The sequence below is a fragment of the Phragmites australis genome, chromosome 13, assembly GCF_958298935.1.
Source record: "Phragmites australis chromosome 13, lpPhrAust1.1, whole genome shotgun sequence".
Lineage (NCBI taxonomy): Eukaryota > Viridiplantae > Streptophyta > Magnoliopsida > Poales > Poaceae > Phragmites > Phragmites australis.
In genome coordinates, this window is record NC_084933.1 from 22653649 (window position 1) to 22789224 (window position 135576).

General features: G+C 45.3%; 11 protein-coding genes across 15 annotated transcripts; 6 read left to right on the forward strand and 5 right to left on the reverse strand.

Moving 5' to 3' along the window:
- Positions 1–9420: 9420 nt before the first annotated feature.
- On the reverse strand, positions 9421–17755 carry LOC133887742 (UDP-glycosyltransferase 73D1-like). 5 transcript variants are annotated; one of them, XM_062327710.1, is made up of 7 exons: positions 14856–17755; positions 14076–14153; positions 13915–13988; positions 13257–13427; positions 12126–12296; positions 11518–11701; positions 9421–10887 (listed from the first exon to the last, which is right to left on the reverse strand). In XM_062327710.1, exon 1 carries the CDS (start codon positions 17655–17657, stop codon positions 16176–16178), a length of 1482 nt encoding a protein of 493 aa, XP_062183694.1. In that variant the 5' UTR covers positions 17658–17755; the 3' UTR covers positions 9421–10887; positions 11518–11701; positions 12126–12296; positions 13257–13427; positions 13915–13988; positions 14076–14153; positions 14856–16175. The 5 variants fall into 5 exon arrangements, with proteins under 5 accessions (XP_062183694.1, XP_062183697.1, XP_062183696.1 ...); XM_062327713.1 differs by having other exon boundaries at positions 9421–9717; positions 9921–10887; positions 11518–12296; XM_062327712.1 differs by adding an exon at positions 13626–13720 and having other exon boundaries at positions 11518–12296.
- A 6867-nt stretch (positions 17756–24622) lies between these two features.
- On the reverse strand, positions 24623–26417 carry LOC133889696 (UDP-glycosyltransferase 73C4-like). The gene has a single exon (XM_062330153.1). It carries the CDS (start codon positions 26342–26344, stop codon positions 24866–24868), a length of 1479 nt encoding a protein of 492 aa, XP_062186137.1. The 5' UTR covers positions 26345–26417; the 3' UTR covers positions 24623–24865.
- Positions 26418–31121: 4704 nt separating this feature from the next.
- Positions 31122–35156, reverse strand: LOC133888967 (E3 ubiquitin-protein ligase WAV3-like). Its single transcript, XM_062329388.1, has 2 exons — positions 35130–35156; positions 31122–33274 (listed from the first exon to the last, which is right to left on the reverse strand). Exons 1-2 carry the CDS (start codon positions 35145–35147, stop codon positions 31367–31369), a joined length of 1926 nt encoding a protein of 641 aa, XP_062185372.1. The 5' UTR covers positions 35148–35156; the 3' UTR covers positions 31122–31366.
- Positions 35157–52603: 17447 nt separating this feature from the next.
- Positions 52604–53883, forward strand: LOC133887747 (two-component response regulator ORR5-like). The gene is made up of 5 exons (XM_062327716.1): positions 52604–53088; positions 53215–53261; positions 53349–53426; positions 53594–53664; positions 53796–53883. The coding sequence occupies exons 1-5, from the start codon at positions 52965–52967 to the stop codon at positions 53881–53883; spliced, it is 408 nt and encodes a 135-aa protein (XP_062183700.1). The 5' UTR covers positions 52604–52964.
- Positions 53884–55213: 1330 nt separating this feature from the next.
- LOC133889676 (protein RETICULATA-RELATED 1, chloroplastic-like) lies at positions 55214–57817 on the forward strand. The gene is made up of 7 exons (XM_062330128.1): positions 55214–55716; positions 55792–55890; positions 56036–56256; positions 56475–56544; positions 56671–56750; positions 56887–56951; positions 57284–57817. Exons 1-7 carry the CDS (start codon positions 55279–55281, stop codon positions 57475–57477), a joined length of 1167 nt encoding a protein of 388 aa, XP_062186112.1. The 5' UTR covers positions 55214–55278; the 3' UTR covers positions 57478–57817.
- Positions 57818–60272: 2455 nt separating this feature from the next.
- Positions 60273–62557, reverse strand: LOC133887746 (probable metal-nicotianamine transporter YSL13). The gene is given in 6 exon segments (XM_062327715.1): positions 60273–61300; positions 61302–61619; positions 61699–61888; positions 62015–62149; positions 62236–62333; positions 62399–62557. Coding segments are annotated over 6 exon segments (1689 nt in total). The 5' UTR covers positions 62537–62557; the 3' UTR covers positions 60273–60490.
- A 27854-nt stretch (positions 62558–90411) lies between these two features.
- LOC133888295 (probable metal-nicotianamine transporter YSL12) lies at positions 90412–94228 on the forward strand. Its single transcript, XM_062328481.1, has 6 exons — positions 90412–90933; positions 91888–92051; positions 92138–92235; positions 92325–92459; positions 92605–92794; positions 92891–94228. Exons 1-6 carry the CDS (start codon positions 90468–90470, stop codon positions 93986–93988), a joined length of 2151 nt encoding a protein of 716 aa, XP_062184465.1. The 5' UTR covers positions 90412–90467; the 3' UTR covers positions 93989–94228.
- A 145-nt stretch (positions 94229–94373) lies between these two features.
- On the forward strand, positions 94374–98023 carry LOC133888294 (probable metal-nicotianamine transporter YSL11). The gene is made up of 6 exons (XM_062328480.1): positions 94374–95175; positions 95634–95797; positions 95880–95977; positions 96061–96195; positions 96448–96637; positions 96721–98023. The coding sequence occupies exons 1-6, from the start codon at positions 94440–94442 to the stop codon at positions 97825–97827; spliced, it is 2430 nt and encodes an 809-aa protein (XP_062184464.1). The 5' UTR covers positions 94374–94439; the 3' UTR covers positions 97828–98023.
- Positions 98024–100507: 2484 nt separating this feature from the next.
- LOC133889537 (probable metal-nicotianamine transporter YSL12) lies at positions 100508–114389 on the forward strand. Its single transcript, XM_062330022.1, has 2 exons — positions 100508–100528; positions 113862–114389. The coding sequence occupies exons 1-2, from the start codon at positions 100508–100510 to the stop codon at positions 114387–114389; spliced, it is 549 nt and encodes a 182-aa protein (XP_062186006.1).
- LOC133889384 (large ribosomal RNA subunit accumulation protein YCED homolog 2, chloroplastic) lies at positions 114359–116070 on the reverse strand. The gene is made up of 7 exons (XM_062329919.1): positions 115800–116070; positions 115510–115698; positions 115282–115371; positions 115115–115201; positions 114912–114992; positions 114772–114817; positions 114359–114684 (listed from the first exon to the last, which is right to left on the reverse strand). The coding sequence occupies exons 1-7, from the start codon at positions 115968–115970 to the stop codon at positions 114596–114598; spliced, it is 753 nt and encodes a 250-aa protein (XP_062185903.1). The 5' UTR covers positions 115971–116070; the 3' UTR covers positions 114359–114595.
- A 1932-nt stretch (positions 116071–118002) lies between these two features.
- LOC133889538 (uncharacterized) lies at positions 118003–118940 on the forward strand. Its single transcript, XM_062330023.1, has 2 exons — positions 118003–118392; positions 118440–118940. Exons 1-2 carry the CDS (start codon positions 118003–118005, stop codon positions 118938–118940), a joined length of 891 nt encoding a protein of 296 aa, XP_062186007.1.
- Positions 118941–135576: the final 16636 nt, after the last annotated feature.

A 135576-nucleotide genomic window follows, 5' to 3' on the forward strand; every position in this document is an offset into this window, starting at 1 on the left:
CTTCGTCACTTCATCCTCTGTCTAGGTCTTCAGTTGGCAACTTGCATAATGGAGGGCGGCAAAAAGGTCCACCCTCCTTTCGCACCCCGCTCGCATAGGGAATCGGATCGTCTCGCTCTCAATGATTGAAAGGTACGATCTGTTCGGTATGTATACTCGCTTCTACTATTTATTTTGCGTCTAAATAGATCCGAATTGCATCTACAATAGCAAGATCGCATGAATGTAGCGAGTATTGTATGAACAGTAGCATGAAAATGGCATCATGGCATATGACCGATCTACACGGCGAGATGGTGGGGCCTTCAGCAGCCGCCGCCACCCCGTCGGCTGGCACACCGGTGGCCTTTCCCCTTCAAGAAAGCGTGGTGGCTCGAAGGCCACCGTGACACATTAGAAAAAAAGTAGTCACATCGCCGGCAAGGAAGGCGGCGGCTTCCCATCGCACGGATGCAGTCGGGCAACCGCCACTGCGCGTCGTTCCCACGCCGCCCATAGGCGGCTCGGCCGCCACCATCGCACGCTATTCCCGCGCCGCATCCACGTGACCGGACCGCCGCCGCCACGCTGCCTCCTCACCGACCGATGCTGCTCCCGCACGAGCACCCCCGTCGGCCGCCGCCACCTCACCGACCTCCACTGCCCCCGCACGGCCGCCGGTCCATATGGCGGCTAGGGTTTGAAAACCCTAGCCGCACCAATTTTAGAAGAGGAGGGCGGGCCACAGTGGGCCAGGCCGCCCAATGCTAATGGGCTGGCCCAAATAAAGAAGTAGGCGGGTGGGAATAAAGAAAAAAAAAAGGGGAAAAATCATTTTTTGTTTAGCCCCCTGATTTTTCCTTTAATTAAGCGCACTCATTAAAATTTATCGTTTAGACCTTGGATGTTCTGAAAATTATTCAAATGCTCTATTTTTACATAGAAGTACCCTGGAATTCGAATTTTGTACCTATTTTAGCAATTATGCAATACTTAATTTTGTTATTTTTGTTTCTATGCTATTAATTATTATTTTTACTGTTTAAATTGCCTATTATGCATTTAAATTCAGTAACATTCGTATAATAGCATATAAAATGTCAAAAAAATTGCAATAACCAATTTAGTAATAAGATGCAACTTTACTAGTAGTAATGCTTGTATTATTAAATATGTAGATGGCTGGCATCACGAACAAGGAGTTCGCTGAGCTAAGTGCCGGATGCAGCAACTATCTCACTTGGGCATCGGATGTTCGAATTGTAATTGGAGCAAAAAAGCTCCGCGCTGCAATTGGCCTTGGAACAAATAGTGCAATGATTTCCATATAGAATGAGAATGATCAGTCACTTTATTTTCTCTGCCACCATTTCTCCCCCACTTTGAAGGATGAGTACATGGCAATGACCAGCGCTAAGACACTATGGGACGCATTGCACGAGCGTTTTGAGCGCCTTAAGTACACCAACAAGCTTTGTGCAGAGTAAGAATGGGTCCGGCTCCATTCTTGTGACTTCAAGTATGTCAGAGAGTACAACTCCGCACTGCATCGTATTTGCACACTCCTGTGTCTCTATGGGAAAGAGATTACAGAAGAGGAAAAATTTGAGAAGACTCTCTCTACTTTGCATCCAAATGCGGCAGAATCCACACATAATCACCGTCAATCAAATTACAAGAAGTATTCTAAATTGATTAATGTGTTGCAATAAAAAGCGGGGGGAAGAAGGGAGGAAAGTGGTGACAGACAAAGTCAAGATTGGTGATGATAATGGCAAGACAAGGAAACAAGTCAAGCCATATGGTGAGCAAAACTAGACATATGCTATAAGTGTGGTGTTTGGGGCTATTGGTCCCGAATCTGTAAAGCACCAAAGTATGTTGTGGAGGCATACCAAAAAAAGAAAAATGAGCAGCCAGAAGCACACCTCACCATTGCAGTGGGGATGGATGTGGATAAAGCAGCAACAGTTGAGGGGAAAACATCTTACATGAAAGTTGATGATGCTCCCACACTGACAGTAAATGACCTCCCAATGAAGGATGCAGAGGTCTCTACTTTGCCCTCCTCCACTGCCGTAGAAGATGCCATGAAGGATGAATCGAAAAAGAAAGCCATTGAAGATGAAGTGGTTGAATATTTCGCAGACTCTATCTAGAATTAGAGTTATTAGCCATTTAATTAGTTGCTGAATTTAAGAGGATTGAATGAATAAATATAAGCTCTAGAAGAGCAAGCTTAGCTGCAAATAATATTTTTCGATAGTTAATTAAGCATTTACTCCTATTGCTACTTCCTTGCATGTGAATGATTGAATGCTTTATTTATAGAATATGTGTGGTAGCCGCATGAATAAAGTATGTATTGTGGATAGTGGAACCACAAACACCATTAGAAATAGCTCTGAAAAAGTGATGACTGTCACCGGAAGTGATAAATGCATTATAGTACATGAAGAGCCACAATAATACTCCTTATGGGAACTACTTTGCATATTGAAGAAGCATTGTTGTATCCTAAATCTACAAAAAAAATTTGAAGTTTTAAAGATATTCGTGCTAACAGTTTCTATGAAGAAATTGGTGAAAAAGATAGTAAGGAGCACCTACTCATCACTAAGCATGATAGTGAAGTGAGAATACTAGAAAAACTTCCATCCATGAGCAGTGACTTGTACTACATCCACATTAGGACATCTGAAGTATTCACTACCTTAAAGATTGTGTTTCGTAGTGCAGATATATTCTCCTTATGACATAATAGATTAGGTCACCCGGGTCTTAAAATGATGAGAAACATAATTACTAACTCACAAGGTCATGGCATAAATGTGAAAAAATTTCTGAATCATGAAGATTTTGTATGTCCTGCATGTGCTACCGAAAAATTAATAATAAGTCTATCTACCTTGCAGATACAAGATGAAATCCCTACATTCCTGAACCAAATCCAGGGGGGTATTTGTGGTCCTATTCAGCCATTTTTTTTTTGCCCATTTCGATACTTTACGATATTAATAGACGCATCCTCGAAGTGGTCACATGTATATCTATTATCTACCTGCAACTTTGCAAAATTGATCTCGCAGATCATACAAATCAAGAATAATTTTTCAGATCATTACGTAAAATCCATCAGAATGTACAATGCTGGAGAATTTACTTCTAAAGCATTCGATGATTATTACACTGGTATGGGGATTAAAGTTGAACATTATGTACCGCACGTCCACACTCAGAATGGACTAGCCAAAGCACTGATTAAAAAATTAAGTTTATTGCTAGACCTTTATTGTAACATTGTAATTTACCTGCTATATGTTGGGAAAATGCAGTCTTACATGCGGTAGCTCTCATTAATTATAGATCATCTTCCTATAACATCTATTCACCTATGCAACTAGTGCAAGGGGTAATTCTGAAGATTTCCCATTTAACCAAATTTGGATGCATGATTTATATGCCAATACCACCACCAAAGCGAACCGTTGTGGGACCTTTGCAGAAAGTATATGTTGGTTATGAGACTGCATCCATAATCCGATATTTAGAACCAACAACTGAAAATCTGCATACGACCCACTTCACTGACTGCATTTTTTATGAACATAATTTTTCGTCATTAGGGAGAGAAAATATACCCTTGGATGAAAAATATTGAGAAATTATATGGCAAGCTGAAGGAATTGCGGCATATGATCCTCGCACTAGTAAAGCAAATGATGAAGTACAGAAAATTATTGATTTGGAAAAATTAGCAAATGATCTACTTGATCATTTTTGTGATTTAAAGAGTGTGACTAAATCGCATGTGCCTGCACGTAATACACCGGAGAGGGTGGAAGTACCAAAAGAAGTTACCCATCATCTTGTCCTAGAAGCTCCAAAAAATAATAAAAGGACAAGAAATTTGGTTTCTCAAGCCCCAAATAGCCGAAGACGTCTAATGAAAATGGGGAAATGAGAGCTTATCACAGCCGATCACAAAAATGCCCCCAAAGAAAAAAGAAGGGGAGCCAGTTGAGACCTGGCGATTGTATGGAACCTCAGAAAATAGGCATACCGGATTTGAATCTTCCCATACAGGAAGCAACCAGCGAAAATACGCACGCTGAAATTGACGCTGGTAAACTAAAGGACCTTGCTCCATATGTAAGAAATTATGAAGAGCAAGATGTAAAAGCACATAAAAGTGCAACCCAAAATGAAATAGCAATAAACTATGTGAATCCAGGAGAAGCCTAGAATAAAGCAACCACAATAGTTGACGTATACTTCGCAAATAAAATTGCCACAATTATAGATCGTTCCCTTGAGCCTGTATCGCTCATTGAATGTAGAATGAGATCAGATTGGGAAGACTGGCAGAAGGCAATAACAGCTAAACTGTTGTCCCTGAACAGAAGAGAGGTTTTTGGCCAGTATGTCACACACCTCACCATATGAAACCAGTAGGATACAAGTGAGTTTTTGTTCGTAAGAGGAATGATAGGAATAAAATTGTGAGGTACAAAGTATGACTAGTGGCATAAGGTTTTACTAAACGACTAGGCGTTGATTATGAAGAAACTTATTCCCCGGTGATGGGTGGCATTACCTTTAGATATTTAATCTCAATGATAGTCAACTTGGAGTTGAAAATAAAATTGATAGATGTTGTGACCACATATCTTTATGAGGGCCTTGATTCAGATATTTATATGAAGGTACCTAAAGGAATAACATTGCCGAATCAGGATAGAGGAAATAGACACCTTTATAGTGTACAATTGAAGAAGTCACTATATGAGTTGAAACAGTCAGGTAGAATGTGGTACGATTGTTTGAGCGAATTTCTCAGAAAACGAGTCTACACAAATAGTACAGATTGTCCCTGCGTATTCATATGAAGGTCCCAGAATAGATTTTGCATAATATATGTATATATAAATGATCTAAATATCATCGATACAGAAGAAGAAATTGAGGAAGCAAACTCATACTTGAAACCTAAGTTTGAAATGGAAGATTTGGGTAAAACCAAGTTTTACTTGGGTCTGCAGCTAGAGCATGTGGCAGATGGAATCTTTGTACATCAGTCAAACTAAGCTCAGAAGGTGTTAGAGTGGTTTGGTTTTGAAAAATCATTTCCCGCTAAAACCTTTATGGTCGGAAGGTCTTTGCAAGCAGAACAAGATCCTTATATACCTAGAGAAGATGGGGAGGAAGTACTAGGACCGGAATTCCCATAGTGTAATAGGTGCACTGATGTATTTAGCTAATTGCACTAGGCCAAACATAGCGTTTACAGTAAAACTACTTGCACGATACAATGCATAGCCCATTAAAAAGATATTGGAAGGTCTTGAATGACATTCTGTGCTACTTAGAAGGTAGCAAAGATATGTGATTGTTCTATAGAAAGAATCAGGACCTAAGTCTTGTTGGATTCACAGATACTGGGTATCTGTCAGACCCGCATACAGCGAAATCACAGACTGGCTATGTTTTTTTATATGGTGGAACTGCATTCCTGAAAATCATCAAAGCAAAGTCTTATATCTACTTTGACGAACCACTCGAAAATAACAGTTTTATATGAAGCCGCACAGGAATGCACATGGCTTAAAAGAGTGATCAATCATATCCACCAGTAATGTGATTTGAACAGTACTAACACCCCTACCATTATCTATGAAGATAATGTTGCATGTGTCACACAAATACAATCGAGATATGTGAAAAGCAACTTAACAAAGCATATCAACCACAAGTTCTTTTATACTCATGAATTGCATAAGATAAATGAAATAAAGGTAATGCATACCAAGTCATGTGAAATTTTTGCAGATTTATTCAATAAATCCCTCCCTGCATCTAGTTTTGCAAGATATGTTCGTGGTATTGGGTTGATGAAACTTAGGGAGTTACACATTTTAGGGAAAGAATTTTCACATAATACCGATATGAAGAATTAAATCTAGAAGATTAAGTGTCCAAAGTTAATCTTGAAGATTATATGAAACATTTGAATGGATTGTACTCTTTTTCCCTTAGATAAGTTTTTCCGAAGTTTCTTATGAAAAGGTTTTTTAATGAGGCAATTCGTATAACCATGACGTGAGTTATGTACTCTTTCTTCTAATTTTTTCTAATAGTTTTTTTAGAAGTTTTAATAAGACATATGCATTTAGCGAGAAATGCCCGAGAAAAATATTAAAAAACCTGAAAGTTTCTAATTGAATATGGGTCTATCTCTCTCTATATATATATATGGGAAATATTTTTTATTGTAAATAGAGATAAATAAATAATAGATAATTTTTTTCTATTTTTATTTTTTTTACAATTATTCTTTTAAAAGATTGCTGATCTATAACCGTTTCTCAACCAAGAAAACCCAACGGCCAACGCGCAATCGCGTCGCGCGCGTGCCTGGGTTGGCTGCTCTCCGCGGCTGTTGGTGCCCGCACGCCGTCCACGTCCTCGCGGCCGCGCGCGGGCGCCAACGTCTCCGCACCGAAAACGAGTCGCCCGGTCTGTGATCCACCTCGTTCTGGGCGGTGGATGGAATCAGTGAATCACCGGCCAGTGCACCAACCCTCGTCCGGCGGCGGACACGAGCGCAAGCGACAGCGCGAACGTTCACACGGCGCGTGCTGCGCACGCTGCAAGTGGTCGCAAAGCGCGAGTTGCCGCGAGCATGCATGAAAACGGCCGAGCGTTCGGGTCCGTGCCATGACCTCGGAAGGTTCGGCGCATCGCGCGGCATGCATTATCGAGAGAGGAGACCGTTCGTTCCCAAGTAGTGTGCGGTGACCGGTAAATAAAGAACTGTTAATGTTTGTTAACAATCGTTTGTGGCAGGTTGTGCCGGCGACAGTTCCATACGTCTATGGATGCATGGACGGATAGACTATGAGCGAGAGGTGCGCCAGATCGACAGAAGGATGCTACTGCACATTGGCTTTTCCTAGCAACTGGGGCGCCGGTGGAGCCGGCGGCGACTGCAGGCCGCTCTGATCGAAGCAACGTGCTAAACTTTGGTGCATGGCTCATGACACATGGCATGCAGTGTAGTGCCACGTGTCGCCAAACTGCGCTTCTTTTGTGTGGTCTGAGCTGAAACACGTCGTGTTTGTCATTTTTCCTGCAAAAATTTAATTCCGTCGTGTTGTCTTGGACTCTCTTCTGCTCTAACTTCGTTTCGCTGCATGTAGCGAAGTACTATTCCACGTTTCCTCGCAAAGGCCGATCTCTAGTCACCAAGGATTTCAGATGCTGAATTCCTGATACCGAGTAATGAGTCTGAATTGATCCCGCAGGTGCTACGACTTTATTTCAGAATCTTAGTCTAAGACGAAAAGGTTCGGAGTAATTATACTCTAGCTGGCTTTATTTCTCTTCTCTTTTCCCATTTCTTTTACGTCCATTGCTCTATTGAAAACTTAAGTAACTACTTCATCGATTCTTAAATACAGATCATTTTAAAATACATATAGTCAAACTTTTAAATTTTTAATGATTAATACACCTAAAATGGTTAAAATTTGACACATACAATGATATGACTAGATTTATCATAAAAAATACTTTCATACAAACCATATGTTTAACAAATTTGACTAAAAATATTATAAAGAGTAATGTTAAAATACATATTAGAAGCCGTGTCGATATCTAGACAGGTAAAAATGAACGGACTTAGCATATATTTAATCTGCTAACTGATCTCTCATTTGGCGATCGTGTGAAATGTACGGGCGCATATTAAACTGCAACGGTCCCACGCAACCAGCCGGAATTGCGATTCAGCGCTGGTGGTCACTAAACACTGGTCAGTGAGAGGTGCAGCAGACTAGCACTGTTTTGGGGGTGGTCCCTCCCTCCCTCCAAGGTGGGAGCCTGGCCCCACCAGACGGCACCAGACCCCTCCTCTCCCGAAAAATGGCGTAACGGCCCATCAGGCCATCACACCACCGGGCAGAATATGGATGCAGTGTGGTGCTCTTCCTTTCTGCGCAGCTGCACCCATTTCGCAGGCACGGTGACGCTTGGTGCAGCACGCTCCAGGTCGCATCGACCAAGCACCGAGTGCGGTCCGGCAACGAAACGGCCGCTCTCCCCTTGACCTCTCTTCTCCTGATTCGTGCTTCCTTTCGCAGCGAACCAGACGATTGGTATGTGCACTGGAGGTGTCGCTATTCAGTGTCGCCCTGAACCGAGCACGTACGCAGGACGGCCAGCCGATGGATCTTTCACCTCTGCTGGGGCGAAGCGAGCGACGAGTCAAGTCGCCGGCTAAAGGCGATGTGAACACACTATAGCTTACGCGCAGAGCAAAGCACTGGCCGACACGTTGAGGCCACCTGAGAGGCCGAGGAGGGGAGCTGCGCCACTGGCTTTATCCAACTAGGATCAAGAGGAGAGGAGCAGGTGAAAAGAGAGCACCAGCCACGATCCTACGCCCAAAGCAGGCAGAATCCGGCCGCTTTATTCGGTCCGGCCCATGGCAAAAGAATATAAGTGCATAACCAACTTGGTGCGGAATCTTCTACTAATAAAAACGCGCGTTCGCTCGTTCGTTCCCTCGCTCTCAGAACCAAGAGTCAAAACCACCTAAAAGCCAGTGCTCTCCCCTTGCTGTGCTGCACAATGCACACCAGATTCCTTCGAGAAAGGCTAGCCAAGGTACGTGCAAGTAACACCGTGACAGAATCCACTTCGCCGCCCGGAGATTCCAGAGGCCACCCAGCCACCCAGATACTATTCTCTCCCCTCAGTGGCCAGCGCAGTAGTGCTCCTGCAACTATGGATGGCCGGCCTTCGCCCCTGCCCTGCAATTTGCTCGCCGCTGTCGGTCAGGAGGAAATGCTACTGATTCTGCGTGGAGCCGTGGATCCGATCCGCGAAGACGGGAGCCGCGCGAGGACGACGCAGATGCGCTCATACGGCCATACCCGTGTAAAGGAGGCGTGAAGATGGATTCCCTGGTGCATTGGCCGTTGTGGCTTGTGCGTGCTCGTGCAGACCGAAGGAGCGGAGGCCAGAGGGAAGATGAGTTCCCGGAGGTAATCATGGATGCGCTGCGAGATGCGCTTCTCTGTACGTCTACAGGCGTTTGACGTAATATGTGGCACGCAGCTTCGTGCGTGCCGTAGTGGTGCGGTGGGCGTGCATGAGCAATCGGGCACTGCCGCTCGATCCCATTGGGCGGACCTGACATCGGACTCGTTACGGTCACTCGGGCGCCTCGCTTTCTCCCTCGGAATTGTTGGGGTGCACAGGAGCTACATAGCCCATGGCAGACATGAGCAGATGCAATATACAGAGAAATCCTAATCATGGAGCGGAGAAAGCATAGGAGAATGATATGAGCATGTGCACTTGTGCAGCTTAAATGGGTAAAAAGGGCATTGAGAAGCGACTGAAATTAAAAAGAAAATTTTGCACATCTGCCACTGAAATTAAAATGTACTAGGATTCTCAAGTTCAGGTCTTGCGTTCATAACCAACTCTGGGATCGACCAATTTCAGAGGATTCTGTACACGAGGAGGAATCAGGAAAACACAGAGAGAAAGAACTTCTAAGCTAACCAGGTCCTGGTGGGTGTCAATGAAGGTCCCCATTGCCAGGTTTCAGTTGAGCTCCTGGATGTACACTACCTTTGTCTGAAGCAGTGGAAACATCTGATGTACAAGCATAACCTCCTAATCCCGTTCTGAAGATAAAGACCGACTTAACATATCTCTGCGGCCCTGAAGAGTACAACTCCTAGATCACTAGTCATTTCCAAGTTTCTACGCCACGTTATCGAGTAAATACTAAATACCAAAGACTAAAGACCATATTAGGTTAGTCGGGAGAGATTCTATCAAGCAGTTTCACATCTATAGTTAGGCAGATCTTTCCTGGGGTAACAAGGTGGATGTAAAATATGAATTTAGTGCCATCAGCTCACCTTCTTCCATAACCACGGTAGCACCCACCGGCAACGTAGTAACACCTCCACCTCTGTTTGGGCCTTCCCAGATATCACGCCCAGCAAGAGTTATACTACTGCTTAAGATGCTTCCTCCTTGACCCCAGTTCCCAGTTTGCAACAACTCTCCATTCAATCATTCCTCCCTCTCATTGTATTCAAGAATTTTCTGCTTGATGTTCCGCTTCTCGAGCTCAGCAGCCTCCTGCTGCTTTGTGCTCTGCACAAGTGAGCAATCCCTAGGAATGAGCATTTGCTTCATCTGCAGCTTATGCCCTTTCTTCACAGGCACCTTGACACACATCCTGCTAACACCCCCAGATTTGCCAATCTCATCATACACATTTTCTTCATCCACCGCTTGAGTGGACATCAAGTCCTTTTACCCCTCAAAGGTATTCATTGGTATCTTCATGTTCATAGTGGGCCTGGCCTGCAGCTTTAACTTGTGCGGCTCCAAGCTTTCCTGAAGGAGGGCTTTCAGCTCTCGATCAAAGTCTTCTTGCTCCTTAGGATCAACTTGCACCACCTTATGTCGAACCTCAACACTTTCTTCTTCATCGGAACCAACAGGCACGTCAATGTCCTCACTGTGATCTTCATTATCCGATCTGTCATCTGATCTCTCTTCATACAGAAAATCTTCCACGTCTTCATGTCCATCCCGATATCTGCTTCTGCTATCTGAAGAGCTCTCGGTGACTACTATTTCGTCATGGCCCCTACCATTTTTCTCGGGTCTATTTGGTGACCTCTTGCCATTGGCATCAAAAGCAGCATTTTCAGATTGTCTCAACTTTGATTTGCTGTCTGAGTGCCTTTCATTTCCATCTTTATCAGCCAAGGCCACACACTCATTTTCTTCAAGCTAGTCAACTAGTGCATCATTTAATTCTTCTATAGATGAATGCCTAGTCATGTTGGGCCGTAGCTCAGCAAACATATCCTGCAGTAGATATAGATGAATTAGAAGCCACTGACTAGAATAAAACTCATGCAAGAGAGGATTCTAAATTTGTGGAGCCTACATTCTACAAGAGAGGATTCTAAAACTTGTACATTTATTATGGAGTTCTTCACAAGTTTACAATGAGGTCCAATATAGATTAAGATGTGGCGCACTCTTGTGCTTCCTTTTTGACTCAGCTTTAATAAGTATAGAGCAAGAGGTGTGCGCCAACTAAATAGTGCATGTGCTCTCGTAAAATGATAATCACATATCCTCTATTCGCTAATGTGCCACTGGAATAACACAGAATCACACACCACAAAATAAGTCTAAGCACACCAAAGCAGACAGCAAGGAAGTACTAAATGATTCTATTTCATTAACAATGGACATAACGTACAGAACTGCAGGATAACAGTTATGTTGGCTTGTCTTCTTAGAAACAAAACAGTAATGATGCGTTATTTTACTTTAGCATATATGGTGTAAAAACCATCTAAAACAATCAAACATCAAATCAACATGACAAAGTAGGAGTCATGCTGATACAGTGAGGGCCAACAGGAATAATCATGCCTGTAATCTGCAATCTCTAACAAGCTCCTGATGTTTAGAATAAGGACTAACCTGGACATCAAACTCTACGTCAAGTGGTAACGGCCCTTTGCTGAGAGCATATCTTTGAAAAAACAGCAAAAATCTGTCAAGCTTCCTTTTAGAGGAGTTTACCAAAATAGTGGCCGCAAGTCTGGAGAAGTGTAATGATCAGCCTGATGCGGAAAAAATCTCCTGGGGGATCCAGCAGATCTTGCTGCACAGGATACAAACATAGGATATTTTTTGGAAATAAATAATAAGTGGCAACATATATATTAGTTTAAAATATAGAAAATTAAGCACCCATATAGCATTAGAGATGATGGGTGAGAATAAAGTTCAGCAGCGTTATGCAAAATACTTATCCAGAATTCCAGGTCCGAAATATGCAAAAAGATTTGTGATTTACAGTTCTGAACGTTTATCATGCAAGTTTCAGAACGGCAAAGCCAAAGGTTGGTTTTAATTTAAAAAAACTATATCTTATTAACAAATGCATGCAGTTTTTTAAAATATTAAATCAGGAAAAGCGAAGCAAAAAAGCTGACACTTCCACATTTCATAAACCAAAATCCAAATTATTGCAAGAGCAGTATCTATGATAAGTTGTCTCCAATTTTGCTCGAGTATTAACTTACTTTAGGTGTTCCATGACCAAATATAATAATAAGGTATAGTGTCTCATATATAACTGATGAATCAATATGCTCATAGTTACATAGCTCCCCGAGGAATCGCATATGGGCAAGCCGTTGTTGTTGCATTGCATAGTCGTTTAGCTCAAGTCCAACTCTAATCTCCTCTAGAACCTGAATCAAGATAAGAGAAATATCTAGTGTCAGTTTACAACTGAAACTAAATAAAGTCCATATTCTGTTTTTAGTTGTTGCATGCGCAGATGCCAGATCGTCTAAGAGATACTAGACCATCAATATGCTTGGAACCTCAACTATAAATGACAACCCTGAATGTCAAATCACCAAACAAAGAAAGGAAGATGGTGTACATTTGCTAAGATTTGTTTTGAGGCAGGCTGCACAAATTAAGCACCAAATAAGTCGAGCGCCAAACTCAGAGAATGATACTCAACAAAATTGCAGTATGAAGTTCGATTCCATGATACATTAGTGATCAGTCATGTTGCAACTTTGCATGCCATAAAATTTTTCACTTAAAGTGAAAAACCAAAAAAAAATTGCTACTTTCTACTGAACGGTTTACCACTTCAACTAAAGTAACTCACCTCATCTACCACAGACACAGCAAAGTCCACATGATCGTGACTAAGACCAGCAGCGAGTAGAGCAATCAGGTGCACTTGGCTATACTTTCCCTTGTGAACCTTTAGAAAACAATTCACAAGGTACTGTTCACACTCTGCCCAATGTAAATCGCATAACCGGCAAAGAACATGTTGAACAGTTGATTTGTCAAGACCTGAGAAAAGCAGTCTCCTACTAGGGTTGAAAATGGAACGGAAAAATCCCGAACTGTTCGACGCCATTTTCCAAATTTTTCTGATCGTTTCCGATTTCTCTAGAACTTATATAAAACCGGACTGATTCCGAACCGACGAATACGAAAACAAAATCAAAAACAAACTAGCCTGATTTCTGATCGTATTTTCAAAATACCATATAGTACAGCAGGCACAAATGCTCTGCTCAAATAAAGGGTTACACAGGTGAAAAGAAAATTCACATGATAGAGTTACTACAATTCTGCAGGCTGTAGAGGGAATTAAAATATGATGGTATCCAAGGAAAGACCTGAGATCAGGTAAAGATTCATAGAAAGCCTTAGTGTTTTCATCATCCCATATAGGTTGTACCGCAGAGGAATCTTTCTCGGAAGGGGTTAAGTCAGTCCCTGTAGTAACCCTTGTTGTATGCCCATCTTCTGGCATAACAGGAGGCAGCATATCAAGAGCTTCGGCTAAGCTACAAAAGAATATATTCAAATTATTTGTCAACATTTATGCAAAGAGATGTATATAATCCTACTATGGTACCAGTGACTTAAAGAGGAAAGTGAAGATTATTTGTAAAGCTATGGTTTGTTTCTTTTTACTTCATACAATAACTAAACATAAATAAACCTAAAAGAAAGGAATTAAGATGAAGACCAGAAACTGCTACCACTTTTAGACCACCATGGTAGCAACTATGCTGATCTCCCAAATGCAGTTCAGAATAACAGGTTTTTGTTTACTTAATCTCTGCTAACTCCTATCCTGGAGTGAAAGAAACATAAAAAAGAATCAATCTTTTAGAATAAAAAAGGAATCTAAAGTGAAAACTGAGAAAGGTGAGGATAATTATCATTCAATCAAGGGGACTGAATAAAGGGCTAGTTGTGCAGATACATAACCATTTAACCACTAAAGGAAAAAAAAATAAGATGCTAGTGCTGAGAAGGAAAACTCACGAGGAAACACAGTGCAGTAACTGATCAAACTATCTTCGAAGCTTCTCATGTGAGGCAGTATTCTCATCACAAATCTGTAAAGTAAGTGAAAGTGTTGTTAGTTAGATATAATTATGTGTACATGCACCAAATCAATTTTTAAATCTGCTCGCTGAACTTACCTTGATGCAACGGGCTCTTTGTTGTTTTGCTTTTTGGCCGTGGAGCCTACGATGGTACTTTTTTCTATGTTATAAAATCTGCAGTATAAGAAACAGATAATAAGCAGCTCTCGAATTTATGTTGAGGATGAAGTAGCACATGTACCTATTATGGATATATATAGCACTTTTATACCAGAAAAAGAAAAAAAAACAGCGTCACAAAAAGTAAAAAGTTTGCTTATAGGCCTGTTGCAATAAAATCAACTTCTGTCTTCAATCAGAACGTAATCAATAGTCTATATCCCAAATTTATAATCTAACACTGTGATATAATATATTTAATGTGCTCTTATTTTTTTTATTCATTATCCACGAAAGAATATTGTTAGTTTTAGTATTTTAGAACAAATTAGTTAATCATTGATTATCTCTTTTAAGTGTTAGTCTTCAAAATCATCACATTGGGTAACTACTATCAGATGATTTTGGTTGTATTCTCGCTGTACATTGTGTAAGAGGAGTAAATTTGGTCTTACACAATGTTTCCAGGATTTATGTCCTCAAATTTGTATTGTAGAAGTCTTTTTTTTAATTTATTTTTACATGTTTATATACACTGTTGATACAACTTTTTATACCAATAATAACAGCTGATTTACCACCATAAATTAGTTCGGGAAGGTAGCATGACCTCCAAAATTAATACGAATCATGAATCTGAGTCAATTCTAAAGATATCAGGTTATGTACTGAGTGTTCTAAGTGAACAAAAAATATACACGAGTTGTGTTAGCTAACCAGACATTTCTGTGGGGCATTACGTCGAGTACCTCATGTGCGCTGTTCGGGCGGTGAATCCTCACCAAGCTCGCGCCATCCATTGCCACCCTGGCTATCGGATCATGGCATAGCCGCCGTGGATTTCGGCGTGTCGTTGCCACAAGAAGAATAACACCCGCCGGCGCGGAGATACACACGCGCACGACAGCGACCAGCACGCCTCGCCAGTGGACAAGCCATGGCACTACGGCGGCGCATAGCTCGACGGCACGACGGCCGGAGACACGCATAACACAGCTCAACGCCGGCACGGCCAACTGACCATGCACCCACGGCGCAGGAAGAAATAGATCGACATGGCAGTACGAACCGGCGCAGGCTCAGGGGACTGCGGCACGGCAACATACCTCGATTAGCGCAGCGGAACAGTGGCTCACTGGCGCAGGCTTGAACAGCCGCGACACAACGAGCACAGCAGCGGCAGGGGAACTTGGCCGGAGCGCAAGCTCACCGGCTTGGTCGGCAGCAAGGGGCAGCGGTCTTCCTCATCATCGGAAGGAGGCGAGCGACAGTACAGCGTCCAGCAACAGGGCGGCGGCCGGCAGCAATCGAGCTCCGCCCTTTTCCTCTGCGCACGGCGGCCAGCAGCAGGGTTCCGCCCCTCTCCCATCTGCGCGCGCCATCAACGGCGGCGGCAGGGCGTCCAGCCGCCTCTACTCCCATCTGCACCGCCATGGGCGGCGGCGGCGGGCAGCTGGGCTCCGCTGTGTTTTGGGAGGCAGAGGCTCGGGTGGTGCTGCGACGGTGCGGTGGCGGAGGTGACGACCGGACTTGGTGAAGAAAGGGATGGCACGCCCAAATCGCGAAGACGGCTCGCGCATCGGGCCTAGGCCAAGCGCTCGGCATCTGGCTGCAGTGTGGATGATAGGGCGGAGGCCAAGCGTTCGGTAAGTCGAGTTGTTCGGCCTGTGGCGGGTCGCCCTCTGCAGGACGCACCGGTGACAACAGCTCCCGCCGACGCGATGCTTCCGCCGGTGGTGCCATCGCGTAGCTCCGCCGCCAATATGTTTGTTGCCAGAGAAGCACAAAATCACTATTGCAGAAAATAGATGTGATCCTATACTATAAGCAGAAATTGCAATCAACTGAACTTTATAACAGATTGAAATTGCAACATGACTAGTTCTAGTTTCATCTATTTTATTCTCCCCGTCCAGCAGGAATGGCACATACGCAGAGTTCAAGCAAGAAACCAATCTCTAGAACATCGACAAGCAAACACTGTGAACTTATTATGCAGACATCAACTGATTCACAAGCTGAAACTAATCCATATTTTCAAACGGCAAACTGGATCAACTTCTTCAGATTCATGTATGACGATCCACCATGCTCCAAAGCAGCCTTTGCTTTGGCCTTCAGCTCCTGCGTTTTTCTCCTCCTCTCCTCTGCTTCGGCTCCATCCATCAGCTTGTTTAGGGCCTTCTTTACCTGTTCCATTCCCACATCTGGCTTCGGCTCGCCGCCGCCGCCTCTGGCACCGGTCAACACGCCCTCGGTGGGCTTCGTCACGCCGACGGACACACCGATTCCGAGCACGTCCACGATCAGTTTCTCATTAAGGAACTGCTCGGCGGTGAATGGCCAGGCGACCATGGGGACGCCCGCGGCGACGCTCTCCAGCGTCGAGCCCCACCCGCAGTGCGTCACGAAGCCGCCGACGGCCGAGTGCTCTAGGATGGCAACCTGCGGCGCCCACCCGCGAACTACGAGGCACTGGCTCTCCGGGAGGCCGTCCGCGTCGGTGTTCTCCCGCAGCCACCTCGCGGTGTCATTTGGAAGCGAGTCAGCTCCCTTGATGACCCAGAGGACAGGCCAGGAGCATGACACAAGCGCCAGGCCGAGCTGCATCAGTTGCGCTGGAAGCATGCGCCCGGCGCTGCCGAAGCTGACGTAGAGCACGGACATGGCTTTCTTGGCGTCCAGCCACGCCATGCACCGTCTCGCGTCATCCGAGTCGGCCCGCGAGTCGAGCAGGCCAGGTGCGCCGGACAGCGAGATGGGGCCGACGGCGAGCACCGTTTTGCCCGTGGCAGCCGCGAGATGCGCTGCTGAGCCGTGCTCCAGCTCTTCGAAGCTGTTCACGACGATGCCGTCCACGGCCATCTCGAACTCCCGGAGCTCTCGAAGACTGTCCTCCCCAATGGAGCAGGAAGGCAGGAACTGCAGTGGCAGCTGCCTCCTCGCGAACTTGCACTCGAAAGGCGGCAGAACAGGGACGTCGAAGAGCTCGTCCAGCGACGCGACCGCCTCGTGCGGCTTGTGCGTGTTCAAGTACTCGCAGCACAGCAGAGCAAACGCGCCGAAACCGTGGAAGATAAAGCAAGGCGCGCCGAGCTCTCGCGCGATGCCCAGCGCCCACGTGTTGCACATCCCGGCGACGATGCAAGTCGGCCGGCACGGCGCCATGGCGCGGCTGTGCTGCGCCACGGCCACGCCGAACTGCGAGGTGGCATCAAAGAAGTTCGGCACCAGGCCAGGTGAGGGGACGTGGTCCAGCCTCTCGCAGCCATCCGGCAGGCCGGCCTCGGCCGCCGGAAAGGGGATCACGGTGACCGTGACGCCCGTGGAGCCTTGGGCGGTGCGGTCCACGCGGCTCCGGACGAGCTGCGCGCTGGCGGGCGTGGTGATGATGGTGACCGCCGCGCCGTGCGCGGCGAGGAGGCACCCGATGTCGACGATGGGGATCATGTGACTGGTGGCCGGCCATGGGATGACCAGGATGTCAGGCTTCGAGGTCAGGGTGGTCTCCATCGCCATTCTTGTAAGGACGGTGGCGAAGCGGCTTGTTGCCAGATCCTAGTTGTCGTTGCCGTGTTGGCTTGTTGCAGCCGGGCCTGAACCGTCGGTAACTGCTGGCAGTGGCCTTATACTAATACTAATAATGCTAGTAGGTACTTAATGGATATTATTAGAATCTGAGTTTTGTTGTTGCCGTGTTGACTAAAATCTGTGTTTTGTTTCACTCGATGTGTTATTCATCTGAGATTTTTGTCTGTCATACATCAGAAAATTATATATATTTTTATTATAAAAATATATTATTCACTTATGAATCTATTTTTTTTAGCTATTAGATCTTTATCCAACTATTGCTGTTGTCAATTAAAATATACACTTATTTTTCACTCGATTGAAAATTAGTTCTTTTAATCTAATTAGACGGAAGTAAACTTTTAATTTATTTTTTTAGTTTTAGGTTAACATAATGACCCAAAAGCATAAACTTGCATCCCTACAATCAAGACATGATCAATGACGACATGTAAATTGTAGACAAGGCTCGCATCTGTCCAGAGTCCACAACAAGCAGATAAGATTCGCATTGACCAGATTTGCAGGGCACAAATGACAAAAGGCTTCAATCATGTAAGAGTGCTGTCTTTGACTTCGACAATGCCTCCAAAATACAAATTCATCCGCTGCTTTTTGCTACAATATATATTGCATGCATTCTTATTTAGATGTCATTTTAGTATCTAGCACGTATAATAAGATGACAATCAAGTCATTTATCTTTGAAATATCTACCCAACTTCATTATTCTTATATCCAATTAATAGCATCTAGACCACTCAATCCATCATGCTCATTGAATTCAACTCCAATTTCCAATAGCTATTTGAGAAAACACCACTAGAAAACCTAAAATGATATTTATTTAAGAACAAAGCTAAATTCATAAAATGACATCTATTTAAGAACAAAGATAGTAACCTAATAAAATTATAACATTACAGACATCCTTTACGACACAAAACTTTGAAAATTCCTGCATCCCAAATTGTTACCTTTTGTGATTGACAAAAATATCAATGAAATAGAGTATGCAAGTACATATCCAAAAGGTGTTATGTTGGATATCTCGAAGTGAGTAGCCGAGATTAATGCAGAGAATAAATTGATAATAAGTACTGCATCTGATTCTAAATATAAGTTTATTAGGAAATTGGCATAGTCTCTAATATGACACTTTGACTAGTAATATCTATAGAAGTATATTATTTTAAATAAAAAGAGTTTTTTATTATAAAAGTATTTTTCATGATGACTCTACAAACATCAATCTTATGTTGTCAATCTAAATGTTTTTAGAAATAATCTATAGTAAAAAAGTTTTTTTACTAGGACAATTCTAAATTGACTTATATTATTTTTTCCTCCTGACGCTTTGAAGGGCCCTCGCGTCGTCTCTCCTAAGGTGACTCAGGGGCGTCACCTCTATGCGGCGCTCACTTCCTGTTGGCCAGCTCGGCACGGCTGGCGACGATGGTTGTGGCCAGCGACGGAGCCAAGCAACAGTCATCGCGGCTCCCCTCCCCTGCCCTCCCTCTCCCCTATGCCTTTTCCTCTTCTCCTATGTCATTGTGTTCTTCATTGAGTTCCAAGTGGCGTGCGTGGTTCGTCGTCTTGGTGGCGGCTAGATCTGTGAGGCTTAACCAGGATTCGGCCCAGATCTGCTCTACATTGCGTGTGGCAGCCAGATCTATTGGGTTTGATGGGGCATGTTGCTCTACGGTAAGGCGAGTTGTGCCACGACGTAGGCGATGTGTGCTGCTACTACTGCTTTGGTGCCTGCGGTGCGTGGTGGCCGCCCCCGCCGCGTGCTGATGCTACCTCGGTGAGCGATGGCCGCCTCCGCCTCCGTCGCGTGTTGTTGCCACCTCCACCACGTGTTGCTGCTACCAAGGTGCATGGTAGCCGCTCCCGTGCCCAGCCGAGGGAGGGTGGTGGTGGTGCCCAACATGGTGTTGTGGGGACTAGACCCTGGTCGCAGGTGGTTCTGCGACAGCTGCGCATTTCATGCTCTGCTCGGTGCCCCTACCCCTCGAGTCAGACGTTGCACTATTGTTGTTCCCGACTCGCTGGTGGTTATGCCCGTTCGGCGACCTCGGTGGGGTTCGCGGTGGCCGCCCGAGGTCACCACGAGCCGGCGTCATGCCTTTGGTTCCCCCTCAGCCTTTCACCGGTCGGCAAGCAGCTGGGCATGATGTTAGCAACAGTAAGTCAATTGTTTTTTCCAATTGACAGTCTAAATTTATTAGGCTCGCCACAGGTTCACTGGGTGTCCAAATAGAATGTTTAGATAGCATAAAAAGTCATTTCAATGAAATCTATGCATCCACGGCCTTCAATTGTCCATCCAAACCTTGAAATAAAAAATCAAAATTTTACATTAACATCTTTTTTAATAATTAATCAGGTATTACAATTGGTCTAGCCTCTGACGCCCCTCCAGTAGGCCAGCCTTGGGTGTCAGGAAGGGGATCACAACGACATGTATCGCTTGATCATCGCCTTGTGCGGTGCTACCCTCCACGCGGCTGAGGACAAGCGGTGCATCGGTCGGGGTCATGATGACAGTGACTGTTGTGTTGTCACTACTGCAAAAAAAAAAACCATTCACTGCCGACTCCAAAATCACCTTCACTGCCGGTTTTGGAGCCGGCAGTGGGCAACGGGCAGTGATAGTACTATACTATCACTACCAGCCCGGGAACCGGCAGTGAAGGGGTTATCACTATCGGCTGAAGGCTTCAACCAGCAGTGATAATCGGACGTTAAATCGATGTTTTTGGGGCAAAAAAAATTAAAAAAAAATGCATCAGAGGAACACCCACGCCCGTACCGTCCCAAGTTACAAGTCACTTGATTTCGCACGAAATACACACGCGTGCGGTTCGTGGCTCGAACCAGAAAACTCTCAGCTCGCGCAATATGTCCTTATCATTCCACCATAGAAGTACTAGTGATACCATTAGTATATGCAATCATTTTGATATCTTCTGTCTGAAACTTTAAATGATTATTTGGATATCTAAATGACATCAAATGAAAAAGTTTTTAACTACAAAGTTGTAGATCTAGTCGAGGGCTACAGTTTTGATATAAAGTTTGTTCCTATCCAATTTTGTATGAAAATATTATGAATTTTTTAAAATAAACTCTCATCCACTATCACTGTCGACTCTAACCACAAATCAGCAGTGATATTATCATTGTCGACTCGTGGCTAGAGCCGCCAATGAAACCTTGACTATCACTGTCGGCTCTAGCTACCAACACGCAGTGATAATCAAGTTTCACTACCGATTCTTTTTTAATGGTTTTTTTAGTCTCGGTCCTTGATATAAACTGGTAGTGATACTCCATCACTGTCGGCTCGTAAGAAACCGGCAGAGATAGGCTGGCATATAAGCCTATTTCTGTAGTAGTGTGTGTGCGGTGAGAAGGCAACCGACGTTGACTATGGCGATCATGTGGCTAGTCACCGTACATGGGATAAGCACAAAGTGAGGCGGGGGCCTTGTTAGAAACTTGTGTAACCGAGCAAAGTGGTGGGCCTTCGGATCTCGGATGTGATCGAGATTTGAAGGCTCAGTAGAAAACACACACGAGCTGGAGAAAGATGCACTATAATTAATGTCGTGCACCCTCTTTTTGATTATAGTGTCGCCCTATTTGTAGACCATACTCGACCGTTCTCTATTATAATGTATAATTATACCCCTCTAACTGCAACATTCCTAGCATATTCATGGGTATTTTGGTACTATCCTAAGCACACCTATCCTATTTATAATCATACCCTTCCCGGTCTTCAGTTACCAGTGATGATCTTCCCTTCACCCGAGCTCTCGAAGGTCTATGGCCGATGGCGCCTTTGGCGCACCTTCAGTCAACTTCCTCGTGTCACCTTGCGATAGTCCTCAACTGGCTTCTGAAGGTCGCCGAATGCTTCGCCTGAGATGACACCTTTGATGTCCCTTTGGTCGTTTCCCCCCACGAAGCCCAATGAAGGCCTTCGATCACCTTACAAAGGCTCAACACAGGCTACATCGATCCTGGTACCCATACATGTTCCGGCGGCGTTGAGCTTCCGCAAGGTACCTTCGGCGTATCTGAAGGATTCCTGCAACATTACAAATCCACGATAGTCGTAAACTTTGTCAGTAAACAATGCCGTAGATGCCTTCAACCCTACATCCGAAGAGGTCTGTGAGACCATCCCCCAACAGTAGCCCCCCACGAGAAAGGCTCTTCTTCGATGGGCCAAACCCATGAACTAGATGGTACCACCGAACACCATTCCCTTCGGCCTATCGAAGGACTCACACCCTACGGTTTACCTTCGGCCAAGGACCCCCCCCCCCTTGCATGCCCTATGGGTCTAACTTTTTTTTGGTAACAGTTCAAATCTCAAGGCATCAATTACGATTATTGTCTTAACTGCCATAAAGGAGACAATTTGGATCTCGAACCAACGTCTCTTCAACTGGCTTCAAAGGTTTTTTTAGGCGGGTACGACTCTTGTCTTAACTGCCACAAAGGAGATGGTTTGGATCTCGAACTGACATCTCTTCAACCAACTTCACAGTTTTTACCGTTATATATATCACCCTGTGGGTCATTTTCATCATAAACTCTCTTGCTTCAAGCTTGCACACACATATTTTAATGTTATGTATGAAGGCATCCTTAACCCTTCACAGTCTTGACCGGTTGAGATAAAACCCAGACAGCCTAACCCGATGGCTCCAAAGAGCAAGTTTAGCAAGCTGAAGACATACTGGATTGGGAAGTCTATGGTTGATGAAAAAGTTCTGGCCAATTTAAAGAGAGAAGGCCTGATAAGCGACATGTCAAAGGTCAGGCTTCCTACAAATCATAAGACTCTAGAGCCAGCAGATGATGTGATGATTGTCTTCTTAGATTATTTCAGAGTTGGACTTCGCCTACCATGCGATGAGATGGTGGCGAAGGTCCTAAATTTTTTTGAGATTTTTCTCCATCAACTGATGCCGAACGCCAATGTTTGGCTCAATCTCTTTGCCTGGGCAGCAAAATCGGAAGGAACGAAGGCATTGGCAAGGGCCTTCATTGCCGCTCCCCAGGTTCACCATCAACCAAAGCCTATCTTTGTTGACAACGTGCAAACTGAAGCTCACTATAGTTGCGCGAACTTTACCTACTGAGGAGGTCTAGCCACGCCTGTTGTAGCTTATAAGAACAAATGGGCAAAGGATTGGATGAAATGGTGGTTCTACCACAAAGTAGATAACAAGGACTACCTTGTGTCGAAGTGCTAGGAGCTCAAGGTAAACCGCACCCCAGACATGATGATTAAGGGAGCCCAGCGGGAGGCCTTCGAAGCCTCCATAAGGTGTTCGATGCATCTGAGCACCCGCGATCTTGTCGAGGAGTTCCTTGTCGTAGGTATTTGGCTTCTGAGCGAAGGGTGGATCATCCTGTCATTTGGGCCGAAAGGATCAAAAGGACTTTGCCATCCCTAGTTTGATTTCATGAGAAAACCTGGTATGTACCCTAGCCTGTTTTTTCTTTGGCCTTCGCTTTGTTACTCTTCCTTATTCGCTTGTGCTTTGCAACCGTCTTATCAATTGTTGAGGTGGAAGCCGAAGCCCGCCTCCTCTTGGGAAAAGTTACCATGGGCGAGGGCAAAGCCTGCGTCAAACTAGGCCTCGGCCGCCAACTCAATAAGATCTTCGAGTTTCGAGGCCTCAGTTATGGAGATAAACTGAATGTCTCTGGTCAATCGACTGAATATGTCGATGGGACAAATGATGCCCGAGGCAAGGGGAAGAGGAGAGCTGGGAGCCCTCCGGCATGTGAGAACCCTCTGGCCTACGGGATCAAAAAGCTGAAGATCGGTGTGCCAAAGATGTTAGCTTGCGATGGCACAATGGAAAACCTCCTTGGCGACGCAACGAAGGTCAAGAGTCACGGAGGCCCTAACGCTATAGTCACGAATCTCTTCGGCAAGCGCCTCTGAAGGGTGAGATGAAGCTAGCACTGAGCATTCGCAAAGGTACCTTTGATGTATTCAAAAAGTTCCTGCAACATTACAAATCCACAACAAACATATACTTTATTAATAAATAGGGACAATTACAAAGAAACTACTACTCCTGCTATTATTGCAAACTTACCACTAAAAATTACAAAAATACCATTTAAACTGTCATTCGAATGACATCCTTAAAAAAATAAAAAACTAGAGAGATATTTGCAAATGCCTCTAATAAATAATACTGTAGAGACCTCGACCCTACATACAAAGGCCCTGTGAGACCATGCGGCCCCGTGATGCGAGACTCCATTAATTCCCTATGCTATCGACGATGGATGAAACACGGATAGGGACGAAACTGAAAACGTGGGAGGAGTTGAAGAATTACAATTGCACACGTTGTGCTGCAACCGGTAACCATCGTGGAGTTCACTGATCTGAATAGATGCATCCCCATCCGAACGTAATCGGTGACGTCATTGCCCATAAGATTTTGTTGATCGACTAATGGATGAGGTGTTAAATAGGGAGGAACTACACAATTAATATCAACTAGAAAAGGATCTAGTCAACACCATTAAGAGGAAATTGCTTCTTCCTTTTCATTCTGCCGCTGCGTTGGAACTCCTCGGCCGCCACGTCGCCTCGCCTGCCCGTTCTCGTATCTCCGGCGTGGCATGCAGCACGGCTGAAGAGGATGCAAATTTCGAAGGAGCTGGCGTTGGAGCGCTAGCAGTCGATGACATCCGTCGCGCCGCAGCCGAAGAACAGGGGAAGAAAAGTGCGGGATGTTTCGGGGTCAGGTTGGTTAAGAACTCAGGTTAGATTATGTTTACTTTAAATTGGGAGTTTATGATGTGGAAAGGATGCAACGAGTTGTACAAGGGCCGCTTTGCTTGAGATTTCCACAGGCTAGTAACCAAGAATCAAGTTATTGAACCAATAAAGAGAGGATGAAACTTTTTACTTTCCTGAATGAAATTTCACGAAGCCCCACTCTTCAAGTGGTGTTCCATCCAATTCGCTTCTTTAATTGGCATACAACGCAGGCACAATGCGCGCTCATGCTTGGATCTCAAGCTCACCTACTGCAAACAATATAACCAACAACTTTATTCAGCAGAGCCTAATTAAACGGCACGTGTTGATTAATTGATCTTCAAACTAAAGGTTGTATCAGCTTCTCCAAATTGATGTAGGACGATCCGCCCTTCTCCAAAGCACCCTCTGCCTTCGCCTTCAGCTCCCGAGCCTTCCTCCTCCTCGCCTCCCCTCCAACACCCTGATCCATCAGCCTCTCCAAGGCCTTCATCACCTGTTCCATCCCCACCTCCGCCTCCGCTTTACGATCGTCGGTTTTACTAGCGGTCAGGATGTTTTCCGTTGGCTTCGTCACGCCTACAGACACCCCGACACCAAGCACATCCACAATGAGCCTCTCATTGATAAATTGTTCCGCGAACAGTGGCCAGGTGGCCATGGGCATGCCGGCGGCGATGGCCTCCAGAGTCGAGCCCCACCCACAGTGCGTCAGAAAGCCGCCGACGGCCGGGTGGGCCAAGATGGCCACTTGGGGCGCCCACCCGCGCGCTACCAGGCACTTGCTGTCCGCGACGTTGTCCGCGTCGGTGTTCTCGCGTAACCACTCCTTGAAGTCGTTGGGCAACGAGTCGGCGCCCCTGACAACCCAGAGGACAGGCCAGGGGCACGAGACCAGAGCCATGCCGAGCTGCATGAGCTGCGCGGGTGGCAGGCGGCCGGCACTGCCGAAGCTGACGTACACTACGGACTTGGTCTCCTTTCCGTCCAGCCACGCCATGTACTGCCTCGCGTCATCTGACATGGCCTGCAGATCGAGATTAGGTGAGTGGCAGAGCGACACAGGCCCGACAGCGAGCACCTTTTTGCCGATTGCCGCCGCGAGGTGCGCCGTGGAGCCGTGCTCCAGCTCCTCGAGGCTGTTCACCACGACGCCGTCTACGGCCATGTCGAACTCCCGCATCTCTTGCATCGTCCCTCCACCCATGGAAGTGGATGCCGAGAAATGCGGCGGGAGCTGCCTACGCGAGACCCTGCACTCGAACGGCGACAGGACAGGGATGTCGAAGAGCTCGTCGACCGACGCGACCGCCTCGTGTGGCCTATGCTTGTAGAGGTACTCGATGCACAGCAGAGCGAACGCGCCGAAGCCGTGGAAGATATAGCACGGCACGCCAAGGTCGCGCGCCAAGCCTAGCGCCCACGTGTGGCACGTTCCAGCGACGATGCAGCTCGGTCGACGGGGCATAGCAGCGCCGCGCCGGTAGTACCGCGCCACCGCCTTGCCGAACTGCTTGTTGGCGCCGAAGAAGCGAGGCACCTCAGCCGGAGACTGGAGGAGGTCCAGCCTCTCGCAGCCCTCAGGCAGGCCGGCCTCCGAGGTTGGGAACGGGATCGCGGTGACCGCGACCGCCGCGCCGTGTGGCGTGGCACGGTCGACACGGCTCTGTACGAGCGGCGCGTTGGCTGGCGTCGTGATGATGGTAACCGGTGCGCCGTGCGAGGCGATGAGGCAGCCGATGTCGGTCATGGGGATGATGTGGCTAATGCCTCCTAGCCATGGGACGAGCACAAGGTGAGGCTCCGTGGTTCCCTCCATTTACGATCTTACTCTTTGAAAATGGTCTACTTTTCTTCTTGTGGCGAGTCGCTGGGCTCTCTCGCGATTATATACGATCTTACTCTTTGAAATGGTCTAGTTTTCTTCATGTGGCGTATGCCTGCGAACTATCTGGTGTCGACATGTTGGGTGCATGTAGGAGTTAGGGGCCGAGTCCATGGTTGACTACTCTACTTTTCAGCTGTTCTTATCAAGCAATGTAATTAAGATGTCAAGATTGGTTGGCTACTTTGCCCTGCTGCAGTGGGCATTTTGTGGGACGCGGATCTTACGAGATACTACACCTGTTGATATACAGGTTTGGACCTCACGTGTTAATGGTCATGCAGTACGTCAAAAAATCCTATCTTAATTTATGGTATTAGACATCATACACGATATAATCACCATGTTCCAGGAACGACATCATACGGAGAAGTCCAAGCTTCTGGATTTTTTGAGATTGTAATGAGGTACTTGTAAAGGTATAAGTATAACAAATCCCGGTGGTGTAATGAACGGTGTTATCAAAATTGGTTTTACGCTTTTGCGATCTATCTCTGGAGCGACTTTCTCTATACGAGCTGGTGACTTTACATTGATTTGTGAGGACATCATGCACACACATAATCGACACGCATCCGCCCGGTCTATATCTTTGACTTCGAGAAGAAACTGCAGCTCACAATTGATGGTAAACCCAACAGAGGATCTGTACGTGCACAGCTACTCTGTTTTTGTGTACTTTGCACCAGGTTGCAGTACAAAAGACATGACATACTCCCCCGTGTCTTTTACCTGTCCCTTTTTACTGTAGCATTCTGATCAAACATTTTTCTAAAAAATTTATAGATACTTAAAAATACATAATACTAGTAAAGTTTGTTTTATAATAAATCTAATAATATAAAAGTTGTAAGTATCTATAAATTGCTTTTAGAAAAACTTACGATTAAATTTGCTACAGTATAAACAACGATAAATAAACTGAAACAGAGGTAGTAACATGTGAGAACTTTGCATCCCTTGTCAGCTTTCACAGCGCCTCACATAATCAGTGACTCAAATTTACCATTTGGGAAGGAAAAACAGAAGAACAATCTAAGGCCATATTTAGAAGAGGAAGTTCAAATGTACCTACCTATCTTCTACCATATGGGATTTCATGAATCAGCGAATAATCAAGTGAAAATGACCGAGGAACATGCACGGTATTTTTTTATATGAAACAGTAGGATACTAATTATATCTATTAAATAAAAGAAGAGTTATATACATAAACAGGGAAAAAACGATTACAAAACTTATGGAGAGAGTCTAGCCATTCCTGAATAGTAGGGAGGTAACTTGATTTTGACCTATGGATAACCATCGAATTCCATCATACACCCGGTAACTTTCATCTATTGAGCTTGATCATTTTGGCCCGTAGGTTTCTACAGGATTAACCTAGCAGACAAAGCCCATCCGCACAGCCCTAAAAACTTAGATCCGGTCGACTGCTGCCAGTCGGCGGCTCCGAAGTCAGTGCGTCATGTTTCGCCATTGATTTGGCGTAGGTCGCCACGATTCGCGTGGATTACTCGTTGTCCTCGCCGCGGATCAGTGATGTCACGGATTGGGGCTATCGCGCCTAGCTCGCCGTTCTTGACGTGGATCGGAGCCGTCACGGATCGGGGCTATTGGGTTTCCCTTGGCACGTCCTATAGGTCCCCGGATATGCCGGTGTCATTAGCGACTACGACAGATCAGGTCCCGTTTGGTCCTCTATGCTAGTCTCTCAGTGTTGGTCAATGGGATCGGTCCATCATCGGATTTGCTTTGTCTGCTGGTCATCACCGCTTTTGCTGGGTTGTGATGTCCGGTGTGGGTGCATCATTATTGTGGGATGAGTGGACTTTGTGCGAAAGTCTGACTTGTGTTTATGTCCGTGCTGGTAATGACCACGCCCTTGGGGGCATTACTCAGTGCCCCTATTTCCCACCCACTGATGGCTCTCCGGGTGAAAACTCATATTCAGCTTACCGGATCAAGTGATGACAACATCTTTGATGTCATTTCTTTCTCCAAGGTGTTACCTTAGAGCTCCTACCCTATGTTGGATGTCCATTGGTGTTGGTCAAGTTGACGGCATGGATTGGTGCTCCAATTTGTTGGACCATGTTTAGAGTGATGAGGCTTGACTGTTGCTCAAGGGTACACCGATTGTATTCAGCTGATCGTGTCTTTCGTCACCGTTCGAGGTTGGCAATTGCCTTTAAGGACCAACATCTAACTGAACAGCAGAGGCTTGGTGGACTTCAAAGGAGTGTGAGTCGATTTAGGTGCCCTGTTGCTCTCCTCCTATTAGTGGGAGGATGATGGAGTTTGGGGAGTTCGTGATCCTCTCACTTTGTGGTGTACGATAACGATAACAGTAGCTGGTGTGGTAAGCTGTATGTTTTGGAGTGTAGGTTGTAGGGTAGGCTTTGAGTTGTAGGTTGGGTTTGAGATTCGGTATTGCTTTATGCGCATGGAGTTTCAGCATTTTTTTCTTTTATGTTGTATTTGTAATAGTTATATTGGCTAGGTGCACTGTCTTAACCATCGGGCACATTTCAAAATTCAATTTTGTAGTTTGTGACCAACAACTAGTGTAACTCTATACAGATTTTGCAATATGGTACCAGTGGATTCATCTTTCGGAAATACATTCCTATGTACATGAATTTATTGTTATAAGCAACAAATTATAAATAAATTAACATCAAAATTTAGTTCTAGAGACCACCTCGGGTTAAACCATGCATTACATTTTAGAATGGATGGAGTATACTTTCATACTTTCATGGAGATACACATTTCATTAAAGGGACAATTGCACTGTTACCCTTACTTTTTTTATAAAAGAAGTTTTATTGAACCTTAGCGTTCCATCAAATTCACTTTTATTTTTTACATAACTCAGATGCACACAGTGATCCTTGCCCTTACTTGGAAATCTAATTGTCTATTTGTCCTCGTTTTTTTTCACTTTGCACGATTGCCCTCCTTTTTTTTATCTGAGCGTGACATCTGCCTCTGTTTTCTGGAGCCGTTTGGTGCAGCCCGATTTATCGATTAAAAATACATGAAGAAATCAAATGTCAAATAAAGTGAGATGGGACTAAAATGCCCAACGTGGCTTATGTTGCAGCCCGGTTTGGCAAGTACCATTCCCCCTCCTCGCTTTGTCAGTTGGGAGCAGAGCGGCGGAGCGTGGCGCATTCAGGGCGGGAGGCACGACGCTTGGCACATCCAAGCCAAGGCAGGAGGGCGCACACGCGCGCGTGACCTTGCAGCGCGCCGGCCGAGCCGCGCGCGTGCGTGCGTGGCTCAGCCCCGGGAGGGGGGGGGGGGCATGGCACGGCGTGCGGGCCAGAGGAGAAGTGGTGGAGGTGCTGAGGTCGGCCATGGACCCGATTCCTGGACACTCTGGGTTAAAATAGTGATCTATATGTTGTTGTTCTCAAGGTCTTAGAGCACCCCTAGTAAAGAAATGGAAAAGCATGTGATCTACTGCTTCGCTGGGCAGCTCGGGTTTCCAACGCCTGACGTTGTTCTGTGCCCTGAATATTATACTAGCTTCGATTGCTCACGAACCGTCTTTGGAGGTTGATTTGAATCTGACACACATAAGTCGTCTGCTCTGTATAGTTCCGTTTTCTCTCCTCATGGTTCGATTTTTACTCACACGCCAGCTGATCTCTAGGCTATGTTTATTTAGGCTTTTGTTTTTTTTAAAGCGATATTTTTGTTTATCTGAAAAAATATTTCTAAAAATAAGTTGTTGTTTTCTACAACAAATATTTGGTTTTTCAATACATAGTTTTTCAAAAAAGTGTCTCTCAACGATTCTCAAATTTAATTTATTTTTCTCAGAAACAGAGTTCTGTCTTGTACAGAATTCCTTTCTTCAGAACCTTGTTTGTTTTGTCTTCTGCCTTCTGGCAGCAGCAGAAGCAGAAGTAGGAAACAAACAGGATCATAGTCACGGGACATCTTTCGATTTTCAATTTGGTTGTTAGGACAATTTAGCTTACTATAAATGCTTTGCTGTGTGTAAGCCCATTTCCAACGATTTGAAAGGGGCAAAGATATATGTTGTGTCATGGTTGCTTCTTCTAGACTTGTTTAGGGATTGTTTGTTTGATTTTTTACTTCTTGCTTCTCTAAAAAGCTATATTTATGGTTTTTCTAAAAAGCTATTATTTGATTTTAGTTGTTCCATTTTACAATAATGTTTTAGCTTCTCAGCACATTATTACTCAGAAAAGTTACTCTCAGCTAGCTTCTCAGCTTCTAGTTTATTTTTTTAGAAGCAGACTTCTAGCTTCAAAAAAACCACTTTTCAACAAACCCGTTTGTTTAGGTTTCTGATTTCTGAACTTCTGACAGAAGCAACCTAAAACAAACAGACCCTGCTACATGAGTTATGCAATATGTGATGGTCCATTATGTCTCTAGTACTGTTTTTGTTGGAAACATATATCTGGGTTCCTTTGTATACATGTATTTTCCCATGTTGATATGGACATATATTTCTTGATGCTACAATGGACTATTCTCACGCCATTAGAATGCATCCATTTATGCGAATTTGCATCCAATTTCAGGGTCCCAAGTACATGGAACGGCGTAATAGTCTTTTGGGCGCTGACTTAACACCGACATTCATATTTCACAGAGTAGGGGCAATGTGAGCGCTCAGTTTGAAAAAAACAAGGGCAATGGTGCAAAGTTGAGAAAAATGAGGGCGAACAAACAATTGGAGATGGAAGTTGGGGCAAATGCCATTTTGTGTTTGTGCAGTCAAAGTATTTGAACTTTGATCGTCAATACCTCTTTACTAAGATCAAACATTTGAGAAGCTGCCAAAGTTACTTTATTTATAACATAAACAAGCTGAAGTCCAAACTCCCATGGTATAGTACCTCACACTGTCACACATGTCTACAAATAGATTGATGATTTCTACTGGTGTGCTTCCTTAGGTTCAGAGCTTCACGCTCCTTTCCCAGCCTTGGGCTGCTGCTGGTCGGCCGACGCCCCGCGCGCCCTCCGCGACCGCAACAGCATGGCGCGCATGGCCGGTGTCACGTACGAGGTTGCCTCCGCCTCGTCCGACATCCCGTCGGGCGCTGCCGTGTTCGACGCACTTGCGCTGCCTATCGGTCCATCGATAAATGCCACCGAGTCCGCTAAAAACTGCCGCCGGACCTGCAGGTTCCTAGAGTTCGCGCGTTGCCGCGCGTGCGTGCTAATGCCAGCGAGCATGAATGCGCGCCCCGACCGCGCGTAGCTCTCCCGGTTCGCCACGCGGCTGCGCATCTCCTGCAGCTCGGTCTCCAGCGACAAGCTCATGGGGTCGCCGCCTCGTGCCGCTTCTGACTGCGCCACCGCTCGCTGCCTGTTCTCGAGTATCTCCACCGCCTCCTGGTGCCCGCCCCGCTCTGCCGCTGCCCTCGCCGCCGCGATGTCCTCGGTCGCCTCCACCCGGACGCGCTCCCGCTCCACCTCCATAGACCGTCCCGCGTCCACCACGTGTTCCAGTATCATCACCACCGTGTCCTCGGCCGTCACGTTGACGTCCGCGCCACCTGCCGCGTTTCGGTAACTACATGTCACTTTGATTAGATTAGTCTCGCCGTCCGTTGCTTCCGCTTTTGGAACAGACAAGAACAACAAGAAGCGCCTCTCCTCGTCCGTGTAGAGCTCGCCCACGCCGACCGAAGCAAAGCGGCCATCCTCGTCGACGCGGCTCTCGTAACAGCCGGACTTTACGGAGCTGATGCGAACTCCAGGATGCCCGGAAGCGATACGAATGCGTGCCTCCTGAACGACGACGGAGAGCAGCCCGCCGATGCATTGCGCAAAGGCATCCTGGATAACCGCCTCGTTCTCTATAAACGAGAACGTGCCCCCCGTCGCCTCGGCTATGACGTGCATCGCCGCCGCGTCGTGGTCGTTGCCGAAGCCAAACGTGTGGATCGGCGTAGAGAAATCGCCGGTGCCAGCACGCGTGAAGGATGGCGGCACGAGCGCCTCGTAGTTACGTCCGCTGCCCATGGTGATGATGTAGTTGTCCTGGCCGTCAGAGAGAAGTATGACGCTGGAGACGGTGTTCCGGTACCGGCGCTCGTCGAGCACCTTCGCAGCCGTCCGGAGCCCCGCCGCGATGTTGGTGCCGCCGTCCGCGGTGAGAGACCCCACGGCGCTCATGGCGAGACCCTTCGAGGTGTCTGTCATGCGCTGGAGCCTGGTTACGCGTTGCGCCCCGGACGAGAAGGACACGACGCTGAGGCGGTCGTGGGGACCGAGGTTGTCGATGACGAACCCCATGGCCTGCTTCAGCAGCGCAAGCTTTTCACCGCTCATGCTACCGCTGACATCGAGAACTGTCACGAGGTCGAGAGGCGCGCGTCGTGCGTCGCCGCCTGCCGCTTTGCCGTCGGTTATCCCGGGAGCCCTGACGTGCATGAGAACGGCGAAGTTGTCGTGAGACGAGTCTCTGGTAATAGCCGAGTACTCAATGTACGTCTTGACGATCAATGTTCCACTGGATGCAGCAGCTTCTTGTCGCTGGCCATCGTGGCCAGGGGGTGGCTCCACCAGCTCGTCGTCGTCGAACACTTCTGGCTCCGTTGGCTGGACTGGTTGCTGCATGGCATGTCGCACCGGCTGCTGCCTCGGCTGCGGTCGCTGCACGACGTGCATGGGCTGCCGCCGCTGTGTCGGGCGCACGAACGGCAGCTCGCGCCACTGCGCGTTGCAGAGCGGGCAGACGAGGTTGCCGTGCGCGACGCTCGCGGAGATGCAGTGGAAGTGGAACGTGTGGGAGCACTCGGCCGTGAAGATGGCCTGCCCACCGCCAACGCCCATGCGACCGAGGCATATGGCGCAAGGATTGCTCTGCAAGCAAGCAAAATATACGCATTGAAACAATCTTTTCCACGATGAACAGCAACTTAAATCTGTCGAAGTCACCAGAAAAATGGTACTAAAATTATCTCGAAGACTTCTTTTTTCTTTGAAAGGACAAGAGCATTACCGATTTTTTTATAAAAGAAGAGAATTGACCTAGTTAATATGGAAAAGTGGGTCTAAAAATCTCATAATTGCGCGGTTTAAAAGAAAAACAGTAGGCAACCTCAAGATGATAATAAATCATCAACTCGGGCAGAATGACGCTCATACCAAATGACACAATCAGACAACAGACAAGGCCAATCTAACTCTATTCGCGTGCTAAACAACCAAACAACTACCTCCCTCACAACTCGGTTGGTAGAGCTCTGCTCCCACGCCGCACCTCTCTGTCAACTCGATCGGCGGAACCCTGCTCCCACGCCGCACATCACTATCACACAAGTCGGCAGTGCGCCGTTTCAGAGAAGCGCGCATTGAACCAAATCGAAGTCATGAAGCACCAATCCAGAATGAAAGAGTCGTCATGAATCGAGGACGTATGGGTAAACCTACAGAAGAAACCGGTGATTCAAACCGAAGGGAGCAAGGGTTTCTCGAAGTAACGCCTTAAGGAGGGTAACAACATCAATGCTGTCATCGCCCACCTGGACACCCGGATAGAGTTTTCACCCGAAAGAAGCATCTAGGGAGGGAATGACGCCAGAGGGCATGAAGGAGAAGCATCTAGGGTTTTCATCCAGTCATGAAGGAGACACGATAATGTCGCATCCAGAGAGAGGATGGCACTGAAGGGCGTCAACGACATTGGCACCAGCAAGTCGGACAGAGCTTTTGCTCACGGCTCACCACCCCGAAAACCTGCACAAAAGGAGGAGCAGGCCAAGTGACCCTTGCCCAGCACCACCAGCACCAGCAACAGCACCGCACCAGCGCGAACATACATGTGCATGACGCCACCTGGAATGCGCACACAAAGACATAGCGCACACGAACCCCGATCTGATCGTCCCCTGCAAGCACACTTGTAGCACATCAGGGTAGCGCCCAAAGAGGCAGCCAGTCTGCAGCGGGCAGCGACAGCTGAAGGAACTACAGTGCTAGACAACCACGTCCACACAAGCGCTGTAGCAGCATCACCACCAGACGGCCAGCGCACACCGTAGAGCCTACGATGCCAACACCCTCGCGGACATCGACCACCGCCCCCAACAACACACCAACGACACTCACGCTATCAAGTGCCAGCGGCACAGCCACGACTGGGACCGACAGACACTGATCCGAGTGACGACAACGCACTGCCGGCCATCACCACGCCTTAGCACCGGAGAGGCGCGAATCTACGGTGAGCTGGCCACTAGAACGCAGATCTGGCCAGCGGGAAACTTGATTCGGCTAGGGCGGAGTGGATCTGGCGAGGACACCATGGGCCCGGTAGCACCTATCGATGGAGAAAACCAGCCCGCACGGGAGGAGAGAGGAGGAGAGAGGGAAAAGGAGAGGAAGAGAGAGGAAGAGGAGGGCGCTGCCACCGAAGTAGGACGTCGATGGTGGCAGCGGCCGGGCGTGGTGCGGCGAGGGGGCACTAGGCGGTGGGGTGAGTCGCCCCGTGGGGGACGACACGAGGTAGCTCGGTGCATTGATTTTGTATGCCTCGAAGACCCTTTTCAAAAAAGATTCAAAGAAAATTAACTCAGAGTTCAGAAAGGCTATATACAGATTTAGCTGATCCACATATGTGTTCTATTCTCATGTTCAACTTCTAGGAAATCAATCCTTATGTTGAATACACAGTAGAGATGAAATTTCTGGTAAGAGAACTGCAGAATTACTTCACCTGATCAGGACCTTCCATCTCTGCGAGCTGCTCGAAAATCAGTATGAACAACTCAACCAGAAATGAATATATATAGTGGCACAAAACTAGCCAAATGCTTCATCAGGAACGAAAGAATTGCGCGTTTGGATACAGTCGTAGTTGCCACGTTATGCTGATACCGACTTAAATAATACCATAACAAGCACTGGATTTCGTATAACTTGGTCTGCCCTGAATTGGTCCTTAGCCCATAGTTTGCTTAGTTAATCCATTGGTTCAATCGAGTTCAGGAACGGAGCAAACAAGGATGATGATCAGGATATAGGAAAGGGTTATCCTTGCTAACAAAAGGTTTGATTCTTCGCCCTTTTCTCAGCATGATTTCTACCCTGACATAGTCCACTAGAAGCAAATTTAAAAAATATTGTGGTGTATTTATATCGAGTTTCTGAAAATAACATAACTAACAAGCTTTTAAAAGACAAATCTACTCATACAATTTGTTATGTCATCTATGTACTAAAAAACATGCCATGGTTAATGTGTAGAGACTTTGGTTGCTTGTATGACACAGAACGGCATTTTTTTTATCTCTTCATACGAGTCATACATATTTTAACCCTCAATATGGAAGATATAGACCAGTGAATTCTAAGGGGAAAAGATCTTCAAATACTAAGAGCGTCTATAACAATATGGTGAATTACTAGCTATAAAAATTGTTTATGTAATCTAAAAATGACACGATAGATAACTATTTTAATGAACTAGCTATATTGTTTTTTCTAATTTAATGCAGGTTCATATATAATAGAGTATTAAAAGTATTAAAATATGTTATAGATTAATTACATGTTAGTAGCTAATTTTTCTGTCTCCTCGTGTTAATTCTCCTCTACCTAGGCATAACTGTGACATGGCACCCTTAAAGTTTGCCGAGGTGAACTGTTGGAGACGCCATAACATCATCCATTCTTTGTGCAAAGTGCGCATTGGCAATGCCATGGGCTTGGGCTAGAAAAAAGAGAGAGAGAGTTTAGTAAGGTGAAAAGCTCGCTGTAAAAATTGCTCCTATTGCATTCGTTTCTTTTTCAAAAGAGTTAATTTCACAAACCCACCATTTTTAGGGCTAACTATCACAAATCCATCACATTTTTCACCTATTTCATAGACCCACTATAGCGAAAATAGCCCTATTAGATTATGATTATGATTTTGATGATTAATGATAACATAGTCATTGGGATTAATATGTTTATCAAGTATATGCTTTAGTAGGTCTTGTGGATGCTAACAAGGGTTCAATTTTCAATTCATATTAGTTTAGTCATGCAAAAAGATCATGCTATTTTTTTTAACTTCATCTGTGCATGTGTAATGGTTGAAGCACAATAATATTTAACATGTCACATATATGCAAAAATGTCATGCTATTTTTTTTAACTTCATCTGTATAGACTATCCAATTTAATTAAACCAATCTGAAGTGAAAATTCAACCCGAGACAGAGGCAAAACAGTCATTGTACAAGTTAGTTTATGCCCAAAAATAAAAGAAAGATGGAGGGAGAGAAGAAAATGATGTGCTGTTACTGAGTTCCAACTTATAAGTGATATTTTCTGAACGTTAATATTCTTGATGATGTTTACTGGATTCCCTCCTTACCAGTGACGTAGTTTGAATTTTCCTGATATGACAATGTTTGTTGTAGGCAAACAACATGTTTGGAAGACGTGATTCATACTAGAATGTGCTTATGTAAAACCTGTTAATAATATCTGAGATCGCACTCAAAAGAAAGAGAAACAGCAAATCGACCTGGGAGCCCGAGCCCAGAGTCCCACACCCTCGACTCAAAATAGATGTCAAAATTAGCAACCTGGCACATGCCTTGGGCGAGAGCAGTCCGCAGGCAGGCCTTGTGCCTAGAGTGGGCCGTAGTTGGGTGAGGCCGTTCATGGTTTGACTTGACTCGCCTAAGACGGAGGGAGCCTAGTGGGGAAAGGCCGACCGGCCGAACCACCAAACGAACGGATTTGGGCCGGCCAAACCCAATCTTGCTGCACCGAACACTAAATTCGCTGCGTCAGGCGAATCGTCGTGATCGGCGCAATTCTCTGGGCCCCGCCGCCGATCGGCACTGCACGCCGAGCTCGAATGGTCGAGGTGAAGTGACACGACGAACGGTCTGCTCCTGAGTTCTAAGCGTTACGCCCTGCTGCCGTGTTCGGATGAGTGACGGTTGTTTGGAAAGTTTTAGAGCTAGACATAAGGCCTTCCACAGTATAGTTAGTGCTTGAAAATTTCTCTCTCTGCCATATCACTTGGAAGAAAAATTTGCGGCATCGATGCATACTGTAACGTGGAACCCACAAGCAATTAAAAAGGAGCCCATTGTGTCAGACCTGAGAGCATCTCTAATCAAACCCTCTTCTTACCACTATCCTATATTTAAGGAAAAAACGATGAAAATTGATCTCCAACCGACCACCTTTATTTGAGAAGCCCTCAAATCTCCTCACTCACCCCCTACATTTAGGGGCTCCTCATCCAACCCCTCATTTGAGAGAGAAGGGAGAGAGAGGAAGAGAGGGGAGAGAGAGGAGAGAGAGTTACCGAATATTAATAAAATGGAGGTGATTCGAATATAGGGGTCAAATATGAGGAGTCGGTTGGAACACGTTGAGAAATAGGGGATGAAATCTGGATAAGAAACCTCTAAATAAGAGAAATAGAGTGTCAAATATGAGGGTTTGGTTGGAGATGCTCTGACGTTGTTTCGGATGGCACCGTGCCGACCCCTCCATCACTATAGACACATCCTACTGTGCTTGTATACAATAAAATGATTTTTTATTAAGTTGTCACCGGCGCTCCAAATTGCACCGCTGCAACTTTTGAGATTCATGTATCACAGCTTGCAGTGTAAAGAGTGGTACTCGAATCCTCTCTCCTCTTCAAGCATCACTCTTAGATAACACTGTGGAGGGCCTAAGAGACCTTTACTGTGTCCAGTTTTACTAGTAGTACAGTACCATGCTTAGGATTTTTTTTTTTTGAAACTGTAAATGCTAAAACCATATTTAGGATGACTTGCGTACTTGACGCATCTCGTACCGTGAATCCGTGATCTAGCGGAAGTGTGGAACCAGCCGGCTGCTGTGCTGGTGCTTCCCTCGGTCGTTGCACCGCACGACGTCCGAGTCTGAGCGGCGAGCCGCGTCGTCTAGGGTTGTAGTCTGGCCAAACAAGGGGGACAATTTGCGGGTCCAACCCATGACGCCAGGGATACGTTGCGTGTGAGCAGAGCGTCTAGTCAGAGCGACATACGCTACTCCCCTTACACTCGTAGCAGTACCCATCGAGGGCTAGATCCTGCATCCTGTCTGTCTGCGTCAAAAGATCTGCTCCCTGTGCAGGGCGCCTGCCCGTAGCAGGCCCATCATGTCCAAATTCCTATTGGCCATTGCTACAAGTCGTCAAGTCAACGAGTCAAGCCTGAAAAGTAAATGAACGAGCTGCTTCAAGCTACCCAAATTCACTCTGCAAGTGCAGGGCCAGCAAATGCTGCGTAGACCTGTACGTTCCAGGTTCAGACTCAGCTATAGTCCAGCATTCGTAGTAGGACCACTATCTTTTGTTCTAACGATTTATATTCACAGCCATATTTGAGCAGTTCATTTCTACGAACGAGATAAACATACCCAACATTGGTCCTCGAACGTTTAGCAGCAATATTATTCGGCTCCTGTTGTCTAAATAAGTACTGTAGTACTACCCAACATTGGGCTTGGACTGCCCATCGCAGACGATCCTGAAAACGCTCAAGTGGGTCTATCTACACTCTAGTACATATAACTCTCTTTTTTCCGAACCGGCATTAGAAGGTGCTAATTTCATTTAATAAAGAAGAGATTTATGGCTAGTGGCCTGAGAGGCCGAAAGCCAAAGAAAAGAAAAAAACAAATATATAAACATGGGTTTTCTCTCGCTATGATCATCGCAAGGCGGTTGGCACCCACCAACGCCCACTTCCTGGCTTCTTTTATCTTGGCCAGCAATGATATTGGCGATAGTTCTTTGTGCTGGAAAATTCTCGCATTCTGTTCTCTCTAGATTTCCCAAACCACTGGAAGGATTAGGGGTCGTATGGCCTTTTTGGTTACTACTTGGATGAATCCTAGGGCCAACCACTATTGATGTATTGAGCTGCTTGGGACCTATTTCATTGGCTCAATTTGCTGGTAGGAGACCTAGGAGGAAACAACACTCCATATCCCTCTTGTGTAACGACATCCGACAAAGGGGTGATGGGTCATCTCTTGAGTATGTTGATAAGGGGCAATAGATATTATTTGGCCATCCGCATGCTCTCAATTGATCCGAGATCCATATTCTATGTTGCACCACTAAACATGCAAAGAATTTGCATTTTTGTGGCGTTCATGCTTTCCAGATGAAGGTGTTGTAGTTGGTTTTCGTGCAACCAAGGAATTGTGCTCTATATGCCGACATGGCATTATATTCTCCATCTTCTGTTAATTTCCAGGTTATTGTATCCGACATGTCGGAGCGTAGATGTATGTTCTGGACTGCATTCCATATAGATACCAACTCCTGTATGTGAACTATATGTATGGTTGTTTGGAAGTTTATATCTCTAAGGGACATATTATTGTGCAGCACTTCTTTGAGGCTCCCGTTTTTTTTTCCATGAAATGAGATAGGTATTCAAGGATTTACGAGACACTTGTACAAATATTCATCGGACACTTGTACAAATATTTAGTATTTTGGGTTATAAGTATTTTGACGTCTAGTCTTAATCTGATTAGTGTATTCATAGAAGACACTCAGAGTAGTTTAGATCTTCTGGGCAGTACGGAGTTGCTGAAACTTGTTAAACTCATTCAGACTCAGGCTAGTCAATAAAAAAATCATAAAAAAAGAAAAAATTGTAAACTTACAAGGGAACCAATAGAGAGAGACTAGAAGCAGGGCAAAAATATAAATTTCATTACTCAAAGAGATCAGCCATATTTTAAATAGATTACAAGAATTTTTCTCTAAAAAACTCTCACATATTATATAGGCTAAGCACTCATCTTCGTCTCTCTAAAACTCTAGCACTGGACTCTCAAATGAGCGGCACAAGAGGTCCAAGTGGCTAATTTAAACTTTTTTATAGCCATACACATCTATTTATAGGCCTAGAAAATATAGTATCAAGTTTTCTAGTTCATTGTGAAAATATTTCTCTCTTTTAGTACACTCTTGCCTACCACCGAAAGCATTTTGATCAATTTTTGCTCCGTCCATCGAATGATTGTAATGTCTTCACGACTTGTTTTGCCTCGACGCAAACTTTGCAATGGTGCCACATACTCTCCCAATCCTCCCACGATTTTGAGATATAATCGTGAAACCCTCTGCACGTTTCTCAAAGCGTGACTCGTCACTTGCTTACACATTTAGCAAGTGTTTTGATGTTGACACGTGGAATCTGTCTTGCGATCTTGACCGCCGATAAGTTTCCCCGGCTCCTGATCTCTCGGAACACCTTATCACTTGCACCGGTATATCTTTCGCTTGTCTTTATCAACATGTCATCTACATCATCTGTTTTATGGTTTGCTTGACCTCCACGTATACAACTAGTATCACCCTTGACTCCTCTCAGCCTCCTTGATCGTCCGGCATCCACCTGCTTAGCCTCGATCACCAACCGTTAACCTCTAAGTTGCATCTGTTATCTGCACACTATAAGACAAGTAAACATATTTCTTCAACTTTAATTCCAGTTAATCCATAATAAAAATGCTCAAATCATTCTCAAACAACTCAAAAATTGAAAAATCAAAACAACAACCTTATCAATCGTTTATCACATATAAATTAAAACATATTTTAACTACAATTCAAAAATTCAAATGTCAATTTGACACACTTACCGATCATTTATCATATACTCCATCCGATTGCAAATGTGTATCGTTTTAGACTTGTGCACAAGAATTTAGAAAGTAGATCAAATGACTTTGTTGCCTTTTATTTATTTTGCATTAAAAAAGATAACTCATTTATTTATGAGAGTGATAGTATTTATTAAACAAGGGTAAGACGTGAACAAAAGAGAGAAAATGTATAGAAGTTCGAGAATAATTTATATTTAGAGAATAGTTGAGGAGGCTAAAATAATCTACATTTGTAATCAGAAGTAGTATAAATTAAAGTATATTTTAACTTGATTCTCACAGATTCTGTGAGTCACATGGAGTTGGTGATGGTGTCATGTTCCCCGGCTTGGACCCGGCTTCATTCCCGCGCCTTCCCGCGCCCTGCAACCTTTGCGCCACCTGGGAGGAGGGGGTCCTCAGCGATGCGCAGCTTATCCGCCAGGACGTATTCTTCCGCGTTGTTGAGCCAGCGTTGATGTGCCTCTTGCAGATCATCCAGACGGAAGTGAAGAGGAAGAGTTGCATTGTGTACAAGAGGAGGAATTTGGATACCTAAGAAATTCCCCAGCTCCCGCCGTAGGCTGACGGCATGTGCTGCAAACATGCCCTGTAGCCTGAGAGTCTCCTGTGTCTTGAAGTGCTTTGTCGTTGGCATGGGGGGCGGGTTGTTCTCTGATCCCTTCAATGTCTGGTTCGGCATCTCGTTCCCCTGGAGGAGTTGCCGTAGCGCCGGCCACGGTCAGCATTGTCGCGACGGCCGTTGGTGTCGTCGTCGTCGTCATCCTCGCCACGGCCCGCGACGGCTCGAACTGAGGGTGGTCGTCGCGACGCTAGTACATATAACTAGACGGCCAGTCCTGTAATGTTTGCTGCATTCAGCCGATCGTTCTTCGCTTGTTTGTGCTTTTATGGTATGGCCACTCTTTACCCCGAGGGCTCTCGCCTGCTGAATCATCCCTAGCAATCTTTTACAGTACCTACTGCATGCTCTGCTGAAAATCTGCACCGCGAGGCATCAGTGATCAGTGTCATACTGCCATCCTCCTCACTTCAATCCAGTTAAAGAATTTGACTCGAAAGATTCCCATCAAAGACCTTGTACTTCTCCAGCGTTTCCATCAGGTCTCCAGCGACGAGCACAAGGCGAGTGAAATAAGTTCGTCACATGGAGCACGCATTATCATGATGTCATGACAGCGACTCAGCGACAGCAGCACGGCACGGAAGATTTCCCTCGGAACTCGTCCAGCTCCAAGATCGCCATGCCAAACGCTTCAGGGCCCGTGCAGAGGCCACTTACGTACGCCTGCAACGGAGCTGGCCGCAGGCATGCGGCAGGGAAACCATAGATGGGTCGCCCAAATCGGTGCAAGAAGCCTGAAGTCAAGGGGCGTGCAGCCGCGGAGCTATTCTCCGGACGGGAAAGAGAGGCAGTGGGGAACGCCTGGCACCCCGGCGACTGACATGGATGAGCAGAGCATGATGCATGACACCCTGAAAAGCCTAGGCAGGAACTAAGGCCCTGTTTGTTTCAGCTTCGGATTCTGGCTTTCAGCTTTTATAATCTGAAGCTGAAACAAACAGGCAGTTTTTGGTTATAGCTTTTTAAAATCTGCTGGTTGGATTGTGATAATCTGAGAAGCTGGTTTTTCTCAGCTTTTGATAGATTGTGAAAGTCCATTTTACTAAACTGTCCATTAAATTTTTTTAGAATCTACAGTCTAAAAGATTTTCACAATCCAGCTTTTCACAATCTAGCTTTTAACAATCCAGCTTTTATAAGCTGCTTTTCAAAATCTCTAGCTGAAACAAACAGGCCCTAAGCAACGTGGCTTCCATGCCGGGCCTGTGCGTCGTCTCTGGAGTCATCAGAGGGAGATCGCCTAGATCTGAAGCTGTGAACTGCTTTTCTCTGGTCATATTATCCCAGTCATCTTTTCACGGTACGATTTACTTATTGCTGCTGTTCTTATTTATTAGTTGGTCTTATACGAGTATTAAGGCATAGTGATTCACGCAAGATATTACCCTTACTTCCCCGGAAAAAAAAAAGATATTACCCTTACTATTCTGCAGCTGTGGTCAAATTATTTATATCACGTATATTTCAAAGAGTGATTAAGTTTGTTAACTTCTTCAAACTCCAAAGTAACTACGGGTGGATTAACGAGCGGCTCAGCTCATTAAGATTTAGTTTGTTAACACTCTCTTCGATAACAATATGGCTCGGCTCGACTTGTGAAGGCTAACGAGCTGAGGAGTTTGGCTCGGTTTATTAGAAAGCTCAAGCTTCAACGTGAAGCACTCATGAGATTAACCACTTGAATGATGTTTAAGCATGTTTATAATATCTAAAATAATAAACCATGACATCATTACGAAAAATGTCAACGTGGGACAACAAATACAAAGATTATAGATGCTTCAACACTTAATAGTTTTTACAAATAATATATTTGTTTATTGGATGACAAATCGAGCTTGACCAAACATAATAAAATCACTGAATTGTTGAACTCACGAGCCTAATGAGCTAATCGAGCGGCTGAGCAGCTCACAGCCGACTCGTTAGATAACGAACTAGAAAGAAGGTTTCGCTTGATTTGGTTAAAAGGAGTCTAGCCGAGCTGGTTCATGAGCCTTATTTTTTACCAGCATTAAAAGTAACCCTGATCGTGTCCTCCCTGAGGACCCCCCCCCCCTCCTCTATTTATGCTCCGAGATCCGTATGTTACACTTCAATTTGTATTTTGTACACTAGTACGCTATAATACATATGTATTTTGTACACTGGTACGCTATAATACATACTAATATGTACATGTACAGATTTTCCACATTTTTTAAAAGTACAAAAGTGTACCAAGTACAAATTATCGATGTTTCGCATGAATCTCAAATCACAAAATGGTGGAAGAGATAGAGAAGAGGAGGTCCTTCTAGGAGGATGAGAGCTTTTCCCAGCAACCAAGGGCAAAACGTCGTCCTGAACATTTTTGCATTGATAAAAGACACCCAGGGGCAGCAGGGGCCATATCTGTAGCTGTAGTTGCATATGCAAATCTACATTTTTATAAAATGTATGAGTTAATCAAATGACCACCATATAAAGTTTGGTTCACTCCTCTAAAATTATATTAAATCTTTTATTATTTACCTTTTATATCTAAACGTCTAATATTTATCTTTCATATATTTAAAAAATATATTTAATCTTTCATTATTTGTATTCAATTCATAGAAATCAATATTTATCTTCCGTACATTTACAATTTGTTTTCTCCAAAGGTACGTCGCCTCCCGCACTGGTTTTTCAGAGGGTGCGCTGTCTTCTACACTTCGCTTTCAGTGTCGGGTTTGCCTAGGGGGTACGTCGTCTCCCGCACGTCTCCTAAAACGCTAGAATTCTGAAGAGGGTGTGCCGCCTCTCGCACGTCACCTCCACCATCGTTTATTACAGAGGTCACCTTTGTCTTCCTATTTTTACACCAAGTTACTATATGAGAATTATTTTTTCCCCTAACGAACTAGTCACCATCTTGATCCTCCTCACAACATTGCCACGGATGGCCAACTCTAAACGATACAGTACTATTCACTTTCCTGTCTAGTTACTTACCATTCTCCTCTATCTTAAAATTATATGATCATGATATGAATTTCGTAAATACAAATCTCTATTTTATTATGTTATATTTTTCTTACCTTTTCAGATTACTATATTATATAACGATTCTATGTGTACGAAATACATGCAGTTGGTAGTTATAAAGAGAGGGGGAACCGGCACTTAGCATTGCCCTATGTAATCTTATTGTCATGTCTGGCCTACCCTTCATGTTGAATTAATGGGACTTCTATTTGCGACGTATACCGTTGTCGATGGTGATTTCATCAAGATTTTTCCCTATTGCAGGATGGAAGGCGTGTATTCAATTTATTCATCTTACACCAAAACTTTGTTCGTCTAGAAAGATTCCAGAAGCAGCTCTTTCGTAAGAAAGTAAAATTGATGCGTGTTGCATTGTGTTAGTAATGTACGGTTAATGTCCTTTTCCTTGTCCGGCAGAAGCTGAAGAAAGTCCTTAGTGAGGTGTGAACTATTAGAAGTAGAACCTAAATAGTATATTGAACTCAGAATGCACGGGAATAAGTGCAATTTTCATTGATAATGTTGTACAATTTATAAAGAATCATGTTCATGTCTGTTTGGGAAGGGTGTCTTATTACTAATGGGCAGGAGGAACTGCCAGTCGGTTATCTGATATTGGGCAACCGCTGATCCGTTAGTTGCTGGCTTAGATCATTTGGTTTGTAAAATTCCTTCTGATCAATGCCGTCGCTTGTATATATCACATTGAGAACTTTTTTAAAAACTCTGTGGGAAAATATGAGTAGAGATAGTAATAATATTGTGATGTGCTATTAAAATTTCTCAAAAATCTAGTGAAAAAAATAAGAAAAAAATAATACATCATATTTTGATTATTTTCTTATTATAAACTCATATGAAAAAACCTTGAAAGAAAAAAAAAATCTATAAGCGAGTTTAGAGAACAATAGATATGATATATGGATCAAATATGTCTTTGATACATACTTTTTTTTTAAAAAAAACTAGTAGGAAAAATATGAGATATGACATATATACTTGTGTGTATATTGTCTCATTAAAACTTTTTATGAGAAACCTTGTAAGTAAAACTTATATAAGGAAAAAGAATACAATATGATGTATGAATATGTTAAAATTTAGGAGGAGACCTCCTGAACCTTGCAAATCTCAAAGTTGTCGCATACCAATTCTATTAACAAATTTTAGAATGTCAAAATTGGTAAAGACTTTGTGAATAAATCTGTGAGATTATCGTAAGATTTAGTTTGCAAGATGTTTATCTTTCTATTTTGTTGTAACTCATGAGGATGAAATAATTTAGAGGTAATATGCTAAGTGATATTGCTATTTATGTAACCTCTTTGAATTTGAACAACACAAGGAGTATTATGTTTATAGGTAATGGTTGATGATTCAATGGAATCAATACCATGAGACTTTTTATATGGTTAATCATTCTGTGAAGCCATATACATGTATGTGATGTTTCAGAATGATAGGTGAAAGTAGCCACTAAAATATGTTTTGATGACTCCTATGAGAAAACCATATCACCATGAAATCAGTCTGTGATATGGTATTATAGGGATCAGCTATATAGTCAGTATCTATATATCCCACTATGGTCATATCTAGATTTTTCTGGTAGAATAAATCTAGATATATGGTGCCATAAAGATATCTATGGATATCTTCTTTTACTCCCACCAAATGCTGTTGTTAGAGTTGCGCTATTTGAGCTAGCAAGTTATCTACAGATGCAATATTGAGCATGTTACGGTTTGCAAGATATATGAGCGTTTTGATGACACTAAGATATAGAACTTTAAATTTAATATTTTTTCATTGTTAACCCAATGTATGAATGGATCTTTATTTATATTTAGGGATTGAATAATTATAAGTGTTTTGGTGGATATCATTGTCCAATATCATTTAGACATTGGTAGACTAATGCATAAATATTCCTGAAAAAATATGCTCAAGTTGTAGATTTAAGCGAAATTTGATTTTAACCAAATCATTCATCTCATATTTTATCTTAAGATGATTACATAATTTATCGTGTGTGATTTGGAGATGATACAAAATCCAATTGGAATTTCATTATGAACACACATATGCAATCGTCATGGTTAGAGTAACCCTTCTGTGAAAGGAACTCATTTAGGCAGGTGTACCACAATCAATTATCTTTTGTAAGTTTTAATCGTATTTGCATCAATCACTAAAAATGGAGAGATTGAAAGTGCACTAGGCCCCTATGTGGGTTTTGAATAATTGATGATAGGTGATTAAGAGCCTAATGAGGTTTAGTGAGTTTATAAACATGTATTAGTCCCGTGAATAAGTTAAAAGACGCTAGCGACCCTCAAAAAGGAAAAGAGAAGCGGCATGTGGTTACTCAATAGATTTAAATTCATTTTATTTTTGAATTTTAGTATAGGTATGCCATATTGTCAAGAGGGATGTGTATAGTTGTCTTGAAGATATCTCAGTGTTCAAAGTCCCCTTTTAATCTAAAGATGAGAGACACAAAACACGCCAACGAACACCGGGAAAGTCTAAGTTGTTAAGTGTATCCGGAAGTTACGGGTGCAATCCGGAAGTTTCGAGTTGCCGAAACCTCCGGATGAGGCTCTGCGTAGTGGTGCTCTGTCGTGGTTTGAAGTATCAACTTGGATGTTCTGGAATGAGCCTGAAAGTTTTGGGTAGCCATAACTTCCAAATTAGTTCCGACCTGGGGTCCTCTTGTGTTTCTCTTTTATGAACCCGGAAGTCCCGAGTGGGTCCAGAAGTTCCGGATTCTGATGTCTTTATCCAGACCCTCATTGGAGACATAGGAACCTCATTGGAGGGGTTCGAAGTTCGAGAAACAAATTCTTGTCTTCTTTACTTACTTGTGTTTGTTCTTGTGTTCTTACCTTTTGGGTGATTTGCTCTGATCTACATGTTTGTGAGTTTATGGTCGTAGACGAACCGTGGAAAGATCTCTAGACATAATTTTAAACAGGTGGTAGCACTTAGAATCAACTAGACTTGCTTAGGCGTACTTGTATTTTGAATTCGCGCTCTGTTGCCGGAAAGTCTGAGTTGAACTTAGAACTTCTGGTACCCAGAAGTTCTGATTGAGTTTAATCTGCTATGAAGTTTTAATTTTTAGGAACACCTATTTACCTCCCTCTAAGCGACATCTCAACCTTCCACACACAATAATGATGGATAATCTACAAATATATAGTAGATTTCATAATTCTATTACCTTGTGTTTCACAAATATTAAATTGAGGTAATCACTTAATTTGATTTTATATTTTAATTCTACTTGAATTAAGCACGTTTGGATATAAGAGCTCTTTGTGCTTAATTAAGGTGAATTAATATGTAATTCTGCAAGAAAATAATCTCCATTGCAAAATTAACACGGCTATTAACATAACTACATGTTATAAGGAATCCATAATAGCAAACACATTGAACGTTACAGGATTCTAGATATTACATGGTCTGGAAAATAAAGTTACAACAGAGAGTACAATTATTGTTAAAGTCTACAACTAAAACATAAAGGTACAATACATATAACTTAAATTAATTACTAGACTATAATTTTGATGAAACCAGAGGGGTTGATTGAAAAATAGCTAGTATAGTGGATCTCGGCCTGCTGGACTAAGACAACTTGGGTTAAGGCCGCCTTTGGGCCCAAGCGAGGGGGGGGGGGCTGAGACAACTAGGTTGTAGCCCAGGCGGTCTTTCGGCCCATAGCCTAGGTAGACGCACCCCCTCCCCCACGCCGTATAAAAGGGAGGAGGCGGCGGTTAGGGTTCTGCCCACCCCTTCTCACACAACAGTTGTCACCACCGATTTGGATGGTCACCGTGGTTGCCAGCTTGGCTGCCATGCGCCAGAGCTGACGGGCCAGAGGCAGAGGTGTGGAGGCGGAGGCCGTCGAGGAAGCAGACAATGGCATCACCGTCATCGACTCAATGAAGAAGAGAGGCACACCACAACAATCCGCCATCATATCGAGGATGAAGGTCGGGTGCGCTGGAGTGGCCTCGACCCAACTAGATTCGCCTCCAGCCGCAATGAATGGGGTCACCACACCATCGGTGGGGAGGTGTGGGCCGGCATCGAGGTTGAAGCCAACGTCAGTGGCGGGGTGATCGAGGTCAAGGCCGACCGATCGCGTAGGAGGTTTTTGTGTTGAGGAGGCGTGGCCGGTGTCAGAGAAGGGAGGGAGGCCATCGGGGAGTTGAAGGTTCTCGGAGGAGCACCTATTGGCAGTGCCAGGGTTGTTGGAGTCACTTTGGTGGAGGGGCTGTTGTCTTGGTGGTCACGCCTTGGTGCACGACGGTGGCTATAGTAGGGCCGATATCCTTAGCTACTACGGCCATGGTAGAACCTAGGGGCTCAGCGGTGGTGACCCAAGCGAAGGCGGTGGCTGAGTGGATGTCAGTGGGGACAATACGACAGCGGCAAGACGAAGAGCAGGGGCGTATCCAAGGATATGGGTAGAGAAGGTAAGTCCCAACCCGTCAAGGTTCTCACCTTTGATGGAGGAAGGCCTTCGCACATCTGTGCTTGAACTCAATTGAGCGTGCGTGATAACGTATTAGAAGTAAAAATTAAGTAATAGGTTGAACTCAGAATGTAAGGGGACAAGTGCAATTCTCATTGAAGATGTTGTACAATTTATACAAGATGAACAGTCGTGTTCATGTCCGTTCGGGAAATATCCCTTTCCAAATGGGTGTCTATTCCTAATGGGCAGGAGCAACTGTCGATTAGTTGCTTGATATTGGGAAACCGTTGTTCGATTGCTGGCTTTGATCATTTGGTTTGTAATATGAACATTGAGGACTTAGACACTGTCAGTGTAAAGAGTAAGGGGTTACCCTGTTAGGGGGTGCACAACGGAAAATGCCAACTGACAGTTGATATTATCAAGATCATGACCCCACCACGTGACCAGACGAGGCTCGCGCGACTAGTCCCTTGTTCGCAGAAGGAAATCCCACGACCAGTCCTTGCTGGCCACGGGGGCAGGTACTCACATAACCCGTCTAATCTCATTTAATGTCATCCACTTAAGTATTTTCCTTCCCTAGGCCTCTCCTCTCGACGAGCAAAGTCGTGACCGACACAGAGGTGCATTGCCCCGTCGCGTAGCATTAAATTCTACAGTATGACCTTGCAGGTGAGCATGCGACAGGCAGTCATGAGACAACTTCACATATGAGCGTGTGGCGCGCGATGATGGGACAAGGCATACCGGTCAACCAGAGTAGGACGAACCTGCCTACCCTTTGTCATCATAGGTTAGAGTAGTTGGCTCCTCCAATTTTAAGCCGGTCTAGCACTAGTTGCTTGTTTGTATATCTCTCTTCTTACTATATAAAAGGAGAAGAATCGGGCTTGTAAAGGATACGACTCATTTTTTAAGAACAAGTTTTTCTAAGCAATAGGACGATACACATGACGTATGACTGTTATCCTACGGGAGGTCTGAACCTGAATAATTTCTCATATTCTTCAGTTTCCTTCAACACATATCCAAAAATATTAATCATGTGACCATCTTTTGGTACACTCAAAAGTATTATCAAAGCTTAACCTCGATAGACACCAAAGTTATTACTAGTAAAAGAAGTATTTATACAGTAAATGCCGTACCTAGCCATATTTATGGGAAAAATGCAACATCCCCAAAAGTCACTTGGATTTTGAGTTCCCCCCCCCCCACCCCCAAAAAAATTGTTTTGTTGCAACCCCCGAAAGTTTGACTTTGTTGCAACTCAAAAAAATTCAAAAAAATAAAAAAATCACAAAAAAATTCTAAAAAAGCTAGAGACAATTCTAAGAACTTCTGTGAAATTTGTTTTCAAAAATAATATCATTTTCATCATATTTCATGGAGAGAAAGTTTGAAAAAAAAAGAAAAATGTGCAGCTCATTTATTAACTCATGTTATTTTAACTTTGTCATGTCAACATTATTTCTCCTATACAAATAATTGTTTAAGTAAACTAATAAAAGTGGTTTCACTAATTTTGGGGGTGTTATGGATTAGTTACGAATTAATCTATTTGCAACACATTTACTCAATCCTGCACATTAAAATAATTATTTCAAGATTTCATGTATTTTTACAAGATAGAGGATCATGTAAGAAGACTAAAAAAATTTGTTTCATGATTTTTGGATTAGTAAATAATTAACTATGCATTGAACTCGAATTAATAAATGAGTTGCCTGTTTTTCTTTTTTTTTAAACGTAATCTCCATGAAATATGATGCAAATGATATTATTTTTGAAAACAAATTTCACAAAAGGTCTTAGAATTGTCTCTAGTGTTTTTAGAATTTTTTATGATTTTTTTAACTTTTTTTGAATTTTTGGGGGTGTTTTTGCACAAAATCAAACATTTGAGGTGTTTTTTCAACCAAACAACTTTTGGAGAGGAAAATTAAAATTCAGTGACTTTTAGGGGTTTTTACATTTTCCCCATATTTATTGAAGACTTGGTGCTGCATGTGCAAGCATGGGCTCTTTTATGCATGGTCACGCTTGCGCACAGTACTGCTCTTTTTTTTACACTGCACGAGGATTAATGACAGGAAGATGCATCCCTAGCAATAGAGATATTGGAATACTCCGTAGTACTGAGATAGTACTAGGTACTGAGATACTAGTACTGAGATAGTGCTATTGCTACATCAATACGTACATCTCTACGTGGTGTAGATACACCACATAAATTAGTACCTTGGTTACTGAGATTGTGCATTTAACGTGCCATCAATACATCAAGGCATTTACAGATACTGCTACCATTAGTATTCTCACGTGCTGTAGCACGTTTTGATCCCACGTGCTCCATGCAGTCTATAGTGAAAAGAACTCGCAAGTACAACATTGATAAATATTAGGGAATATGTATTTTCCGGTCCGTGTTGATGTGCGCATGGTCGGTTGCAGACTGGGTCGGACAGGCGTCGCTTGGCCACACGTGGGAGTTAAATAGAAGTTATAATATATATTGATATATAGAGAGGGGAAAATTTCAGTGCAAACCAATTTTTCGGTGCAAACCGTGAAAACTTTCTAAAAAATATGTTTAGATGTACTTAAAAAATAGGGAAAAAATCACACGTGTAGATAAGGGGTGATACACATGCATATAAAAATTCAAGAGTAAACTCTTTTTAGTTCATGAGATATAAAAATGATAAATCGGATTTACATGAGGGGGTGATACTGATTTTTGTGATTTTTGTCTTTTTCTTTCCGATTTGTCATTTTTATATCTCATGAACTAAAAAGAGTTTAGCCTTGAATTTTTATATTCATGTGTGTCACCCCCTTATGTACATGTGTGATTTTTTTCCGAGATGGGGAAAATTTCAGTGCAAACCAATTCTTCGGTGCAAACCGTGAAAACTCTCTAAAAAATATGTTTAGATGTACTTAAAAAATGGGGAAAAAAATAGAACTCACTAAAGTCATATTTGTTTTTATTATGATTATAAATTCTAGTTCAGAAATAAAAAAATAAACAATCACAATATAAAATTTATTCTCATAATCTATAAATCAAATTATATTATAAAATCACACAATTCACAATCTTAAAAAATAACTTTTACAAATTCTACAAATCAAACTAAATTCTTATAATATAAAACTAAAACAAACCATGATAAGCACACATACAGTGGCCGGGTGGCTGCGATGCTGAGCCGTGGCAGGAAGGCAGTTAATAATACCTGCACTCCTGTTTGCTGCGACAAAAGAATTCGTTTTGGGGGGCGATATGTAAATATGTAATGCGACAATACATGTCTCGCGCGCGCCAGCTTTCGCACGTCCGGCGGATCCATTGCACGCGCCGTCCGCGCATCACACCCAGGAAAAGCCCCGGGATCCGGCCGTATCCGATCCGCAGCGGACCGTATCCTGTAGATTCACTAGCTAGCCTGCCTAGGCGCCTAGCCCCCTGCCGCCGCGATATCTCTCCGTTGCCGCCGAACCGCCGCCGCCTCGTGATCTCCCCCTCCTCCCCTCTCTCCGTATAGTCTTCGCCTCCCAACCGTCCCGTGTGATGACCTGACCTCACTTTATATAAACCCACCCCTGGGTGAGGCTGTGACATGCTCTCACATCGACCAGTGTCACACTCGCATCGCACCACATCAGTCCATTAGAGGAGTGGTCCTGAGTAGCAGTCTTCCTCTCTGTTCTCTTGGCCTGTGCGTGAGGGAGTGAGGCGATCGATGGCGAGCTGCAAGGTCCGTGGAGTGGAGGGGAGCGCGCCGGCGCCGCACGTCCTCGCGGTGGACGACAGCTCCGTTGACCGCACCGTCATCGCCAGCATCCTCCGGAGCTCTCAGTTCCGCGGTGAGTCATCAGTCGATCGCGAGGAAATGCGCCAAGATCAGAGTAGTGCAGTGGCATTTTTCATCATCCGCTCTTCGATCTTGTGGTTTCGGTTTTGAAACGGGGAGTTTTCGCGTTTGCGTGCAGTGACGGCCGTCGACAGCGGGAAGAGGGCGCTGGAGCTGTTGGGCTCTGTACGTCTATTTCTGAGCCTCTGTTCATTCTGTTTTGGACTTTGTTTTTGGTGTTTCATGAAGTTGCAACGTGTTGTTGGGTTGCAGGAGCCCAATGTGAGCATGATCATCACTGACTACTGCATGCCGGAGATGACCGGATATGAGCTCCTCAAGAAGGTCAAGGTATGTGATACGACCGCCTTTTCTTTCTGCCATCTAGGATAGTACTACACAGTAGCATATCATGCATGTACAAATAGGATAGTAATACTGTACACAGTAGTGTAGCATGGATATACACATCACTGGATCTTACAGGATTGCAATGGAAATGGCATTCATGCATGCAGGAGTCGTCCAGGCTGAAGGAGATTCCTGTGGTGATCATGTCCTCGGAGAACGTGCCAACCAGGATCAACAGGTTAGTATACGCGGTATTGATGCTGATGCCCATGCCCAAGCACTGAAGCCATTCATGTTTGTTTAGTGGTAGACTGGTAGTAGTTTGCTCTCTTCTGGTTCTTGAGATGTTTTTGCATGGTTCCATCTCAGGTGCTTGGAGGAAGGAGCAGAGGATTTCCTGCTGAAGCCCGTTCGGCCTTCCGATGTGTCGCGCCTCTGCAGCCGCGTCCTCCGGTGAGCACGGCAACGGCGGCAAGGGGCATCCTGACATGCTTGCTCCGGCAAGCCTGTGCAAATCCAGTGTTTTGGAGGCATGCAGATGGGGTGCTAGTAGTAGTAGCAGCAGCAGCAGCATTCCAAGTTCCCTGCATGTGTGCATGAAGCATGGGGGTTCGTAAAGTTGGCTATGGAGCTGTGTATTTTGCTTCTCTTTCTCTGATTTCCTTTTAGTCTTGTCGTGTTAATGCGCTGGTAGGGGACCCTGGATGGCATCGTGTGAGTGATGTTCCGTTACGCTCAGTTCAGTAAAAAATGTTCTGTTCTGTTACCCCGTAGTTCAGTAAAAATGTTCTGTTCTGTTACCCTGTATGTTCAGTTCGGTAAAAAATGTTCTGTTTCCCTGCATGTTTCAGTATCCATGAGTTCGTTCGGTCAAACTGAACTTCGCTTTAAGTGTTGGCCTCGGCATGAAAATACCTTTTTCTGTCCTGGTATGGCCCGGCTTGGCCCAATAATCGGTTGCCTTATGGAGCTGGTTGTAGGTGGAGATTTTCAGCCCAAGCAAAATTGGGCCTTTCTCCGACCTGCTGGGGAAATGCTCGATTTTTACATGAATCCTTGATTACTCAACTCTAGACTGTACCAATTTAACCTGTCTATTTTTCTCTCTCAAACCAAGCCAATTTAACCTGTCATCAACTCTAGAATGCATTTGACCTTTTAAAAAAGAAAAAGAGAGTGCATCTAATGAAGTGATGCATTTGCGTTTGTTTGGCAGTTCAATCGCAAGTACTTTCTAAGTAATGCTTTTGTCATATAGTAGCCCTTTTCATACCAACTTAAGCCAGCCATGTTACACAAAATCGCTATCGATCAGGAACAAAATGGTGCTCATGTCATCGTGTGACCAAACTCGTAGCAGAGAACGAACACCCAAACAAATCCGTCAATTTTTTCTGGAGTTTTGTTTTTTAAAAGGGAATTGCTATAATTTGGTCGGGGTTGCTGGAGCTTCGATGTCCGACGGGCTTAGAAAAGAGGTTCAAGGGAGGAAGGTAGGCCAGGCAGTGGTGGCAGTAGAGATAATGAGGCGGCGGGAGATAACCGGTGGATCAGGTCGGGGTGAGGTATCTGTCTGAGCCGACAGGTTAGCTTGGCGAGGACGGTGGAGGTGGACCTGATGTCAGGGACAGTCGGAGGAGGGTGAGAGGCAGGGGAGCGAGCGAGCGCAGACGGCGAGAGGCCGAGGTTATTCGGAGGTTGAAAATAATATCGGATTGTCCGATCATGATCTAACGTAGTTGCATAGATAAGTTATAGACTGTGTCTTTCTAAAAGGAAGAATAGAAGGAGAAAAGGCTAGAACGGTCAAAACTCAAAAAACCTAAGCCCCCTGCGCGGTCTCCCTCACACCATGGCGTTCGCCGCCTCCCCTTCCCTCTCCGCTCTCGCTTCCTCCTCCTCCGCCGCCTCGGCCGCGACCTCCTCTTCATCACTCCCATCCAACGCCTTTCACGAGCCAAGGCCTCTCCACCTCTCGCTCAAGCTCGTCTCCCCGCTCCCCAAACCCCACTCGCTCTCCTGCTCCGCGCCGCACGTCCCCCGCGCCGCCACCGGCAACGGATCGGGTGCCGGGAACGGTGGGAACGGCGGCGGAAAGGATGGAGGTGACGGCGGCGGCGACGGTGCAGATGACAATCACGAGGAGGCCGAGTTCGGCCCGCTGCTCGGCTTCGACGAGGTTCTACGCCTCGCCGCGGCGCGCGGCGTTGCGCTCCCGGGCGACATGATGGAGGCGGCCAGGGACGCCGGCATCCGAGAAGTCCTGTTGCTCCGATACTTCGATCTGCAGGTATTCGAATTGCTGGAAATTTGGATGGAGTGTGTGAACGTGGCTGTTTTCCCTCATTCCTTTTGATATGCGTAGGCTGTGCCGTGGCCGCTGGGCGCGATGATCCGCGCCTTCTCGATGCTCCGCAACCGGATGCTCGCCGACCCGTCCTTCCTCTTCAAAGTTGGCACCGAGGTGCGTGCGATTGGTCTTTTATTTTGAGTAATTTTTTGAGGAGAATCAGCAGGTGCCATTTTGAGTGATCAGAGGATGAGGAGTTTAGATTGTAGTCCTATAATTTTTGAAATGTTGAAGTTTTTAGCCTTTGGGTTCAATGCAGGTTGTAATTGACTCTTGCTGCGCGACGTTTGCGGAGGTGCAGAAGAGGGGGGAAGATTTCTGGGCAGAGTTTGAGCTGTATGCTGCTGATCTTTTGGTCGGGGTAGTAGTTGATATTGCACTAGTGGGGCTGTTGGCTCCATATGTGAGATTTGGAAAGGCTTCTCCTTCTACGGGGTTCTTTGGGAAATTCAGCCGGATGGCTGGATCTTTGCCAAGCAGGTGATTTTCCCCCCTGTTGTCTATAGAGATTGGTAGCACACTGTGAGGATGAATCGAACTCAATAATCTGTTTAATTATGTCACTCCCATGGTCATATCTTGGTATAGAGATGGTGTAGAGTGGAGATGTTGCTACTCAGTACAGTAATTCAGTGACAGAGCTTGACTTTAAAAAAAGTCCTGTATGACACAACGATTTCTTTTAAAACTTCTTTCAGTGTTTTTGAAGCTGAAAGGCCAGGGTGCAGATTTACTGTTCAGCAAAGAATTGGGACATTCTTTTACAAGGTAATGAATTTTACATGGATGCTTAATCTCATTTTGGAAGTAGCTGTATCTGATTTTAGTTCTTATTGTTGGGGGCATCGCCGTGTTGTTTGGACCAGCTTTAAGGCATAACCTTTTAAATTGCAGGGTGTTCTGTATGGCTCAGTTGGATTTGTCTGTGGTATTATCGGTCAAGGAATTGCTAATATGATAATGACTGCTAAGAGGTAATGCTCAAGTGTTAGTGCTTTTGACACACCAAAATCCGACGACTAAAATCATAATCAGTTGCTCCTCAGTTTTGTTTCTGGTCGATTACTGTCATATTGACCTGTGTGCTGTTCCTTGCGTTCCTTGGTTCAGGAGTGTCAAAAAATCAGACGAAGATATTCCTGTCCCTCCACTTATTAAAAGTGCTGTTCTTTGGGGTATGCTTCTTATCTCCCCTTTTATCACCACTGTTACATAGTCCGAGATACATTTTTGGTTATTGCAATTAGCCAAGCATGGGTTTGATGTCTACTTAAATGACATCCAGTTGCTAACATACAGCAGGTTATATTTCAGTTTTAAATGGCTTGATTTTCTCAGAACTTTGACTTGTTCTTCAATCTTCATATAACTATCTTAGATCAGATAATCTCAGACAATGAAAGTTCATGTCAATTTTTTTTGTGTATTTGCTATTGGCGAACTATGATCTGTGTGCGGAGCTAGGATATATTACTCTTCCAGTTCAACTGACTATGTTGGCATGCAGGTGTGTTCCTTGCTGTGTCATCTAACACTCGCTATCAGATTATCAATGGTCTGGAGCGGGTAGTTGAGGCATCACCTATTGCAAAACGTGCTCCACCTGTCGCAATGGCGTTCACTGTTGGCGTTCGATTCGCCAATAATATCTTTGGTGGAATGCAATTTGTGGACTGGGCTCGATGGAGTGGTGTTCAGTAATGGTGGGTGCTCCTAGTTGTTGCAGATACCGAAACAATATTAGACTTTGTCTCAAACATGAGATTTAGGTGGATATTTGTTGTTTTTTTCTTCACATTTCCTGATAAGTAGCGGAGGCTGGAGCTCTGTGAAAATTAGGGAAGTCATTTGCTAGGAGAAACCAGGAAGCACATCACATCATATGGTTGGGCATGCATGAGCTGAAAAAAAAAATCATTCTTATTGCTGTTGAGCAAATGCTCAGGTGTGCGTTCGTGATTGATCATCATCGCTTTTTTCAGACTGAGCGAATAAAGGAGACCTGAATTACCTACCAATCACTGCCTTCTGTTATTGTGTTAAGTTAGCTAGTGTGGCAAATGCGGAGTCGTGGAAAATGTGTCCAGAGCTTGGCTAAATTGTGTGCACAAATGATGCTGAAATAAAGGTTACTGCTGATTCGTATCGTGCCAATGTGCCGATCCATACAGACCGTAACGTTTTGTGAGAAAGTTAGCAAGTTAGTATATATTTGGAAAAAGGTAGCAAGAATTGTAGAAACTACAAAAAGGATCTCAAAAAGAGAAATAAATCATGTCGTGTTTGATATCTCAGCCACTGCACGAGAGCAATTTTGTCAAATCCTATCAAGCATCAACACCCAGCCACAGCTCGCTCCCTTGCAAGGTCTGGAGGGTGGGCCAGTAGTTCGTGCACTGGCCCATCGTGAAGTCTGCATCCTCGTGCCAAACTGCCAGCTCTATGCTGCACTTCGTGAGCCTCCTTGCTTCGGCTTCATCTGGCTCTTTCCATTGAGATCGAACGGCCCGTGTGGGCTCGTTGCTAGTAGTCGGGTCCGTTTTCACGTTGCATGCTGCCTTGGGCACGAGAGGTTTTTCGATTTCTCCTCTCATTATCGAGATCGAAAATTCAAGGGGAACCAGAGGATGCGAGGGCGAGAGTCGGCGAGAAATAATCCTACGACCTGATATTATGTATTTAGGATTGGATCTAATTCATAATATGACATATGACAAAAATTATCATAAAATTTATAATAAAACTAGAGGAAATCATATGTGAGAAAATAAGAACTATGTCAAGTAGAATTATTTTTGAGATATCTTGCTCTATCTTTCCAGTCCCCACCTTGAACCCGCCCTAGAGACTCACTGCTCTGGGGGTGCAGATCTGATGTGCTATGGTCAACAAATTGGGATCGCAACACTAATATAATCTGCTATAGAGGTCAGTATTTGAATGATTGTATTTCATTTCCTGGCTCCGTTACTCTAGCGATTTTTGCCTAAATCTCCCACCGTTCTTCTCCATGTGCGGGTTATCAACGAATACTCCTCCTTTCCAATTGAAAACGATACGGGTTTTGACAGACAAAATGCTCTGTGCTCTTCCCAACAAGGGTCGTGTTGCCCGTCGCTTCCACTCCAATAATTCATTGGATGGATCAACCATGGCGAGCAACTGATGAGCAAATCGCCGCCGACAGTGATGTATATGGTATCACTGCCAGTTGATGTTTTTTACCGGCAGTGATGTCCAGAGCATCACTGCCGGTTAGAGCTTTTAGCCTGCAGTACTTTGCATCTCCTCTCTCTCCTCCCTTCGTCTCTCGCCCTGTCAATATATCTATCTCTCTCCTCTTCTCGATCTTTCCGTTTTCTGTCTCCATACATACATACAATAAGACACATTTAATGTATTAATAATAAAGATACATTATTAGTATATAGTAATTCGTATTTTTTATTAATACATAGTAATTAATGTCATTCATTAATATAGTGTCATTTGACGTTATATAAGCAGCCCAACCACCTTAGTAGACTTCTTGTCTAATGATATGTTCTTTGACAAGATAAAAACTTAAACTTTTATGTAGGTTCTTTTCATAGGCACAGGCACACACTGAATTCACTTATGGTTCTTGCTATAGAAGGTGAAGGAGCGATCTCTTATAATAGAGGCATGTTGACTTTGCGTTTGACAATACTTTTGAGTTGATGAATGTGTTATTCTTTTATGTGTTACTCGGATTGCATAGTTTGCTAAACTTTATAATAATAAAAAACTACGTGCATAACTTTATACAGAGATCGGAATAAAAACTATTTTTTATTAAAAAAATGTGTGGCACGTTGCCGTATTTGTAGAGCTTCTGGACGCAACGCGCGGTCTCATCGGACCCGAATGGCGAACTCTCATCGGACTCGGCACTCCGCGTTCGGTGGCCGCGGTGTGCGTGTTCCTTGCCCTGCCCTGTGACCGTTCTCTTGCCATCCACGCAGCCTGTGACGCGCGGATTATTGTGTTATGGCTTTTGGCACCCCACGGCGGGAGACGAGATTTGGACCAGTTTATGTGGTTGCCAGGGAAGTCGGCACGTTTGGCGGACACGGACCTACGTTTGGTTTGCTTCCTTATGCCGTCTAAACCGCAGCCCATTTGCGCAGCGGTCGTGCACTTCGCCCGGCCTGTGTTCTCGAGCGCGCAGCGGCATGGAAACGGGGCCTCACAGCCAGAGTCATCGTATCATGATGCATTTGTTTGATTTTTTTTAAATAATATCATTTTAATAGAAAATTGTAAAATAGTATCGGATTTGATAAAATTGTGAGATTAGCCTGTCGACATTCCATGGATTCTATTCTCATAATATTTTACCGAAACCGGTACTATTTTTTATAAATTTATATCAAATTAATATTATTGTAAAAAAATAGGATTTGTTCAGTAGTAGTGAAGAACATCACAGAACAGTCACTGACTGTGTTACTGCCTTCTTGCTGACACACAGAGGAAAGCAGATCACATTTAGTATAGTAGCATTAATAGGATAATTGTCCATTCCTCAACTTGCTGTACATATTTTTTATTCATCTGATATATATCTCAGCATGTTGGCTTTGCTGACATCCACTAAAGGAAAAGAAAATTGCCCATTATACACACAGCAGATGAGAAGCAGGTTCAACCATGGCTTCATTACTGTTACATCTCTTTTCCCTCGAGCGTTCTATGATAATGTTAAAAGAAAAGCATCCACTTTGTCATTCGTCCTCCTCGACAGAAACTTCATGCAGATCGGAGGATTCACCTTGGCAAGAGCAAGCACTTACTGAGGCAGAACCCATATCCCATCACCACATATCAAGCCAGAAGCAACTGCAGGCGCAAAAGCGTCTGCCTCGGCTCTGTCCAGTTTTTGCCACACGAACAATATCACCGTCCCGACGAACATGTCAACTGCGAAATATGCTCCGATGTAGAAAGGTATCGCCATCGCCATTGGGATCGGAATAAACCTCGATACCTTCTTGGGCATCAGGTCTCTGATCAAGTTGATGACGATCGCCGCGGCGAAGAATACGTAACAGAGAGTGAGGCAGTTCTTTGGAAGTGAGGAGAAGCCATCCACACCCAGTATCGCCATGCTCCGGAAGACGGTGGCATTTGGTGCAGGGTACTCACTGCCATTGATGCCAATGTTATCGAAGGCCTTGTAGAAAAGCCAGAACACACAAGGAGCAATGACACAGCCCATTGCAGTGCCTACGATTTGGCTGATGAACATTGACCTTGGTGAGGCAAGTGTCAGGTATCCAGTTTTGAAGTCCTGCATCAAGTCGGCAGCAGTGCCCACAATGCTCATCATCACACCACAGGCAGCCAAACCTGCAAGAACACCGCCATGCGAGGCACCTACCCATGCACCGAATGCAAAGATGGCAAGCTTTCCGTAGGTCGTAACGAGGGACCAATCAGTGAGGCCACATCCATAGGCATTGCAGAAGGCAAGTATAGGAGCAAAAATATAGGCTACCAAAAATATAGGCTACCAAGATGTGGTACCACTTCAACTGTGGGAATATCTGTGGGACGGTACCGATAGATATGGCAGCAACAACTACATAGCCTCCATATGCAGCGAACCAAGGAATTTGGTCTTTCAGAAATAGTTCGTTGCGCCGCTCTTCGTCACATGAGATAACTGCAGTGCTGGTAAGCATGGTATCACCAGAGATAGGAAGTGTACTAGCATTACTTTTCTTGAGTTGAGATGTTAAAGAGTAGATTGTGAGAAAGAGCATCTTTAGGAAGTTGTATAGACCATCCCCAAGAATCAAGGCAATGGCTATGAAGACCTGTAATACCGACAAAATTTAGTAGCTGAAAGGAAAACTGAACCGTCAAGGAAAAAACATGTAACATATCCTTCCTTACCCGGTAACCTTGCATTCCGTGAAGACTACCGTCAGTGAGATCAGCAGAGAACCAAACTCCCTTTTTCTTGGCTATGAGAGGCCACATTATTCCCCATGAGAGGATGGCTCCCAGGAGAACAGATATGTTGACAATATGTGAGCAAATCATTCCCACTCCGACATACGTAGGTGAGAAGTCAAAGTAAAACCTTGAGGAAAAAATGTTCGATTAGGGAGAACATAATAAAAAATGGGCTCTACAGAACTGAAAGAAATCGAATTTGGGCTCTACAGAACTGAAAGAAATCGAATTTGGATGGAAGATAATGGCATACCTGTTGTTGAAAGCTTGCAGGCCTAATGATGGGAATTTTTGGAATCCGCATTCATCTGTAGCAGTATAGAACCACTGAAAGAAACCCCAAACAAAGCTAAGGACAAAGAATTTACCCAGTTCCTTCACTTGCTTCCTGTAAAACGACAAAAAAAAAAACCGATAAACTTCTCGGTTTGTACGTACTACTAGAATATAAATGGACATTACTGTAGTATTCACCCTGCAAGCTTGGCACCATGTGGCGTGTGAAAGCCGTTTATGAGGTAGGCTGTTGCAGTGCCACTGGGATACGTCAGCTTGTAGTCAATGATCATAATCTGAACAATTTTGTTAAAATAGTGTGGACGGGATTGACTAAAAAGGATGGGACGTAGAATTCAACCTTTCTCAGTGGCACAAGACCAAAGAGCCCAATGAAGCTGACCAGGAACAGGAAACCAATTGTCCATCCAAGATGTGGATTTTTTATATTTTGAGCATCATTTGCCTCGGTTGCCGTGGCCGCAATTTTTCCACTCATGGCCAATAGGTAGCTACCAAAGCCCCCTGGAAGAATGGATGAGTTAGCATGCAAAAAGTAATAATATCTGCACATAATTTAGTGGATGGCGTCGGCCCCGTTCGAGCCCGGGCCTTCGTGGTGCGTGGCGGTGGTCATGTCGGCCGGAGACCGGTGGCTGGGATGGAGCGGGGCAAGGCAGGGAGCACGGACGCTGATTGTTCTGCTCCCGGTGGCCAGGAGCGCACTTGGGCCGGGAAAATTGATGCGGGGCTCTGCCACTTGGAGGATAACGACCACCGGCCGAGGTGAGCATGGCGGCAGGCTCGATGCTTCGTGGTTGGAAGTTTGACTGGTAGTAGCTGGCATCGAAGGCAGACTAAGGATATGTTTGTTTTTTAAAAAAGCTAAATTATGCATGCTCGATCACCGTTCATTTGTCATCCGACGACGTTCGTTCTTTATGGGGAGACGCATATGCTTTTTCTCACGCAAGATGCGTCCGTGGGCGGTTTGCTCTCATGCAGGACGTGTTCGTGGTGGTTTTTTCTTCTCACAGCGACGGTTCACCGTTCTCTGGACTAGGGCTGACTCATTTCTCACCCTCTTCTCTCCCCAGCGGTTCATCTTTCTCCCTCGCTCTCAGTGACTCTGCACCCTAAAATCGATTGATTTAGGGCTGTGTTTTAGATTTTGATTTAGTTTCAGGAGCGTGGGCGGAGGAAGGTATTTCGGGAGTGTGTGTATTGTGTTTGTGATTTGATTGGGTTTCTCTCCAAATCGATTTGGGTTGTGATTTTTGCTTTTGCCGGTTTGATGCAGTGGATTAGGAAATTGGAGGACCGGTGTTCGTGCACGGAGGTGAGTATAAATTTTCTCTCTAGTTTTTGGGTGGTAGTATTTTAATCGTGTTCTCTCTTAAATCCACATGGTGTTTTTGGGTTTTACTTTTGGGTGTATGATTTGGGGTGTTAATTGGGGACCATTTGATTCCTTTTTTTATTTTCACAATTACATTAATTTGGAGTTGGGATTCGAGAGATTGCTTTATGTGGAGAGGCATTACTGGGCGGGGGTGGTGACAACAAAGGTAAGTTTCAAATATGATTCATTGTTTTTGATCTGCACAAGGGAGAGATATCACATCGTAGTTGTATCTGGAGTAGCTTCGATTCTCCTACAAATTAATTTTGTTAAGCGTGTGAGAATGATAAGTGACAAAGCACTGAGAGGGGATACTTTTGAACTTTTTATTAGCATAACCTTAGTACAGGGATGAACTTTTTTATATTTTTATACATGCTGAATCGGCTATAAGCAGATATGTGTTGCAACACAAGCAACCCTCGAATCATTGGAGAAAGCAACAGTTTTAATTTGGTAAAGCAAATTCATATAAAAATCAGGAGCTAGCTTCCTACACCTTTACTCACATACATTCTACATATTAAATACTGAAACATGCATGTGCCATAAGTAACAACTCTGCACACTATGACACCGATACAGTGATCAACTTATAATTTTTATGCATGCTGGATCGGCTATAAGCATGTTTGTGTTGCAGCACAAGTAATTTGAATCATTGGATAAAGCAACAATTTTAATTTCGCAAAACAAATTCATATAAAATTAAGATTTATGTTGTAGCTCTTTACAGTTTCATAAATCAGGAGCTAGCTTCATGCACCTTTACTAACATACATTCTGCATTAAAAAAGATGAAACATGCATGTTCCATAAGCAATAACTTTGCACACTATGACATCGATACAATGACCAACTTAAATTTTTATACACGATGAATCGGCTATAAGCATGTTTGTGTTGCGGCACAAGTAATTTGAATAATTGGATAAATCAATAATTTTAATTTTGCAAAGAAAGTTCATATAAAAATCAGATTTGTGTTGTAGTTTTTTACAGTTTCATAAATCAAGAGCTAGCTTTATGCACATTTACTCACATACATTCTGTATAAGGAAAATGAAGAAATATGTATGTGCCATAAGCAACAACTCTATACACTATGATATTGATACAATGACCAACTTAAATTTTTATGCATGCTGAATCAGCTATAAGCATGTTTGTGTTCCACAAGTAATTTGAATAATTGGATGAAGCAATAATTTTAATTTTGCAAAGAAAATTCATATAAAAATCAGGTTTTTGTTGTAGATTTTTATAATTTCATAACCTTTTCATTTCAGATCATACAACAATGAGAGCAGATAGGTGTGAATGCAGGCAAGTTACGCTACAATATGATCATCCAATCTAAAATCTTTTTTCTTGGAACTGAGTGAGATATTTTCTTAGTAGACAAACTATGTCTGTGAAAGGATTGAGATATCGCTTAAAGAGGGGGTGAATAGGTGTTTCCTTGCAATTCAAACAAACTCGCATCAAATTAGTTAAAAGCGGAGTCTTTGCACTTTTGCGGACCTTCCACAAGAACAGAGGAAGCTCGAATGTTAACTATGTTTAATGAGTTCTAGCTCAAATCAAACTTGGTGATATGCGTCTGGAGGTGTCCACTGGCAAATCCATAAAACACATGCACTCATAAGTACGCACAACCAAGTAGATCTAGTGGAAAGCACAAATCAAAGCAAGAACTCTAAAGTAAACAAACCGAAGTGGAGACACAAAGATTTGTTTTCCGAAGTTTGGATTCATCACCGTGAATCATACGTCTCTGTTGATAAAGCTCCAAGGAGCCAGATCTCTTTCAACTACTTTCCTCGATCCACTAACTTGATCTCTTCTCTTGCAGAGGCAAGATAGGCCTTCACAGACTTTCCCACGGTTCACCACAAGCACGAGAGCTCGCCAGGCTACGTTTAACCGTATATGAGGCTTCACCTCCAAGAGTAACAAATGCTTCATGAATTATTTGGAGAAGCCCACAAGTGATCAAGGATGGATTATTCTCTCTTGTGCTCTGAAACACCAATCCCTCAACCCAACTCTTAGAATTTCTCATAAATCACGCACATACCTCACAAAGAAGGGTTGGGAAGAGCTCTACAAGCTTTTGCCTTAATTGTAGACATGAGAAACACCAACACTAGTATCAGCACCACCTCCAAATGAAGAGGAGGGGTATAAATACTCTACACATAAGAACTATCCGTTACAGTCAGAAAGGTGCAGAGTCTCCGCAAAAATTTGTGGATACTTCAGACTTTAACACAACTAGCCGTTGTTTCAGAAAACTAACTGTTAGACCTGAAATTTATGGACCCTCCGCAAAAATACGGATTATCCACAAAAAGGTGCGTACACAGTGCAAAAATACAGACACTCCATAGCTTAACAAAATAGCCCAGGTTATTATAGTGAAAATACCATAACTTTTTGCTACGAACTCCAATTTTGATGATCTTGGACTCTATGAAAAGCTTATTCAGAGTGCTATCCATCACAACCAAAAACAAGCTCCAAGACCACCAGGTGCAAGAGTTGTGACATGTGTTTATCTCAGGTTAGTACTTAGGTTTGGTAAGTTTGAGCACCGAGATTTATCAAACCATTCTATGTTGCATCCCTCTTGATAGAACGGTATACATATACTCAAGGTCAAATATGAAATTTATTTCAACCTCTTAAGCTTGGTAAACTTCAACTTGTCACTTCTTTTCAATTTCACTTCATGAGAGTGCAACCTTTTCTTGTCTCTTCTTCTTGAGCACATCCTCCTTGAGGTTGTGACTTATGATTCTTAAACACATATGGTCAAGAATCAACTTGACATCCTCAAGACATCTTAAACCTTATGATTCAACAATGATTTGATGCTTGATAGCATATGACTGCTTATGGCCTTGATCGGTCTCTCAACGTTATGCTAATACTTGCTCCTTCTTTATCGCACGGGTCCCTCAGTGCCAAGTCATTTGCTTGCCCTTCTCCACTCACATGGTCCTTCATAGTTAAACCATTTGCCACCATTTCATAATCTTATCATCTTAAGTCACACATAGTCTCACATCAACAATATGCATTCATTGAATTACATTTCTTTAATAACATGATCCTTGCTTGAATGTTTGCTTTTATATTAATCTTATGATCAAATAAGCTTTCATGTTGACTTTTCCTGAATTGCTAAGCCTTTGATCAATTTTCTTCTTTCTTGATTAAGAATACTATCCATACGAGTAAGCAACCTATTATTGCAATTCCCTTTGATTTACCATTGCTCTTGATCACATATCTCTTCATCATCAATATGCACTCATTTACTCTATTTCTTCAATTTAATCTTAATTTCAATATCTTTCGTCATATTGATGTTGTGACCAAGCAAGCTTCCATATAAACTCTTCTTGATCAACTAAGCATTTGATCATTTATCTTCTTTCTTGGTCAAGATACCAATTTTGTGACCAAGAAAGCTCTCAACTAAATCTTCGATGATTTGTAAAGCTCTTAAAATACTAAATCATTGATCACCTTTCTTCTCAGTGTTGCAATCTTGATCAATCTTTATGTACTTTCAATTTTCTTTTGATTATGCAAGCAAACAACCAATGTAACCAGACAATTGCACTTGCATCATTGTCTCTTTTGCTCTTTTTAATCTTGGCTCATCATTTCTTTACTTTTGTATACTTCATATGACATGAATTTGACTTTGTCATTTGCAAGTAAAAACATATTCAAACTCAACAAATTTATTAGTCCTTTAATTATTTTATCATTCAACCACCAAAACCCACTAGGAGACCTTGATGCACTTTCAGTATAACCTACTTATATGCTAATTCATGCAAATTTGTGTCAGATCTTTGTTAAAAGGCTTGATTTTTCTAGACAAATTCATGCAAATTTGCGTCAGATATTGTTATGATTTTTTGTTTCTAGGAAATTAACCTAATCAGAAATTCATGTAAACCTGGGTCTGTAAACCTGATCAAAAAAATTTGAAGAAAGCATCAAAGAACCATACCTATGCTATAGCTCTTCTGTTATGTAATGGCAATTGATGTGTAATGGCGCTTGTTGTTATATCGAACCCTAGCATTATGTCCCCAGAGGTGGTGTGTTTCCTATGTTCCTGGTTCGACGCGTCTCTGGTTTTTCTCTAGTTCAAGGGTGGGCCCAGTGTGGTTCGGCGCGCAGGCTTCCATGCGGGAAAAGGTATGGTGGACCCAGCGTGGCTAGCCACAAGCTCCACTCGAGCAGGTGCTCTCCCGCACATGGAAAGGCAAGTGGGCTGGAGTGTGCGGATAGAAATACTAGGGCATGCACAGCCAAAGTGCAGTCAGTTCCTTATTTTTCCTCCCACTTTTACTGGACAAACGATAAATCTTTGTTTGGTTTGAATTTAGATAAGGTGGACAAGGTTTTTTATTTATTTTTGAGACAGAACTAAATTGGCTTTTCTTTTCTAACAATGTTTGTCTTGTCTAACATTGCCAAGCTGGCTAGTGGACAAGGGTGGAAAAATAAATCAAATATACCCTAAGCATGAATCTTGTTGCAGTATTTACACAGGACCATGCCACGACGGGTATGGTGGGTCGTGTTTGGTTGGAGAGATATTCTGGATGGGAGATAGTCATCTCCTTTTTAGGTGTTTGGTTGGAGGACGGGTTGAATAGGATGACCTCTAAATATTCTTCTAATATGTTGGATGAGTTCATCTGTCAAAAAGCAGCTTGATGGAGCCATTCATGTTGTATAGTATGATTTTTTTATCATTGCTGGTATATTCTGGTTGATTAGAATAATGTACTTTTTTGTTAACACATTTTAAATAATATTTTATCCTAAACTGTTTATCTGATCTGTGATTCGATTGTACTATTGTATTCATTGCAATTAAATTAACAAAACAAGTTTCATGTGATTATATTTTTATGAAAAATTAAATATATGACAAGCGGATCCAACAAAATTTGGCTAACCCTATCTAAGTTTTATCCGTCCAACCAAACAAAAAATTAAATCACCCTACCCATACTACCAAACAAAAAATTAGATCACAATATCCACACTACCAAACAAAAAAATGGATCACCGCATCCAACAAAATATAGATAATCATTTTTTTTTTGAACTCGGAAAACCCCATTTCCATTAAAGAACCTAACGGAAACAACACATAGTATCAAAGTCTTACATGATATAGACAAGACCGCAAGTTCCTAGATAGACGATAGACAAATACCTGACCTTAAAAACTAAAAGCGACAAGATAGAACTAGCCAAAATTAAAGCTAGACGCAAAGACATCAACAACCAGAAGTCTAGAAACGTCAAAAGGCCATGATAAAGGGAAACCAAATCAACATTCTTCATTTCTCTTCCTCTTCATCGCCTTGGTCATCATCTATCTGAACCTCACATGGCAAGAGCAACAGTTGACCAGAAGCCATAGCTGTTGTAGGTGTCTGATGTTGAGCCAGCACCCGAGTCATAGATTGAAGAAGATTTTTCGCCTCCCTGATCAGCTCATCTTTGCTCATACCTTTGAGGTAATATGCCCATAAAGTCAGTGCAGAACAAGCATGGAAGATAATTTCGCTAGGATGATGGATCATAATTTTTTCAAAAAAAAACTTTGTTTCGAGCTTTCCATATAGCCCAACAAATAGCAGTCAAGCCCATAGTATGGAAACTTTTATCAACTTTCACTACAGAGGCAATCTAGACATAATGATATATAGAGTTAGGTATAGTGTTGGCACCAATCCAAACATCAATTATACCCCAAACCACTTTAGCAATAGGACAAAGGAAAAACAGGTGTTTACTGGTTTCAGGTTGGGTGCACAGGTAACAGGTACCATCACCTACCCAATTTCTTTAAGTAAATTGTCTTTGGTGAGTACATTATTATTTTCCATGAGGCAAAGAAAGATTTTAAATTTGGTAGGAATTTTAGCTTTCCAAATATACTTGTAAGCACAGTTGAGAGAATCTCTCATCAACCAAAGGTAACTGGATTTAATAGAGTATATGCCATTGTTGCTAAAACACCATTTAAATACATCATCAGTTGTACAAAATTGTGTCTGAGATACCCAGTTCTTAATCTCTTCCCACTGAAAGAACATATCCCCTCTTAACCACCTTCTAAAGGACAAGTGCCGTTGTATCATGATAGCATCATATACAAAAATATTTTTATTCTGACAAATATTATACAGAGAAGGAAAAAAAAAAAGAGATTGTTCCTTTATCCAGACATCCTCCTAAAATTTGATGTTCTTCCCATTGCCAACAATACATTTTCTCCCTAAAAGATATAACTGTTTGACCTTTAACAGATCATACCAACAAGGGGAGTCATCAAATTTTTGTTTAACTAAAGCAACAATAGTGTTAGACAAATATTTCTTTCCTACAATATTTTGCCACATGCCTTCTTCATTTTAAAGTTTCCACCACCACTTACAAACAGAGCATAATTCATTTTGGTGAGGTCTTTGATGCCTATGCCCCCTTTTATCTTAGGTCTACAAATTTTCTCTTATACCACCAAATGGTATTTCTTCTTAGTTCCACCCCCTTGCCAAAGGAATCGCCTTCTGGCAATGTCAATATGCTCAATGATTGTTTTGGGTAACATATAAATGGACATATGATATATAGGTATATTTGATAAGCTAGCATTTATCAAAGTAACTCTATCAGCAATGGAAAGTAAACCGTCTTTTCACACATCCAACTTTTTCCATATTTTTTCTTCCACTAGAATCCAGTCAGAAACACGAAGTCTGTTAGGGCTTACAGGAACTCCAAGATATTTAATAGAGAATTGTCCAATCTGACAATGAAAGAGTTTTGCATATTCAACAACTACCAAATTATCACCTCCCAAACAAATCACCTCACTCTTTTGGAAGTTAATCTTCAAACCAGACAACGTCTCATACAAGTATAGTAAAAACTTGAGGTTATTAGCTCTATTAATATCATGCTGAAGGCACATGATAATGTAAGGAACATATTGCAAAATTGCAATGCCCCCCTCGCCATCAAATAAATGAGAGGCTAACCCAATAATATCACCTTTAGCTTGTGCAAGTTGGATCATTTTAGCCAAACAATCTGCAACAAGATTGAAAAAGAGGGGGGATAAAGGATCTCCTTACCTCACACCCTTATGACTAGTAAAATACGTTCCAATTTGATTATTCAAATTTACACTTAAGGTTCCCCCTTTAACAACACTCCTAATCTAGATTTTTCATTTTTCACTAAAAGCCCTCATGTTTATGCATTGAAAAAGAAAATCTCAGTTGACTTTATCATATGCCTTTTCAAAGTCAAGCTTCAACACAATACCAATTTGGTGTTTTCTCGTAGTTTCATGAAGCAATTCATGTAAAGAAAGAATACCATCCATAATATTCTTATTTTAATAAAAGCATTTTGGAATTTGTTAATGAGCTTATCCATATAGGGCTCATCCTCAAAGTTAAAACCTTATTAATCCATTTGTAAGTGCAATTTAACAAATAAATAGGCATGTATTGCTGAATTCTCTCAGCATTATTGACTTTGGGTAAAAGAGTAACAATCCCATAGTTCAATCTACTAATATCAATTTCCTGGTCATAGAATTTTTGAAATGAAACCAATAAATCTTTCTTGATTATCTCCCAACAAACTTAAAAAAATTCAGCAGGGAACCCATTTGGTCCAGCTACTTTATTGAACTCCATTTGAAACAAAGCATATTTAATTTCTTCTTCCTCAAAGGGCCTATCTAAATCATCACAATCATTTTTATTCAACCTTTCATGATCAGACTAGACAACATGATCAAAAGTGATATTATTTTGCTTTTCAAAATGAAACAGGTCTTTGTAGTAGTTAGTGGCATGCTTAAGAAGGTTCTCATATCCTATTATCTTAACTCCATTACGAGTTAAAGAAAAGATATTATTCTTTCTCTTTCCACCATTTGCTACTATGAAAGAATTTAGTATTGTTATCCCCTTTGAGTAACCAAGTAGTATGAGATCTTTTGAAACAATAAAGTTCATCTTCCAGCAGCAAATTTTGGATATCAGCATTAGTTGCATTTTTCTTATGGCATTTTGCTCATTAAGGGGAGCAGATTCTTCCATAAGTTCTAATTGAGATAATTCTTCTCTGATCAGCATCTTTCTTTTCTTATTCAAGCCTTTCAGATGTCAATCCCATCCTTTGATGTGGTTTCTCGGTTTTTTTTAATTTGTTAATAATCACATCCAAAATATTTTTACCAGAAATATTTTGTTCCCAAATCTTTTACAACGGCTCATTCTCTAACCAAGTAAGCTCAAAATGAAAATGAGATTTAAAAACCTTAGAATCATCATTAGAAGAAAGAAGCAACATATTATGATATGAATTTTCTCTTGTAATCTTTTGAATAGTAACTATAGGATAAAAAACCTCCCAATCATTATTTATTAAGACTCTATCCAGCTTTTTCAAAGTTAGATTGTGTCGGAGGATGAACTCCTGTCGCAGGGATCCCGAGAGACCCCTTTTTAAGGATTCGGCCGGGGGGATGATCCTGAACGAGTTCGTCGGGGAAATGAATGGAAACGGAAAATAAATGCAACGGCCGGTGGTGTGGGATGATCGACCTAGTGCAAAAAAGAGATAAATGCACCGAGGTTTAGACAGGTTCGGGCTGCACGGGGGCGCAATACCCTACTCCTGTGTGAGTGCAATATCTTTCCTTGAAGGGAATTCTTCAAGGATGTGTCGGGTTATAAGGGTGTATTGTCTACAGAGAGCTTGAGGCTCCCGTGCTTTTTCTTGGCTTCGCTCTCTTTCCTTTTATACACACGCAGACCTCGGCTTACCCCAAATGGGAAAGAGGGGGTGCGAGTGCCAAGGCGCCACGGAGAAAGGTGTCATCATTCCGTCTCGGCGAAGTGACAGGGGCGGTGGAAAAAGGCGGCGCGCATCCGACCACCCGCCACTGTGGATGTCCTCCGGCGCCATTGAGAGGGCCCACCGGGCGGCCACAGAGGCGCCCGGTGCGCCCACCCTGTCTTGTTCTTCTGTCAGGGCAGGGTGGCAGGCGGAACGCTTTGATCCTGGCAACGTTATCCCGAGGTACCCCGGATGATACCGGACGAGACTCGTGCAATTAATGGATCCACGCCCCCCTGCCAAAGTATGGCAGGGACTGATACCATGGCATGGGCAACTGAGAATGTCAGGATGTCAGGCTGCGCGTGCCCATTAAATGCGGCATTGGACCTTTGGCTGACACCCCGCCGACGGGTTCCTTCGGGTCGTCGGGGCGTCAGGCGATCTTGCGCGAACCTTCGGGGAACCGAGTGCTCGGGGGCTGCCACGTGCAGCCCCGAGCACTCTCTCCCGAGCACTTCTGTAGGACCTCTCGGGGAACCGAGTCCTCGGAGGCTGCCACGTGCAGCCCCGAGCACTCTCTCCCGAGCACTTCTGTAGGACCTCTCGGGGAACTGAGTCCTCGGGGGCTGCCACGTGCAGCCCCGAGCACTCTCTCCCGAGCACTTCTGTAGGACCTCTCGGGGAACCGAGTCCTCGGGGGCTGCCACGTGCAGCCCCGAGCACTCTCTCCCGAGCACTTCTGTAGGACCTCTCGGGGAACCGAGTTCTCGGGGGCTGCCACGTGCAGCCCCGAGTACTCTCTCCCGAGCACTTCTGTAGGACCTCTCGGGGAACCGAGTTCTCGGGGGCTGCCACGTGCAGCCCCGAGCACTCTCTCCCGAGCTCTCCTTTAGACCCTTCGGGGAACCGAGTCCTCGGGGACTGCCACGTGCAGCCCCGAGCACTCTCTCCCGAGCACTTGGTTGTTCGGCCCATCGGGGGACTATGGTACTTGGGGGCGAGGGGGAACCCTTCCGAGCACTTTCTTCCCGGTACTTGGACTCTGTGGGTCATCGGGGAACTGGGGTGCTCGGGAACCAGAGGCTGTGGCCCCGAGCACCTTCTTCCGGAACTTAGATTGTCCTCATCCTGCAGGGGAGACCTCGCGGGATGGTGATACATGGCGGACGGCCGGCCCGGTCTCGGGACTTAGGGACCCCTGGTTTCCGATACACCGACAGTAGCCCCCGGGCCCATTGGTAGGCGATGGCACGGAGACTGCGGATGGGCCCTTCGTCGCGGCCGAGGCCGAGGCTGGCGTGGACGCCACATGGCAGGCTTTCGAGAGGTGGCCTTTCTAGATCCGGGTCTCGGGTACGACCCAGCGGGAAAACGAGTAGACGCGTGTCCACACAACTCCCGAAGGGTATGACGACCGTACGGGCGGCACGGGCGGCCTCCGCGCAGATCGAGGAAAATACGCCTGGCAGCCGCTGACGCCGCACGATCGGCGGGAGATTCGCCTGGCGGTTGCGTCGATCGAGGCGGCGTTTCACCGAGCGAACCGTTGGGCGGCAATATTTGAACTTTGAGATATAAAAGGGGGAGGGGATCGGTCCGTCCCCCCTTTTTACGCCTTCTTGCACTCCTGCTCTTGCCTTTTTCGTGCTCCGAAGCCCTTAGGAAATTTTCAGGCAACCGGAGCACTTTTTCTTCCCTTTCACCACCACCAAAACACCTTCACTTTTGCCGAGATGCCGAGGGTCGGAGGAGGCCACCGGGACAAGGCTCCGGACAGCATTCTGCCGGAGTCTCGTTTGAGGAACGAAGAGGCGGCGGACAAGATCAGGAAGTTGCTGGTACCCGAGGGGCAAGAGGGAGCTGTGGTGGTGACGTCGGCGAGCCTGACGCCGGTGACGACTGTCCCCGGGCGGATCGTTCTCTTCACGTCTTTCGTGGCGGCGGGGTTGGTGCCGCCGTTCTCCACCTTCTTCCTTCAAGTGCTCGAGACCTACGGCATCCAATTGGTGCACCTGAGTCCCAACTCCGTCGTGGTGTTGGCGATCTTCGCGCACTTCTGCGAGATGTTCGTGGGGGTGGCGCCTTCGGCGACGCTACTTCGACACTTCTTCGTCCTTCGGCCGGTGGGGAAGAAGAGGGGGCACTCCACGGCGGATGTCGCGGGGTGCTGCAACCTTCGGCTTCGGGACGGCCTGGGGGATCACTACATCCCCCAGGTACTGCGCAGCAAGTGGGAGGAGTGGCGACGGGACTGGTTCTTCGTCGACGTCGACCCCCACGAACGCCTCGAACTGCTAGAGGCGGCGGCGGAACCTTGGAGGTCGACGTGGGAGGCGCCGCCGCCAGAAGACGCGAGGCTGGAGCCGGTGCTGGAGCGCATCCGGTTTCTGCGCGACTCCGGGCTGACTTCCGTCATGGTGGTGGTGGATTTCCTGCGCCGTCGCCTGGCGCCTCTGCGGGAGCGGGCCCGGCCGAGTTGGTTCTACACTGGGCCGGAGGACATCACCCGAACCCAGGTCGGCGCAAGCTGGGATCTGAGCCCGGCGGAGTTGAGGGGCATGACGCGGGTGATCACCGGAGTAGAAGACATGGGCCGGGCGGAACTACCGTGGCCGGAGATGGCGCTCTGCGCCAACCCCGACCGGGTGGCAATCATGGCGCGGCTGCCAGAGTTCGACGCCCAGGGGCCCGTGGATCGGCCGAGGAGCCAGAGCCCCGAGGCCTCCGAGCTCCCTGGATTGGACGAGCTGCTCGGTGAGGAGGCCACAAACAGCTCGGCGATGGCTGGCGACGGGGCCGATGCAGGCAGCAGCCGCCGCACCGGAGAGGAGGGCGTCTCCGATACCGCCGTGGTGGTGGTGCCGAGGGACCGGGGAAAGCGTCCCCGAGCCCTCATCCTGGTGCCGGATTCTCTGCCGTCGCCGCCGGCAGCGGCAGCATTCCCGGTGCTGGAGCCGTGGCTTGTGCGGATGGGGCCCGCGCCGGTGCCTGAGAGTCGCGCAGCGGCCCCGCCGAGCCCCCAGCGGAAGAGGCGGCGGGAGGACCCCGGGCCGGCGCCGCCGGACCCGGACTTCAGGCTTCCAGCGGCCAAATGGCAGTACCGGTAAGTTTCTTTCTTTGCTTTTTCTTGGGCGTTTCTTGCCCGAACTGAGCTTTGATTTTGATCTTCACCTATCTCCCGCAGGCCGACCGCAGGTGTCACCGCGACTGAAGGGGCGCGGGCGCTGAGGCCAGAGCCGAGCCCGCCGGTCGCGTCGATGCAGGCGGACGCAGGGACGGCGGGGGCGCAAACAGTCGTGGCGGCCACTGGGAGAACGGCGGAGGCAGCGGCTGAAAGGAGGACAAAGCAGCCGTCCGAGTCCTCGGTGCCGGCGGAACCTACCCCGGACGTGTAGAGCCCGGGGCGGACGACGGTGGAGGCAGCGGCCTTGCGGGGGCCGGCGGACCCGGCGGCCGACACGGGGATGCGGCCGCCGTCTGAGTCTTCGGCACCGGCGGAACCTACCCCGGGCAGACAGAGCTCGGGGCGGATGGTGGTGTGGTGTCCCGTGGAGACTTCGGACCCCCCGGAGGTGATCTGCGGGGAGGCTGACGCCCCACCGGCGCCCGGCCAGCCCGCCGACCCCTTCCTGGCCGCGATCGAAGGCGTCCAGGTGGCGGTCGGGCGGCTGGGCGCGGCAGTGGGCGCAAAGGAGGAGCAGCTCAAAGCTGAGCGCGCCCGCCTGGCTTCGGAGAGGATACCCGCGCGGAGGTCACGCGGGAACAAGAAATTTTGAAGGCCGCGCGGGCGGAAGCCGCGTGGGAGCGAGAAGACGCCGCCCGCCTGGCTGAGGCGTCGAGGCAGCAGGCTGCCGAGGCCCTTGCCAGGATGGGGCAGGCGCAGGAGAAGGAGGCGGCGGTCGCAGTCCGCGAGAAGGCGGTGGAGGAGCTCCGGGCCGAGCTGACCCACCGGGAGGGGGAGGCCGATCAGACACGCGCCGACCTCCAGCGTTGGGAAGGCAACCTCCGGAAGATTGAAGAAGACATCCACCACTGGGAGGAGGACATCTCCCTTCGGGAGGTGGACAATGAGATCTCAGCGGCGGATCATGGTGCCCGGGAGGATTCGGTGACCCAACAGGAGGACGCGTTGGCCCGGCGGGAGGGCGAGCTGAGTCGTCGAGAGGGCGAGGCTGCCGCGGCGGCCGCGGCCGCTGCTACCAGGGCGGAGGAGAACGCGAAGCACGAGGCGGAATTAACCGCCCGTGAGCGCGCCTTGTCCGAGCTGGTGGCGAAGACGAAGCAGGCTGCCAGCTCCGCAGCCGTTGGCGGTTCTTCTGGCCCGGCCGGGGACCAGGGGCTTGAGGCGCAGCAGCAGGCTGCCAAGGAGAAGCTCGAGACCGAGTTCGTCTCGCGGGTTAACCAGCAGCAGATGTTGGAGGATATACTCCGGCGGATGCGGCGGGCCGTGGAGAAGTGCGGCCTCGGACGGCTCGTTGAAGACCAGAAGAGCGACAGCCCCGCACGACAAGTGTTAGAGCTTCAGCAGGTCTGCGAGCGCCTCGAGGCCCTGCCCTGGGCTGTCCAAGAACTCGCCGCCCGGGAGGGACGCGGCTTGGCCCACGCGGTGGCCGAGCACATCCTGGCCTGCTACCGAAGCAGAGACCCGAACTTCCCGCTGGAGCCGGCGCAGGAAGGAGTGGTGGAAGCTGAGGGAGAGGCTGCCCGGGAAGCGGTTCGGACTACCGCTGCCGAAGTGGCGGCCAGCTTTAGGCGGGAATTGCCACCGCCGCCAGCCCCTGGGGACGACTCAGAAGACTCAGCTACCGCCTCCGCAGCCGACTAGACCTTTTGTAGTCGTTTTTCTTTCTTTTGTTGTTGTCTTGACGGATGTAAATATGGGAGCGATCCCTCAGAGATGCTTGTATGTGCCTCGTGAATATAATGGCAGCTTTTCTTTGGGCTCGCAACTCCAGTGTTCTTGAATGCTTGATGTTCCTTCTGATGTTTTGCCTTGAAGCCCCGGGGAGTACTCAGTCGGACTGTTCCCGACCTTTCCATCCCCGAGAACGAAGTTGCCCCGATTGCTGTTGTTGGCGCATTCAGCCCTCGAGCTCTCGCGAGTCCGCATCGTCTAAGTTAAAAGACAAAGACACGAACTTCCTTGCTCGGGAGATGGATCGATTCAGCACGGAACACGCCATGACCGATGAACACTTTTTCACCTCACGACCACTCAGTTAGTAGATGGGAGACGCGTGCGGGCGGAAATGTGACCAAGAGTCCCCGTGGTACGGTGGTGCCCGGGCTTAAGACGGGCTGGACCGAGCACTGACAGCCCGCCCTTGAGGCCGGAGCTCCGGACTACTCGAGCAGCTCGAGCGATAGGATTACCCAGGGCACCCAAGGACTCGGTAGTGCTCGGGGTCCTTAAAAGCGGACCGAACACCACGACCACCACGAAGGGCTTCGGTCAGACATTACCGTACGCGCGGTACTCCTTTCTACGAACCGCTCTGTCGTTCCAGGAAAAAGTAGACACACAGTAGGGTTTTGTGCGCGAGGAGATCATCTCGCCGAGCAGATTAAAATGCGAGAGCCCCCGAGGATGACTCGGGAACATAGAATTATTGAACGCAGACTTGTCTGAATGTAACCACTCACCGGACAGTTGTCGGCCTTCTGGTCAACCGATCCAGGAGGGGTGTGCGCTTCTGAGCTCGGGATGCCCGGGGACTTGGTTCCTTCAGCGGAGTGCCCGAGCGCCCAGAGGCACGCGAGGATCCCGGGGTCGGGTGATCTCGACCACTCATGCCTAAGTGGTAGGACCACCCGAGAACCCTTGGGACCGACCAGAGACCGGGGCATTGAAGCCCTCGCGGTCGAGCTGCTCTTGATTGTCGGCCTGTGACTTAAGAGAGAATAGGGAATTTCTTTGCCTGGTGCGCTCTGTTAGTGCGGTACTTGTTATAGACTGCTCTCGTTTTCGACCCGAGACCTCTTGAATACCCAAACCGGCGGACGAGAGCGGACAGAGGCATAACCCAGAGGTCCTATGGTTCGGTGGCGCCCGGGTATGATAGACCAGACCGAGCACCGACAGCCCGTTCCGGGGGCCTGAGCTCCGGACTACTCGAGCAGCTCGAGCGATAGGATTACCCAGAGCGCCCCGGAACTCGGTAGTGCCCGGGAGCCTGCCGCGACACCGAACACCACAGCCTACCATGCCGGACGTAAGTCAGCGGCAACTGCCCGCATGCATACCGATTGGGATTCTTTTATCAGCGGGGAAAATGAGAGAGCGAACTTTTTCTCGCACAACCGAGCACCTCACCAGACAGATTAAACATACGGAATCCAGAAAAATGAATTCGACATAGCGACTGCCTATTGAGATATTGAATTTATAATCTTTACAAGGTTGGGTGACGGTGACTTACCCAATGGGTGGAGCCCCTGGTCAGCTTGGGCGGGGGGAAGCCCCCGGCCTGGATGACTTGAGCCGCGAGCATGGCCATCTACGGGTAGAACCTGCGCAGGTGCTCGATGTTCCACGGGTTCGGGAGTGGCTGCCCATCCTCTGTCGCCAACCTGAAGGAACCCTCTCGCGGGACCCCGATCACGGTGAAGAGACCTTCCCACACGGGGGACAGCTTATTCATTCCTTCGCGCGACTGGACGCGTCGGAGAACTAGGTCCCCCACCTCGAGAGATCGGGCCCGGACATGGCGCAGATGATATCACCGCAGACTCTGCTGGTACCGAGCCGCCCGGACGGTGGCACACCGCCGGCGCTCTTCCAGGTAGTCAACATCGTCGCGCCTTTGCTGCTCTTGCTCACTCTCAGAATATGCATGCACCCGAGGGGAGCCCAGAGTGAGCTCAGAGGGGAGGACCGCCTCGGCGCCGTAGACGAGGAAGAATGGAGTCTCCCCGGTGGCATGGCTTGGCGTAGTCCGATTAGCCCATAGCACAGCGGGCAGCTCGTCCACCCATCCCTTCCCGTGCTTGGCGAGCACGTTATAGGTCCGGGTTTTGAGGCCCTTTAGTATCTCCGCGTTGGCGCGCTCGACTTGCCCGTTACTCCGAGGATGAGCGACGGAGGCGAAGCAGAGCTTGATGCCGAGGTCTTCGCAATAGTTCCCGAACAGGGCACTTGTGAACTGGGTGCCGTTGTCGGTGATGATCCGGTTCGGGACGCCAAAGCGACTGGTGATGCCGCGGATAAACTGGAGCGCCGTGTTTTTGGTCACCTTGATGACTGGGACCGCCTCCGGCCACTTGGTGAATTTGTCGATGGCGACATATAGGTACGCATAACCCCTGATTGCTCGGGGGAATGGACCCAGAATGTCCAACCCCCAGACCGCGAAAGGCCATGACAGGGGGATGGTATGAAGAGCCTGAGCTGGCTGGTGAATCTGCTTTGCGTGGAACTGGCACGCCCTGCAGCTTCGAACCAGCTCGGAAGCATCCTGGAGAGCTGTAGGCCAGTAGAAACCTTACCGGAAGGCCTTCCCGACCAGCGTGCTGAACGATGAATGGCCACCGCACTCGCCCTCGTGGATCTCAGCGAGAAGATCGCCGCCTTCTGCCCGGGAGATGCATTTCAGGAGGACACCTCCTGCGCTACACCGGTAGAGATCCCCATCTACTATAGCATAGCGTCTGGACTGCCGAGCAACTCTTTCGGCAGATGCCTCATCCCCGGGAAGGAACTTTTCCTTCAAGTACCCTCGGATGTCAAACATCCACGAGGCATCTTGAGAACATTCGGCGAGTGCAGCGCACTCGCCGGACGGCGGCGCCCTGACGGGGCTTCCTACTGAGGGCACCGCCGGGGTCCCCTGAATTGAGTTCGAGGTTTCCCCTTCGTCCTGTTCGGCAGGCAGGACGGAAGGCCGTGCGAGTCTTTCTTCAAAGACTCCGGCAGGGATGCGCGCACGGGAGGAGGCCAGGCGGGAGAGCTCGTCGGCCAGAGTGTTGTCGGGGCGAGGGATGTGCCGCAACTCCAGGCCATCGAAACGCCTCTCCAGCTTCCTGACCGCAGCTACGTACGCCGCCACTTGAGGATCCGTGCACTGGTACTCCTTGGATACCTGGTTGACGACCAGTTGGGAGTCCCCTTTGACCAGGAGGCGATGAATCCCGAGCCCCACCGCAGCCCGGAGGCCAGTGATGAGACCTTCATATTCCGCCATGTTGTTGGATGCGCGGAACTACAACTGCACGACGTACCGGAGCTCTTCACCCGTTGGGGAGGTGAGAACCACTCCGGCCCCTGCGCCTTTCAGCGAGAGGGAGCCGTCGAAGTGCATGACCCAGTACCCGGGCGCGTCGTGCCCGGGATAGGCAGAGATCTCTTCGGGGACGATGTTGGGGACGGGTGTCCACTCTGCCACGAAGTCAGAGAGCGCCTGGCTTTTGATCGCCTGGCGACTGACAAAATGCAGGTCGAATTCCGCCAGCTCCACTGCCCACTTGACAACACGCCCGGTGCCTTCCCGGTTCCGAAGAATGGGTCCCAGTGGATATGTGGTAACCACTGAGACCTTATGCGCCTGGAAGTAGTGGCGCAGCTTCCGGGAAGCGACAAACACGGCGTAGAGCAACTTCTGAGCCTGGGGATATCTTGTCTTGGCTTCCCGGAGGACTTCACTGACGAAGTACACCGGTCGCTGTACCCGGCGGGCCCGGACAGCGGCCTCGCCCGGGGGGCTGCTGCAACCCCCAGGCTCGGCGGCATGGTCGGGGCTGGCCGGATACTTGGGCTCGACTCCTTGATCGGGAGGAGCAGTGTGCTCGGGCTCGACCCCTTGCTCAGGGGGAGCCGTGAGGACGGTTGAGTGCTCGGGGGCCTCTGGGAGCTGGGACCCAGCACCTGGCCCCAGACACTCGTCGCGCTCTACCACCAGCACCATGCTCACGACCTGAGGAGTGGCCGAAACGTAGAGCAGCAGGGGCTCACCTTCGGAGGGAGCCGCCAGCATGGGTGGCGAGGTGAGGTACTTCTTTAGGTCGCGGAAGGCCTGCTCGGCCTCCGGCGTCCAGTCGAAACGACCGGTCTTCTTCAGAAGCTTGAAGACGGGGAGCCCTCGCTCCCCGAGCTTGGAGATGAAGCGCCCGAGGGCTGCCATGCAGCCGGCGAGACGCTGGACCTCTTTGAGTCGAGCCGGGGGTCGCATCTGCTCGATGGCCCGGATCTTCTCTGGATTGACCTCGATTCCTCGGCCAGAAACCAAGAAACCAAGGAGCTTGCCCGCCGGCACCCCGAAGACACACTTCTCCGGGTTGAGCTTGAGGCGGGTAGTGCGGAGACTGTTGAAAGTCTCGGCAAGGTCCTCGAGCAAGGTGGCGCAGTCTCGGGTTTTGACCACGAGATCGTCGATGTAAGCTTCGATGTTGTGGCCAACCTGTGAATCAAGGGTAATACGAATAGCGCGCTGGAAGGAGGATCCAGCGTTGCGCAGGCCAAAAGGCATTGACATATAGCAATAAGTCCCCACCGGAGTGGTAAAAGCAGTTTTTTCCTCGTCCCCTACGACCATGCGGATCTGGTGATACCCAGAGTTTGCATCTAAAAAGCATAAAAGATCGCATCCCGCAGTTGCATCTATAATTTGATCAATGCGAGGTAAGGGGAAGGGATCTTTAGGGCAAGCCTTATTCAGGTCGGTGTAGTCCACGCACATGCGGAGCTTGCCGTTGGCCTTCGGGACGATGACTGGGTTTGCCAGCCAGTCGGGGTGGAGGACTTCTCGGATAAATCCGGCGTCGAGGAGCTTGCTGACCTGCTCGCGGATAAACTTCTGGCGCTCAGGCGCCTACCGCCGGACCTTCTGCTTCACCGGGCGGGCGTCCGGACGCACCGCCAAGTGATGATCGATCACCTCCCTAGGGATCCCGGGCATATCGGATGGTTGCCAGGCAAACACGTCAGCGTTAGCCCGGAGGAAGGCGACGAGCGCGCTTTCCTATTTGCTGCCCAGGTCACCACCGATCCGGACGACCTGGGTAGCGCCTTCGCCCACCACGACCTCCTTCGTCGGAACAGAGGCGTCGGCGGCGAGTCGGGGTTTGGATGAAGAGGGTCCCGGGCCCCCTGTAGAGCCATTGACCTCGGCCCGCGCTGAAACCAGAGCCATGTATGACTGCTCAGCGCAGGAGACGGCGCCGCCGGAGTCGGCGATCACGGAGAAGGGGCCCACGGGGCCCGGCATCTTAACCGTGAGGTATGCGTAGTGCACGGCCATCATGAACTTGGCAAGCGCCGGACGCCCGAGGATGGCGTTGTAGGGGAGAGGGAGCTCTGCGACGTCGAAGAGGACGCACTCCGTGCGGAAGTTGTCCCGGCTCTCGAAGGTCACGGGCAATTCGACCTGCCCAAGGGGCAGGGAGTGCCCGGGGGTCACTCTGCAGAAGGGGAGTGACGGCCTTAGGCGCCTGGAGGATACCTGCAGCTTCTCAAAAGCCTCCTTGGAGAGGAGGTTGAGGCCTGCACTACCGTCGATCTGCACTTTGCCGACCTTAACATTGCAGACAGTGGGGGACACCACCAGGGGTAGTCGCCCCACGGCTGCAGTACTTGCGGGGTGATCGGCCATACTGAATATGATCGGAGCGTCCGACCACCTCAGGGGCCTAGCGGCCTCCTCGCTCGGGGTTGCCGAGCACACCTCGCGTCGCATGACCTTGATGCCACGGCGCGAGGAAGGCGTGTAGGCACCTCCGTCGATGAAGGCGACGGCATGCTCGGGCTCCTGGAAACCGAGCTCGGCGTTGTCGGGGGCGACCTCAGCGTTGCCTCCCCCGCGGGACTCATCGCGCTCCCTCTGGCGCTGCTCAACGAGTCCTTTGACCGTACGACACTCCGTGAGGTCGTGCCATCTGGTCTGGTGTATGGGGCACCATTTTCCTGGCTCGGGCCCCTCGGGAGCGGGGACCCTCGCTGGAGCAGGAGCCCGGCCGGGGGCCGGGGCTCTTGCGGGAGCCGGTGCCCTAGCTGGTGCCGGGGCCCTTGTGGGTACGGGGGCCCGAGGAGGGGCCCTGGCAGATGTCCTTGCGGGTGCGGGCCGTCTGTCGGCGCCCACCCGGCGCTCTTGCCGGCGGTCGGGCTCTTGAGCCGGCCCATGGGGGGGGCCCTGGGCCGGCTCGATAGGAGCGGCCTCGCGCTTCCTTCTCTTCTTCTTTTCCCGCTTGTCGGAGCGGGAAGAACTTGGCTGGTCGACTGCGGGGCGGGGAGCATGCCACGCCCTGGCCTCCGCAGCCTTGGCGCACTTATCGGCCAGTGCGAAGAGCTCCGCAGTGGTCTCGGTCTCGTGCGTACCTAGCTTTTCGAGCATCCGCTCGTCGCGGACGCCCTGCCGGAAAGCGACGATAACAGCGTGGGGGGCCACCCGCGGGATGGTGTTGCGGACCTGGCTGAAACGCTGTATAAAGTGCCGCAGCGTCTCCCCCTCCTGTTGCTTGACGGCTTGGAGGTCGCACTCCAAACCGGGGCGCGTGAATGTGCCCTGAAAGTTGGCCACAAACTGGTGGCAGAGGTCATCCCAGGAGCTAATAGACCCTGGGGGTAAGTTCATAAGCCAAGAATGGGCAGAGCCCTTCAAGGCAACATGAAAATAATTTACCATCACCTTTTCGCTGCCTCCGGCCGCTTGAACGGCCGTAGTATAGATCTGGAGGAACTCGACGGGGTCGATGGACCCGTCGTACTTATCCGGCAGCTCGGGGCGGAACTTGGAGGGCCACTTGACCCGACGGAGCTCAGCGGTAAAAGCACGGCAACCGGTGCCGTACCCCGCGGCGCAGGCGGGTGCCCTGGCCTCCGCAGCCTTGGCGCACTTATCGGCCAGTGCGAAGAGCTCCGCAGTGGTCTCGGTCTCGTGCGTACCTAGCTTTTCGAGCATCCGCTCGTCGCGGACGCCCTGCCGGAAAGCGACGATAACAGCGTGGGGGGCCACCCGCGGGATGGTGTTGCGGACCTGGCTGAAACGCTGTATAAAGTGCCGCAGCGTCTCCCCCTCCTGTTGCTTGACGGCTTGGAGGTCGCACTCCAAACCGGGGCGCGTGAATGTGCCCTGAAAGTTGGCCACAAACTGGTGGCAGAGGTCATCCCAGGAGCTAATAGACCCTGGGGGTAAGTTCATAAGCCAAGAACGGGCAGAGCCCTTCAAGGCAACATGAAAATAATTTACCATCACCTTTTCGCTGCCTCCGGCCGCTTGAACGGCCGTAGTATAGATCTGGAGGAACTCGACGGGGTCGATGGACCCGTCGTACTTATCCGGCAGCTCGGGGCGGAACTTGGAGGGCCACTTGACCCGACGGAGCTCAGCGGTAAAAGCACGGCAACCGGTGCCGTACCCCGCGGCGCAGGCGGGTGCCCTGGGCGGCGAATGCCGGCGAGCCGGGGATTCCCGGTGATCGTGGGCCGGGAAAGAGGAAGCCTGGTCCTCTGCCTCAGCCTCCTGCCGGGTCTCCCGCTGGCGCTCGAGAGTGACACGGGTGTCCTCGTGGCCCCTCCGCTCGTTAAGACGCAAGCGGAGGTCCCGGGCTTCGGACTCGGCTAGGGGAGCGGCACTCCGCCTGGAGGCCCCTCGGCCTGTGCGGACGTTGCCCGTTGAGGAGCCAGTTCTGGCGGCGCCACGCTGAGTGGTGGTGCGAGGACTCCCGGCCTGTACCTGGCGGCGAGCAGTGCCAACCAAGGCGACGACATCTTGGATTCACCGGTCTTCCGGAGTGTTCGGCGTGGCCTGAACGGGCGGGTGCCTGAGGAGAGCATGCGCTGCAAGCAGCGCGCTCCCCGGGCTGGCCTCGCTGAACGCGAGTCTGCGCCGCAGTGGCACCCGGCGCTGTCCAGAGGCGGACCTAGCGGCCGGGGTCTCGACCTCCTGCTGGGGGTCGGAAAGTGCATCAGCGGCGGCGGCGGCGGCCCTGCTGGGCCCAGCGCCTTGATTCCCTTGGGAGGGAAAAACCGCACACGTGGATAGCGGCTGCTGCTGGAACGCAGCAGCGACTGGGCTCTCCCGGGCATCGGGCAGCACTCCGTCACTGGAAGTGGAGCCGGAACGCTGGAGACGGTGCCCACCAGCCATCTTTTCCTGTGGAAAAAAAAGCAAACGAACAAATCCAGGGATATTCCCCCCTACCTGGCGCGCCAGCTGTCGGAGGATGAACTCCTGTCGCAGGGATCCCGAGAGACCCCTTTTTAAGGATTCGGCCGGGGGGATGATCCTGAACGAGTTCGTCGGGGAAATGAATGGAAACGGAAAATAAATGCAACGGCCGGTGGTGTGGGATGATCGACCTAGTGCAAAAAAGAGATAAATGCACCGAGGTTTAGACAGGTTCGGGCCGCACGGGGGCGCAATACCCTACTCCTGTGTGAGTGCAATATCTTTCCTTGAAGGGAATTCTTCAAGGATGTGTCGGGTTACAAGGGTGTATTGTCTACAGAGAGCTTGAGGCTCCCGTGCTCTAGCTCTGCTCGAGCTTGCTTGTGATGTTCTTCGTCTCTTGTGGTCTCTTCTCTTGATCTCGTCCTGTCTGGCTTAGCTTTTTCTTGGCTTCGCTCTCTTTTCTTTTATACACACGCAGACCTCGGCTTACCCTAAATGGGAAAGAGGGGGAAAAAGGCGGAGAAAGGCGTCATCATTCCGTCTCAGCGAAGTGACAGGGGCGGTGGAAAAAGGCGGTGCGCATCTGACCACCTGCCACTGTGGATGTCCTCCGGCGCCATTGAGAGGGCCCACCGGGCGGCCACAGAGGCGCCCGGTGCGCCCACCCTGTCTTGTTCTTCTGTCAGGGCAGGGTGGCAGGCGGAATGCTTTGATCCTGGCAACGTTATCCCGAGGTACCCCGGATGATACCGGACGGGACTCGTGCAATTAATGGACCCACGCCCCCCTGCCAAAGTATGGCAGGGACTGATACCATGGCATGGGCAGCTGAGAATGTCAGGATGTCAGGCCGCGCGTGCCCATTAAATGCGGCATTGGACCTTTGGCTGACACCCCGACGATGGGTTCCTTCGGGTCGTCGGGGCGTCAGGCGATCTTGCGCGAACCTTCGGGGAACCGAGTGCTCGGGGGCTGCCACGTGCAGCCCCGAGCACTCTCTCCAGAGCACTTCTGTAGGACCTCTCGGGGAACCGAGTCCTCGGGGGCTGCCACGTGCAACCCCGAGCACTCTCTCCCGAGCACTTGGTTGTTCGGCCCATCGGGGGACTATGGTACTTGGGGGTGAGGGGGAACCCTTCCGAGCACTTTCTTCCAGGTACTTGGACTCTGTGGGTCATCGGGGAACTGGGGTGCTCGGGAACCAGAGGCTGTGGCCTCGAGCACCTTCTCCCGAAACTTAGATTTTCCTCATCCTGCAGGGGAGACCTCGCGGGATGGTGATATGTGGCGGACGGCCGGCCCGGTCTCGGAACTTAGGGACCCCTGGTTCCCGATACACTGACAGATTGTCTCTATTATTGGACCAAATATATTTGCCACCATTCATATGAATTTCTTTCAATTTATGAGCATGTATGATATCATTAAATAATGATGACATTTTACTCAGGTAACCGAGAATATTTTTCTCAAAAGTATATCTGATAATATTAAAATCACTCTCAATAATCAAGGGCAGCATAGGGGTGCATGAGCTGGCCCCAGCAACCCGTTTGGCCACATTTCAGACTAGAGTAGTTCCAAAAAGAAATTAAAAGATGTATGCAATTTCATACATTTTGAAATCGGTGGCGGAAAAATGAAAGGAAAGGTTTTAGATGAGATAGACGACGTTTAGGTGTTTACATTTTCCGTCCGTCAACCCAAAACCATAGCATTGTGCAACTGGTAGGGTTGACAACTATTTAACAAGGATGCTGTCAATCACAGATTTATTATAAAAATTTGCACCAATGCATATAACTTCAAACAACTCAGTGGGGGTGACCCTCGCAAGTTTTTCATCCTGGCTCTGCCACTAGACGAGATGACCCGCTAGGTTGGGAGAAAAGGGCATGGACTATGTAGGGATGTAAGAGATAGATGATCGAGCAGCTGAATATGCATCTAATAGATGATGATTCGATTGAATCCAATGAATCTTAATTACTTAGCAGCTGTACAAGCAAGTACTATAAATGAGCTGTAGAGGCTAAGATTTATCCGAATAGTTATGAGCTTAAAAAAATTATTTATAAATAATCCCAATAGTATGATCTGTACTGGCTGGTCAAAGTCTTCGCATTAGAATCCACAGAATCTCGGCAAGGATAGAGATGCATGATACGCATCAGTAAGCGATGTCATCACTGGTGTATCCTTACTTTTATTACGAGATCACTATCAGCAATACTGTAGCCTACGTGGCCGGCATTTCAACTAGTGCTGCTTCCACACGTACGCTGGCTGTTTCAGTGCTTTCACACAAAAGAGAGACAAACTCGAGGAACCCAAGGTACAAAGCTAACGGTTTTCAGGGCTGTTGCGTAGATTCTGTGCGTCCTATCTTCTTATCATAGCGCGAGTCAATGCCGGCCGGCGTGTGATAGTTTCAGAAATATTGTTCCCTCCTTGCTTATGATTTGATCAGCGAACACGGCTTGAACTCCTGACCTTGGAATTCGTTCGAGGCAGTAGTATGTGGGTAAATTTGTCTTAGATACTAAAAGAGTATGTCTTGCTCTCTAAAACATCATCATATTCGATTTTAGTTGTTGGACACTATGAGTACGTGATTTTATCCTAGGACGCTAATGGTGAGGGCAGAAGACTATTATACTCTTAGTTTCACACTTTCTGAAATTATTTTTTTTATACATAGGTCATAATTTATCCTGAAATTTGGCCATATGATGCAATGTCATTCTCCATCCAAGGACATAATGATCTTTTGCACCATCTTTGTCCCAGTAACAAAACCACATATTCACAGTATTCGATAGCAAAAATCGAACGTAACGATGTCTTGGAGAGACAAAACCATACTCTTTTAGTATCTTATAAACAAATTTGCTAGTATGTACATACACCCAACTAGTTGTGCCGCTATATGTATGCCAGTATTATCCAACTGTAATCGAATAGTGATGGAATCGAAGTTCGGCTTGACTTTGAATGAAACTATGGAAAAAAATTCCAAATTTTCTGCTGACCCGGAGGGATCCTGGTATCACTAATCCAATTCACGGTGGCTGCGGCGAATGTGTGCTTATCATATATATACAATCGTCCAAGGGAATAAACTTCTGAAAGTTTTGCTTGTTGAATTCTCCATTTCTCCTTCACATTGCACGTGGGATGTTTCAAGAGAACAATGGTGTCCCAGTGAATAAGGAAATTTTTTAAATAATATTATTTTATTAAAAAATTATAAAAATAATAGTTAAAATATGATATTTACAAAAATAGTTACCTATCGACACTACATTTGCCAACATACTAAGTGGCAGTGGGTCTGAGACCTATCCATACTCTACGTGTCAATAGGTCTTATATCCCGCAGACGATATTTAAAGAAAAAATTATAATTTTTTCTGATCTCAGATGGAGAAAATTTTAATATGAAAATTGTGCATCTCGACAAAATCTACAAATTTTTAATTGAACACCTTTTCATTTGAATTCGTTAAATTTCCAAAAAGTAGTTATAAATTTTAGATATGAAAAACTAGATTTGAATCTTTTAACCACTTTTGAGTTATCTAAAAGGATTCAAATAGAAAAGTGTTCAACTACAAAGTTATTTATCTCATCGATAGATATAATTTTTATATAAAGATCATCTACATCCGAGATCATATAAAAAAATTATAAATTTTTCTTTAAATATCGTCTGCGGGACACAGGATCTGTCGGTACTGATAGATTTTTGAGCCCACTGCCACATAGAATAACGACATGTGGAATACTGATATGTACATATTTATATAAATATAATTTTATTATTATTATTTTTGTAATTTTCTAATAAAATAATATCATTTTAAAAAGACTTGTGAATAAGCTCTCTTGTTATACGTCCCACGTGTTTAGCACGATGAGGAGAAGCTCTCAAACTGTCAGTGAGAACTCAGTAAGCTACAGCTTAAGGCCATCTCCAGCAGAGCAGATATTTTTGCAGATTCGGCTGCTACAGTGATTTGCGGTACTGTTCACGTAATGTAGCAACTCCAGTGCTGCGGAGAGAGGAAACGGCCCTGTAAATCTGCGAAGCTACTGTAGCACCCGTACCACTGTAGTAGTACTGTTCACGTACTGTATCAACAATGATCGCAGACTGACAGTGGGCCCGGAGGAGGAAACAATATCTGCTACTGTAGCTGTACTGTTTACAGAGGCCGACAGCGAGCCCGGAGAGAGAAAAAAGTGGAGTAGAAGGTAGAAAATAAGGCAGCTGCTGGAGATAAAAAAAATAAGAGATACTGTAATAGTGATAAAGAATACTGTAATAGTATTTTTAAGAATAAAAATTTAAAATAGCTGCTGAAAATAACCTAACAATAGCTAACAATGATCACTTCTACCCAGCAAATGTTGCGATCAGACTTCATGGACGAACTGACGAACGAAAACAACATCCAACTAACCTAAAATAATACATCTAGAATTTCTATGAAAAACCAATGCAGTACTCCCTCTAATTATAAATACATGTCATAAGAAAAAAGTAAAACATTAACAAATAATAATTTTCAAATATTTAGTTTGTAAACCTTAAAATTATATATCTAAATTTATCTTAAAATATTTTCATAATATTACAACTTTAATAAATTTATAAATACATTATAATAAAAATATTAATTAAAATTATGTATTGAAGACGGTGTGTTATCTAAAACCACATGTTAAATGGGTAGGACGGTCCGCCTATCAGAACGGTCAGCAAGTCAACGGAAGGACACGCATGCCTGCCTGAGCCAGCCTGTCACACACACTTCCAGTGCCAGACGACGTCTCCGCCCTCTGATTAGAAACGAACGGTCACCCAAGTCCTGCTGTGTGGGCCCTCACTCCGCACGCACGCACGCGCAGCCAGCCCAACGTTCCAATCTACCTTAAATACACCACCTCGAGGGCCACGCTCTGCAATCCACACCCGCCAACTCGGAAAGCACTGCGTCGACCAAGCCGAGATGGCGCCGCACGCCACCACCCCAGCCAACGGCGGCGACGAGGAGACGGTGGTGGAGGAGGCATGCGCGCTCCGCCACCGCCACAACGCCACCAAGAACAGCGGCGGTGAGGAGGGGGCCAGAGGGGCCTCCTCCCAGCCGCTGGCCGGGGGGGAGGAGGCGCTGTCGGTGGAGCGGGCGTTCGAGGACAGGGCGGTGCCGTCGTGGCGGGAGCAGCTGACGGTGCGCGCCTTCGTGGTCAGCTTCTTCCTCGCCGTCATGTTCAGCATCATCGTCATGAAGCTCAACCTCACCACCGGCATCATCCCCTCGCTCAACGTCTCCGCGGGTCTCCTCGGCTTCTTCTTCGTCCGCCTTTGGACCGCCGCCATCGAGAGGATGGGCCTCCTGAAGCAGCCGTTCACGCGCCAGGAGAACACCGTCATACAGACGTGCGTCGTCGCCGCCTACGACATCGCCTTCAGCGGTAAGCTCTTCTGCAACTTGCTGGCTTGCTGCAGAGCAGCGCAAGTTTTCTTTTTTTCTTTTTTCTTTTTTTGAGATGCAGAGCAGCCCAAGTTAACATGTGTAGTAGTATTTGTTCTTTTAAAAAAATGTACAGTATTCTACTGGTACTAAATACACTGATTTGTGATTCTTTTTAAGCCATTTGGCAAGGGTTTGCAGTGGGATTCTTTTGAATCAATAAAGAAAGGATGAACACAATTAAATATGTCTCGAAGTAAGTTTAAAAAATTAAGTCGCGGAAAAAAAAACAAAACAGTTCTCGGAGCATGCTGATGCTTCTCAATATGAAACAAGCAAGTTGCAATGCATTTGAATCCAGGATAACCTCCAGCTGAAATAGACGACCTAGAATCTAGAATGGCTGAATTGTGTTGTTGAATAGATACGTATACCGCATACGCATGATGCATACTTGTTTTAAGAGATGTGTCCCATGGATGTGACGCTGTTGACTTTATAGAAGTTTTTGCTCCTATTACAATCACAAGGCTAATCGACCGTCACGTTGCTTTCTGCTTAGCTGGTCTTGAAACAATGACTAGGTAGAAATGCCAAGGCTAATTATAACATGGTGTAACCTTTTTAATGAATTTTAAGTAACAAGTGCAATCCTGCTTGCTACAAGTTGGCAGATACCCTGTTTTCTTTTTTCCTTTTTATTATTTTTTTGAAAGGGGTTCTGGAGCTTTGTCAAGCATGATTTCCTTAACCAGGATTGCATAAAAAAATCTTTGATATTTGTAACTACCTCCTATCCCTGTCCTTGTGTGAAAAGAAATGTGCTACTTAATGGGGAAAATCTTTGGTGAAAACAAGCAAATGTGTGCAAATTTGCAAACAAAGAATCCCTATCTGAAGGTTACGGTTGATACCACCATCCCTACTTAATGCACTTAATCATTCTAACTTACAGGTGGGTTTGGCACTTACTTGTTTGGAATGAGTGAAACAATCGCCAAGCAAGCGACAGAGGCTAATGATGCTCAGAATATCAAGAATCCGCACATAGGATGGATGATAGGATTTCTCTTCCTTGCCAGTTTTGTTGGGCTATTTGCTCTTGTGCCCCTGAGAAAAGTAAGTCTTCGACTTTTTTTTCTGCGCCTAAGGATCTTGCAGCATCACTGTATACCAACTGACCATAACATGAATCTCTGGTTCAGATTATGATTGTCGACTACAAGCTCACCTATCCAAGTGGAACTGCAACTGCTTATCTTATCAATGGTTTCCACACGCCGGAGGGTGCCAAGCTTGCAAGGTAAAAAGTGATCTGAGTGTTATTTTTGCCATTCTTGGTAGTACTACATGTAAAGCAATGGTACTGACAGAATAAATTATATATTTCAGGAAACAAGTAAAAACACTAGGAAAATTCTTTCTGTTTAGCTTCTTTTGGGGCTTTTTCCAGTGGTTCTATACTGCTGGAGATAATTGTGGATTCCAGAGCTTCCCTACATTAGGCCTTCAAGCTTATAAGAACAGGTCAGCATTACATTATCTTGGTCCAGAGAAATTAGCGCTCAATGTGACATGTCCAATATCTAAAAGTAGCTTCTAGCGTTCTGAATCTATTCTGTTTAAACACTAGAATGGCTTCTCATGCTGATATTCACATTTCATATTTCAGGTTTTACTTCGATTTCTCTCCTACCTATGTTGGAGTTGGGATGATTTGCCCGCACATTGTGAATGTATCTGTTCTTTTGGGAGGCATCCTGTCGTGGGGAATAATGTGGCCTCTAATCGGCAACAAAAAAGGGAGTTGGTACTCTGCCGCTCTCTCAGAAGGCAGTCTCCATGGGTTGCCGGGTTACAGGGTAAACATCGACACAGTTTCTCCATGTTTGTCTTACTGCTGATTGGTGTCGCTGTTCGCAACCAATCATCTAATATGGTGTTCCTAACTCTTGCAGGTTTTTATATCCATTGCGTTGATTCTTGGGGATGGCCTGTACAACTTCGTGAAGGTGCTAATTCGCACCACTGCAGGCTTTATAACAATGATGAAGAAAAACAGCACCCTTCCAGTTTCAGACAATGGCAACCCCATCACTGAAGCTGTTTCCTTCGATGACGAGCGCCGCACCGAGCTGTTCCTGAAAGATCAGATCCCCAGATCAGTTGCCTATGGAGGGTACGTTGCTGTCGCTGCCATCTCAATTGGCACCCTTCCTCAGGTCTTCCCGCAGCTCAAGTGGTACTACATCCTGGTGGCGTACATCTTTGCGCCTGTGCTGGCCTTCTGCAACGCCTACGGGACCGGCCTCACTGACTGGTCCCTCGCGTCCACCTACGGCAAGCTCGCGATCTTCATCTTTGGCGCGTGGGCTGGCGCTTCTCACGGTGGCGTTCTCGTCGGGCTCGCCGCCTGTGGCGTGATGATGAGCATCGTGTCCACCGCCGCCGACCTGATGCAGGACTTCAAGACCGGGTACCTGACCCTGGCGTCGCCGAGGTCGATGTTCATCAGCCAGGTGATCGGCACCGCGATGGGCTGCGTCATCTCACCCTGCGTCTTCTGGCTCTTCTACAAGGCCTTCACCAACATCGGCATCAGCGGCAGCGAGTACCCGGCGCCGTACGCCATCGTGTACCGGAACATGGCCATCCTCGGCGTCGACGGCTTCTCCTCGCTCCCCAAGAACTGCCTCACCCTCTGCTACGTCTTCTTCGCGGCGGCGATCGTCATCAACCTGATCAGGGACCTGGTGCCGCCCAAGGTCGCCAGGTTCATCCCACTCCCGATGGCGATGGCGATACCGTTCTACATCGGGTCGTACTTCGCCATCGACATGTTCATCGGCACCGCGATCCTCTTCGCGTGGGAGATGGTGAGCAAGGCCAAAGCGGACGCTTTTGCACCTGCGGTCGCCTCGGGGTTGATCTGCGGCGACGGCATCTGGACCTTGCCGCAGTCGGTCCTGGCGCTTGCCAAGGTGAAGCCGCCGATCTGCATGAAGTTTCTGTCCAGATCGGTGAATGCCAAGGTGGATGGCTTCCTGGGAAATTAGCTGTGCTTTCAGTCGTGTGGGACATTAATTAGTTGTCGCCAACTTGAACACCTCCTGTATCTTAATGGTATTATCACGAGCGTGTACTCTGATATGCAACGTCAAGTAAGTAATGTTCCAAATCTTACGTATCTGCGTAGCTGTATGTTGTAGTACTAAGTAGGAATGCCAGAGGTGATCCTTGAAGACATGCATGTATATTTCAGCGTTGTGGTAATTACTTCCCGCTTCAAATCCCAATACTATGGTCTTGGGCTCAGCTTTAATTTTTACGTCAGATTTTAAGTTTATAGGTTAAAATATGGTGATTTAAGTCTTTATTTTTAGATTAAAATATGAAAAAATAGCTTATTCAAACACCTTAGAATACTCATAATTCCAACTTTATGAATTCCTAAAGCTAAGAATATCTAGTTCCTAAAAATCTTAGAGATGTAGAGCTTTATCAAACATGTCCTATCTCGTGTCTATCTGTAAGCGTTGGCTGTTTAAAAGATCCAGGTGCAATTCCCATTCTCCGAGCGGACGAACATCTGGACCGTACGATTCCAATCGGAGAGCTGCTAAAACCAGAGCTCCGCACCCGTGGCAACAGCACTGCACCAGGCCACCAGCCACCAGATCACATCGTACCGGATTCCAACTGGCTTCCCATATATACGCGCGCCTCCTCCGGCAGTCCCGACTCCCAAAGCGCCAACCGAGTCAGGAACGGATACACACCATGGCGCCGGGCACCACCGCCGCCGCCAGCGCTTCCGGCGGCACGGCCGCCCACGACGCCGACGCCGTGGAATCAGGCAACCTCCTGCGCCGCCTCCACCACGGCAGAGGCGGCGCGGGTGAGGCCGACGACGGGATCGGCAGTGCCGAGGAGGAGGCGGCGTCGGTGGAACAGGCGTTCGCGGACAAGCCCGTTCCGTCGTGGCGGGAGCAGCTGACGGTGCGCGCCTTCGTGGTGGGGTTCCTCCTCTCCGTCATGTTCAACGTCATCGTCATGAAGCTCAACCTCACCACCGGCATCATCCCCTCGCTCAACGTCTCCGCCAGCCTCCTCGGCTTCTTCCTCGTCCGCCTCTGGACCGCCGCCATCGAGAGGATGGGACTCCTGAAGCAGCCCTTCACACGCCAGGAGAACACCGTCATCCAGACATGCGTCGTCTCCGCATACGGCCTCGCGTTCAGCGGTAACAAACTCAAGCCCGGACGCTTAACTACTCTCTCTGGACTCTTGCTATTTTAGGGTTTAAAATCAAATCTAGGGATGCTTTTTACTAATGCGATCCATTAACTCATTCACGATTAGATCTATGATATAATGATATACACGACTTTGTCGTACGAATTTTCAGAAATAGACTTCAAATTTAGATAAACATGGTGGATATTTCAGAAACTAATTCAAAATGTGGGGGAGGTTTTATTCCCCGGATCAGAGGGCATGCTTGTATTCTGGTTTCTCTTATGAGACAATCCTAGAAGAATATCATGGGTGCTCCTCCTGAGTCCTGACACTAAGAATATATTTGCATTTGCCGTTGCTTGACGATTTCCCCAATCTTTTTTCTGTTGCTTTTAGTATGTTGCAATACATAAACAATACAATCATCTCGTGTAGTTCTGATCACATATTCCAATTGATCAGGTGGGTTTGGCAGTTATCTGTTCGGTATGAGTGAAACTATTGCTAAGCAAGCAACAGAGGCCAATGATGCTCAAAATATCAAGAGTCCGCACCTCGGATGGATGATAGGGTTTATGTTCCTCGTCAGTTTTGTTGGCCTTTTTGCTCTGGTGCCTTTGAGAAAGGTAAATGCTTCCCTTTCACACTCTGTTCTTCATGAACACTATGTCAGAACCAAATTGCTGATCAGGTTATGCATGGTTTCAGGTTATGATTATTGACTACAAACTGACTTACCCAAGCGGCACTGCGACCGCTTACCTCATCAATGGATTCCACACCCCCCAGGGTGCCGAGCTTGCAAAGTAAGCAACATGAACACTCAGTTTACTTGTCGCAGGTAAAATAAAAGCAGTGTCGTTATTGATGAGATCCTGATATCTTTCAGGAAGCAAGTTCGGACGTTGGGCAAGTACTTTTCGCTTAGTTTCCTTTGGGCCTTCTTTCAGTGGTTCTACACAGCTGGGGATGACTGCGGATTCAGCTCCTTCCCAGCACTTGGCCTTGAAGCTTTTAAAAACAAGTCCGTACGACTACTTCCTTGTCCCAGATTCAACAACAAGCAATTCTAATGCCAGAAAAATAGCCCCAAATTTGTTTATTAATGATTACCATGTAGTCATGCAGTGTTCACCTATATAATCGATCATTTTGGCTCAGGAGTAGTCTGCTAGTGATTCATGTGCTCCCTTCATAATTCGGTTCATAGGGCATCCATCGTAACACTATTATCCTACATAATTAATTACTTAAAGCATTTCTTTTTGTCTTCCAGGTTCTATTTTGATTTCTCGGCTACCTATGTTGGTGTTGGAATGATCTGCCCCTATATGGTAAACGTGTCTCTTCTACTTGGAGGCATCCTCTCGTGGGGATTAATGTGGCCACTTATCAGCACGAAGAAAGGAAGTTGGTACCCCGCCTCTCTTCCAGCAAGCAGTCTACACGGGCTTCAGGCTTACAAGGTAAATAATAATTTGGTCATAGCATGCAAGCATTTTAATTTCACAGCCAAATGCTGCCTAGAACTGACACCAAAATATTGCAGGTGTTCATAACCATAGCAGTTATTCTCGGGGATGGCCTGTACAACTTCTTAAAGGTATTTAGTCACACGATTGAAGCCTTCGTATTGATCTATAGGAACAAAAATACAAACACGATTCTTGTCTCGGACAATGGCACTCCTGTCGCTACCACTGAAGCTGAGACATTTGATGAGAAGCGCCGCAATGAACTATTCGTAAAGGATCAGATTCCCAAGACAGTTGCAATTGGGGGCTATGTCATTGTTGCAGCTATAACGACTGGTTGCCTCCCTCTCATCATCCCACAGCTCAAGTGGTACTATATTTTGGCTGCATACATCTTTGCACCTGTATTGGCCTTCTGCAATGCCTATGGATGTGGCCTAACAGATTGGTCCCTCGCCAGCACCTATGGTAAGCTTGCAATCTTTGTCATTGGTGCGTGGGCAGGTGCTTCGCATGGTGGCGTGCTTGTAGGATTAGCTGCATGCGGTGTCATGATGAGCATTGTGGGAACAGCCGCTGATCTAATGCAAGACTTCAAGACTGGGTATATGACTTTGGCCTCGCCAAGGTCCATGTTCATCAGCCAGGTGATAGGCACTGCCATGGGCTGTGTTATTGCTCCCTGCATCTTCTGGCTGTTCTACAAGTCCTTTGATATTGGAGCGAGTGATGGCGCTTACCCAGCACCTTACGCCATTATGTACCGTAACATGGCGATACTGGGTGTGGATGGCTTGTCCTTGCTTCCAAAGAACTGCCTCACACTATGCTACATCTTCTTTGCTGTTGCCTTTGCCATCAATTTGATTAAGGACCGGGTGCCGAAGAAGGTGGCGAAGTTCATCCCGATCCCCATGGCGATGGCAATTCCTTTCTACCTCGGGCCGTACTTCGCCATCGATATGTTCTTGGGTAGCGTGATACTCTTCTTCTGGGAATGGATGAACAAAGCTGATGCAGAGTCATTCGGACCAGCAGTTGCGTCGGGCTTGATGTGCGGTGACGGGATCTGGGCACTGCCCCAGGCTTTTCTTTCTCTCGCCAATGTGAAACCTCCAATTTGCATGAAGTTCTTGTCGAGGACTGTGAATGCCAAAGTGGACGCCTTCCTTGGGAACTAGTGATTGCTAGTTTGATAGAGTAGAGTTTTCTTTCTTCTGTAGTTGAACTGTTGAAGTGGTTAAATAAGTCTAGTTATGTAAAATATAAGAGCCCCATAGGGCATTGGGTGGTGGTCGTATTTTGCATTAGTAATGAAGAAATTGTTTGATTTGCTTAGTACTACATGTCTAACTGCTATTTTTCCTATTTTGAAACAATTTTCGTAATCCAGATTATCTCGTGTGATTTAAGATTAACCTCGGTATATATACAGTTGATACTTGATATATCATGTGAAGTAAGGTAGCAAATTTGCTGGCTAAGTCAGGTACGGTCTAAAGTGCTAGAATTCAGATTTACGAACAAATGTGCGTTTTTTAAGGCAAGTCATAAACAGGAACTGCCACCGCGTATGAATTCGGAGGATGGGAGACAAACCTATTTGATTCCTGTCGAGCTTGCGTGCCGCCGCCACGGCTTCCTCCTCCCCTTCTTCATCGGCCATTCGCCACGGCTTCCACGCATCTCATCTTCGGAACTCGAGCGATGATCGGCGGAGTAGGAGAGGGGACCGGACTCCGGTCGGCCGGAGATTCGCCGTTGAGCGGGGGCGGCTGCGTCGCCCTCGGTGCCGCTGCGTCGCGGTTGGGTCGGGCGCCGCCGCACCCGCACCGGCGTCCGCATGGCCGGTGCCAGAGTTTGTGATGGGCCGTTTTTTCATTGGGCCTAACAAATGGTGGAAACGGAGGCCCAAACAAAAACAGGCGGCTTGGAGTTGTGGTTAGGTGATCATGTGGAGGGAGGTCTTGTGGGTTTTGTTTTGGGCTTCACTGACAGGCACAAGGTTGTGCTTCCGTTTGGTCAGATTGACAGTTGAGCCTCCTCTCTCTCAAAAGGAAAAAAAAGAGAGCCAGTCAGGGATGGATCTTAGAGTGGACTCGTCCCCTACCGGCTGGAACTTTATTAAAGATTGGAGGTAGAGGAGGAGGAAAGAAGAAGAAAAGGAGGAAAATAAGGTCTAGGTGGAGGAGGAAGAAGAAAGGGCCTTCTACCCCACTGGGTCTGCGTTTGCCACCGGAGGTCGTTGAGCCTGAACGGAAAAGTTTGCAAATGAACTAGGAATTACGCTGGAAGCTGAATAAAGAGGTCTCAGGTTACCGCGCTCACTGTAATCCTCGCCCTGGTGTCTGGGTTCCTCAGCTGCTTTTTGCTGCTTTTTGTGAGACCAAGAGCTGCAAAATTTGTCTTCACTCACCCATGGTTCACGTTCAACGATAGTCCGCCAAAACTATTGGATACGTGCGGCCGGTTAACAATTACCAAAGAAAGCTTCAACGGACCGTACTCGATTGTCGCGAGTAATTACGTAGGAAAGGTGTTAGCGACAGCCGCGATATGCCGATGATAGGATAAGAATTTGGTGATTTCTTTGGTTTTGCTGCTGGATTTGTTTGTAGGGATTATCGGCCCCCTCTGTCTCTCCCTCACTCTCACAGAGAGAAATGGTGGTGGTGGAGGCGTCCGGTTGACATTATACTATAGGCATATTCAGATTAGATTGCCACTTTCACCTTTTGGGGAGAATAAAAAATGTGTGGTATGGAGCTCCCAGGTCAGGGAGAGACGTCATGAGCATTTCTGAGAGGCACCTATTTATTTCACCTCGTCATCGTTCTTAATTCTATAATTGATAACAGAGTCATGTTAAATCATTAGTTGACTTTAACCAGTTTTATGATATATAGACGACAATATAGAGATATGAGAAGATTTCGATCTTTGAGGGTCGTGACTATGCTTGTTGGAAGGTATACACGAAGGCTTATCTCTTAAAACAAGAAAATGCTATATGAGAGATTACAGAGTTCAACTATGAGATCCCTGTTGCTCGCACTTCTCATGTCCAAATTGAACAATATGAAGCCAACAACAAGATTAGAAATATATTGTTCAACAGTCTAAGTCGAAATGAGTTTCATAGGGTTTAGTACCTCTGTACAGCTAGAGAGATTTGATCTACTCTAAACAAATCAAGTCTAGGCGTCAGAGCACATACAATCAAGAATATTATATATTTGTGTAAGTAACCGGAGAGTCTTTGGATGCTATATTTGCAAGATTTGATGGAATTATTAGCAACCTTAGATCCACTGGGATTTTGCTTATTCCTAACATGAGAGGGCTATCAAGCTTCTCTATGCTCTTGACGGTAGCATATGGGAAGTAAAAATCTCTAGCATTGATGAGTCGTCCAGTTAAGAAATATTGACTTGTGATGAACTCTTCAACAAAATAAAATCAACAAAAATAACTAAGGCAACTAAAATAGGTCTAGAAAACCCCTTGTCTCAGAACATGACGTTGGTTTCAGGACCTAGCAGTGGTAGTCAGACTAGAGTTGATATTTCTTATGATAACCCCTCAACAGGTGGATTTGCTTTGTCTTCCTAAGTCTCTATTACAAATGAGCAGATGAATGTGCTTGATAATGAGGATCTTGCCTTGATCATCAAGAAGCTCACTCACTTCTACAATAACCGATGAGACCGGAGAAGAGATGGTTCTCATGCTTGTTGTAAATGTGGTGACACCACTCACTTCAAGGCGGACTGCCCCAAACTCAAGAAAAAGGAAGGCCGCAACCATGACCACGACAAGCACAAGAAGAATAAGAATAATTTCTTCAAGAACCGCGGTAAGATGACCAAGAAGGCGGTCAAGGTAGTTCCACGGGCTTTTATGGCGGCTCTCAGCGACATCGATACTTCCTCAAGCGAGGATGAGAGCTCGGAGAAGGAGGAGCATCCTGTGAAGAACAAGAAGAAGAACAAGGACTTCACCGGTCTTTGCTTCATGGTGGACGACAACAACAGCGACCCGAGCTTGATCCCTCTGAGGTATTGTCTTCCTATGACCAGCTTGAATGATGACATTGTTATCCAAGATATGTTACTTAAGAAAGCGGTTCGTAAGTTGAAGCAGCTTAGGTGTAGGTATGAGCCTGTGTCGACTAAGGTTGCTTTGCGTAGGTCCAGGGAAAAAGATGAGGAATGTGAGAGTTGTTTGGTTGTCATGAATGGACTTGCCGAGTTTTAGACTCTGCATGCTCAAGTTAACAGTCGGCTTGAGACTGCTGAGAAGAAGCTCCTTGAGAAGGAGTCTAGACCTACTCTTTTAGGCGCTTGCAAAAATTGCTCTTTGGTCACAAAGGATGTTGAAGTAAAAGCCAAGCACATTCAAGAGCTAGAATCTAGATTGGAGAGTGATAAGTGCTCTAAGAATGTGCATCCAAACTGTTCCACCTATATAGTCTTTAAGGACAAACACAACTGGGTAAGAGGACAAGTTCAGAAGTCCATGACCGAGAATGAGTAACTCCTTTCTCTTGTGGAGAAGTAGTCAGAAGGCAAGGGCAAAATAAATTTAATCTTGCTTAGGACCAAGATGTGTGCTGATAAGGCATGTTTGGCTCTCGGGTTGGGTTTTGATATGGTGGCTTATAATACGGTTGGTAAGATTGTTTTCACCACACCTACTACCGTAGAAGCTGAAAAGTCTAAGATCAATGTCAGACCACAACCCATCAAGAAGAAACTGACACCACAACTCACCAAGAAGAAACCCACACCACAATCAAAGAGAGCTCCATAGCCTAAGATGAAAGCTCCTATGAGAGAGTCTAGAGTGACCGACAGTCAAATTCCTAAGAGATGTTACCATTGCACCTATTGTCAAAGAGAGAGTCATCTGGTTGGGTTTTGCTTTTATCGTGGGAGAGATAAGCGGCGTGAGTGGGAGTGAAGTACTCGGAACATTTATCGCCCCTCTTTTGGTGTACATGAGTAATTTTCTCGCTCTTACGAGTTTTCGGTGCTTTTCAATTTTCTCCTAGAGGTGGTGCCGGTGTGGATCTTACCATGATTTATATGGTTTTGGTTCACGTGTCAAGAGCTTTGAGTCACAACACTTTAGCACCACGTTTTCCTCAATGTGGTACTCGACCCAGCGTGAGAGTGTTGATTGGTATGCACCTACTTTTACTACTGCTTCACAGAGGATGACCCAGTACTGGATTCCTAAGAGGTTTTTGTCTAACCTCAGTACTAAGATATCCACCTACTATTCTTCTCTTCTGTAGATGGCAGGCGGAGGCCTGGAAAACAAGTGGCTCATTGACTCTAGTTGTTCATGTCATATGACCAAAGATTCATTATAGTTCTCCAGCCTCACCTCGACGAAGTGACACGAGTACATCACATTCGGGGATGATAGAAAATGCCAAATGTATGGTAAAGGTAAATGAGAGTTTCACTCTCAAAGTTGTGGCCTTGGTGGAGCACCTAGGATACAATTTGCTTTTTGTATCTCAGCTGTTGGATGAGAACTTGGAAGTGTGTTTCAAGTGTGATGCTTCTCGTTTCTTGATTCTTCAGGTGCTTTGATTTGCTAGATTTCTCAAATTGGGGGAGTTTTTGGAGCCAATTTTTCTGAGTCTTTTCATTCTTCTCAGTCTTTAATTGCTCAACCCTCTTTTGAGCTTTAGATGTGGCGTAGAAGGCTAGGACACATGAGTTTTGATTTGCTCTCTCGTTTGAGTGCCCTTGGCTTGATCTGAGGATTATCCAAGCTCAAGTTTGAGAAGAATCTTATTTGAGCTCCTTATCAGCATGGCAAGATGGTTACCGCTTCTTACCCACCAGTCAATCTAATGATGACTGAATAATTGGGAGAACTTTTATATGTGGACACTATTGGTCCATCCCGAGTTCGTTCAACGGGTGAGAAGTTGTATGTACTTGTCATTATTGATGATTACTCTCACTATATTTGGTTGTTCTTTATTGTGAGCAAGGATAAAATGTTTTCACACTTTCGAAACTTAGCTTTGAGATTATTCAAGGAACTCCCTGTTGCATTGAAAGCAATTCACAGTGATAATGACGCTGAGTTCAAGAACTATCTCTTTAATGTTTTCTACCTTGAACATGGCATTAAGCATCAATTTTCTATCATACACGTTCCTCAGTAAAATGGCGTGATTGAAAGAAAGAATTAAACTTTGGTTGAGATGACTAGAACGATTATTGATGAGTATATGACTCCTAGAAAGTTTTGAGAAGAGGCTATTAGCACAACTTGCTATATCTCCAATCGAATTTTCTTGCGCTCGATTTTGAATTTGATTTCTTATGAGTTGCACTTTGAGAGGAAGCTGAAGGTTCCATATCTGAGAGTCTTTAGTTGTCGTTGCTTCATCCTAAAGCGTGGCAATATTAATAAGTTCGAGTTGCATTCTTTCAATGGGATTTTTCTTAGGGTATCTCTTCATGGTCATACTCACAAGGTTTATAATCTTGACACTAACATCATCATGGAGTCCTGTGATGGGACCTTTGATAATCAACCTCTTGTGTTAGCCCTGTTCTTAAGTGTATGAGAAACGATGACATCATAAGAGGGGGGTGAATTAGGATACTTAGAAACTATTCCGCTCTAAAAACTTCACAAGATACACCTATCTCAATTTTTATCTAAATATGCTTTAAATTTATCTAGTGTGCCTACTCTACCGCTTAAGAGAATTGCAACCTACTCTAGCAAGGTAAGTTGCAAATATGTAAATGTGGAAACGTAAATAAGTTAGAGAGACAAACTCGACACAAGTGATTTTTATCTTGTGGTATCGATAGCATAAATATCACATCTAGTCCATGTTGGAGCTCCACCAAAGATATGCTCATGGTCGGCACCCGGTCACGGCTATTGAGCCACCAAGTCACAAAGACAAGGTCTCAACCCGGATAAGCCACCAAGCCACTAAGACCAGACCTCACCACAAGCATCTCTTCCGGTCACTTATCGTCGTGATCACTTCAGAGCTTGAGCCACCAAGGCAAGGGTCTCCATGTCCCTATACACGTGTCTTGCCGTCGCTCCACACCAAGTCAGAGGGTCAAAAAGTTTGAGCCACCGAGACCCAAGATGTTGATAACTCACCAAGACTCTAAGGCACCAACATACCACTAGATATAAGTTAGGATCACTCCTTGATCCCTTCTTCAAGCTGTAGCACCTAGCTACAACTCACTATAGTCCTATAAACACTAAACACTCTTTAATCTTGTGCTTAACCTCCTTGGATAATCACTTTTAAGCACTTTGGTGGCTTGGATGTCTTATCAAGTGTGCATGAGTTTCCTCTAGACTTCAGCAGCATGCCACACACTCAAATGACTGAGTGGAGAGATATTTATAGCCTCAAAAGATGTTTTCCCAATGACTCAGAAAAGTTATTAACATCGGATGATCCGGTGGGAATAATAGTATTAACACCAGATCATCGGGTGAGTACAAACTCAGAAACTAGCAGTTGGAACTCCACTCACAGACTCTGTGAATACCGTACATTCCGATGTGTCTTCAAATCCATCACCATACATTCTGGTGAGTTATCTTGAGCCAAAACGCGCCACTTCTTATCTATGTAAAATACTCCGGTGCATTGATTTTCAGAGCACCGGACCTTCCGATGGGTTGTTCTTCATTCTTCAACATTTGCAGTCACAACTGTAAGAAATGCTCTGGTGCTATAATCCGGTGAGCATAAACCAAGCATCGGACCTTCCGGTGGGTTGATCTTTAGTCTTTGCACTTTCATTCTTCTCTGCAAGAAATGTTCCGTGCTATCCAGTGCAGATCATCGGACTATCTGGTGAGGTCATTAGCCTTTTCTCCTTTGTCAGAAATACTCTAGTGAGTTTAACACACAGAGCACTGGACTTTCCGGTGAGGCTAACAGTTGGTGTACATGAGTCTTTTCCTCGCTTCCACTTACGAGTCCCTAGCGCTTTTCAGTCACTTTCTAGAGGTGTTGCCTAGCGTAGATTTTGCCGTGACTTATATGGTTTTGGTCCATGTGTAAGAGATTTTGAGTCTCAGCGCTTTGGCGGACCACATTTTTCTAATCGTTGTACTCGACCTCAGCGTATTAGGCCTATTTTACATGCACCTGCTTTTACCACTTCATGGCAGATGATCCGGTACTGGATTCCCAAGAGGTTTTTGACTAACCCCAGTACTGAGTCATCCACCTATTATTCTTTTCATATGTAGGTGACAGGTGTAGACCTGGAGAACAAGTGGCTCATTGATTCTGGTTGTTCGCACCATATGACCGGAAATTTATCATGGTTCTCTAGCCTCACCCCAGTGAAGTGACACAAGTACATCACATTCAGGGGTGATCGGAAAGAACGGATGAAAACCAAAGGTATGGTAAAGGTGAATAAGAGTTTCACTCTCAAGGATGTAGCTTTGGTGGAGTATCTGGGATACAACATTCTCTCTGTATCTTAGTTGTTGGATGAGGACTTAGAAGTGTATTTCAAACGCAATACTTCTCGAGTTCTTGATTCATCTGCCTTTTTGATTTGCATATTTCTTGAGTTGGGAGAGATTTTGGAGTCGATTTTTCTAAGTCTCTTTGGTTCTTCTCGTTGCTTGATTGCTTAACCTTCTTTTGAGCTTTAGATGTGGCATAAGAGACTAGGGCACATGAGCTTTGATTTGCTTACTCGTTGAGTGCCCTAGGTTTGATCTGAGTTGAGAATAATCTTGTTTGTGCTCCTTGTCGGTATGGAAATATAGTTGTTGTCTCCCATCCACCAGTCAATCTAGTGATGACTGAACGACCGGGGGAACTTCTCCATATGGACCTTGTTGGTCCTTCTCGGGTTCATTCAGTGGGCGGGAAGTGGCATGTTCTTGTTATTGTTGATGACTTCTCTCACTACTCTTGGGTCTTATTTCTTGTGAGCAAGGATGAAGTGTTCTCACACTTTCGAAGCTTAGCTTTGAGATTTTTCAAGGAACTCCCTGATGCATTGAAAGCAATTCGCAGCGATAATGGCACCGAATTTAAGAACTATCTCTTTGATGCTTTCTGTCTTGGTCATAGCATTGAGCATTAATTTTCTGCCCCACGCATTCCTCAGCAGAATAGCGTGGTTGAGAGGAAAAATCGCAATTTGGTGGAAATGGCTAGGATGATGCTCGATGAGCATAGGACTCCTAAGAGGTTTCGAGTTGAGGCCATTAGCACAGCATGCTACATCTCCAATCGGATTTTCTTGCGCTCGATCTTGAATTTGACTTCTTATGAGTTGCACTTTAGGAGGAAGTCGAATGTTTCACATTTGAGAGTTTTTTTTATTGTCGTTGCTTCATCCTAAAGCATGGCAACCTTGACAAGTTTGAGTCGCGTTCTTCCAATGGTATTTTCTTGGGTATTCTCTTCATGATCATTCTTACATGGTCTTTATGAATGTACTTAAAGTCGCCTAGAGGGGGGTGAATAGGCATTTCTGAAAATTAAAACTCAGCAGCGGATTATTCAGAGCCCGGATACTCCGGTGAAGGTCGGATACTCCGGTAGTCCGGATTATCCGGTCTAGTCTGGATTCTCCAAGTTATACAGGATTTTGAAATCAAATGAATCTAAGCAAGTTTACTAGAATCTAAGAGATACCACAGGTTCTACTATGAGTAAAATACTTAAACAACAATAGCCTGCAGTAAGATTCTCACGAATAATAGAATTTGGGAAAAATCCCAAAACTACAACAATTAGTAAAGCTTGCACAAAATAAGGAGACAAGAATTTATCCTGAAGTTCGGCCACCTCACAAAGAAGTGCCTACGTCTCCGTTGATGAGCTCACAAAGAGCCAGATATTTTTCAACCCTATCCTCTCATAGTGACCACAAAGATCAAACTAGGTTTTATTACTCAAATCGATGGTGATTACAAACTTGCTGTGGCACTACACAATTCTTATGTGCTCTACGGGCGACGCCTTGCAGTCTAGGAGCACGAGGCTCCAAGAGAAAAGATCATAAATGAGTGCTTGATGACGTACTCAATGCTCAACAACTCAAATTACTCTTCCAAACTCAATCTCTCAATTTTGTAGCAAACTAAAGACTAGAGAGGTTTGGAGGGCTCTTGAATGCTCTTAGGAAACTTTTTTCAAGGTGTAGCTTAGCAGCAACAGCAAGCATTAAATGCAAGGAGGTGTTGGGGTATATATAGCTGACCCTCAAAAATTAGCTATTACTGTTCTGGTTCAGCTAACCCGGAGTATCCGGTGAATACCGGAGTCTCCGGCCATAATTCCAAAACGGGCTCAGAACAGTGTCAGAACTAGCCGTTACGGTTCTGTTGAACTGTCTGGAGTATCCGGTGAACACCGGAGACTCCGGGTGGCACTTAGTTGCCACAGAGAAAAAGCCCGGAGACTTGCCGAACTCTCCAGCCTCTCCAGGTACCGGAGTATCCGGTGAACACCGGAGACTCCGGATAATATAAATAAATAAAAGCTAACCGAGACTCTCTGGCGGAGTCTCACTCAGAGACTCCGGTCGAAAACTCCAACTACCGGAGTATCCGGTGAAAACCAGAGACTCCGGTCATTTTAAAATAAATGCTTAACCGAGGTTCTCTGCCGGAGACTTTCTCGGAAACTCCGGCCAAAATTCACCAAGTACCGGAGTATCTGGTGAACACCGGAGACTCCGGACAATTAAAATTAATTCGGAACCGAAACTCTCTGGCGGAGTCTCACTTGAAGACTCCGGCCTAAAACACTGAGTACCGGAGTATCCGGTGAACACCGGAGACTCCAGACTCAGAACATTCTGCCTAAATCCCGATGTCCATGAGTGAATGTGTCTCTCAACATTTGGTTCTAATAGGTTACTTTGAGCACTGAGACACCATCAAAACTAACGATTGCATCCCACTTGATAGTACGGCTTTCCTAGACTCAATTTCAAAGATAAAATCAAATTAAATCCTATTGAGTACTACAAACCACTTCTCTTTTCTTTTCGAGGGACGTCAACGTCGTATATCTTCACCAATGAGACTAAAACATGTTCATAGCTTTAATAAACTCATTAGTCACTTAATCGTTTTGTCATCAATAAGCCAAAAGCCACTTAGGGGGCCTAGATGCACTTTCACTTTAATCTTGACACTAACACCATCATGGAGTCATATGATGTGACCTTTGATGAATCAACACCATGTGCTAGTTCTGCCTTTGAGTGTGCATATAATTAAGAGATGAGAGAGAGCATCTTTGTAGATGACAACCTTTCAGGTCTCTGTGAGGACGCGGATGATCCACTACTTCCCTCGACCACACCTACTTCAAAGCTAGCAGCTGCTTCTTCTACTCTAGCAGAGGGTCCTACAGCGTCTACTTCCACTTCAGCTGCTCTCGAGCCTGCACCGGCACAGGTTGAGGGGGAGTTCACCTCTATGCGTGAGACCCCTCAACACATTCAGCGGCGACACCCTCCACACATGATGATCGAAGATCTTGATGAGAGGGTAATGAGGTCCAAGATCGCTTCTAATGCTCATTTTACTCTGTATTCGTTGCTTCTTTTGAGCCCCATGATGTTGGACATGCTTTACCTGATTTGAGTTGGATCAATGCCATGCATAAAAAGCTTGAAAATTTTGAGAGAAATCAAGTTTAGATCCTTGTAGAGCCACCCCCTAATGTTCACACCATAGGCACAAAATGTGTTTTTAAAAACAAACAGGGGGGATGGGTCTGTAGTGAGAAACAAGGCTAGACTATTAGCTCATGGTTTCACTCAGGCTGCTCATAAAAAAGAGAGAAACAAAAACAACCTACCATATGAAAGCCTACACTAGGCATTGCAATAGATTGAAATATGCATATGTAATCCTAGACAAGGCAAATAAGCTACAACAACTGAAACATTTTGCATCTAGCTCCATTACATCTTTTACCTTTGGATGAGGATTTGAGTATATAATAATCATGATCTTTATTAATGCGCTCAATCTTGTGTATTTGACTTCTTTGCTTGAATCTACACTCCATCTTGTAACCAAGTCTCCAAATCTCTATAGTCGCCTTAGACTTCAAGTCTTCTTTGAAACCCAAACCGCTTGGGGCCCTTCATGTTGGTGATGACTTTCTTGGAAACCCAAATAGGTTGGTTCTTAATTAGAAATAAAGATAGCATAAATATCATTAAGTGCATTGAATTTTTTAAGCTCTTTTGATTGTTTCTTAAGGACCCTTTGTTGCTCATTAATCAAATCAAGAAGTTCTTATTGAGAGGGGTATCCTCATCGGATTCATCGTCACTTACATCACTTTCCATACCGTTAACCATAATGCACTTGTATAATGATGATTTGCGTGATGATGACGTTGAGTAAGAGCTTCTCTTGGAGAAGAGGGTGGCGAAGATCTCATCACTTGAACTTGAATCTTTATCTTCACTCACCCATCTTCCCATGCTTGCAAATACTTTGGCTCTTCCCTTTGTCTCCCTCTTGCTCTTGGTCTTCTTCTCCTTCTTGATGTCATCAATTGTTTTGAAAAATGTTTTTCATAAAGATTCAGTGATTAATCTTGTCATTGATCTTCTTGATGTTCTTCTCCACTTGAGAGATGAGCTTAGCGACTTCAGAACCAATCTCTTCATCACTCGAGGTGCTTTGCTCATCGTCATCGCTTTTTTCATCTTCATCTTCATCATCTTCGTTTGAGCTTGACTCTTGCTCTTGCCTCCTCACCGTTGCCTTCATGTGTTGACATTGAGCTTGTTTGCTTGTGAGAGCGTGGTTTTTGGTGTCGGATGAGGAAGAAGCTTCCACCCTAATATTCATGGTCATCTCATGGACGGTGATCTTACCGAACACTTGGAGTCATTTTCTTGATATCATTGTTGTCGTAGATGATGGAGAGTGTCAACTTGTACTTTAGAAGAAAAGCTTGAAGTATTCTTCTCACCACTTGATTATCATCAATTAGCGTCAAACATAACCCATTGATCTCATTAACAAGAATATTCAAACGTGGGTACATGTCATCACACTTTTATAAAGTAGTTGTTTGATACCATTGAGTTTAGTAACTAATACATGATATTTATCATTGCGCACATTCTTTGTGCCTTCATGTATTTCAATGAGACCAGTCCAAATATCATGTGCATTGGTGAGAGAATAAACACGATTAAATACATTAATATTTAAATATGATAAAAAGATACTATTCATCAATGCATCTAATTGTCTTTCCTTGTTGGTAATGTGAGGTCCCATCCCTTCCTTGATGACCCTCCAAATATCTAAACATTAGGCTTGCAAATAACAAGACATTAGAATTTCTATCGGGGGGAATTTGTGCCGACAAAGAGTGGGGCACTATAGGAATCCATCACAACCCCGAACGTCACAACTCTAGGCAGTTAAACCTTATCAATAGCACGAAACTCTGATACCACTTAGAAAGGATCGGTGATATTCTTAGAGGGGATGAATTAGAACACTTAAAAACTAACCTAATTGGCTCCAAAAACTTCAAAAGATAAACCTATATCGATTTGTATCTAAAAATACTCTACATTTATCTAGTGTGTCTACTCTACCGCTCAAAAGATTTGCAACTTATAGCCAATCTTAGCAAACCACTCTAGGAAGGTAAATGCACAAAGGTAGATTGCAAGTATGTAAATACGAAAACGTAAATAATGTAAAGAGAGCAAACTCGGCACAAGGGATTTTTATCCCATGGTATCGATGACATAAATGTCACCCTAAGTCCACGTTGAAGCTCTACTAAGGATATGCTCCCGATCGTCAAGACTCTTCCGACCATGACTCTTGAGTCACCAAGTCACAAAGACAAGGTCTCGACTTGGATGAGCCACCAAGTTACAAAAGTAAGATCTCACCACTAGCCTTTCTCACTATCACTTGTCGCCGTCTTCACTTCGAAGCTTGAGCCACCAAGGCAAAGGTCTTCACGTCCCCATACAAGCGTCTTGTCGCCGCTCCACACCAAGTCGAAGGGTCAACAAACTTGAGCAACTTCGGCTCAAGTTACCGACGAATCACAAAGACTCTAAGACATCGGCATACTACCCGGTACAAGCTAGAATCACTTCTTGATCCACACTATATGCAGCAATCACCTAGCAACATTCTTTTTAGGCCCCTAGGAAACAATCACCAAATTTGAAAATCCAGCAAAAGGTAGGTATCATGGTTAGAATCAAGCCCTAAGTTCCACAACAAACCAATCCATATTTTAACCCCACACAAAAAATTGATCTTTAGGAGAAACACCAAAAGCTAAAGGAGATTATCACCAAATGAAGAAAACCTCCAAGTTGATGAATTAGAGCAAAAGAATTCAATATCTAATTGTGTACTTTTGAATTCAATATGTAATTGTGTACTTTTGTACATTATTTTATGCCTCTAGCAACTAGAATATTAACTCCAACAAGGTGGAAAAATTCAGGTCAAGCACAAAAATGGAAATTGTAGTCAAGATTGAAAACTTATTTAAAAACAAGGGAACCAATAGAGAGAGACTAGAATAAGGGGAATTCAAGCATATGCAAAAACATAAACTTCATTACTCAAAGAGGTAAGAATATTTTAGGCAAATTACAAATATTTTCCTCTCAAAACTCACACCTATTACGTAGGCTAAGCACTCATTATTCATCACCTCTAAAACCCTAGCACTATGCTCTCAAATGGGTGACACAATGGGCTCAAGTGGCTGGTTTAAACTCTTTTATAGCCATACATCTCTATTTATAAACCTAAGAAACTTGACCCCTAAATTTCCTAGTTTGTTAAAAAAGACTCATCTCTTGTAGTATATTCATATCTACTATCCAGGGTATTTTGGTTCATTTCTCGCTCCTTCCATCGAACAGCCACGGCGTCTTCACGACTTACCTTCATCTCAACGTAAGCTTCACGATGGTGCCACATACTCCTCTAGACCTCACATGGTTTTAAGGCTCAATCGTGAAACCTTCTGCACGCTTCTCAAAGCGTGACTCACCACTGGCTTACACCTTAAGCAAGCGCTTTGATGTCGACACGTATACTTCGTCTTACGATTCTGACTGCCGACAAGTCTCTCCCGCTCCCGATCTCTCGGGCCACATTGTCACTTGCACTAGCATCCGTAGAACTCTTAGTATTCTCTAATCTAGACTCTAGCTTCTTTATACACTTGTCTTTCACTTCAGAATCTTTTGAAACCAAATGGCAATTCTTGCAAGCGTCCAAGAGAGTAGACCTAGACTTCTCCTCAAGGAGCTTCTTCTCGGCACTCTCAAGCCGACTGACGACTTGAGCATGCATATTCTGAAGTTTGGCAAGTTCAGCCATAACAATCAAACAACTCTCACACTCCTCAACATCAGATCTAGACCTAAGCAATGCAATTTCAGTAGACACATACTCATACTTAGGTCTAAGATTCTTCAACAAACGCACGTATTTCTTAAATAACCTATCTTGGTTAACAAGAGCATCATTTAAGGTATTGACATGAATGGAGAGCTGATCGTAGGAAGGTAATACCTTGGAGGAATCAAGCTCGGAGTTGTTGTCGTTATTGTCGTCCGCCATAAAGCAGAGGACGTGAAGTCCTTGGCTTTTTTCTTGTTCTTCACTTGTTGTTCCTCCTCCTCCGAGCTCTCCTCCTTTCTTGATGAGGTGTTGATGTCGCTGAGAGTTGCCATAAATGCCCTAGAAGTCGTCTTGGTCGACTTCTTAGCTATCTTATCGCGGTTTTTATTGAAGAAGGACTTCTTATTCTTCTTCTTATACTTGTTGTAGTCGTGGTCGTTATTCTCCCTCTTCTTGAACTTAGGGTAGTCCGTCTTGAAGTAAGTGGTATCATCACACTCAAAATAAGCACGGGAGCCCCCCCTCCTCCGGTCTATTCTATTGTTGTAGAAGTGGGTGAACTTCTTCACGATGAGAGCAAGGTCCTCATCATCCAGTGCATCCACCTGCTCCTCTATAATAGAAACCAAGGAAGATAAAGTAAAACCACTCGATGAGCTGTTAGCACAAGAAAAGCTAGTTCGAGCTTGATTGCCACCATTTGGTCTGAAAATCAACGCCATGTTCTAAGACAAGGAGTTTCTGAGATCAATCTGAGCAGCCTTGACTATCTCGATAGATTTGAGCTTACTCAAAAGTTCATCACAAGTTAACGTGTCATAACTTGGTGACTCTTCAATACTCGAGATCTTTACTTCTCATATGCTACATTCAAGAGCATAGAGAAGCTCGATCACCCTCTTATGGTCGGAGTAGGGTAAAACACCAGTGGAACTAAAGTTGCTCATAATTCCATCAAAACAAGCAAACATAGAATCCAAAGATTCACGGGACCTTGCACAAATATTTGGTATTCTTGGTTGTAAATACTTTGGCGTCTAGCCATAATCTTATTAGTACCTTCATGTAAAACACTCGGAGTAGTCCAGTTCTCATGGGTGGTTCGGAGGTGTTGAAGCCTGTCAAACTAATTTTGACTCAGGCTAGTGAACAAAATATTTCTAGCCTTATTGTTGGTCTCATGATGTTTGATTTGAACCTGAGTCGTGCGAGCAGTAGAGATCTCGTAGTTGGAATCAACTACTTCTCATATTACACCTTCCTTGGCTTAAAAGATAAGTCTCACTTCGCACCTTTCAATACCAAAAGTCTCTTCCATCGAATAACGAAATATCCTCACTTCTCTTCATATCGTCTACAGATCACAAAGTTGATTAAGATCAACAAGTGATCAAACCGACTCTGATACATATTACAGGACCGAGATAGACGACTCGAGGGAGTGAATAATCACCTTACAAATTTCTTGTGAAATAGATGGCTTACTCCTTGTTCACCCAACGCACTTCAAAAAGAGAAACACAACAGAAATTTAGACTCAACCCGGAAGTTTCGATTCAAAAACTAAATTTGAAAATCTAACAAAAGATGGATCCCATGGTTGTAATCAAATCCTAGATTCCATAGCAAACCAATCTATGTTTTAACCCCACACAAAAATTATATATTTAGGAGAAACACCGAAAGCTTAAGGAGATGATCATCGAGTGAAGAAAATCTCCAAATTGATGAATTAGAGGTAAAGAAATTCAATACTCAATTATGTACTTTTGTGAACAAGTCCCGCGGCGGCGTGCTGGTCGGCCTCGCCGCAAGCGGCATCGTGGCCACCGCTGCGGACCTGATGCAGGACTTAGAGACCGGGTACATGACGCTTGCCTCGCCGCGGTCCATGTTCATCAGCCAGGTGATCGGGACCGCCATGGGCTGCGTCATCGGCCCTTGCGTCTTCTGGTTCTTCTACCCCGCGTTCCACGGCGTCGGCACGGAGGGCAGCGCGTACCCGGCGCCCTACGCACTCATCTACCGCAACGTGGCCATCCTCGGCGTCGACGGCTTCTCCAAGCTCCCGAGGAACTGCCTCGCGTTCTGCTGCGTCTTCTTCGTCGGCGCTATCGCCGTCAACGTATCGAAGGACCTGGCGCCGAGGAAGGTGGCGAGGTTCATACCGCTGCCCATGGCGATGGCCATCCCGTTCTACATAAAGGTTATCTTCGCTTATTTATTCTCTGCTCTGAGTATAGTTAACCGTATGACCATTTTTCTGGATTCTGCATATGAGCAGCCACTGGGTAATCATGCCCCTTGATCTTTATTCTTTACATTACACATGATCATCTTAGATTCACATATATACCATTCAAATCATATAGCCAGTAGGCTGCAAATCACCCAACTACCTTCTGGCTGAGCAAGTGGTAGCGATTTGCATTCCAGCATCATTTTGCAGTAGTATCCGCTGCATGCAGCATTATAGGATGAAATTCCCTTGGTACCTCAGAGATGTGCAGTATTTCAGTTAGCCGCTTTATCCAGAGTTCTCTTCAGATCAAGAAGTTTTGACCACCTTTGGCTGGAACTCTTCTTCTTCTGGTTACCAGCGTCTGTGGATTTGAAATACAAACAATCTTGACAGAGATCTCTAAATCAGAAACTGAAAATAAGTGCAGATAATCTTAGCAAGGGCGTACATTGCCATACAACCGTAGACTTTTCGCAGGCCTCCGAACAAGAACTCTGCATATGATGACAACATATTAATCTGTAACATAACAGGTAGTCATCACTAATCAACATGGCATGCTGTAGGCTGTAAGGGCCGTTATTTCACCTTAGCCGATGCCGTTAATCGTACAGTCTCTTGGATTACCGAGTCTAGATCAATCTCTTCTCCTGGTCTCACATAGATGACCTGTTTACAAGTAGAAAGAAGCTGTGACAGTATCCTGAGTTCGTGACTCTCAGACTGATTGAAGTGCTGCTTCAGAAGTTGGAGTAAGAACAGAAATGTGAGTGCTGCTTCAGAACTCATACCGATGGATCGCTGTCACCGAGATCAGGCAGCCCACTCTGATTTTTCCTGGATGAGGACAGAACCGTGAGATCGAAGTGCTCATCGATCTGCAGAGCAAGACCATGTCAGTTCTGACTAATGCTTCTGAGTTAGTGCAACATGAAGAATTCAAGTCAGAGTACAGTACGTCTGTGCAGTAGGGCGAGGAGCAGGAGTCACATATTTTTCTGAACGATGTGAGGACTCGCCCTTTTATCGACATCCCAAACTGAGTGTGCTGAAATCAGATCACACAAATATCAGTTCTTGTCTGCATCTACCTACTTGATCCGAATCACTGCATGTTCTTCAGACGCAGCAATTTGAGGTTTTTCTTCAGACGCAGCAATTAGATGCCGTAAGCCGAGTCAATTACCTGCTGAACCAGAAGGTGCACGAGGACATCAGCATCCGTCTGCCCGTCCTCGATCAGGTCGTCCAAGTGCAGCTGCCGCAGCGTCAGGTCGAACTCGCTGCTCCACTGATCCCCTCCCCCGCACGACGTTCCGACGGAGACGAGGCTCTGCCGCGCGCCGGTTCCCCTCCGGCGGCTCCTTCGGAGGCTCTGAATCGAAAACAAGCAGCTAGCAGACGATGAGCTGCCGCAGATCATCGAAACAAACCATCCTCGGCTCATCCGAGCAGCAGTCCAGTAGAAGTATGCACCTGTGTAACTTGGGCTTTCTTCAGTGGCTCAGTCCGGTAAGCATCGTCTTCAGTCGGAAGCCGCGCTTGAACGGCGAAGTTTCTGCACCTGGCGCGGCTTCGGTTGCATGGGAACTGCGTCGTGATCGGGTTCGGCTGCAGCCTCAGCGGCTGGTTGCAAGCTCTTGCCATGATCTTCGGGCTGTGCAGCCGAGGTTGGACTAGACCGCGCTGGCGCGAGTGCTGGAGATACTACTGCTACCTTATCAGCTTATCTTTTGCTCCACCGTGGCATTGGTGACATGTGGCATTGGGTTAACGCACGTAACAGCTAGCGATGGCAATTGGTACGGGTAGTCCTCTCATATCTGTATTTGTCGATTTTTTATCTATCTATTGCTATACTTACGAACGCTTGCGAGTGAAAAGTTTACTCTAAATGCGTTACTCACAGGTATACCTGTTTACTCGTGAGGCGTGACTACGGCGACGGCGAGATATGACGGTGGGATGGGCTAAGGCGACATGGCAGGGTGGCACGGGGTGCCAACAGCGAGATGGGGTGGGCCGGGGCGGTGCGATATAGAGCAGTGACGGCACGATGGGGTGAATCAGGATATGGTATTTATATGATGTAGAATGTTAGAGTTTGGAGATGAAATATTTATATAGTAGGTATACGGGTTTCACGGGTATAGATATGTCTTATCTATATACGTACTCACATACCCGTTAGGTAGTATTTTTTATTTATGAACATATCTGTGAGTACTATTTGCTATTAATATTCTATCATATTCAAGTATTTATTCGTAAGTAAATGAATAATCAGGATAAATTATCATCCCTAGTAACAGCTTCAAGAGGCACTGAACCACATAGTAGTGATACCCTTCATTTTTTACATATTACATATATGCCCTTCATGTATGTATTTTTTTAAGTCTCAACATTTAAGTACAAGATGTAGTATATGAATACACGTTAAACGCATATCATATTGTACACATGTACAACATATATACGCACCATTTGTCGCTAAGTTACAAAGACAGGCACATCACAATCTTATTGTAGCTTAGTACGCATGAGGCTAGTGATTAAGTAGAACAGCCAGATGCGATGCAGGAATTAAACCCAGATGAATAAGATGAGCACCATCGCTCTCAACGACCGAGCAAAGCTCGTTCTTCCTTCATGTATGTTATGATACATATATCACTGATGTTTGCGTTACAAAATAATTGACCGAGCTGTGCTACTAAATTTCATGATGAATTAGCCAGGATTGTCATTAATGGTTAATGACATTTTGGACTCTCGTAATTGAGATTTTCGTCAAAAAAAGGGCAAAGGCAAGATTGGTGTAGTGTTGAGGCGGGGTAGCGGGAGCCTAGAGGTAGTAGTCATCATGGATTAAAATTTTGTCAAAATTTTAAAATTTTATAAATTTTGAAGGGAATGAAATATCTAATTTTTGAAGAAAAAAAATCACTGACATTTAGTACTCACGTAGCAATGGACGAAAATTCGACGAAATTTCGTAAATTTCATTCTTTTCTGCCGGTGAAAAGAAATTATAAGACAAATTGAAATAGCTTGTAGTTGTTAGACTTAATCTTGTTGTACGTGTTGCTTTATGTTCAGTGCATCGTTGAGTTCAAATTAGTAGTGTTCGTGTCTGTCATGCAGCATGGCGTAGTGGCCAGGACCTGTAAGTGCAAGCAGATCGGCAGCCATGACGTGAGTGTGGGTATGTGTTGTGGTGTGCGGCCAGGTGCCTGGTCAAGACATGGCGAGTGCTTAGGAGAAAATCAGCAGATGCATGTGTTTGTTAGTCTGATCAGTCATGTAGGCGCACGTTGGCTTGGAGTTGTGGTGATCTGCATGTAGAGAGATGTGCCTTGCATGTAGGAAGGTGATTAGTGGCCACGGGAGAGTTTGGTCGGGTCGTGCGGCCAGACATGGCTCAACCAGTGTGTGCGTGCGTGTTTATTTAAGTCGTTGTAATCACCGCGTTCATGATGCTGTGGTGAAGAGAATAGAAGTGCTGTGGGCGCTGGTGTGCAGTGCCGTGAGAAAGAGACTTCTCGTGTGTGCCTCTGCTTGTGAAAGTGTACGTGTTTACCATACACCTGAGCGATCATAGAGTTTCGTGAGTTCGTGAGGAGACTGATCGATTTGGTCATTTCCAACAAGTGGTATTCAGAGCCTTGTTCGAGAGATGGCGAAGATCGGTGACGGCAGCAAGGCTGTTGCCGCCGACGGCGACGACGACAACGAGAAGCTGGTGGTGCAGCAAGTGAAGGAGGCGGGGGTGACACTACGTTACCCCATGCTTCTGGAGAACAACTACGGCGTGTGGGCAGTGAAGATGAAGATCTTCATGCGCGCACAAGGTGTGTGGGCGGCTGTGGAGAGCAAAGGTCCGGTTGATGAGAAGATGGACCAAATGGCTCTCGCCGCCATTGTCCAAACTGTGCCGGAGGCCGTGGTGATGGCCATTTCTGAGGAGGAGACGCGAAGAAGGCGTGGCAAGCTCTCGAGGAGATGCACGTCGGTGAAGAGCGCGTCAAGAAGGCCCGAGTACAAACCCTCAAGAGGGAGCTTGCTGGTATGTACATGGGCGATTCCGAGAAAATTAATGATTTTGCTTTGAAGGTCACCACAATCGTGAACGAGATTCGCTCTCTCGGCACGAAAGTGGAGGAGATCACAGTCGTCGAGAAGCTCCTGCATTCTGTCCCCGACAAGTTCCGACCCCTCATCAGCACCATTGAGCAATGGGGGGATGCGGAGGAAATGTCGGTGACGGAGACGATTGGGCGCTTGAGGGCGTTCGAGGAGTCCTCAAAGGGGCGGCGTCGTGATAAGGAGGTGGAGCAGCAGCTGTTGGCCGCGTGTGCTGAGCCACGGCTGACGCGTGCGGAGTGGGAGGCCAAGGTCGCTCAAGAGAAAATGAGCAACGATTGCTCCAGCAGCAACGGCAACAAGACCGGTGAGAAGAAGTACCGCGGCAAGTTCGACAAGTCCAAGATCGACTGCCGCAACTGTGGTGAGTTCGGACACTTCGCCGATGAGTGTCCTGTGGAGAAGAAAGTGCTGAAGGGTGTGGCGCAACTCGCTATGGCAGATGCTGACGATGAGCCCACACTGCTGTGAAGGCTAGAGGACGTCAGCCAACAAGATTAGGGGGTGATTGTTAGACTTAATCTTGTTGTACGTGTTGCTTTATGTTCAGTGCATCGTTGAGTTCAAATTAGTAGTGTTCGTGTCTGTCGTGCAGCATGGCGTAGTGGCCAGGACCTGCAAGTGCAAGCAGATCGGCAGCCATGACGTGAGTGTGGGTATGTGTTGTGGTGTGCGGCCAGGTGCCTGGTCAAGACATGGCGAGTGCTTAGGAGAAAATCAGCAGATGCATGTGTTTGTTAGTCTGATCAGTCATGCAGGCGCACGTTGGCTTGGAGTTGTGGTGATCTGCATGTAGAGAGATGTGCCTTGCATGTAGGAAGGTGATTAGTGGCCACGGGAGAGTTTGGTCGGGTCGTGCGGCCAGACATGGCTCAACCAGTGTGTGCGTGCGTGTTTATTTAAGTCGCTGTAATCACCGCGTTCATGATGCTGTGGTGAAGAGAATAGAAGTGCTGTGGGCGCTGGTATGTAGTGCCGTGAGAAAGAGACTTCTCGTGTGTGCCTCTGCTTGTGAAAGTGTACGTGTTTACCATACACCTGAGCGATCATAGAGTTTCGTGAGTTCGTGAGGAGACTGATCGATTTGGTCATTTCCAACAGTAGCCACACTAGCGAGGCAGTTGCACGTGGCAACATCATACCAGGCGGCAGAGTACTGTACTTTTTTCCCGAGGTGATGTACAAATCAAATCACCCGGTGAAAAGCTGAAGATCCATTGTTCTAATATAGCCTGAGACTCTTGAAATCAACTGTGATGTGCGTGAGAAATCCAGGTTTCTACTCTCAAAAAAGAAGAGGAATTTTTGGTGCACCTTGATGCTACATAGACCCAAGGCAAAAGGAAGAACTAGTATGCGGTGAGCCTCCAGCAAGCGAACGAGCGGCTCGGTTCCCCCTTTAAACTACGCCACGGGCCGCGTGGTCCTGCGGTTCTCTTCCGCGAGCCCCGCGCGAGGTCTGTCTGCGGCTGGAGCTCGCTGCTCCCACGTTGCGCCTTCTCATTCCTCTCCATTGCATATCTTTGATCCTCCTCTCGCACGTAGGCGGCCTCAAAGCTTCAGCTTGCCTCCCCCATTCCAATTCGAGAACTATCAATTCGATAGCACAAGCCTTCAATTCGCAGCCAAATTTTTTGGTTCAAGACTACAAACTTTCGATTCGAGTGTCAACTTCTAATTCACTAAAAAACTGATTTGGGGAAGAAAAACCTTTTGATTTGAGAAAAAGTTTGATTTGCGGGAAAACTTATGATTCGACTCCAAAAATATCCATTCAGCTCCAAAAACTTTCGATTGGAGGGGGATCCGTTTCGAGGAAAAATTCCCCATTCACGGCAACAATCTCAGATTGGGAGGAGGAAGGAATGGGAAGAGAGGGTCCAGCTCCCTTGACGGTGGCACACAACTCAGGAAACCATGGCTCCGTGGCTTGAGCAGCAGCACGTCGACGAGTTTTGCGGGGGAGGGGGACAGAGGAAAAGCCGTACTTGTGGAGATAGGATCGGACACGCAGTACGGCGGCGGCCGCTTCCGCCTGCTAAATCGGGACCGTGAGATGTAGATCGGACGCTTCCAGATAACCCGTGGGTGGACGGTAAATGAGATACCAATCACCAACGGTAAATGAAATGACGATCGCCACCGTGTCGTGGTGTGCTGCGGCCAACGCCACCCCGCCGGAGAGCAGGGCAGCGACGAGGGAAGCCGGGAAAAGGAACGCGCCCTTCCATTGACGAAAACAGCTCTGGCACCCCGCCGCCGTCGTCGGCCGCGGCACCATGCACCGCAGCCTCTACCCCGTCGCGTGCGGGTAGTGCCGCTCGGCGGTGACCACGCACTGCGTCGCGGCCGTTTCCGACGCGGTGTGGTGCCTGATGGCGTTCCTTGGGAGGAGTGAGGCGGCCGGAAGAAGCGGCGCCAGTTGCGTCCGCGCGGTGACGACCGCGACGGTGGGATCTAGCGCGAGTTTCAGGGTGGGTAGCATGGGCATGGCGCCTTCCCCGTTTCGCAATAAGGTCTACTGCAAGAAGGCAACGACGACCGAAGTCTAGATTAGCAGGTCCAATGCAATCTGAATAAGAAGTATATCTGGCTGAGAGATGTGGCAAATGGTATTTCGGGAAATTGAGCATTTAGAACAGAGGATAAGTGTTAATCAATATTTGGTCCAGCTCCTCGTAATCTTCACTCCTTAACCTCGAATTAGGATTTCCGTAATTTCAAGCCACGCTAGTAAAACAAGCCCGAATTTCCTAAGCCTACATGACGAGGTTATTGGGCCTATTGTTTGGAGCCAGGCCAGACCACTCAACGGAATTTATATTGTAAAGTTATTCCCTTCCGACAGCCGAATTTATGTATTTTTATATTCGAAAATAAAAAATACAAAATTAGATGTTTGTTTGAAAAAATTGTAAAAGTAGGCTAATGTCGCCGGTTGGAAAGGCATGGATGATAGGTTTCAAAATTAAAGATTTCACCCTTCTAACAAACGCGAGGCTAAAAAAAGCGCATTGCGGCCGTTGGTTTTAAAATTCAAAATACTATCGAAATAATCATGAAACATTTTGAAAAAATATATGTTCTAAGGATATTATGATCTAACTCTAAAAAAATCATCAAATGGCATCTTTATTTTTTTAAAAAAAACTATCACCCGCTCTTCCATTAGACGATAGTAGCCTATTTCTATAATTATTTCAAATGAACACCTAATTTTTATTTTTATTTTTGAAATCTAAAAATTAAAAAGCTCTCGACATCCTCGGGTTACAACCAATTCATTTCGAACCGTGGTATACCCGCCCGGCCCAGCCCAAAAGTTTGGAATGTGGATCCGGGCCCTTTTCTCACTCTAATCCCGAGCGATCACGAAGACCATTCGACTGATGGCAAGACAAGTCAAGCAAGCAACTACTATCCTCAGTTGATTAGAGTGCTTATGATGGAACCAGTTTATTAGAGTTTGAATCTTAGACTTGTATGAGTGCTTATATTTTTTTAGTATTAAATCTTAAGAGAAATATTACATGTGAGTGCATCTAATGGTCAAAGTGTATGTATACATCACGTGATTTAATGTCTTTAATTTTATTTAGTTGTCATCTTTGATTGTGTTTGCGAAGGGATTGTAGTTCTTTACCGTCCCCTATGTGTCGTTTGTGCTCTGGCTCGGCTGGCTCCTTTGGTGACGGAAGAGGCGGTGTCGTTTTCCTCTTCCTCCAGCGTGGGCACGGCGATGGCCGATGTCTGTTCAGCAAGTCTAATACATCTCTCCTGCAGACGTTGTCTCTTGCGGCGTGATACTTTTGACTCAGGCGCCTCCATCAGCATAGGCGTTGCCCTGTGCTGAAGCTGGATGGAGTTTCGGTTCCCGTCTCCGACAATTGTCACCGACGGGCTTCGGCACGGCGATTCGACAAGCCAAAGAGACAACAAAATAGTAACATGGTCCTGTGTGCGTTGCTATGTAATTTGACAGTGTCACGGGGCCTGTTGTAATCCTGGGGATGTAAGCAACATTTCGTAATATAATATAATCCCTTCACTAAAAATAACTGATGGCGAGGCAGATCGGACGGCCAGTTTCCGTCTATTATTCATGGTGGCATAATATACGGTCCTGATCCTACTGTGCTGGCTGCTGGGCAACTTGCGTGAGGTCGGCTGCGAGCACATGGACAACACACGCGATCCATCAGTCGTGTCAAGCCCGGGACATCTCTTATCTTTATTCGGCGCCGAATAAACGTGCTGCTAGCCGGTCCACGTCCTCGTCATTTTTGTTTTACCGTTCGATCCATGCATCCAGCGGCTTTCATTCATTCGGGCGCGTGAGTAGTTGGACCTGCCGATTTTTGTGCCGCGCCTGCCTAGGGCGGCCGGCAGTTGCTCGTGTTTTCACCGTGCTTCCTTTAGTGTGGAACATGCGTACCTGTCCAATTTGCTTCTCGCTGCTATGCGGCAAGTGCATACTTCTCATTGGTTGGTCATCCTTCTGCTGGTTCTGTCGGCCGTGGGTAAAAAGTCTACGGGTCATTGGAGGCTCCGGTCGTCGGTCCTGGTGCTTTGCTCGTTGCTGTTTTTTTTCTCCTCTCGTGAGTTTGTCTTTCTGCTTTTTCTCTGTTTGGTGAGATCTTGTGTCCTTCTTGTTTATTTTGTTTGTCTTTTTTCTCCGGTTGCTTCATTGGGGCTGATTAGATTTTTTTCTGATTTAATTCTTATGAATGATTTCCTTCGGATTTAGGGTTATGTGTCGGTATGTGTTGTTTCGATGTAGAGATTTTGGTTCAAATATGCTAATGTTTCTGTGGTTGAGATGCTATTTTTTGTTCTTATTTTTGTTTGTGTGGTCCGGTTCCTTTCACGATGTGTGTGGTCTTCGGGTTCGTGCGGGTGGGAATTTAGTATATTTATCATCTCTTTCTTATTACACTTCTCATTTGCGTGATGTTTTGATTGGCTGTTTTGGGGCTGCTTTTTCCCCGCCGGCCGGAGGGGCCTGGCCTTGCTGATTTTGGTATCGGCTAGGGTTTGCAAACTCCTATTCATGTCGCTTTCATACTTGCCTAAACACTTCGTTTGTTTTTTGTTTTGGCTCGTAGGTTTTGTTGGAAAGGCCAGTGCTCACGTGCGGTGGTATTGCTTGTCGCTTTTGCTCTGATGGGTTTGTGCTCTTAGTTTTATTTTGTGAGGGTTTTTCGGAAGGGTGCCAGATGGTTGGTGTAGGGTGAGGTTAGTGTTAGCTAGTGTTTTTTCTCTTTTATCATATGTTTTGATTTTTTTAAGGTTCTTTGGCTCATTGTGCTTACCTTTGTGCTTTTTTGTGTTGTAAGTCTATAATGTAGGGCTCCTTTGCCTCCGCCCACAGCTATAGCCTCTTCCAAAGGTAATGTTTTCTCTCTCATCTTATTGCAATTATTTTTTATTTAATGTTTTAGTTTTGTCCGTTGGGTAAGGGGTGCTTTTGTTTGTTGTGTTCTTAGAAAAGCATAAGGGCTATTCGAAGAGAGTTGTTAGATGAATGCTATAACCATATGGCACTAATTAATTGTTGATTATCAATGGTTTACAAATAGATTTATTGCTAAATGGTTTGTATGCCTGTTAGAATTATGAGACCATAGCATGTTAGGCCTTATAGGATATGTCTGTCTTTGTTGATTCCTTGCACGTGACCAAAATCAACTCAAATATGTTGTTGCCCTTGCTTAGCGGAGTTACTTTTTTGTACTCACGGTTAATACGCTAGGATCTAGAGTTCAGTTACTATAGCGGAGCTCATTATTTTCATACTGCCACCTATGAGTTGGTGTATACTTCATTTAGTAGCCTGGATTGTTTTTTGGTTTCTTATTATATTTTTACCCTTAGTATATCTATGGTTCCTTTTTTTTTTAGCTGGTATGTATTGCAGGCATGCGATCTTCTCCTTTGTGATCGGTTCCATTTGTCTATAACCTGTCTTGAATTTGATCTTGGTACCTTCGTTCCCCGGGTTATCTTCCTCTGTTGAAGGTGAGCCTGTATATAAATATATTACTTATTTATTGATTGCATTATACAAATATGGTTACTTATTTTGTTGGAAGAGGGTTGCTAGATGAATGGTGCAACCATGTATCAGGGATTAGTTGTCCATTACCAATGGTTTACAGATAGATTTGTTGATTAATGGTTTATGTTGTTTATATACCTATTGGAATTATGAGATAATAGCATATTAGGCCCTATAGAATATGTGTGTCTTTGTTCATTCCTTGCATGTGACCAAAATCAGATCATATAAGTTGTTGAGATTCGTTAGCGGAGTTAGTTTTTGTGTCCTCATGGTTAGTAGGCTGCGGTTTGATGTTTGTTTACTGCAGTGGATGCCCTGTTTTCATACTATCATCTATGAGTTGGTGGTTACTTCATTTAGCCATCTACATTGTTTTTTCGTTTGTTACCATATTTTTATCCTGGGTATATGTACGGTTGCTTATTTTTAAATTGATATGTATTGCAAGCCTGCGACCTTCTCCTTTGTCATCAGTTTTATTTGTCTATAAGCTGTCTAGCATTTTGGTTTTCTGGTTTCATAGTTTCTTGCTGATCTTGTTACCTTAGCTCTTCAACTTATCTTTTACTATTCAAGGTGAGCCGTTATATAAATATGATTACTTATTTATTGATTATATTTTTATATTGTTATATATTGTGGCCAGTACCTTTTCCGTGGTTCATTGTTACTATGTTTCAATTTATGTTTCCCCCTTTTTATTTCCCTTTTCTCTTCTATTCTAGGATGTTTGTAGTGGGTGTGTCATATGTTTCTTTATTACAAGCTGCGGTCAGTTGGTGCCAGTCGGTGTCTGCTTATTATTTATGTGAGGTTGCTGATGATGGAGCTGTCCTAGGCGGTGTAGAGATAGAGTTGCTCCCTTTGCATGCACATGTCACTCCTTGCCGTGTATTTTTTTAGAGTTGTCCTCGTATTACTTATATGGCTCCTTATGAGCAGGTAGCATTCCAAGCTATTAGTTTCCTCCAAGATCTCTATGGCTTTTTAGTGCTTGATTACAGCTACCAGGGCTTATTGTACTATAGGAGAGTGGCACAATCAGACATTCGGCTTGCGGCGAGTGCTGCGTATTGGGTCAGCGTTGTTGACCGATTTGTTCATTTTCAGGACATCTTTCCTGAGGGCATGAATGAGTATTGCTAGTTTTCCCTTGCTGAGGTTCCTTCCGGTGGTTTATGGTTTTAGAGATATGTCTTCTATTTGTGCTTGTTTATATCAGTGTGGAAAAATTATTCGACATGTAACTATTTTACTTCCTGTCATTCTCCTTTCCTCTATTACACTTTGTTGTGGTAAGTACTATAGCTATGTATGCAAGGTATGTGGTGCGTGGCTTTATATGTTCTTTCTGATTATTGTTACATGTTGCTCATTCTTAGGTTCCTTTGCCTGTTGTAAATATGTTGTTTGCTTGTCCACCTGTTTTTATCATTGTTTGTTTGGTGTTTTCAAGTTGATAGTGGTTCCCATGATGCCTCGAGTTCCACGTAGGAGGCCAAGTATGTGTCTTGCCTCATATTTTGCTAACTATGTTTTGTGTCTCCTCTTTTTCCCTGCATGAACTTCTATTTATGTGTCTTTTAGTGGGGCTGGGGCAGGCTACGAATAGGAAACGTTGTCTACCTGTCTTTCCCTTCTGATGTGACAATGGAGAATCATCATAAGCGTCGGAAGTTGGATGATCTCCGTTGATTCAAATTGCCAGGTAGTCCTGTTGTAGATTTTCTGGCATTATGGTTGGTGCGATTACCTATTAGGGGTGCTTAATGTGATGATTCCCTTGTTTTCCTCATAGGTCCGATCGAGGGTTGTGTTGTGACTAATCTGTATGCGTGGTTCACATAGGAATATATAGATTACTTAAAAGGTATAGGTACATATATAGGATTGCCCTCAGCCTTTTTTTATCTCGTCATGTGTGATTGTGTCTTACTCTGTTTGCTTCCTTGCCATTTCCACTACGCATAGTCTTATCGTGAGAGATCGTATTTGGCTCTCCTGATTTTCAGTATCAACACTGTCATGCATTCTTCTAGTATCCAAAAATTATCTAGGGATCCTCTACTGGTAGGGGACAAGGCCCGGTTTATAACATATGTTGTAAGAGTGGTAAAATTCGGATTCCACCATTTAAAGAATCGCGTCCCTTTCTTCGAGACCTCTTAAAATTCGATGATCATTCTCGATATAAAAAATTCCTGAAACAAATTCACCAATGCAATTGTTTGTTTGCTTTTACCTCCATGGGTGCTAGAATAGATAATGCTATAAACAAAGGTCAAGGTCCATATGTGTTCCGTATTAATGGACAAATTCATCATCGTATTGGATCTTTACTTCTAGCAGATGGTGAGGCCCCACGATTTGTTGAGCTTTATATTTATGATAGTGAAAACGAGGTGGCAAATAGAATCCATGCTTTAGATCCATATGAAAGGCTAGAAGGTGAATTAGATAAAGAGATTATCGAAGGTTTGTTACAGATGTTGGATGAGCATAATCCTTTAGTCAAAAAAATTATAATGGCAAGGGATCGGTTAAAAGAGTGTGCTGGTGAAATTTGGGCATCAGAATTATTGGCGTTTGTGATGGTGACCCCGTCCAATATAACCTCCCGACATGTGATGAGCTTGCTTTATTAGTGGTTGGCAATTTCTCACTTGATACTTTTAAGCGTGATATAGTGGTCCATTATTTTGATGGTAGCCTTTGTCAAATATCAACACTTCATTCTGCTCTCATGGTCTTACAATATCCACTTTTTTTCCCATACGGTGAACATGGTTTCCAAATACGTGTCCTTATGCTGGTGCTAATCTGACAAGGCCAAATGCTCGGAATAAAATAACAATGCAAGATTACTATCGTTACTGCTTTCTCAATAGAAGAAACCAGCCAAGTCCTTATCTGTGTTATGGTAGATTATCTTCGCAGGCTAAGGTTGATGCTCGAGTTTGCATTAAGAATAGGTTGCAGTGGATTATTGACAATCAGGCTAAGCTTAGAGTAGAACAATTTTAAGGAATAGTCGATGTTGTGGCAAGTGGTTCTATAGAAGGTGATGTTGTAGGTAAACGTACATACCTTCCTGCAAGCCATACTAGGGGTAAATGGTACATGACTCAGCATGATGCGGTTGTGATAACTAGAGTCTATGGTCTTACACATATATATTTTTAACTTTCACGTGTAATCTAAAGTAGCCTGAAATTAGAGGAGATGCTAGGAAATATCAGGTGGTACGCCCTTTGGGCCTATTAATGCAGGTGTGTTGTCTCTTCATTCGTTGTGTTTTTACCCTTTGTCCCCACCTGTCTGTTTCCCTTCCTTCCATCATTCTTATCTAGGTTCCTCTCGTTTCCCTTGTCTTACCTTTTTTTGAACCTGATTTCGTTTACTAGTACTTCACACTGTCGAGTTCCAAAAGCATGGCTTGCCTCATGTGCATATGCTCCTACGGCTCCGCCTCGTAGTATCTACTCCTACGTTGTGCTCATAGTATCCTTCATCAGTGCTGAGATCCTAAATCCAGAGGTTGACCCTCTCGGCTATGCTCTCGTTGCAGAGCATATGATACATGGCCCTTGTGGTGCAGATAACCCAAATTACCTGTGCAGGAAAAATGGTGTTTGCTCTAAAGGCTATGTGAAACCATTCTCTGATGAAACTAGAATCGATGACCAAGGCTTCGCTATGTATAAACGTCCTCAAAGTGGAAAGTATGTTAAGAAAGGAAACATCGACTTAGATAACTGATGGGTAGTACCTTATAACACGACCCTTCTTAAAAAATTCCAGGCTCACATTAATGTTGAATACTGTAACAGGACGCATGTTTCAAAATATTAGTTCAAATATGTGACAAAGGGTTCTGACTGTGCAAAAGTCTACCTTGAGCGAATACGAAAGGGTGAAGATACACCGATCGATGCTGCAACTAGGACTATTAATGAGGTAAAAGAATATCTAGATTATCAATACATTTGTGAGCAAGACGCGTGTTGGCGAGTATTTGACTATGATATACATGTCCATGTTTCGCCTATAGAACAATTGCCTGTTCACTTACCTAGCGAGAATTGGGTTACTTACAAAGACACAGATAATTTGTCTGTAGTCTTAATGAATGAGTGCATGAAACGAACTATGCTAACCGAGTGTTTTTTAGCTAACCAAAAATACCCACAAGAAAATAACTTAACTTATTGTGAGTACCCTACCTTATTTACATGGGATGAAACAGATAGAGTATGAAACGAAAGGCACAATGGTTTTAAGATAGGCCGCCAATATTTTTGTGCACCCTAATGTAGGAGAATAATACTTTTTAACAATGCTATTAATGATTGTGAAAGGTTCAAAGAGCTACGAAGACATTATAACTTATGAGGGAATAGTCTATAGTACATTTAAAGAAACATGTGCATCCCGGGGTCTTTTAGGATATGATACTGAGTGGCTTAGTGCTTTTAATGAAGCCGTTATGTGGGCTTCATCACCTCAGCTTAGACAGTTTTTTGTTACTATGTTGTTGTCTTGTGATGTCAAGGATGAATTTTTGTTTTTTTGAGAAAGTTTGGTTTTATATGGGAGATGACATTCAGCACTGACTAAAACAAACTTTGTGAAACCCAAATTTTGTCCTTCCTTTGCTTGACCTAAGGGACATGGTACTTGATGAGATCTCTATTTTCCTTAATAAACATAGGGTCAATATAAAAGACTATAATTTGCATAGTAAGAACGAAAAAGCTTCGTTGTTTTTCACAAATAGACTTATAGACGATGAGATGTGTTACAACCTACCTAAATTAGAGACGGAATCTGCTTTCTTGTGTAGTCGTTTTAACACAGAACAAATGGAAGCTTTTCGACAAATAGTTAGTTGTGCCTCAGATGAAATTCCTGGGTTTTTCTTTATTTTAGGATTTGGTGGTACCGAAAAAACTTTTCTTTGAAATGCAATTGTGTCATTTTTAAGAGCGAAAGGAAAAATTGTCCTCACTGTGGCATCTTCTGGTGTAGCAGCTTTGCTTTTGCCTGGTGGAAGAACTGCTCATTCTCGGTTTAAGATACCCCTTAATATTGATGATAGTATTGTTTGTGATATTAAGAGGGGCACCATGCTAGCTGAGCTGATCGTTAAGACATCGTTGGTTATTTGGGATGAGGCTCTTATGACCCATAGAAAATGTTTTGAAACACTAGATATAACTCTACGCAATATCATGGGTGGGTAGGATGCCGAGGCAAAAAATCTTGAGTTTGGTGGCAAAGTAATTATGCTTGGTGGTGATCTAAGACAAATTCTTCCTGATATAGAAGATGGTATTAGGTCTGAGATAGTGAATGCGTCAATTACTAATTCTCCATTAAGGTATCATGCGAACGTCTTAAAATTAAAAAGTAATATGAGACTCTTCTCATCTGATCTTGATCCTATTGTGCAATCTGAAATTGCTGAATTTACCAAATGGGTGCTTGATATTAGTGAAGCAAAGTTGCCTACCAAAAAACATGATATTGAGACTGAACCAACATGGGTATAGATATCTTATGATTTTTTGTTTCATACAGATGGTGACAAAATTGCTTGTATTGTTGCTTCTGTTTATCCAGATTTTGAGGCTAAATTTTCTGATGCATCATATTTATGTAAACACGCTATATTAACGCCCACAAATGAGACTGCTGATGAAGTAAATTCATATATTATGTCCCTTGTTCCAGGTGAGAAAAAAGAATACCTAAGCTATGACACAATTTCTAAATCAACAGATACAGTTGGGAATGCAAATCTGTTCTATCCTACCTAGTTCATCTTTTTGTGTTAAAAAAGGTGCTCCTATCTTATTGTTACATAACCTTAGCCAAACAGAAGGGCTGTGCAATGGGACATAGCTTATTGTTAAAAATCTTGCACACCTAGTGATTGAAGCAATTATTATAACTGGTAAAAAATAAGATGTCATTTAGTGTCCAGCATCGTCAATTCCCTATTAAAGTATGCTATGCTATGATTATAAATAAAAGCTAGGGACAGACTCTTGACAATGTCGGTGTTTACTTGAAGAGTCCTGTTTTCACTCATGGTCAACTATATGTGGCCGTGTCACGTGTTACACCCAAAAAAGATCTTAGCATTTTGATTGAAAATGATGATGGCACTTGTGGTTTGAAAACCAAAAATATAGTATATACTGAAGTTTTTGCATGCTTATCGTAGCTTCCCTGTGTAGTTTATACATGAATATCCATAGCTTTCGCTCTAAAATATAGTTTATTTGTGATTATCTATGTTATGCTATCTATTAGTAGTTCTCTGTTTTTACATAACTATTTGGACATGTATTATATAATTGATTTTTTATCCGTGTTGCATATACATCATGCTTGTTGCATTATTTGTGTACCTCTGCTTTTGTTTTTTGTTTGTAACAGAGGATGTCGACCTTCATGCTCAAAGATATAAACCCACATGGTAGACATTGGGTCGTTTGTACAAGGATGTCAAGGATGTGGGACTATCTTGGAGGGACAGACGATGGTCAAATGCGTCATGTTGACCTTGTGTTGCTTAATGCTATGGTACCAAAAGTTTTGCCTGTCGTATCTTGAACCACATTTATTTCATCATGTCTTGTTTCCTAAATAAATGCCCTTGGTTCCCTTCTTGTCTGTGTGAAACTCCAATGTATGCTGAAATTGGACCTGACAATATCAAATCTGAAAGGTATTTGCTTATAGAGGGAAAGATATATACATTCAAGAGGTTTAGAGTTATGAAATCTAAGCCTACCTATAGGCCTGTTGAATCAAAGTTCATGATTAACATCACATGTCATACCTTAATCGAGGAAAAGCACAAGTTCTCGTCTGATTCCCATTGTATACTTATAGCCTCACGAAGTTTGCTGATTTACCTATGCTTGTTGGTGAAATCAAGTGTTTCATTGGTTTGTCTCTTTCATTATTTTAAGTCTCTAAATGTGATAGCCTTGATATGTCTTGTCATGTGTAGTTATACCGCTTGCATACTTACTTGATTCCACCTATGTGCCAGATGTTATTGGGATAATCACAAAAATATATGAGTTAACCACTATTCAACTCGACAGTCAGACAAGGCCTACAGTTCGAAGGACAATTACATTGAGAGATCCAAGGTGCATCGCGCCATCTGTTCCCTATTTGGTTTCGCTCTATTTTTCCATTAAAAGTTGATATACCTCTACTTCAAATACAAATGTATCTAAATATCATCTTTTCTATTTGTTTGCAACAACTATGAAATGAAATTATTTTTATGGGGTCACAGAGCTTCTGAATTTGATCCTGATGAGGTCTGGCACTTGGCCAAAACCGTCCAGTCATTGTTATCTTTGTTGGTATGCTTATGAAGTCTTACAAAGGTATGATGTCACACACGTCTATGTGAACTTGTATTGGTCTTTTCATATGCTCCTTCATAGCATGTCGTCAATAATAAGCCTTTGGCTTGTTTTCTAGGTGATAATCCGTTGAGTGGCAACACAGCGTGTTGGTGGTATATCAATCATGAGGTTCTTGACGTTGATGATTTCTTCCATAGGTGTGTCTCTTTCATCTAACTACAGTCTCATTGTTCTTATACTCTATGATACATTCTTGTTGTTTCTTTTATCTACCTATTCAGTCACTCCACAGTTGGTTTTTCCTCTTCTCTGTAGCCTCGGTGGTGATTTTCAGCCTATACAGCGTCTCACACTAGATGAATAGCAACAAGTCCCTCACCCTATCAATGTGGAACCAGAGCAGAAGACTGTGCACGAGCTTCTTCAGATTAGCCAATATGACTTTCCAGTTAAGTGCATCTCACAATTATATGCTATTGTTTCCTCAGTTGTGTTTACATCGTGCATTATTCATGTGATACCTAACTAATCTTCTCTTATCTGCGGCGTGAAGATTTCTGCTATGTTGTGACTATCTCGAGGGTTGATCCATTGATATCCTGGTGGTTTCCTTCATGCAACCAATGTAGACAAACGGCACTTCCAGATGGAAACAACTATAAGTGTCTCCATTGTGGTTGTATTGGTTGTATATTTAAGTAATAATTGCTTTATCCGTGCAAGAGAATACCTTATAATTCTTTTTTTTAAGCTTAGATGACCAAGTTCCTAATACAATTACCTCATACTTTCATTGTATTTAGGTACAAGATATGATTTATTGGGACTGATGGAACAAATGAAGCGGAGTTTTTATTCTCTGGAGCTATGGGACCACGCCTTGTCCATAAAGACGTTAAGATGCTGATGCGGTCATGCTGCAAGGCTGATGACATTCCAAGCCAAATAACATCCTTGGTATCCTAAAATATTTACTGATAATTAATGTGACCAACAAATGCTGAGTGAGTCTAGCGATCATATCAAGTAAACACCATCAACTATGTTTATGGCAAACAACCTACAATCCTAATAATTAGGAACCCTACTGCTAGATTTGCTGGTGCGAAATGTAAAGCTCCTTCATCCAAGGCTGCACCATCTATTGAAGCATCATTACAAGAGCTCCACCAGATCAAGTTCCTTTCTCTTCCTCAGGTATATGTTTTGATGATTCCTATGTTCTATTTACCAGCAAGGTTTTTCCCGATGTAACCCGTATTCAATTAACATATATATCAGAACATAAAGTATACTCCACCACCAAAAAACTCTCCAGCACTAACGCTATCTAAGACAAAGGGGTCTTCCTCATAAGCCAAATATGTTTTCTTCTTTTTGTTTATCATATTTGTTATCCTACATTCTTATTGCCACAATTGGCAACATGCTACACTTCAACGCTAAAGTGTTCGAGCTTGTAAAATGTAGTGCTCAGCCATAATTTCATACAGAGAAGCAAAATATGCGTAAACGCTTGTTTAAGAATGAATACCTTAATCAGCAGGTTCCTTATATTCTTGCACTCAGCGTTTTTTTTATCAAATATGTTGTAAGCCATCTGTTTTTTCTCTATGTACACCTAATATATTTTACTCTCTTGTTTTTCTATAGGATTTAAATAAAAATGATGGTTCCCTCGATGATGAACTGGAAGATGATGTGGATAACGCTATTACTAGGTTAGTATACCACATATGTCTTCTTTATTATATTCATTGTAGCGGTGTCTTACTTCAGCATATTACATGCTTTACTATTTTTACAGTATACAGAGATGACCCTTCCGCTATTTCCGGCAGCAACAACGACGATGGCTCCACCAAACCTTACTAACTTCCCAGTGTTACCAACCATAGCATGTTAAGTTTTTATATTTTCATCATTTTACTTGGTACTTCTCCCACATTTCCTTTGCTTTCTTTAGATCCAACCTTTTCTTTACTATTTTTTTTCATGTAGCTTGCAACCCGGGAGCTGTATTCCTTTTGTTGTTAATATAACTTCGTTCTACACCATGCACGCCAACATCTTTACATGTTGCCCATCTAATTGTAAATATGAACTTAATGGTGGGACTTACCGGAGGCTGTCTTCCTTTTGTTGTTAATGTTATCTCCATGCTAAAGCATGTACACCAGCGGCATTGAGCTTAATGCTCTGACTTTTTTTTTATATCTATATTACCACAATCTAGAACATAGAGCTCTCAACATCTCTATCTCTCTGTATTTATATGTACATGCTCACCTTAGCATTTAGATCTCAAGCTATCAGTGTTCCTCTTTGTCCTAGAAATTCCTATAGCTGCTATAATGACCACATAATTTGTTTGGTGGTTATACGTACTCATATTACTATTGTAGCTTTGTAGTATGCATCGACCAACTATTTTAATCAAACTCTTTACCTATATGATAGATTGATGTGTTCTGAGCTCTGCCATGATAAATTCATTTTGTTTTATTGTCTGCAATCGTCAGGTCACATGTGCATCTTAATACATTACTTTCATCTACATTCTCTTATCACTCTGAATAGTTGTTTTCTCTATCCTTTGATCCAATCAACAATGACTTTATGAACGTTGCATACTCCACAATATTCATTAAAAATCAATCTCTACTATCGGTGTGCAAGGGCGTGACGGTCTCCAGTAGTAATATCTCAATCCTCTGCGCTACACTACTAGGCATCCAACCAGTGGCGGACCCAGTATTCCCGAGTGGCCGATTAAAAAAATTGTTCAATCCAAAATGTTGAAAGTCCACGATAGCATGAATTAAAGTACAAGTGTTCACACTAAAGATGTCTCAGCTAGTAAAGAGAAATTACAAAATGCTTAAAGAAAACTATAATTTAACTTTATGTTCTTTGGAAGTGTTTGATGATATTTAGGGATACATTCTTTGTAAGCTATCTCGGGTAGTAATTACACTATCATCATGTGGTTTGATTCTAAGCTTGACTCTCAATTGTAATTGACTCTTCACAAATATTTCAGATCATTCGGTTTCTGTCCACTGCTTTATATCTACATTAAAAACTTGCACACCTCATTCAGAATTTCAAACAATCATACATTCACCTCAAAGCAACATAACGGTGCCAATTGAAAATAGGAATTGGGATTTGGGGATTGGCTCACTTGCTCCAGTGCTACTCGAGTGCTCGCTACTCAGTTGTGGCATGTACCATCGACGCTGAGCGTTTCCTGTGGCCCTGTCTCCGTGGCTCCATTGGCCAAGCCTCCCTAGACGTGCCTCTGCCGATCTGCTTGCCAACCACCCTATCATAGGGTTTCCTTGATTAGGTAATTAGGGGAGATGAGGTTTGCAGATAGAACGAGAGGTGAGAGAGATCAGGTTTGCAGAGAGAACGAGAGGTGAGAGAGATCGAGGCATCAAGCGATCAATAGAGACGGAGAGAGGAGGTGGGCACGAGGGAGTGACCGTGTGAGAGTTGGGTGGTTGGATGTGGTCTATGGTGGTGTAGCTAGATTTTTCAAAGGCCAAATCCTATGTGACTGTGTGAGTGAGTTGGGTTAGGAAAAAACGAAGAATTATCCAATTATTGAATATATATATATATATATAAACTTATTAAATAC

Excerpts from the sequence above, each read along its gene's own strand:
- LOC133889696 (XM_062330153.1), bottom strand. The coding sequence starts at position 26,344 with ATGGAGGGAACCACGGAGCCTCACCTTGTGCTCGTCCCATGGCTAGGA.
- LOC133889384 (XM_062329919.1), bottom strand. The coding sequence starts at position 115,970 with ATGGCAAGAGCTTGCAACCAGCCGCTGAGGCTGCAGCCGAACCCGATC. Across the intron at positions 115,699-115,799 it reads AGAAAGCCCAAGTTACACAG|AGCCTCCGAAGGAGCCGCCG; the intron begins GTGCATACTTCT and ends TTTTCGATTCAG. Across the intron at positions 114,993-115,114 it reads TCGGTGACAGCGATCCATCG|GTCATCTATGTGAGACCAGG; the intron begins GTATGAGTTCTG and ends ACTTGTAAACAG.
- LOC133887747 (XM_062327716.1), top strand. The coding sequence starts at position 52,965 with ATGGCGAGCTGCAAGGTCCGTGGAGTGGAGGGGAGCGCGCCGGCGCCG. Across the intron at positions 53,427-53,593 it reads AGCTCCTCAAGAAGGTCAAG|GAGTCGTCCAGGCTGAAGGA; the intron begins GTATGTGATACG and ends TCATGCATGCAG. Across the intron at positions 53,665-53,795 it reads GTGCCAACCAGGATCAACAG|GTGCTTGGAGGAAGGAGCAG; the intron begins GTTAGTATACGC and ends GTTCCATCTCAG.
- LOC133888294 (XM_062328480.1), top strand. The coding sequence starts at position 94,440 with ATGTCCTATCTCGTGTCTATCTGTAAGCGTTGGCTGTTTAAAAGATCC. Across the intron at positions 95,176-95,633 it reads ATACGGCCTCGCGTTCAGCG|GTGGGTTTGGCAGTTATCTG; the intron begins GTAACAAACTCA and ends CCAATTGATCAG. Across the intron at positions 95,798-95,879 it reads CTCTGGTGCCTTTGAGAAAG|GTTATGATTATTGACTACAA; the intron begins GTAAATGCTTCC and ends GCATGGTTTCAG.
- LOC133889537 (XM_062330022.1), top strand. The coding sequence starts at position 100,508 with ATGACCAAGAAGGCGGTCAAG. Across the intron at positions 100,529-113,861 it reads TGACCAAGAAGGCGGTCAAG|TCCCGCGGCGGCGTGCTGGT; the intron begins GTAGTTCCACGG and ends TTTGTGAACAAG.
- LOC133889676 (XM_062330128.1), top strand. The coding sequence starts at position 55,279 with ATGGCGTTCGCCGCCTCCCCTTCCCTCTCCGCTCTCGCTTCCTCCTCC. Across the intron at positions 56,257-56,474 it reads GCTGGATCTTTGCCAAGCAG|TGTTTTTGAAGCTGAAAGGC; the intron begins GTGATTTTCCCC and ends AACTTCTTTCAG. Across the intron at positions 56,751-56,886 it reads ATGATAATGACTGCTAAGAG|GAGTGTCAAAAAATCAGACG; the intron begins GTAATGCTCAAG and ends TCCTTGGTTCAG.
- LOC133888295 (XM_062328481.1), top strand. The coding sequence starts at position 90,468 with ATGGCGCCGCACGCCACCACCCCAGCCAACGGCGGCGACGAGGAGACG. Across the intron at positions 92,052-92,137 it reads CTCTTGTGCCCCTGAGAAAA|ATTATGATTGTCGACTACAA; the intron begins GTAAGTCTTCGA and ends TCTCTGGTTCAG. Across the intron at positions 92,236-92,324 it reads GAGGGTGCCAAGCTTGCAAG|GAAACAAGTAAAAACACTAG; the intron begins GTAAAAAGTGAT and ends TATATATTTCAG.
- LOC133887742 (XM_062327711.1), bottom strand. The coding sequence starts at position 17,657 with ATGGCGATGGAGACCACCCTGACCTCGAAGCCTGACATCCTGGTCATC.
- LOC133889538 (XM_062330023.1), top strand. The coding sequence starts at position 118,003 with ATGGCGAAGATCGGTGACGGCAGCAAGGCTGTTGCCGCCGACGGCGAC. Across the intron at positions 118,393-118,439 it reads CCTCAAGAGGGAGCTTGCTG|GTCACCACAATCGTGAACGA; the intron begins GTATGTACATGG and ends TTTGCTTTGAAG.